The sequence below is a fragment of the Mustela nivalis genome (assembly GCF_964662115.1).
Source record: "Mustela nivalis genome assembly, chromosome: 4".
In the NCBI taxonomy this organism is placed as follows: Eukaryota; Metazoa; Chordata; class Mammalia; order Carnivora; family Mustelidae; genus Mustela; species Mustela nivalis.
Genome location: NC_139023.1, coordinates 138,401,363 through 138,545,541, shown reverse-complemented (window position 1 = coordinate 138,545,541; position 144,179 = coordinate 138,401,363). Strand labels below are relative to the sequence as shown.

The following is a 144,179-nucleotide window of genomic DNA, read 5'->3' as shown; positions in this document are numbered from 1 at the left end:
TGAAGAGATATGGATGGAATTGACTTAACAATCACTAGGACTTAAAGAAAAAACAGAGTTCACGCCAAATAGGAGAGGCAGACAGGAAATGGAGAAAATCAGACCCAAAAAGTGGGCAAAAAATACATAAAGACAGACCATATGTATGATGTAGCTCTTAATAGACATAGGTCTGAGAGAGAGCAACAGCAGTAATGAACTCCACAGGGGAGATGTTGCCCTGAAGAGGGTTTTACAGGATGACTAGGAGCTGACAAGGCAGACAAGAAGGGAAGGGCATTCTAGGCAGAGAAAGACTCAGTGTTGAGAACCTGCCTGGTATGCTGTGTGTCTTGAGTAAGGAGGGAGTAGAGAGAAGCTGCCTGGAGAGATGAGTGCAAGCCACATGTGGTCCCTTTGTCTGTCTGTCACATTGGTGCTAGGACTTTATCTGAGTGCAGTGGGGGAGTCACCAAAATGTTTTTAAACAGGGAATGAAAAAAATTGAATTTGTTTTCAAGAAGCAAAACTATGGAAGCAGGGGGTAGGTTAGTTTTAGGGTGGCTGGAAAACAACTTCTGAGACTAGCCAGCTAGTCAAGCAAGAGATAGGCAGAGTCAGAGGAGTGCTCTGCATTGGCAAGAGAAATGCAGGGATGACCAGCATGTGGCTGATGTTTAAATCTAGGAAGCTAGGTGAGATCAGAGGGAATAGACAGAAAAAAGAAGGGGTCCAAGGGCAAAACCCTCGGCATGCTGGCATTCAGCGGTTGTAGGGTTGAGGAAGAAGAAACTATTACAGGAGATGAAGACGGAGCAGCCAGCAAAGGTGGGAGGAAAACAGCACAGGTGTGCTGTCCTTGAACCAAGTGAAGAAAGTGTTCTAAGGAGGAGAGTGACAAGCCACCAGACAATGCTGCTGGTGGATAGAGTTAGATGAAGATTGGGAAATAATTACTAGATTAAGCAATATGGGGTCATGGGTCCTGTGTTCAGAGCAGTGTCTGAGTGGAGATTCAAGCTATGATGGGAGAGAGAAGTGGACATCTGTGAGTGTAGACCATTCTTTCAAGGAGTTTTGCTCTAGAGAATGAGCGGAATACAGCAGTGCCAGGCGTGGAGCTGGGGTCAAAAGAGATTTTTCTTAAGATGGGAGAAATAACATGTTTGTAGGCTGATGGAAATGACCTTGTAGAGATGGAAAAACTGAAGGAGAATTTAGTAGTGAAAGTTCTAGGCTCTAAGGCACTAGAGGTGAGTTGGCCTTAGCTAGGAGCCAAGTTCAGCAGTAGAAGCAGGAGAGCACATAGAGAACACAAGTCCAGATAGGGGCTTCACATTTAATTAGTTAAACATTAAATAAAGTTTAAAAATTGTTTCCTTCAGTTGCACTAATCACATTTCAAATATATAGTAACCATTTGTGACTGAGGCTACCCCATCAGACAGAGTAGATAAAACCTTTCCATCATGGCAGGAGGTTCTCTTGGACAGTCCTGGTCTAGGGTGAGGCCCTGGGAATGAACGGCAGAGGTCAGGTGGGTAGAGGTCAGGGCCTATGGAAGAGAAGTCAGGGTGTTGGAAAGCTGATCCGTGTGTACCTTGAGATGGTTAAGACTCAAGATGGAGTAATACTGGGGATCATGAAGGTGAGATAGATATAAAAAGGTGAGATAGATATTAGAATTCTGTTGGTAAGCAAATCAAAGCTGAGCAAGCATGGTCTAGAAGACGCAAGGAGGAGGAAGATGAGCCCATCCCACCTCCAGCCCCTTGGGAGAGATCCAGCCACCACTGCAGGGGGCCCCGGAGAGAAGCATCGTCCCGAGGGTACAGAGCCAAGTTTCAGTTAGGGAAATGAAGGGAACATTTAGAAGAGAGGCAGAGGCAAAGGAATATTTTGTTAATGACTGACCCAGGTTCCAGAGGGCAGGAGCTGGAGAGGAATGCCGATGAGGTCAGGAAATAGGGTAAGGATTAGACTCCTGGGGATGAAAGGTAACCCGAGAGTCCTGGGTCTTGTGAGACTAGGGGACATGGTGAGGTCAGTCCTGATATTCAGTTGGCAGATTGGGAGTGACCCCAGGATCTTGACAGGAGTTGGACAGGCTCTAAGATGCCCCTGGATGGCTCCTGGAGAAGGCGTGATTCTGGCACAGACGTGGTGTAGCACCGGGACACTCTCCTGGCCACTGGCTAATGGGAGCCTTATTCAATCCTCACAACACTGCTAAGGGAATACAGTTGTTATTCCAATTGTCCGGAAGAAGATAAATTCAAAAGGAAGGTAGGATGTAAAATCAGCAGGACTTGGTGAATGGAGAGCCTTAATTTGCAGGTTGAATCTTGTCTTAGTCACTGGTGAGGAAGTTGAGAAGGGATTCTATTGGGATGTGACATTGGAGGAAGTGGATTCCCAGACTCCCGTTGGACAGGTTTTTCAGCGGCAGGTGCAGGCAGGGGGTTCGACCAATGGAAATGAGTTGAAGATGCTCAGAAATACACAAGGAGTCTTGGCTCACAGGGCCGGGCAGGAGAAGTTGATTTGGAAGTCAGCAGTCTGAGCCACAGCAGACTTCTCAGTCTCAGGGAGACTTCCCAGGTAGAGGTCTTACTACTGCAGGGAAAGCGGAATTGTTTTCTAGGGGTGAGAAACAAGAAGAGATTAGAAGTGGATTTCAATTTAGGAACTTGACAAAATCCCAGCTGCTGCCCTCAAACTACCCGTAGAATGTCTTTTCCCTTGCCGTGCTCTGAAGGAGTCTTTCTCAATTTTATTGCTGATGGAAGGCTGATGCTTTAGAAATATTGCTTTAACAGTGACCTCTAGTGTTACAAAGAGATCTCGGCTAACCGACTGAGGCAGGCTGAGAGCAAAAATTCCTTAACCTTAGAATCATTGCATAGGTTCATTTTGCCAGAAGGTACCTTACTAAATTATTCAATCCAGCTTTCTGCCTTTAGGGAGGATGTAGCTTGGACAATTCCAGGTCACTTGCCTTCAAGGCAGGTGTAATGGAGTTTGAGAAAGTTCAGAGAATGGTAAACAGAGTAAAGAAGGGGGGAGATGTACTTTCTTGCAAGAATACTTTTTTTTTTTTTTTAAGATGAAAAGGAATAGACCACAAACTAGAAAGCTGACGTGTCTAAAACACTCAGCTAATAGAATGAACAAATCTCCAAGTGCACGATCTAAGAGGCACCTCTTTGAAACTACAAAGAGGTCACTTTAGCACAATATTGGCTACTACTTTGGGAAATGTACTTTGTACCAGGGAGGCTGACAGCCACCCCTAAAGTAAGAACCATTGTTATCTCCATTTCACAGATAAGGAAACCAATGGAAAGCAATCAGAGCAATCAATTAATTAACCAAGGCAACACAGCTGGAAGGGGGCAAAATCAAGATGGAAGCCTAGGCTTTTCCACCCCAAGTCTGTGCTCCCAACCTGTAAATGCAACAACCCCTTAATAAATAAGAATGCTGATTTAGATATAGGATGCATATGAATCAGTAAATTGGCAAAGGCTAACAATGTAAATTGATTCAAGAAAAATGTGGATGTGGACATGGCAGTTTGGGAACATAAGGGATCTTTTTAGGCACGGGGGAAGAGGACATTCCCTTCCCTTTCCCACCCAGAGTTCCTCAGTCCCAACAAACCCCTGATTGGCCCCCATGTGCTGGTTCTCATGTCCTTCCTTACTAAGTACCACATCTATGGACCTTTGGGGAAGAAACTCTGTGCAGACTGAGCCATGTGTTCAATGTTTAAGAATCTTCACTAGCAGAAAAAGCCTTGGTGTCTACTCTAAATCCCTTGTATTAATGCCCATTTTCTTTTATTCTGTCATCAGTGAAGATGGAAAGATTTGACCATAATCCTGTCTTACCCTTTCTATAGGTAAGCACCATTATTAAGTCACTCTCCAGCCTTCTCGTCTATCTGCCTTCAATATCCATAGTCCCCATATCCTCTTGACTATCTCCACAAGTCTTGTCTATATCTTGAGGCTCTTATGCCTCATATGGGAGCATTTCCAATCTTAAAGACATGCTTGTGTGTATGCATTTAATAAACCATAAAATGTCTTTCTCCATAATATTTATACAATGTTTCTCATTTTCAGAGGACTTCCATATACCTTCTCTCGCTTGATTCTCACTTGTCTGACCCTGTTTAACAGAAAAGAAGGTGAGCCTCCAGAAAGTGAAATGATTTGCCCAAGGTCCCCTAAGGGGATAATGGAAAAAATAACAAGGTTGTCAAGAAAAGATGGTGCTTGTTATCTGATGACTCAGAAAATTTTTAGAAAGCATATAAGGATTGAAAAAGAATCCTCTTTGCCTTTTCTGTTTACTTTGGTAGCTATTAGCATGTAGTAATATAAAAATCCACCAAACCAGATGGAACCTAAGCATGTCCCTATCTGGTCATCCTCAGGGCTTTCATCTCCAAACTGGAGCCCAGAGCCTCCTCTTCAATTTCTAGGACTTTGGTAGCTGCCAACCCAGTGTCCCCTAATGATTATCATGGTGCCAGTCACTGGTTCGATCACCCTACCTACACCAACTCATGTAATCCCCACAGGAACCTGTGAGGTGGGAGGTCATTTTACCTCTCATTTCACAGATGAGAAGACAAACACAGAAACATTAAATAATTTGCTCAAGGTCATTCGGGTGGCCCTGGTACATATAAAGGTAAAGTTAAGTAAAAGTCATCTATATTCTGCTATTAAGCCATAAATGGTCATTACAGACTATGACCCCTAATGATGCTGTAGGGAGGCAGGACAAATACGCTTCCTTTGACCATGAAGAAGTTGAATCTCAGCAAGGTTCAATTATTCAGTGTCTGTTGCACGGTGGGGCAGGGCCCATATCCATTGGCAGCCATGATCAGTTTTTCTCTATGTTAGCAATGGCTGCTGCCCCAGCTCACCAAGAATCCCTACCACCCCTGCTGCCGGGAACCCGCCCCTGCAGGTCTTCCATATATCCCTAACCAGGCAACTCGGTGGCGTGGGGGGGGGGGGGGTCCCTGGCTGGCTTTGCTCAGCCCCAGCCCTTGGGAACTAGTGTGGGATGGGAGTGGCCTGCAGAGGACAGGCTAGGGGCCAGAGAGGACAGCTCGGGTCAGGAGGCTTTAAAGTGTGTCTGCCCCATAACCGGTTTCGCTTTCCTTCTGAATTAGCATCCAAGAGACAAAAATAGGGTTCAGAGAACAGCAGAGAACATATTTTTTCCTCTGTTTATACATTAGCTGGAGAAACTCCAGGTGTCTGAGCAAGGGAACAGCCCTGTCCATGAGGTGTGATGGTTCCCCAAGGTATTTAGAGGGCTACCATGTGGGGAGAGCCAGAGGGCTGGAAAGGAGGACAAAGGGATTGCCCTCCTTTCTGTTGGTGGATATGGGATGATTCACGTTCATGAACCCCTCCAGTGCGGGGACAGTGCTGGGGCCTTGCCCTGCGCTCAGGTAGTATCTGTGTACTTTCTTGACTGATTAAGGTAAAATGTGGGCTGTTTTAAAAAGAGTGGGTGAGAGTCTGCCTTCGGCCTTGAATTTAGCAGGGGCTTACTATAGCTCCAGATCGAACATGCAGGGGCCAGGGAGGGTCACCAAATAAGGAGACACTTTTTTGGTTAAAAATTTTAAAAAGAAGGGTGCCTTTGGCTCAGGTCATGATCCCAGGGTCCTGGGATCGAGTCCCACATCGTGCTCCCTGTTTGTGGGAGCCTTCTCCCTCTGCCTGCTGCTCTGCCTGCTTGCACTATCTCACTGTCAAATAAATAAATAAAATCTTTAAAAAGTAAAAAATAAATTTAAAAAGAGAGAGAATCTCTGAAATGGGCCAATAATTATAAATACCGGGGGCAAACGCCTGTAGACTGATGTAAGAAGATGAATGGTAAGAACATGACTGTCTTAGAAAAAGACCTGAACGAAACTGATTCTTCCAAACGGAAATCCACTGAGTTGGCTTGGAGCCTCCTCGCGGGCATTACACGTGGAAAAGAACAGCAGACAAGGCACCCATCTTCCTCATCAAACACACTCCTGCTAGTTCCCTGGGCACAAGAAAGCGAGCAGAAGCAAAAAGCAGGACGAAAGGCCCAGGGCAAGGAGTCAAGATGATGAAGCACGACCAACAGGCAAGAGCCCGAGAACCAGCAAGGGGTTTACAAAGACGTGTCCCAAGGTCGACAAAGAGATGCCACCCAGAATCTCTTGCTTAATGTGATGACCTTGTTCCCCGCCAATGCTATCAAAGAAAGGGGATTGAGTCATAAAAAAGTAAAAGATGTTTGTATTACTTTCCCAGGTGGCGTGTCACTAGGTGACTTAAAGCAACAAAAATGTATTGTCTCCACGTTCGGGAGGCTGGAAGTCCAAAATTGAAGTGCCGGCAGGGCCGTGCTCCCTCTGAAGGCCATTGAGGGAGGGTGCTTCTTGGTTTCTTCCGGCCTCTGGTGGCTCCTGCCATTCTGTGGCTTGTGGCAGCATGACTCCAATCTCTCCCTCTGTCTTCACGTGGCCCACTTCCCTCCATGTCTCTTTGCATCCTTGCTTCTTTTTATAAGAACACTGACCAGTAGATTTAGGGCCGCCCTAAATCCAGATGATTTTATCTTAAGATCCTTAACTAATTACATCTAATTACATCTGCAAAGACCCTATTTCTAAATAAATCCACATTCTGCAGTTTTGGGTGAATGTGAATTTTGGGGGGGAAATGATTCAACCCTCTACAATGTATGACCCATAGCATAATATGGACAAAGGGGGAGCTTATCCATTTATAAGACAGAACATTTATTATTTTTTATTAACCTGTTATTCTTACTACAGCTAACTCTGTAATGATGGTTGACAATCAAAAGCAAACTTGACCTTTATCTGTATCCTGTAGGATGGTGGTTCTCGGGTGAAGTACCACAAAACAGCATTGCTCAAAGGAGTTTTCACAGGCCAAGGCATCTTTCCCCATAAAAGTCTGCAGGCTCTGAGTTGAGACACCCCCTGATCCTAGGGCCTCTAGCTGCCCAGCCTCTGCTAAGAGGAGACACTGAGTAGAAACTTCTTTTAGGTATAGGATTCTACCCCCCAGAATCTTTAGGGCCCAGAAATAAAGGCAGCCTCAGAACCGTCAGTGAGCAGGCTTTAGTTTACAGGAAATATTCCACCTTGTGGGAAATGTCATTAAGAGGGTTATTCCAGGGGCGCCTGGGTGGCTCAGTGGGTTAAGCCTCTGCCTTCGGCTCAGGTCATGATCTCAGAGTCCTGGGATCGAGCCCCGCCCCGCATCGGGCTCTCTGCTCCACAGGGAGCCTACTTCCTTCTCTCTCTCTGCCTGCCTCTCTGCCTGCTTGTGGTCTCTGTCTATCAAATAAATAAATAAAATCTTTAAAAAATAAATAAATAAAGAGGATTATTCCAGTTTTGTTAACAAATTTATGAGAAACAGAGTTTACTAGAAAATGAAAAGGTGAAATATGAAAATGAACATTTATGATCCATTTTATGGTATCCCATTGAGTATGTAACCACAAGCATCCAACTAACAATTATATACAATGTCATATTGTAAAATAAAATTTCAGGTTGCGATTCTTCTGAATGCAAAAATGTTGTATATATCTGTAAGAATTTAATTCTTCTGTGCTTGTTGTCAGACTACCAACTGTCCTTGATGTTATGCCCTTTTTACTGTTTGGAGGTCAAATTCCTAAAGTGCATTTTTAATATGATTTCATTTTATACTTAAATCCAAAATTTCAAGAGTGCAGACACTTTGCAAATCAAATTGTACCCCCTCTTTTTTTCCAGAGGCAGCTGTCAGCAGGCAAGATATTCCAAAGGCACTTTAAGATCAGGCAGATAGAATGAGTGCAGAGGTGGGAGCCATACACGGACTAGGCAAAGTCATTCTGCCCAGGACACTGGACTTTCTTTTTCCTAGGCCTTTACTCTGATTGACGGCCCTGTGACAAGAGCTGATAGCAAAGGCAGGGTCAATAGATCGTTATTACAAGAGCTTTCAAATGTCAAAAGACCTGTCTTCCTCCAGATGGAAACTCTCACCCCTGTCACTTCAAGGAAGTCTTGAGTACCATCTCTTTCCAAGGTGCTCCAAGGGGAGTGGCACACGGTCTAATCATGTTTTATTTTCATTATGTCCTTGACGTTTCTCATGCAATTTGCTTCTGCGCTTCCTTCCCTGCACACTTAGGGAAAAAAGACAAGTCTCATGTGCCTTACTGGTTTTGTAGGCTGCTTATCATTAGAAAAGGCTTATGTCAAGTTGTCTTCTAATCATTGCTAATATTTCGAGCTTTTAGAAAGCAAGGTCTTATTCATTGCACTTATAATGTTTTCCAATTATAACCAGGGGCCTTGTTTACCAATAACCCAGTACAAAGTCATGTTCTAAATAATATTTATGTGGCTGACTTGCTTTCCAGTCAACTCTCATGGAAAGTTAACAGCACACTTCCATATGTGGGCACAGGCACATGCGTATCTCTGGCTGATTCCCAATGACACTTTTTATCTGCCTCCACGGGGACACATAGTTTAACATCTTGCATCATACTGCCTGAGCCTTGCAGTCCAGAGAAGGAGTTGGCACAGACACAAGGATGGCAAGAGTCTAAAAAAAAAGACTGCCTGGTCTTTCTTGTGCTTTTGCATTTCACACACAAAATGTATTACGTCCTTGGAAATGTCCTTTTTCCCTCTCCCCTCCTACCACCGTGTCAGAGTGTAATATATCATACCGTAAGCCAGATATATAAGCATCCTTGTGGATTGAGCTAGCCAGTAAATTAACTTATGCTAAACGGCTGTCTGCCCATGACTGTCAGCCCTATCATCCTTGTCTGTCTTCTTTTCCCTTTCCCAGACATTGCATTTCACCGTGGATGACATTTCATTTCATTCTCAATACTGTTTCATCTCCTCGCAATGTATGAAATTCTTCAGTGAACTGAACACTTGCTGACCCTTCTGAAAAGGACAAGGATACAGGCACACTCCAAATAAGTTTGTAATACAACACTGTTCGGCTTCCTTTCCACGTTCTCCCAAGCTAGTCTACTCTTCAGAGTTCTTAAAAAGCATCACCTGCCCCACCTGTGCTTGACTTTCAAAACTGGACTTAAGCCCTCATTACAGATGCCCACCTGCAAGGATCAGCGGTCACATGAAAGTCCTTAATGGGCTAGTGAGCAGAGGTCATCTAGGAATGAGAAATCAACAGAGATTTCGTAAGCACGCACAGTGTGACCTTAGATGCTGGGCATGTCTCAGAGCTCGCTTAGGAGCACGTGATTACTATGTGCTTTATGATAAGAAGAGATCCATATTCGAAGCATAACAACTTTCTGGAGGTCTTCTATAAATATACAAGGGTTCTAAGTTCTCCCTAGCTCCTCAGATAGCGAATCACTTTTTCACACAACTATTTATTGAAGCCCTACTAAGTGCCCAGGTATCTGTTAAATATCGAGAATACAATTGCTGAAAAGGTAGGTGTGGCTGGCGATCTGGTTAATGTTTCTTCGGTGCAATTGCTTTGGCACCTCTCAGAGCTTGTAGTCTGGTGGAGGAGCTGGAGAGAGAAAACTATTAAAAAGGGGGGATGGGAAGTACAGAACGCTGTGGGAGCTCACAGAAGAAGGGAATTAGGAGAGCTTCTAGGAGGAAGCACTATCAGAGCTGAGACCTGAAGGGTGAGTAGGATTTAGATTAGGGGATCATGAGGGGACCATGTGAAACTCGCCTGGGGATTAAACATTGGCTAGGGTTACTGCAGTAATCACTCACTTACACACACGTACCCACATGGTTCTCTAAGTATAATTGACATCTTACTATTCCATGATCTCCTAAAACCTGAGATGGAGTTGCTGGTCCTATCACCCAGCCTCCACAGCTCAGGCACATCCACATCCTCTCCTGGCATCATAGACCAGGAGCTCCTCGGAGGAGAAACATCGAACTCTTTTGTAGAGCTACAGTTAGCAAAACGCCAAGAGCGAACACCTATAATAGTTTCTAAGCTGGTGTAGGACTCATTTCATTGGGTCCTTGCAATTTATTAACTCGCTTAACAGGTAAAGAAACTAAGGCTCAGAGAAGTTAACTGAGCTGACCATAATCACACAGCTTGTAAGTGGAAAACTGGGACTCAAATCAGGACCTAAGAGGGGTTAGTATTTGTAAAATGCTCTGGATTTTAATGTAAAACATCCGGATCATAGTAGGTGATACACAGGCAGGGGTTAAGGAAATCATGAAAAATGATTAACATTAACATAAATAGGCTTTCCGACTCCAAAAATAGAGCTTTTTCTCTTGATCACAGTGGCTTCTCTTGTGTCCTGTAGAGTAGTAGAGTTCTTTGGGGGCTTATTAGGGGTTACTTTAGGGACTCCAGGAGAAGGCAGAGAAACTGGGGCTTGAGACCCATCCTACCCTACCCCATGCCCCCAACCGGAATAGTTCCCCAAATAGTTCATTGCTTGAAGACTTTCCTGTGGGGAGGAAGGGAACCACCTCACGAGGAATAAAGTCTGCCTGTATTCTATAAGTACTCTCTGAGGCTGACGGGGATGCGATTGGGAATTTGTAACCCAAATATGAGCAAGAGAAACAACAGCTTAACTTCCAAATGCATTAAGTCCCATGGGAGAGAATAGGTGCCTGTGGGTGGATCGCAGACAGAAGTAACCTCATTTCCTGGGAGAGAAAGACCTGGGACTTTTAAATTTGAGAGAATTCTGTTTCAGCCTTAAACCTTTCACTGGCTAACTAGGTGAACCCCAGTTTTGTCATCGGTAATAATGGAGCTAAGGAATCATCTTTACAGGATTGTTATGACAGAGCCCTTGTTTTCAGCTCGTATCCCTGATGCCCACAGCAGTACCTGGCATACAGCAGGTGCTCAGTAAATATTTGTGGAATGAATGAAATGAAATGAAATGACAATTGTAATACTTTCTAGCCCAGCATCTGGCTCATGAAAGATGCTTTATTTTTTTGGGAAGTTGAATCAACTGGATAAAGACCAAGAATCTCTGGGGGGTGGGGGTGGGCAGTAGAGAGAAATAGAATTAATAACACTTACTCTGTGTACCAGGTACGACACTACATGCTCATATATATTAACTCTGTGCCCTGAGGAAAGTTACTGAACTTCTCTCTGCCTCAGTTTGTACATCTGTTTAATGGAAATAATAATAGTTGCAACCTCACAGCTTTGCTGTGATCATGAAAACAGTGAAGCCGTACGTTAATTTCTAGTACAACTCCATGTATGTGGTAAGCACTCAGGGTGATTTAACCACAATCAGGTTGTGAAATCCCAAATACTCCATGTCTTACTGATGGGCTGTTCTCCTGAGTTCAATAAACGCTTTACGAGTTTTGTGATGAGATCAATATGGGCAGTAGGACCATTTATGAGAGGATGCAGGATTTAACTGGGTCTTCACTAAATTTGATTGGGCAGAGTAGAGGGGGCAGGGCATTCCGGTAGGAAAGAGATAGATCGCCCACTATGGGGTTAGACTCGTGCTCTGAAGTTATGCTTAAATTCCAGCTCGCATATTCACTAGTTTCCTCGCCCATAAAATCAGGATACTATTTGCCCAGGGTAATTACTATTCAGACGTTATCTGAAATGATGGACATAGAAAGTGCCTACCACAGTGCCAGGCACTCGGTAAGCATCCAAGAGAGCTATCATTATTATTATCGAGGAAAGAGAAGGGCAGAGCTCGAAGTTTGTGAGACCGTGAGAAGACTAGCTGATTCCGTCCAAGAATTCAGCTAGCCCCTGGATCGCATTAACCTCATTAACTTAGTGACTTTTTTTCACCTGTATCAGACCCTATTTGCTTAGCACAAATCTGGTTTAAGTGGAACCTCAAGTTTTAGTGGCTTGGATTTGTGGAGTCCGTCCGGGGAGTGGGAAATGATTTTGAGTATACTACTTAGGATAAGGGTTGAACTCAAACTGGTTAATGTTAAAGTTACCATGAAATGGAATTGCTGGAAAGTAAGCCAAATAGTAAGTTTAGTGGAGAGGCCGTTCGTTCTTGGTTCACACCCTTTAATGCAGGCAGAGCTGTGTTTCTTTGAGGTCACCTTGTGGCTGAGGCGGGGGGCGGGGCAGGACAGGCAGCAAGCAGTAACAGGAGCCAGATTACTTTCCAGCCACTCCTTAATGTGCTCGATATAAACTTCTAGCTCCCAAAATAATTTCCTTGACCTCAGTGTTCTCTTGGACTCTGGTGTTCCCTCCTGGGTCCTTTTCATGCTAGCTACCCCAGATAGTCGACATTCCAAAGCACGAGTTCAGGCCCCTCTGACTTTTTCGTTGATGTTTACAGCAGGATTTGATATTTTAATGATCTGTAAAAGTTCCTTTCTGAGGATTATAGGCACATTTAGAATCGAAGGGTGATTTTCGATTTTTCTCTTTGGAGCTTGGTGCAATCAAGGGCGGAGGTTGTTGGCTTTATCTGCTGTCTGTACAAGCCCTAGATGAATCAAAAGACTTGTCTCCTGCCATCCACATTTGGAAACACTGTAAATGGGCATTCTTTATATTGACGTGGAAAATATCCCAACTAAAAACCTTCAGTGAGGGATGCCTGGGTGGCTCAGTGGGTTGAGCCTCTGCCTTCGGCTCAGGTCATGATCTCAGGGTGCTGGGATCGAGGCCCGCATCGGGCTCTCTGCTCGGCAGGGAGCCTGCTTCCTCCTCTCTCTCTCTCTCTCTCTCTCTGCCTGCCTCTCTGCCTGCTTGGTCTCTCTCTGTCAGATAAATAAAATCTTTAAAAAATAATAATAATAAAATAAATAAAATAAAAACCTTCGGTGATTCTTGCAGCCTGTGTTTATTACCCTGCACTTCACCCGTCCAGGGCTGAAGCCTTCCTGGATGCCTGTAGTTCACGCCACACTCTTCTCCACATTCTGGCAATCCTGTTGTCACAGGGACTGGAAACTTAGCATGTCGTGGCTTGTCTCTTCCCGTGTGTTTATTCCTTCTTCCCAAATGGATGGCTAAATCCAAGGGCAGAGACCAGGTCTTTAACTCTTCTATGTCCCTCCCCACAACCTAACCCAAGACACTACAGAGAAGGCTCTCAAAATAATATTTTACCCCTATGTGACATTCTTCCTCCCAGTTCTGAAATAGCTCTGCTAATAATATGTGTATGACTGAATCATTATTTTCTTTGCTCCAGAAATAGAACACATGTCATTCCTGGGATGTTGGCTTGGAGTCCTTAAGTCTCAGTGATTCAACCTTCTGTCTCTGAGCCTTGAGTAGATGATACTATCAGAGAGTGTTGTAATGAGTGAGTCCTGGTTACAGAGATTCAGCCTCTACTCATTCTAATTTTTTTTTTTTTAATTTATTTAGTCAGAGAGAGAGAGAGAGCAAGCACAGGCAGACAGAGTGGCAGGCAGAGTCAGAGGGAGAAGCAGGCTCCCCGTGGAGCAAGGAGCCCGATGTGGGACTCGATCCCAGGACGCCGGGATCATGACCTGAGCCGAAGGCAGCTGCTTAACCAACTGAGCCACCCAGGCGTCCCAGCCTCTACTCATTCTGGACTCCATGTTCTGCTTCTAGAGAGCACAAGTCCTCAGACTGTTTTATTTATTAATTGGATTTGGCAAAAGGAGTTAATTCCTTATAAAAAAAAAAACAGCAGAAAGCGATTAAAAATAACATTCAAAGAAGACAGCTAAAAATAATGTGCAAAAGAACAGTAAATTGCTTAACTCAGATGCAAGTTTAGAAAAAGAATTCTATTAACATTTCTTTAGGTATTTTTTGGAAACACTGAAGTGTTTAAAGAGTCAAATGTGGGATATGAGCTCAAGTCTCGATATATTTGTCATCTATTTCAAAGTAAAATTTTAAAACCTCTACCTTTAACAGTCTCAAAATGAAAAAGAAAAAAAAAATCCACAGGTGGTATCTATTCAAAGGCTAAAGTGTGTAACGATTCTATGCGCCTGTTGAGCTCCACAAGGATTTCTGGAGTTGTTCTTGAGAGCTTTGAACACCTGGAGCCCTGTAGGAGTGGGACTGCTAAGTCACCAAAAGGTGGTGGCATCTTAGCTTGCCTGATTAAAAATGCAGTGTCATCGCCCCTAGGCCCCACAAAAAAATCACTCAAAGTGGTGACAGATTCCCACTCAGTGAAACCATTCTCTGTTAATTAGGAACTGTGCCTTTCCTAGGCTCAAAGAAGGTCTCAAACTGCTCAGCATAGTGTGCCTATTACACACATTATTGACAGTTAAATTTTTTTTTTTTTTGCCTGAACTTGTGGGGAAAACTCTAACAGAAAATAAAAATCAAAAGAGCCATCCTCCATCCAGGGACATTGTGTGGAATACAGTTAGTTTTTAAGATGTCTGGTTTCTTGTTAATTGCATATATGGGAAGTGGAGCCATGGAGAAGAGTATGTTCTCAGTGGAAGTGATTTTAAAGACTCGTACTCCTGTGATGTGTTCATGGTAAAGCAGTGAATGACACTCCAGCTGAGATTATGGTCACTCCAGTGACAACAACAGAATTTGGAGAAGACAGCAAATAGTTCTAAAAATATTTTTTTTCTATTTTTAGGCTAAGGAGAGCTGAAGATTAAAATACCAAGAAAATACCCAAAACAAAAAATTAGAGGAAAGAAACTTGCATTATCTGTGCTAAAACATTTTTTCTCTTCCTTCTTTTTTTTTTTTTTTTTCAAGATTTACTTATTTACTTATTTGACAGAGAGAGAGCGAGCAAGCACAAGCAGGGAGAGGGGCAGTGGGAAAGGGAGAGAAGCAGGCTCCCATTGAGTAGGGACCCTGACCCAGTTCCTGATCCCAGGACCCTGGATCATGACCTGAGCTAAATGCAGATGCTTAACAGACTGAGCTGCACAGGCATTCTTTTACTATTCCTTCTTGACTCCCATACTCGTCTTTCATATAGTATAGCATATCTTATTACTACATTAGGTAAGAGGGAAAAAAGGAGAGGACATCATTTATTAGAGAATCTTTTCTTTTTTTAATTTTATTTGACAGAGAGAGAGATCACAAGTAGGCAGAGAGGCAGGCAGAGAGAGAGAGGGGGAAGCAGGCTCCCCGCTGAGCAGAGACCCCCCAATTCAGGGCTCCATCCCAGGACCCTGAGATCATGACCTGAGCCGAAGGCAAAGGCTTAACCCACTGAGCCACCCAGGTGCCCCGAGAATCATTTTTTTAAATATACATTTATTTTGCCTCTTGTCTTTTTTTTCTCCTTAGGTGTTTTCAAATCCTTCTTTTGAGGCTTCCACCTTAAAGTAGCTTTCAGATGGATTACTTGTTTCTTTTCTAATAGCACTTAAGACGTATTATTCTAAGTAAGAAGTTAATTTGCAGTGAAGCCATTTGAGAGCATTGGCCCAACATTACTCAAGCCTTCCCATGAAAAATCATACCTCAAAACAGAATTAGGAGAAACCGGCTATTATTCTACCTGTACTTCATTATTACACATTACAGTCATCCATACTTCTAGAAAAGGGGCACAAAGGGAATCAAGAACGTAATAGAAGATTGTTATAACCTGTTTTATTGTTTTTGTAAGGATGTATGTCTTGGGATGCCTGGGTGGCTCAGTTGGTTAGGCATCTGCCCTCGGCTCGGGTCATGATCCCAGGACCCAGGACCCAGGGTCCTGGGATTGAGTCCCATGTCGGGCTCCCTGCTCAGTGAGGAGTCTACTGCTTCCCCTGCTTGTGCTCTCTCTCTCTCTCTCTCTGTGACAAATAAAGAAAATCTTAAATCAAAAAAGAGATATATGTCTTGTAGTATGACCTTACCTGTTTGTTCCATATGTCTGTTCTTTCCTCCTAGGTTGTAATGTGTATTATTAGCATAAAGGAAATGGCGTCCCTATTTCACCATCTGAGGGGCTGAGACTGGCATCATTTCTGCAAGGTGATCACCAAGCCAAATCCTGGCTGCTGCTGTCAGAGGAAGACTTCCCTGAGCAGGTGTGCGGAGGACAGTTGCCATGAGCCTCGGGCCCAGGCAGTGGGTGCTGCTCGGTCTGGTGCTCATTCCAGTGGGTTCTGCCCCATCTTCACAGCCAGCTCAGCTCCCATAGTTCTTGACCTTCAAATGACACCCCTCTCAGTTACCTTGGCTGTCACCTTCCTCATTATCTTGTGGCCATGCTGATGTCTCTGCTCTCAGGCTTTCGTCTCTCTTCTCCCTACTGCAGTAGGAACTGCTTTTTCTCTTGGGAGGAGACTCCACTTCCTTCAAATTCCATTTTCTTGTTGACATTTTGAATATTTTCCAAGTCCCATTATCTTGCTTTGGCCTAGGCTTTAGAAGACCAAGATGGGAAGACGACTTTTCCTTGAACATTTTTTTCCTATAAATGGGGGAACATATGCTTACCCAGCCCTGACTACAGGCCAGTCCCTCCAAGGCCTGGTCTCTTACCTACCTCACCACAATTTGATTCACTCTAGATTCTTTCAATTCTTTAACCCATTCAGGCTCCTTCCCTTTCAGAGCCTTTGCCCAGAATGGTCTTCTCCTCTCATCCCCTTTGCCTAGTGAACTCCTTCTTGTCATTCAAATCTCCAGTCTCAGCTCCTGACGCTTCTTCAGTGACTCCTCTCTGACCTTAAGACTATGTCAAATTCCCATGTTATATTTTAGAGAAGCAGGTACTGCTCCTTCGGAGTATTTATTGAATTTGTAATTTTATATGTGTTTGTGTCATTATTTAGCAGTGTCTGCTTCCTCCACAAGACCACTGATTCCATAAGGGACGTTTTTTTCAGTCTCACCATTAAATCCTCAGTGCCTAGCCTCAGGAGTGTGATGGGTTTTTGTGAGATAAGCAGTCATTTTTCCCCCTCACTACAATCTTTAGAGTCCCTAGTATTGAATTGCTTCTATTTGGAAAACTCCTGGAGTAACTAAATTAATTAGGTAAAATTAACCTGATTTTCTTAGGATTTTATATGATTTCTCTAACAGAACAAATGAATGTGACAGACAACGGTCCAATTTGGAAGAAAAAGTCTCAAATTTTAAGTTCTGCCTTCTAAGTATAAGTAGATGATGTAAGAGGTTGTTAGCCTTGGAGTAGGAGTAGGCTTGTATTGAACACACTACAGTTCAGGGGGCAACTGTGTGGCTCAGTCAGTTGAGTATCCAACTCTTGATTTTGGCTTGCGTTACGATCTCAGGGTCATGGGATCAAGCCCCATGTTGGGCTGTACACTCAGTGCTGAGTCTGCTTGTCCCTCTCCCTCTACTCCTCAACCCACTCATGCTCTCTTTCTCTCTAAAATAAAATCTTTATAAAAAATAAGCTTTGGGGTGCCTCGGTGTCTCAGTGGGCTGAGTGACTGACTCCTGATTTTGGCTCAGGTCATGATCTCAGGGTCATGAGATCAAGCCCTGGGTAGGGCTCTGTGTTGGGCATGGAACCTGTGTGGTATTTTCTGTCTTCCTCTCTCATCGCCTCACCATCCCCCTATCCCCAGGCATGTTCACACCTGTGCTCTCTGTCCCTCAAAAAACAAAACAAAACAAAAAAACCCAGACAAACAGAAACCTTTACTTGCCCACAAGCCTCATTTCCATTCAGTAGCAAAAAACAACAAACAACAAACTTAATCTTTCCACATAAATATAACTGTATTTTGGTTTAAGACTTAATTTTTTTGTAGAATTTATGAAGATTTTATAAAATCTTCACTTTCATATGAAGAATTTATGAAGACATCTTAAGATTTAAACTCTTCCCCAGAATTAGTCTTGGAACGGGTGCAGGAAATTGTTATGAATAACAAAGGTATTACAAAAAGCTAAACTAGTCAATATGTAGGAGGGGGCTTTCCCTTTGGGAAAAAGAAGATACGATCCTTGCCTCCACGACACACAAAATAAATTTTAATATGCAAACAAAACTTGTAAGCTAATTGGTGAAAATACAAAGGAATATTTCATGGCCTTCACAAAGGAACAAGAAAAATAATCAGTAGAAAAAAAGAAATCTGTTGATAAATGATAATGAAGTGATCTGACTAGAAAACAGATTGAGTTAATAAGAAATTTTGGTGATGTAACTAGGTATAAACCAGTCAAAAATCATTCACTTTTTTAAAATCAAAAAATTATAAAGAAAATACTCCATTTGCAGTAGCAGCTAAACTATAAAATACTTATGGATAAATTCAGAAAATAAAGCATAAATACAGTAATCTGAAGTACACATAATAGTAATTACATATATTGGTAGATGGATATGTGTATTATATATATTTTCCTATACTTTTTAATTAAAAATTTAGGATTAAAGTATGTCAAATGAGTGATTACTCTCTTGGATATCATACATGAGTTTTTTTCCCCAAGTTTATTGTTGGTTGACTTTACAATAATTTAAGAAATTAATGTAGGAGCACTGCATAAGTCGGAGTCTGGTCATCATTTCCTTTGTTTTGTTTCCTTTTTCGGTAACTAATTTGTTGGTTTAATTTAATTTGGCAATTAATTGTTGATCACATAAACAATATGAGATTCTCTTAAATACTCACTTCTGGGTATACAAGTGAGGGAATTATCTCTGCAAGTTAAGAGATACCATTCTGGATCTTTTTGGGGAAATGGTTTCCCAACTGGGCAGGTAGTGACAGGAAAGGGGCTCTTATCTCTATGCGTGTTACCTATTTTGCAACATAGAAAATAAGGTGTGGTGTCAGCCAATAACACAGGCAATGACTTTGCATTAATAAAGAGAGTTCAGTGGCATACAAAGAGGAAGTTAGGGGAAAACAAAACAAAACAAAAACCCTGTCTTTATTGCGAGTACAGGAAACAAGACTATCAGCAACTTTGCATGTAGTTCTCCAACTGAGCATATATTTAATTAATCGACAGCCTATTTGTATTTAAGAGGCACTGCTGGGGAGATATATATGAAGGCATAATACAACAGCCCCACCTTTAAAAAAAACAATTAAACATGATTTTCTTGGATTCGATGACTAAGAAAAAAATAACTAAAAGTGGATTGAAGTGGGGCCCTATCCTTTCAATTTTTCCCCCTGACATATTGGCTGACTTCTCTTAACAAGGAAGCTGACTTCTTTGAACTTAAATTGGGCTAATGCATGGAGATGAACATGCAATCTGTAGTAGATTAAACCAGCAAATCTAGTTTTTCACCAATTCCTTACTATGCGACAGATCCTGTTTCACTTGGCAAAGAAATTTCTAGCCTGGCAGTGAATGGTAAGATGTTCAACAAGGAGAATCCGAAGAATAGGAGATTTTAGTTCCATAATTTGCAAGTCAAATTTAGAAAATATCCAGTTCAGGCAAGCAAATTTGCATATATGTGCAAGTAAAAGAAGTTAAAAGAAGTTTGGACCTTGACATTACATTCAACATTACACATATTTTCTACTAAAAAAAAACTGTCTTTTTTTTTTCTTTTTTTAACATTTGTTTATTCATTTGAGAGAGACAGGGGTGGGGAGGGGCAGAGGGTGAGGGAGAGCGAGAATCTCAAGCAGCCTCTTCGCTGAGTGCGGAGCCCTACACAGGGCTCTATCTCACAAGCCTGAGATCATGACCCGGGTTGAAATCAAGAGTCGGTCGCTTAATGGACTGAGCCACCCAGGCACCCCTCAAATAGTTCCCAGTCTTTTGTTTTAAGCTGCGATAGGACCAAATCTTTTATCTGCATTCTGAAACATGAAGAGCTGTTCTGAAAGCCGTTTTGTAATCTATCTGATAATAAAAGCTGACCTGATATGAATTTGTCAATAAAAACGACAGAGCTATTAAGCTATTTATAACTCTTATATATCTGACTTCATGTGAGTATGCTTCACTACAGAGTTATTAATGTTTGTGGGATGCTGCTTTAGTATCCCCTCGGAATGTTACATAATATGAAGTATACACATAGGGCACCTGGGTGGCTCAGATGGTTAAGGGTCGGCCTTCAGCTCAGGTTATGATCCCGGGGTTCTGGAATGGAGCCCCATGTTGGGCTCCCTGCTCAGCGGGGAGTCTGCTTCTCCCTCTCCCTGCTGCTTGTGCACTCACATTCTCTCTCAAATAAATAAATAAAATCTTTAAAAAAGAAAAGTATACACATATATTATTTTTTTCTAGTCTGATAAATTCTTAACTCTGAAACATATGTCCCCAGGGTTTGGGATAAGGGATGGTGGGGCTGTATACACTGCAACAAATATCCTGAATATTTTTATTTTGTTAGGATAAATTTATATCATGTACAAAACATTTTTAAGTCAGATTTTTTGGGTTTGAATCCTAGTTGTGTTATTTATTAGCTATAGCTATACTTAAATTTTCCTAGCAATAAAATGGGGAGGATAATAGTTGGAATTATTCTGAGTATTAACACAGACAAAACACTTCGAAGTTTGATAATTAGTATTTAGTATACACCAACTATAATAACTAAATGTACCAATTTATTTTTCTCACAGCAGTGCACTCATTTCTCTATGTTCTTGGTATTAACATTCTTTTTTTTTTTTTTTAAGATTTTTATTTATTTATTTGACAGGCAGAGATCATAAGTAGGCAGAGAGGCAGGCAGAGAGAGAGGGGGAAGAAGGCTCCCAGATGAGCAGAGAGCCCGATGTGGGACTCGATTCCATGACCCTGAGATCATGACCTGAGCCGAAGGCAGAGGCTTAACCCACTGAGCCACCCGGTTGCCCCGGTATTAACATTCTTTATAATCTTGTCTAATTGATGGCTCTTCCCCCAAAAGGTGTCCCATTTTTTTTCTTGTGTTTGATTCCTAGTGATGTTGACAACATTTCCGTACTTTATTAGTATTTTTATACTCAACTATTCTTTTTTAATAATTTTTTATGTTACGTTAGTCATCATACAGTACATCATTACTTTTTGATGTAGTGTTCCATGATTCCTTGCTTGCATATTATACTCAACTATTTTTGAGTGTCATACCTTTTTAAAAAGATTTTTCTTTTAGTATGTTTTCTAATACTAAAATACTATTTAAAATTTACATTTACTTTTTTTTTCCTAGTGTTTTCAAATTTCTGTTTTCCTTCTCTTTTTCTTTCTTTCTTCCTTTCCTTCCTCCTTCATTTTTTTTTCTTTCTTGATTTCCTTCATTTCTTTTAGAGTTTAATTATTTTAGGATTCATTTTGATGTCTTTTTTTAATCTTACATTGTTAGCCATTTAATATCAGTTACTGAATAACACATCTATTTCACCAGTGATTAAAATGCATTTTTATCATGTGCAAATTTTTTCTAGACATTACATATTATTCTTTTGATGATCTATTAATTCTCTTTGCCCACACCATATTGTTTAAAATTCGAGTGTATGTCAAATATTCTATTTTTATTTTTCAAAATTTTCTGAGATACTGATACATATTTATTCTTTTTTTTTTTAAGATTTGTTAATTTATTTGTCAGAGAGAGAGGGAGAGAGAGCGAACACAGGCAGAGGCAGAGGGAGAAGCAGACTCCCTGGCAAGCAAGGAGCCCGATGTGGGACTCGATCCCAGGACGCTGGGATCATGACCTGAGCCGAAGGCAGCTGCTTAACCAACTGAGCCACCCAGGCGTCCTGATACATATTTATTCTTACAGAAAAAAATCTGAATTATTTTGCAAAATTTTTAACTTGCATTAGGATTAACTCAGAAGAAATGAACATATATTTCAATATTGAGCCTTTCCATTTATTCAAGGTCATGAAAAATGTCCTCATGTCTTCTTAAAGTTTTGTAAAATTTGAGAGCCTTGCTAATAGCCATAGCTGATTAACAAGTTCTGAAATATACATACCCTTTTAGTTTATAGCAAGTTGGAAACTGATACAGCAAGTCACAAATTGGTTAATATCTGAATACTTTTTTTGAGAGAGAGAGAGCACACACGAGAGCTCAAGCAGGGAGAGGGACAGCAGGAGGAGAGAATCTTTTTTTTTTTTTTAAGATTTTATTTATTTATTTGACAGAGATCACAAGTAGACAGAGAGGCAGGCAGAGAGAGAGAGGGAAGCAGGTTCCCTGCTTTGCAGAGAGCCCGATGCGGGACTCGCTCCCAGGACCCTGAGATCATGACCCGAGCCAAAAGCAGCGGCTTAATCCACTGAGCCACCCAGGGGGCCCAAGAGAGAGAATCTTAAGCAGACTGCATGCTGCTAGCAAAGCTGGACCTGGAGCTGGATCTCACGATGCTGAGACCATGACCTGAGCCAAAATCGAGTTAGATGCCTGAGTGAGCCACTCAGGCGCCCCACATGTGAATATCTTTATTGGTACTAGGTAGTTGTTATGCACTGAACGTTTGTCACCCTCCAAATTCATATGTGGAAGCCCTAAGTGTAATGTTGCTTGGATTCGGGGGAGATAATTAGGGTTAGATGAGATTATGAAGATGGACTCCTCACAATGGAATCAGCACTCCTATAAGAAGAAATGCCAGACATCTCCACCACCCCCTGTGGTGTGATGGCATAAAGAGGTCATGTGAGCATATGGTGAGCAGATGACTCTCTGCAATATTTTGCTGAAGCTTTGCAAAAGGAAAAATAAAGGCTTCTAAGTCACCTTATTCCTTCATTCAAAGTGAAAATGTTTTAGTTCTACAGATAAATTGCATAGTCCTGGAAATGATGACTTCCCTATTTTATTGCATAGAAGAATGCCAATGAGAAAATTGTCATTGATATGTTGTGACCACAAAGCTAATGCCTGGGCATATCCGGAAGTAGTAGCATGGAGGCGCCTTTCTAGTCATTCTTTATAGTTGGGGGACACTTTAGAATTTGCTAAATGCATTTGCATGCACAATTTTCTTTCATCCACAAAATAAATTCAAATGACGTGTCAGTCTCATTTTATGGATAGTACAAACTGAGATTTAGAGAATTGAAATATCTTTTGCAAGGTAGCATATAACTAGAGCTAGATTTAATTTATTCCACTGAATGAATTTTTTTTCTGAGAACTTACTGTGTGCAAACCATGGTCCCCAACCTAGTTCTCTCCTCTGGCAGTAGGAATTCTCAGCAATTAGTGTAGCTTTTTGACTGCCTTATGTCATGCTGTACTTAGCTAGGTAGCTCTAGGTACCCCCAAAGATCCAGACCACCATTAAACTGTGAATTCGTTGGCAGATATGGGTGCTACCTCCGCTAAGGAACAAATCTCTCTCTGTCAGTCTCTACTGGGTCCCTAATGAGTCAATGATTGAAAAGAGCTTCTCTCGACATCTGAGGTGTTTGCTCAGAAAGCTCTTCTTCAGTTCTCCTCCCCTATTCTTCTCCTCCTCCCAATCATTCTGCTTTGTATACTGTAAGTGGGAGGTTTTACATTCGACCTTAGGTCCAAATGAGAAGTCAGGCAGGCAACATCAAACCCTCAGGTCTTCGTTTATTCATTGTCCTACTCTATCCTGAATCAAACCTTTCAATAGTGAAGTGAATCAATGTCCCAAATTCACTATAAGATTTGTTGTTTGTTGAAGTAGACAGAAGGGAAAACATTGTTGCAACCGTAGAAATTTAGAATGGCAAGAACAATGAAAATAATACATTTAACTGAAAAGCAGGTGAATTGTTAAGTGAAGTTCTTTTCTGAAAAGACAAGTGACATTTAGTCCCAGCTTTGTATTAACTGTGTGTGGAGAAGATAAATCAGGATTCAGGTATGCCGTGATTGTCTGTTCTAGGAAAAGTGACTTTAAAAATTTTTGTTTTTAAAAATTTAAAAATTTTGTGCCTGGGTGGCTCAGTGGGTTAAGCCTCTGCCTTCAGCTCAGGTCATGATCTCAGGGTCCTGGGACAGAGCCCTGCATCGGGCTCTCTGCTCAGCACAGAGTCTGCTTCCGCACCCCCCCGTCCCCCACCAGTCTCTCTGCCTACTTGTGATCTCTCTCTCTGTCAAAGAAATAAATAAAATCTTGAAGAAAAAAAAAAAAGATTCACTTAAAAAGTTTTTTTTGTTCTGAAAATTGTTTAAATTTATATAGCTTGTAAACTACACAAAAAAGTATACAACATTGGAGTGTGAGGGTGGCTCAGTGGGTTAAAGCCTCTGCCTTCGGCTCAGGTCATGATCCTAGGGTCCTGGGATCAAGCCATGCATCGGGCTCTCTGATGGGTGGGGACCCTGCTCCCTCCTTTCTCTCTGTCTGCCTCTCTGCCTACTTGTGATCTCTGTCTGTCAAATAAATATTAAAATTTTTTAAAAAACTTTAAAGAAAAGTATACAACATTAACAACTTAAAGTTTAAATTTAAATCTGCAGGCATCTTTTTCTTATTCTTTATAAGAGCCTTGTCTAATTTTACCCCTTTTAGATTTATTATACCCCAGAAATGAAAAATGAATCAGGTCATATAGGAGAAAAACCAGTAGGTACTTTCAGCACTTTGGGCATATTCAAGTTGTTTCAAATATTTTCCTTAGAACTCCACTGGAACCTCTGTGTTACAGTGGTACAGAATTACCAAGCCAGAAAGTCCAAGTGTTGTATTAGTAACAGTGTTCTCAGGAGAGATCTTGGGAACAGAGCTATCAACATAGATTCAGCAAATTCTCTGAACTTTTTCACCCTCGGGCCTCTAAACTCAAGGGGGAAAAACAACAGCATTTTTTTTTTTTTTTAATGGAGTATAGAAAAGAAGCAGTGTGGTGATAGAAACACAAGGACTAGGTGACAGGGAACTACTGCATTTTGGTTTTGGTTCTGAGATTTTAACCAAATTATTTTTTCAGGTTTCAATTTCCTCATCTATAAAAGCAGAAGTAATAATTCCTATGTCATAGAATATCTGGAATGATGAAATAAAAATATTTGATATCAAAACGGTATGGAGTTGAGAAACAAAGAGAAAAGAATTACTAAAGGCTCAACACAGGCCAGATGCTGTAGCTACAGCTGGGGCTCTTCAGAGAGATTAAGATCCATGATTCAGGGCCACAGTTCAACTACGCTAAAACTTTAAATTAAATCATTAATTAAAATCCTTTTGATTAACTTAAGTAATCTATATTATGATCTACAGGAAATTTTCTTAATTTGAATATTTTTTAAGGCTTGCTATTACTAGATCTCAAAAGCTGAATAAATCAACAATGGAAAATAAAAATACTTTCTATAAGTATTTCCTTCCAAATGTGTTTTTTTTGCAGACTAATAATTCATAATAAAAATAATCCACATAACATTTTACACTTTTTCAAAATACTTCTCAAAGTGTACCCTAAATTATATGTAATACTTAAATAAGTATGCCATTTAAAATTTCACAACAGAAAAGTCTGACACGTTCTATTTTTCTACTTTTAAAGGCTACTTTATGGACGGAGAGTAAATAATTTCCACACAATATTTTAAAATACTCTGTAGACAAAACTTCCTCAGACAGAAATTAAATTCAATATGTTAGCCATTGAATTTGAAAGAAAAAAATATTAAATATATCAAAATATGCTGAAAAGATACTGTTTTCCCTGAAAATAAAATTCAGTAACATCAAGAAAAGAAAATGATAGATTAAAAGTTTCATCTGTTAAAATTAGAAAACTCAGAACCACATAAAACACTTTCTTTTCTAGTAACTTCATGTCTTTATATATACTTTTTAAGACTAATGTTATTAAAATATTATAATTAAAATATTAGGAGTTCATAAATGTTTCAGTAATAGATTATTCTACTAAACACACACATATACATACAAATATTTAGGAAGAATCCAAATCATTTGGTTATAGATGACAAAAAGCATCTGATAAGGTCATCATCTTTCATTTGACCTTCTACAGAAGTAACTAGAAAGTAGTGAGACATATATTTTTAATCACTTTGGTGTATAATTGGGCCAGATTTTATTTTCAGTACTTCTTCATAATTTCTTCTTAGCAAGATAAGCTAGTTACAAGAAAAATAATTTAAAATTAATACTTGATACAAGGCTAGAATATATGTCATTATAAAAATAAATATCTAAGTAATAGATTTTTTATTTCTAAGATGAGGTAGATAAATTAAAATATTCCAGAACATGATCTGCACTTAAAGAAAATTGCAATCACCAATTCAACCTGTATGAATCAAATAGCTGAAGAGGTCTTTATTTTTGACATTTATATCAGGTATTTCAAGTACAAGGCCTCTGAAATACATTTTATACTCCCCCAAACCTTGCTAAATTGAAATTCATATTTTTCATTGACTTACTCATTATTTAATCTACCTAAGGAACTTTGCTATTCAGGTCAAAGACATATGCAATTAAACCAAACTTTTCTTCTTCTTTTTTTTTTAATGTTTAAGTGGTATTTTCCCTTTATATACCTCGTAGAGTAAAATACATCAGGAAAAACTATTACTCTTCAGATATTGTACCACAAATAATTATTTAGATGATGAGTTAATAAAAATTTCAAGGTCTGCTAAAGAATTATGAAGCTCATCATTTATATCTTGACTTCTAAGAAAATTTTTAAGAGTATCTAAAGCAGTTAATGCCTCATTTTTTGATGGCAAAGGGAGTTCAGTTCCTAGAGAACCACCATCATCCTCTTCATCAGAAGTATAAAATCCAGTTTCCTCTGAGTGACTTTCTTCGGTCCATACCGAATCAGTTTCTGGTGCAGCTTCACATGTCTCCAAATCATCATCAAGGGCAGCATACTCTTCTATAGATAAACCTTCAGGAAATTCCACGCCTGCTGCCTGAGCATGGGCAACCAAATCAAGACCAGCGTCTGTCTCTGCATTGGTCTTGTCACTTTCTCCCTTTTGAGATTTGAATCCTGCCTCTTCATAGCTCTTAACAATAGTCTCTGGGGTTACAGCCCTCCAACAAAGGTGCAAAGTATCAACTGCATCTAGTAGGGAAAATGTAAATTCTTTGCTGCCTTCAACAGAGCTTAAAAATTTCTTGATAAGACAATGTCGATATTTTATTTTAAGGCTTTTAATAACACCTTGTTTCATTGCTATAAATTTGGAAGATAAACATGATGGAAAGAATGCTAACTCAATGGACTTTAGGTTCTTTACCTCTGGATGTGAAGGAAAAGAATCAACAAAAATCACCACTCTTCGTTGCTGGGCTTGAAATTTCTCGTCAAGCTTCCGCATCCATTGTTCAAATACGTCTGAGGTCATCCATGCCATTTTGTTAGCTTCATAACACACAGGCAATGATTTTATACCTTTGAAACAATGTGGATTTCTGTTTTTTCCAATGATAAGCAAAGGAAGTTTCTCTGAGCCATCCATGTTTGTCCCAACCACCAGCGTTATTCTGTCTTTGCATAACTTTCCGATGGAGCATGTCTCTCCTTTAAATGCAAATGTATTTGTAGGCAACATTCGATAAAGCAGCCCAGTCTCTTTTATATTGAAAACGTTTTTAGGATGATAATCATTTAAATAATAAGGAAGTACATTTTGATGCCAGACAGTTGAAGGGTCTACTGGTACACCCATAGCTTCTACGGGTTGGGCTCTGAATACTAAACCATACCTAGATTTAAAGCGATCCAGCCATCCATTACTGCACTTAAAATCATTATGTCCCAGTTTCTGGGCAAAATCATTAGCTTTTAGACGCAACATTGGACCATTAACTGGTACATTCAGACACTGAGCAATTCGATACCACCTCATTAATGCTTCTTCCAGATCTGTGTAAAAAGCAGTTCTCAGTCTTTTTCTCTTCGGATCAAATCTCAGAGATTCAAAGGCTTCTAGAACTTTGTCTTTATTCTTCATAATAGAAGACAATGAATTTTTCTTTATTCCATATTCAGCTGCAATTTCTGCCTTTTTCTTGCCACTTTCTACTGCATTGATGATGTCGATCTTTTCTTCAATGGATAAACTTTTCTTTTTCTTCACTGTCACGGGCAGGGATGAGGCATCCTCTGAAGCTTCTGCCATCTCTGCCAGTGCTTATGCAGAGATCGTTCGTCTTGCTGGTGGCTGTTTCTTTAAATTTCTAAAAATCAGTAAGTAAATGTATTTTCAAAGGTCCTGAATAAGAAAAACGTTACACACAGCTAGAGCATTTTAAAAGAGAAACTTCCTTCCCAGGACATGTGCGGCTCAGTTTATAGTTTATTCAGTGCTCCAGAAGTCAAGCTAAAATAGAAATCTCATTATGTCAAACCTGTCCAGTCCTGCTGATATATTTTTGGAACTTCAATCCTTTAAGATGATCCATTTTATCCATGCGCGCATTCAACCTCCTATTAATTCTCCACAGAAGGCCTCTGAGATAAGAAGCAAACGCATTCAGTAATTTTCACGCAAACTGTTACCCATTAATTTCCAAGCCTCTTCAGGGTGGAGAAGAAAGTGGTAGAATCCTTCTAGGACTGGAGGGTATATCTTCTGCCTCTTGAAAATAGAAAAAAAAAAGAAAGAATGAATGAAAAGAAAAGAAGAAAAGAGAAAGCTATTTTAGGAACGATGTGCCAATTGAATATAAAAAAATTTATACTAATTAGTTATGCTTTTGATAATAATGAAAAGAATCAGAACATGTTTCTGCGAATGTAATAACCAAAGCTTCCATGAGAAATGCTTACCTCCTAAAGGGCCTCTGTAAAAAGCCCTCTAGCTCTGCTCTGTGCTTTTGAATTCTCACTTGCTTTCAAGTGCTTTGTAATATATACTCCTGAAATAATTCAGGCAAATTTAATCTGTTTTAAAAATGGGCGCTTACCAAAATTAAAGAACTAAAAATGATGCTGGATAGATCTTTGGTGGCTATTTTTCACATGAAGTCACAACTGCCCCCTCTGACTTCTCTAAAAGAAAAACACAGACAGTAGTCACAAGGTTCAACTTTTAATAGCACATGGGAGACAGCGTCCCCTTTATAGGAATCGGGTAGAAAAGCGTTCACTAAAAATCCAATCAAGTGATTCCATTACAAATTTTAAAAATCTAAATATTTTATCTAAACGCTTACAAACCTTGTAACTTTGGACCAGCTTGACACATTATTAGCCAGATGCACAGAGGCCAGAAATAAGCAACAACATGTAGAGGAACAAGCAAATGGTTAAGAGGCTATAATCCAGAAAAAGACCCAGACCAGAGTAAGAAGGAAAGTGACCACGGATCTTAACATCTCAGGACCTCTCCTTCCCTATCTGTAAAGTAAAGGGCTTATTATACTGGAAGGGTATGGGCTTTGGTGTCAGACACACCTGAGTTGACAAGTGATTCTGCCAATTAAACTTACGTGATTCTGGGTGGTTTACTTAACCATATGAGGCTTCAGCTTCCTTATTTGTAAAACAGGTGTAACTACAATACCTACTTCACAGGGTTATCGCGCATTCAAGGAGATTCAACAAGTGAGTGGAAAGCACTCAGCACAGCGCTTGGCCCCTTACAAAGTGTTCCATGAATGTTTGGTGATGATACCGTCATTACTCTCTCTCTAATGCCCCCGTGGCTGGGTTGATCCTTTTAATTCAAAGATTTTTCAAAATCCTACTTGCAAACAGAAGTAAGAATCCCACTGAAATATATACCGAAAGCAGGGATTCTCATAAATCAAACAGTACTGTGAGAACAGTCAGTCACGGACCTAGATAGGCTTGCCCCTACTTTCCCAGGTGGCATCTACCCTACAAGAGTCTACAGGCTCAGGGCCTACCGCGGGCCAAAGTAACAAGCTAATTTGATGAGCAGGTGTTACTACTGTGTGAAATAGTATGAGCACAATGTCCCTCAGGTTTTTTCATTCTGTCCTGCCAGGTTTCAAGATGTCATGTGCATTTTTTGCACAAAATTTTTGGGCAAGACTTTTTGTCAAAATTCCTCTGCCTTTGTTGTCTAAAAAAAGTAATTTTTATCATAGGAATTACAACTGGTAAAGGAGTTTCCTGCTGTTACTGTAAAAAAAGTACTAATAATAATTACAATAGCCCAGGGCTTTAGTTTCTAAACACCTTTATTTCCTGTATTCCGAACAACTCAGGAAGAAGATAAAACTGAATTTCAAAGCTCATATAGTTATAATGTGGTTGAGTGCAGCCCAGAATCCAGGCTTTGTAATGTAAAGTCTACTAATGTAAGTTAATACAGTGAAAACACTGTATTAGTGGCCTCCTCTGATAATAGTTACACACTCTATGTCCCCAGCACCAAGTCAAACCGAGGCAGCATTTTCAACGCCTATCTGAACCTAATGAAACAAAACCAAACAACAACGACAACAAACAACAACAAAACCCAAAACAAAACAGAAACAATATCAAGCCTCTACAAAAGAATAGAATAGGCCTTTATGAATTCTGTGAACACAAATAGCAACCGTATCCCACTGCTAAGTGGGCTGACCTTTCTAAATAAATAAGCTTTGATCATTCAACTAAAAAATAAACAACAACAACAAAAAACCCTTTCTCATTTATGGGACCTCTCCACACATTTTTCTGTAATTTTCTATAAATCTACAATTACTTCAAATAAACATTTTAAAATATCTCACTCTTATTAGGAAGATACCAACCTTCAGAAATTGAGGTAGCAAAAACAAATTTTTTTTAAATTTTATTTACTTTTATTGGACAGAGAAAGACCACAAGTAGGCAGAGAGAGAGGGGGAAGCAGGTTCCCGCTGAGCAGAGAGCCTGATGCGGGGCTCCATCCCAGGACCCTGAGATCATGACCTGGGCCGAAGGCAGAGGCTTAACCCACTGAGCCACCCAGGCGCCCCAAGAACAAATTTTTTAAGAGAAAACCATGCAAAACTATGCTCTAAGGGAAAAAGGGACTCTCCCAACTTCTCTCTTCCTTTTGTCTTCTGTTCTTTCCCTTCTTCTTTTCTTCCTTCCTTCTTTTTTGCCTTCTGCTTTATTTCATCATTTCTCAGAAATAAACCCTATCACCTCAAATAATGAGGATTACAGAAAAAGTCACTTGAATATCCTCCCATATCCCCTCCCAAATAAAGCAATATAATATACACAGAGATTAGTGATTATCTTGATCAAATTGAAAATGATGATATGTTTATTTAGGAAGATATTAGTTGTTTTCTGAGAGTTAACAGCATATATTTCCTTCCAAAACAGTAGTGAAACTTACAATTTTCCATGGTAACATAAAATACATCTTTATTCCCAAAACAACCGCATGCCTAATGAAAAACCAGACAAGCCAGACTTTTTCCCTAAAAAAGAACAAGGCATCAATATTCTTTAATCAATGAAGCTAACATTTTCCATGCTCCCACAGTATAATGTCTGAGGTATTTCTTGCAGGGAGTAATGGCAGGAGGTGATATTTCTCAGAAGTACCCATTCTCTCAATTAAGATCATTAATCATTCTACTCTTTGAAAATGTTACAACAGAGAAATATTGGAATACACGTTAGATGCTATTTCTTCTATGTCAATGGTAAAGCCAACTAAAGAATAAGAAAAGGCAAGTCACTAAAAAAGACCTATCAAGTGAACGCCAGGAAAACAATAGTCAGTTCTACTGGTAAAAAGAGAAATGTAAATCTTCTTTCAAAACAGGAGATCCTTTTTCGTTTTTTGTTTTGTTTTGTTTTGTTTTTGCCTATCAAAATGGCGTATCTAGCATTTGCCAGAATGTTATAACATAGTTTGTGAGGAGGTATATAAATTGGTACAAAGCTTATGAAGGGCAAATTGGTAATATGATACAAAAACCTTAACAATATGGGTAACTTTCACTGAGCAAGTTCACACCTAGAATTTTATCCCCAACAAATAATTACAAATATAAAAAGAACCTGGCTTACACATGTATTCATGATCTATCGCTGCATTTAGTAGCTTAAAACAATACCCATCTATTATCTCACAGTTCTGCAGGCCAGAAGTCCAGGTGAGCTCAACCGGATGCTCTGCTTAGGATCCCGCCAGGCAGAAATCGAGATGTTAGTCAAATGGGACTCTTATCTGGAGGCTCTGGGGAAGAATCTGCTTGCAAGTTCATTCAGGTTATTTGCAGAATTCAGCTTCTTGTGGCTGGAGAACTGAGGTCCCTGAGTTTTTTGCTGGCAGTCAGCAGAGACTGCTCTCAGCTCCTGGTTCGGGTCCTTGACTCTGGCCCTTTGCATTTCGGCAATAGAGAACTTTCCTCCTGTCAAATCTCTCTTATGTTTTGCATCTCTCTGCCTTCATTGCTGCAACCACAGCAGCAGAATACTTCCTGCTCTTAAAAGGCTCCCGTATCAGTTTAGGCCCATCCCAATCATCTCCCTTTTGATTAATTTAAAGTCAACTGATTATAGCTGCAAAAATCCCTTGTGCATGTAATATAACATGATGAGAATGATGTCCTATCATGTTCATATGGGAGGGAATTATACAAAGTGAGAATCATCGGAAATCATCTTAGAATTTTACCATACAACAATATTCTTCACATTGTTGTTTTATAATTACAGACCAAACAGGAAAGAACTGAAATGTATAAAAAGGACTAAGTAAATAAATTACTATATAATACTGAGCCACTGAAGGAGAATATGTATTGATATGAAGGAAATTCCATAATATTTTAAGTGAAAAAAGCAAAATGTGAAACTGTATGCCAATGAAACTAGCGTATACTATAAGTTACATGAGTGTAGGGGCTGATGGCTATTCCTACAGTGCTTCATGTCCAGCAGACAGTCAGTTCTAAGTAACAGTTTCTTAAATAAATGTAGAAAAAATATAAATGCATAGAAAAAAACTGATAAAATGTTGCATATTAATTCTAGATAATGGAATTATGAAATACTTCAGTTTTTTTCTCTTTGCAGTTAAAGTAATTACTACTCTTATGCTCCACTCAGACTACTATTCACAGACTTCTTTAGATGTTCCATTTATCGCTGTCCTCTAATCCTCTGTTTCCAGAGAATTACACTGTGCAATCATTAATTAAATATGTCTCCATGAAAAGGGACCTGATAATGGAGAGTGATAAAATTATTGTGACAATACCAGAATTCCCCTAGAAAAGATCTGAAGGTAGCACCTTTTTTTTCTCTTGAGGAAATATATTTATATGCAGCATACAGTACTCAACATCTAAAGTGAAGAAAAAAGGTTGTGTGCACATTTAATTCATTCTGAAAGGAATAATATGCTCTAACCTGTTGTCCCCCTTCACTTGTGGTCAATAAATGAAATACAGGTTTCCTACAAGCCAAGTGAATAAATGGCATCTGATTTTTCAAAAGCTGAATAATAGCCAGTAACAGTACAAAGGTACATTAGTAGATAATGCCCATGTCATAAACATACAGAGCAGACAACTATTACCTTTTTCCTTACCTCTCCAAACATAGATGCCAATTTAGAGAAAAGAAGTAATCTTCTATTCTCCTAAAGAGAATGAGCAGGTAGAATTCCCCAAACTCTAGGGCAAAGAAAAAAGAAAGAGGGGAAAGAAAGAAAGAAAGAAAGATCTCCATCTAAGTAGGGTTAGATTTAAAATAAGGTCTTTCTGTCAGCATCAAAAATTTCCTCCAAATTAAAAAAAAAAAAAATACCAGCTACTGTTTCCTTTTTCCAAAATAAATTACGTAGAATTTCACAGTCTTCCATCATCAGCTGAAGTAGCTTTCAGTGTTTTCTTCCAGCCAACTTATATTCTAATTTCCCTTGGGGCAGCAGAAATCATGGGAAGACTAATCCTGTGTGGAGCCTTGCACTATGTAGGAAGAGCAGTCACGTGCAGTACCGGAATCACACTGGACTGGAGTACCTAACATGATTAATGGCCCCTTCGCCAAACAGAAATTAGCGTGAGTTCCAAACAGTTTGGAATCCATCTGAATCTCTATCAAAAACATTGGCACCTGCCAAAGAAACTATCCAGCTAAGGACAAATAATGAAAGCAAGTGTCCACCTTTCCAATTTAAGAAACACCTCTGAGTCTTAACAATTAACAGTTAGACTAATGAAGCTAAGCATTCCTGAACTCAAAAGACGCTTGGCAGGAATCCTTAAGGTGCCAGCCAACTCAAACAGTTAAGTACAGATCATTCAGGCACCACTGAGCACTGCCATGCTCCTCTTCCTAATTACCCTTCTGAAACTAAGATTACTTGAACTTAGCTATTAAATGCCATTCTGTTCCTATGCAATAAGAGCAGTAATTATTCTAGATTGGGATCCTTTTCTTGTAATTGAGAAGACTAACAGGATGGCTTTGAACAGAAAAAAAGTCCACAGTAGGCTATAGAACTGAAGTTATGGTTTGAGTGATATACATTTACAGTTTGAGTGATATACCTTTGCTCTTTTTGTTAAGGACAGAGACACTTAAGATGAGGGTCCTTTGTACACAGATTCATGTTTTGAGACTTCAATACTGTTTTTGACAGAGGAAGTCTCCTGGAGATCTCAGCTGATAAATAATGTTATTTACTTTTGAAACATTTGTGTCAGCACGGGTATTTCCTATTCACGGATATGGGGAAGATATTTGCACAGGGATATATGATTCACTATTCTGAAACTCCCTAGAATTTGTAAAGGCAAAGGTCTGCCTTTGGGCACTGAGCCTTTAAAAATGTCTCATCAGCTAATACAACAAAAGCAGGTGAGAAGTACAGTCTAAAGAAGAGTAAATCCCACGGAATGCACTGTTATCCTTCGCATTTCTACAAGTGAAAAAATGAGCATGCAAGGCTTTCAAACGAAAAACAGCTCAGAACCTTGATGAGAGATGTGGATGGACAACTGTAGGTACCCTATGCAAATAAGCTTAAGGTATGCCTATTACCACTGTGCAGCCATACATTCCCTCCATTCAGCGCCGGGAGTAAGGAGAGTATCCACAGCACAGGCTGGGTCTCAACTTAGTAAACTACAAAGGGCTCAGAGAGAAAGGATTTCTTGGCGGTTTCTGTAGATAGCGCAGTGATCTACCTAAGAAGGAATAGGGCGAGCAGATCAAGCGGAACTCAGTTATCTGGATAAAGAAACAGGAGCAGGAACGAAAAGTATAAGGGGTCCACCGTCGGCGAGCGAGCAGGGAAGAGTGATTACAAAGACAGCAAGTCAAGAAGTCAGGGAAACCAGGCTTGGAGGTCTGGTCTTCCTGAAGGGGGTGGGCGTGAGTGACGTGGCCGGAGTGGCGCGCTCCAGACACCGGGGAAGAGAGGGTGAGGCGCCCGCATCCCCTCTGTTCCCTTAACCCCGCATTCCCGCCACCCTCCACTCCCCGCGGGGCTGAAACAACCTTCTACGCGCTCTCCCGCAGCTGAGAAAGCTTCGGCTCTCCTGTGATATGCGTGGCGGCGAGTTACGTCCATCTCCACCCTCCCGCCACCGGCTCACCGTCTGCTGGGGGGACGCCTAACGCGTGAAGCTGGGGTGTATGAGTGAGAAAGAAGGGATGCTGAGGGCTCCAGGAGACCTCCGACCACTCAAGACCAGGCCAGCTCGCCCTTCTGCAAGCTCCCGGCTCAGGCAGGTGCACCGGGACCCGGGTGCACACCCCTCTGTGATCGGCCGCAGCCAGAAAATTACCCGGGCAACAGCACCCGCTGAGCCCCGGATGTGGTTGCTAGGGCCGCAGCGGGAGGGGCGGGGCCAGCCTCCAGGAGAGGGGCGGAGGAGGCCTCTGGGGAGGCGCGCTGGCACCATCGAGATGCGGCTGGGCCGGGCCAGATTGAGGGAGAGAGGGGCCGTCCAGGGCCAAGGACACGCTACTTCCGGTCTCCTCACTTCCGGCTCCGCTGCTCGCAGTGTTGGTGCTGCAGGCCGGCTTGAGAGGCAGCCTGTCTGAGTGTCCTCGGCGGTTGGTCAGTGTGAGGCTGTGACAGCTGCAGTTGCTCCCCGCCCCCGAGGATCCGAGGTGCGTAGGGGGAGGGGAAGAAAGAAAAGGCCTAGGTTGCGTTTCCGCTCGCTTGGTGCCAGGTTTGAGGCGATTCCCGAGAGCAGCGGCAGGGATAATCCTCGACGTGAGAGCTGCCAAGTTCCCCACAGACAGGTGAGGGCGGAGCCGGTCCGCTGGGAAGGGACGCGGCGGGCTAGTTCGAGGTAGTTGGCGGGGGCGGACACGTTGCTTCTGGAGCTTGCCATTCCGGACTTTCACTAGACACTTCTGTCCCTAGGCTGTGCCGTATCTGCCCAGGTATTCGGCCTTTCGTTTCTGCCCCAACCCCCTGTGTCCCGAAGCAGCCGGTGAAGAGGGAGGACTGGCCCTTGCAAGGTTGCACTCTCTCTCCTTGCATGCATTGGATGGGAAAAGGGGTGGCGGGATCCAGGTCTTTCTCGACTAAGTCTCTCGGAGTGGGCCACCTTCAGGTTTGATGTCCAGTCTTTTTTTTTTTTTTTTTTTTTTTAAACCCTCCTGCGCCCTCTGCATCCCCTACTTCCTCTCTCCCGCAGTGGGAGGAATGGAGATGGTGATAGTCCCTCCAAGAGGTTCACGGGGCAGTGGTGCAGGGAGGAGCCTTCCTAAGAAACGTCCCAAGCCTGAGGACGGCCAAGGAATGCTGGAGTTTGGGAAGGAAGTCGTGCTGTCGTCTTCTAGTCGGCTCCTTTTTGCCAAGTTACTGTTTACGTGTCTAGGAAAAGGAAAGAGGTTTTTTTGTTTGTTTTTGTAAAGAACAGTTTCTAGACGCCTTTCCCTTTTACTTTATTGCTTCCTTTCTTTTGTTTTTATCTCCCTCCTGAACCCTTTGATCTCAAAAAGTTTATAGTTTACACTTCCTGCAGATCCTCAAGCCATCCCCTTTTAGGATTTCTGTCTCCTCCCTTTTGTTTTTTCCTAGATTAAAGTACGGAATTTCTCTAACTCGGTTCTTACTTTTTTGTTTTCCTTGCTCAACATGACCAACACCCTCTCCTGACCACTCTAACACTCCTTATCTGAGAAAATAGAAAATATTTCTAATTTTATTTTTTGAGTGAAAATCTCTGCATTAGTTACTTTCATTCCTTTTCAAATTAATAAGTGCGTTTGCCTTAGTCCTGGTTTATGCCTTTGGGGCCCAGAGTCTAGGAGTCCATAACGTTCAGGGGTCTCCTCATCCCCATCCCTGAAATAATACACAGAATTTTGAGTGCATGGGCAGGGGGAGTTGGGAGAGAATGTCCATTAACAAAAATCAGATCCTCAAAGGAGATACAAATCCTCCAGATAGATTAAAAATCATACCTAGGGTCTTGTTCAAGTTAATGACAATTTTTTTTGTGGAGCTTTTATTTCTACAAACTAAATAGCTTATATTGGGAGAGTAGAATGCAGAGATTCTAACTTTATGCTGAAATCTCTTAACTTCTTCAAAATGTCCGTGTTTCTAAATTTTTTCCTAGACCTAGAGAAGGAAGCAAGACTGCCCACTTATTTAGTTCCTGATTTGTGGTTTTGAGGTTTCTTTTTAGGGATAACTATTTGTGGCTGGGGCCGATGCTGTGGTGATCCAATGGATTTATAAATTAATGTGTTTATATTATTATTTAATACATATTAGATACCACCAACCTGCTAGGTACAGTTCAGAATAAAAAATTTAAATTTCGGTTGTCCTTTGCTTTCATTTTCTTGTTTTCCCTTGAGACTTTGGCTTTGCTAGGAATGGCAAAAAAGATGTTTCAGTAGTGTAGTTCTTAAATTTTTAGTATGTTGCTGCTTGTCATCTCCTTTCCTTCTCTGTATTAGGTGTTTTAATGGTTGTTCTTTCATGTGAGTAAGTTAGTATCCCTCCAAACTTAACTTACTAATTTGGTTGGGAAGTGTTTACCAGTTGAGGGTTGAAGTTCTAAACGTTTGATACTTGTTTCATAGAATGTTAGAACTTGAAGAGACCTATGCAGGTTATCATAGTTTGTGAAGAGTCATTCTTCTGCTCTTCTGAAGAGATTCTTCTGCTCACAGAATTATTTTCCTGTAATCTAGCGTCAGTTGGGGGAGCAGAAAACATAACTTTATAAAGAGTAGATTATGCTGAATTTCTTTCTTCCTAAGCTTATAACAAAGTCAGCAAGTAGGTTATATCTGACACTATACCAACAAATAACATTTGTTTGCTTACTGTGTACCAGGCATTATGCTAAATGTTTTACGGGACTCTCTCATCTAATCCTCACAGCAACTTTGTAAGATGGCTAAAATCTCCATTTTATAGATGAAGAAACTAAAACTAAGTGATTAACTGAAGCCAAAGTAATCTGCTCAAGAGCACACTGGTGGATCCAGGATTGAATGTAGGTTGTTTGCTTCAGACTGAGCTCTTAAAGTACTACTCTAGATTGCTTCTACTGTATTTTCTTTATGTCATTTTTGGCATGACTTGGGGGTATCTCACCTTACTTCCTATCACCTATTAAGAAAAGAAGATCTTTTCCCTTATTAATCTTCAGGAGATGAACACCTTTTTTTTTTTTTTTTTTTTAAAGATTTTATTTGTTTATTTGACAGACAGAGATTACAAGTAGACAGAGAGGCAGGCAGAGAGAGAGAGAGAGAAGCAGGCTCCCTGCTGAGCAGAGAGCCCGATGCGGGACTCGATCCCAGGACTCTGGGATCATGACCTGAGCCGAAGGCAGCGGCTTAACCCACTGAGCCACCCAGGCGCCCTAGATGAACACCTTTTTGAATGTCATACCTAAAAGTTATGACAGAAAGAAATGAACTGGGCAAAAGTCTATGGAATGTTTATTTGATAGGGTTTTCCCATGGGGATGGATATAAATCTGTGGGTATGTTGAGTGTGTGGTGTATTATGCCATGAGGAGTGGAAAGTGAGAAAAATATTTTAAGTAATAAACTTGGCTTTGTAAGAGTCTGGAGGTATAAATACATCCAAGAATGATAAATTTGGGTTGGAGTAGGGAATAAACTCAGGATGAAGGAAGAAATAAATTCAGCAGGGAATTTTTTTTTTTAAGATTCATTTGTTTATTTTTAGAGAGAGAGAGGACCAGAGGGAGAGAAAATCCCAAGCAGACTCCAGGATGAACGTGGAGTCCAACTTGAACCTCCATCTCACAATCCTGAGATTAGGACCGGAGCAGAAACTAAGAGTCAGATGCTTATCTGACTGAGCTACCTGGGCACCCCTCAACAGGAAATTTAAGCTAAAATATGGCTATGGATGAAAGAACTAACTATGTATATACAGAGTAGAAAGCGCTATTCCACATAATATGAAAGGTGATGACTTAGGGACCATGACAGTCTGAAAGTCAGATATGCAACAGCATTAGTTCTAGGGTATATGAAAAAGATTATAAAACAAAAGAATCTGAAAATAATCTTGTTATCTTTGGTCTACTAGCTTTAGTCAGCCATGGAAACCACTGAATAGCTATTGCAGATTCTCAGCTATTGTCTACAGAAGTATATATATATATATATATTTCTCTTTCCTTTATTCCTTTTCTCTTTCTTATGTTTTTTATTCTTCTCTTCTTCATGATTTCTAAACCTTTGTCTTAGGGTGTTGCTGGAAATAGCTCAAATCTTTTGTGAAAATATGGCAACATCTTTGCCATATTCTCATCTAAGTTTTTATTTTTTATTTTTTGTATATTTGTGATAGCTTGGACTAATATCTCCTTGATATTCAGACTTGATCTTTGATCTTTTAGGGAACTGTGATGCAGTTTTTGAAGCAGGATCATGAAAACAGTGGAGTTGGTGATGAGGCCTAAATATCCAGAGGAGTCAGTTGACCCACTCATTTCTGCTAGCATGAGATAGTATTTTTTTTTAAAGATTTTATTTATTTATTTGACAGACAGAGATGACAAGTAGGCAGAGAGAGAGAGGAGGAAGCAGGCTCCCTTTTGAGCAGAGAGCCCGATGTGGGGCTCGATCCCAGGACCCTGAGATCATGACCTGAGCCGAAGGCAGAGGCTTTAACCCACTGAGCCACCAAGGCGCCCCGAGATAGTATTTTAGAACAGGGTTTCCAGACTTTTCTACATCATGGTGGAAATTATTTACTTATAGGGCAGATTATAGCCTGGCTCTCCTGGCTCCCTGAAGGCTGAGGGAGGGGTCAGTATTTCAGCACATCTATAATTCATTCTTGGCACACCAGTTGGAAAGCTTTGCTTTGGAGAAGAGGAATATGTTACTCTTTGTTTAATACCTTTTGTTTATTTAGCATCTAATAATTTACAAAGCACTTTCATTTTACACCAGTTTTTTTTATACTCCATTTTATTCTTAGTTCTACTGCAGTCATATCAAGTAGGTAATATTACCATGTTAGAAATGAAGAAACTGAGCTTTGAGATAAAGTGCTTTTTATGAGGTCACACATATAATAAGGGGTGGGTCAGGAATTCAAATCCCAGGTGGAAAGAGTCCTTGAGAGTTAAATCAGTGGCCTGTAACCTCCAGGAGAGCCAGGACCCTACCTGTTTTGTTTAAGTGCTACCTTCAGGGCCATTAGGGCAGTGCTAGGTACATAGAAGTCCATAATAGCTGTCATTTGCTAAGTGCTACTTTGGCTAGACATTATGGTTTATAGATGCTGTATGTTAGGTATTCTTATTTTTATTAACAAAAGAAGAAACAGGTATGGAAACCAGAGGTAATTAGTCCAAGGTCATCCAAGCTATAAAGGAAAACCACAGACTCATAACCAAAGTTGCTAGCTCCAGAGTTTGTACTCTTTTCACTATAGTGATTGATTTCATGACATTTTAGGGTAGAGATTGGGTTCCATTTAAAGTGTGTGACATTGGTGGCAAAAGGTGATGGTGGTAAAGGGAGCTAGGCAAGTGGACTATTAAGTGTTTATTTTTGGCAGTTTTGAGGTTGAGTTCTAGAGATGGTGGCCGTCTTTTTAAAAAGATTTCCAAGGTATTTTGAGTTGGGGGTGGTATAGAAAAGTAATGTGCTACATACAACTCAGCGACTTGGGCCATTGGTGCTCTGGGTGCTTCTACTAAAAGGGTTAAAAATATAGATTCTCTTTATATATGACTAAATATCAATTATAGGTTATTTCTTAAAGGTAGGTTTCCAGATTATTTTTATTTGTACTTTCTGTATTTACTAATTTTTCTGTGTGGCATATTAGTGACTTTTAAAAACATTTTAATTATACAAGTAACATATATTCTTCAAATTCAAATAATATCATAAGCAGATGGAATGAAAGTTTCTAGGGTTCTAATCCCTCTGTCATCCACACCCACTGTCATTAATTTGCAGGGTAATTGCTGGGGATTAGATGAAATAGATGAGGAATTTCTAAACTAGCTCTAATACTGTAGCACTAGCTACATGTGGCTATTTAAATTGGTTAAAATAAAATAGGAGTAGAAATTCAGTTCCTCGATGCCACCAGTCACATTTCAGGTCTCAGAGCCACATGTGGCTAAGTTGCTACTTTACTGTGTAGCGCAGGTATAAAACATTCCTGACCACGGAGGCCAGCTCTGCTAAAACTTTAAAATACTGTATGATTATTGACATAATTGCTCTACTGTTGAACCAGGGTTTTAAAAATCTCTGTATTCCCCATGGTGCCTAGCAGTTTTTGTTTTAGTTGATGAAATGCTATGCCGTATTCTCTTTCAGCTTTTTGTTTTAATAAATCCAGATGGTCAAAGTCTAATGTTTTTCTTGGATATTTGGGGATTCTAGTTAGCTGTTTTTCTAGGATAAAGATGACAGCTTTTCTAAGGGTGTATTTTCTATCTCCTCTGAGCTCTAGACCTGTATATTTTGCTTTCTGGTTAGCGCCCTCTTTCAAGTATAATAAAGGTATCTCAAATACAACAGGTCTAAAACTAAATTGATTACCCTTCACTGCCACCCCCCCAAAACAAAACAAAAACAAAAACAAAACCCCAGATATTCATCCTCTTTTTTTGTTCCTTATTTCAGTGAGCAACTCCATTATCTTTCCTGTTGTAAAATCCAGAAAACTAGGAGTGGTTCTTAATAACTCCCTTTCCTGTATACATCCAGTCTATCAACAAGTTTTATTAATCTTACTTTCTGAAATCTCTTGAATCTGTTTACTTCTTCCCATTTCCACTACCACCACTTTAGTTTGTTACCATTGTCTTGCCTGAAATTTCTACAGTACCCTCCATTCTTTTCTGCCCACTTCTGTTTTGGCCCCTCTCAAATCCATTAACCATCCTGGAGGCATAGTGGTTTATTTTGAAACACACATCTGCTTGTCACTCTTATCTCCACTTCCCCAGTCTTTCTATGGCTTCCCATTGCTTTGAGGATTAAAGTAAAACCCTTTAACCATGGTTAACTCATCCTCACCCTCCAGCCTCATCTTTTACCATCTTCTGCTTAACTCTCCACTTCAACTATGCTGGCCTCTTTTTAGTCCTTTGTACTTGTCTTGCCCTTTGCCATTATAGAGCCTTTGGCAAATGCTTTTATCCCTGTCTGGATCACTTTTTTACATTTCACTTCTCTTGTTAGCTCCTAGCTGTCCTTCACACTTCAATAGAAGTTTTGTTTCCTTAGGGAATACTCTAACCTCCCAGAACACATATTTACCACAGTTAAAATTTACATATTATGTGTGATCAGATGATTGTCTTTCTCTTCCATTGCCTCCAAACTCCTTGAAGATAGGGACCAAATCTTACTTTCTTTTTTGGCTCATTCTTAAATCTAGCTCAGTACCTGATATGAATATTGAAAACTAATTATTATAAAATATAGCGTAGTATTCTTAGATTATATTATAATAAACTCTTATTTTAAAACAGTTTTAGATTTATAGATTTATTGCAGATAGTGTAGAGATTCCTTTTACCCCATGCCCAGTTTCTCCTATTATTAACATACTGCATTAGTATGGTACATTTGTCACAATTCATGAACCAGTATTCATATGCACTAACCTGTGTTCAGATTGCATCAGTTTTCTCCTAACGTCCTTCTTCTACACCAGGATACCACATTACATTTAGTTGTTATATGCCCTCTTGGTTTTGGTTTTGGTTTGGTTTGGTTTTGTTAAATAAAGATTTTTATTTATTTATTTGACAGAGATCACAAGTAGGCAGAGAGGCAGGCAGAGAGAGGAGGAAGCAGGCTCCCTCCGAGCAGAGAGACCAATGCGGAGCTCGATCCCAGGACCCTGGGATCATGACCTGAGCTGAAGGCAGAGGCTTTAACCCACTAAGCCACCCAGGCACCCCTGCCCTGGGTGGCTCGGGGTTTTGACTGGTTCTTAGACTTTTTGAGTTTGATTACAAGTTGATAGTTTTGAGAATTACTGGTCAGGTATTTTGTAGACTAACCCTTAATTGAGATTTGTCTGATGCTATTCTTAGGATTAGACTGGATACTGTGTTTTGTCAGTAAAGAGCCATAAAGGTAAAGTGACATCGCCGTCATATCAAGAATAAATACTATCAATGTGCCCTACCACTGTTGTTAACCTTGGTCACCCGGCTTGAGATAGGGTGTATTAGGTTCATCCTCTGTAAGGTTACTGGTTCCCGCCACTTTGCATATTGTACTTTTTAGAAGGGAAAGTCACTGTTAGATGGAGTACAAGCTTAAGAAGTAGGAAGTTATGTTCCATCTGCTTAATAGTGGAGTATATATATGAATTTTTTGGAATTCTTCTGCAAGGGAAATTCATCTCCTTGTCCTCATTTATTCATTTATTCAATCATTTATTTATTTTATGCTTTGACTTATAATCCAGTATAAGCTCGGATTGCTTCAGCTTTGGCTGTTGAGAGCTCTTTCAGTGGATTTTTATATTCCTTTGACATATCCCCATCATTGTGAGAATTTTGTTGTTTGGTTTGTTGGTGATAGGTTTTTTTGTTTGTTTTTTTTAGCAGATCTGTACTTTCTGGCACTACTAGATGTTCCAGGCTCATCTTGTATATTTCCTGCCTAAGTCCTAGAAATCAGCCATTTCTCCAAGGAGTGCTGGTTCCTTTTATTGAAGAATGGTATTAGAACTCCATACCTGGCAGCTGTGTGTGCTCATTCTTGCTGTGGTTGCTTCTAAAAAATATACACCACATAGAATCTAATAGATTCTTCCAAGATGAAAGAAAGAGAGTCACTTTTCTTTAATATTTAGCATGGTAATCAGTTTCTGGAATAGCAGCAATACAGTAGTCTAAAGAAACTAAGCAAGTTTAGATTAATTAAGCGATTTTGCTGCTTCTTGCTTTTAGTTTTCCGTATTTACTTCCTTACCATTGTCTTTGACTTACCAGTCAGAACTCCTTGGTCCCATATATTATAATTATTTATACTGTTTCTCCAACTTTTTTTACTGAAGTACCCCTAGAAAAATGTGTCCCTTTTCAGATTTTCTTTTTTTTTTTTTTTCTCGATGTTTCTTTGGAGACTCCTATTTTATTACAAAAATTCAAGAAATTTCTTAGAAGTCTTATATGTATTGTTTTATTCAAGTGAATTTTGCTTTACATCCCATAATATAGTATTTTTTTAAAAAAAAGAATGTAAATTCTCATTCTAGTATGATGTGCTCTGTTTATCCTGTTTATGTCTGCTCTATTTATATCTGTCTTTCTGTGTTTTGATCACACCATTTCAGACTCTGCGTGGCATGTCAGTACCTTAATTTGAAAAACTCCTGGTTTCTGTTCAACAACTCTTTTCCCATACATAGTTAGTGTTAGACTTCCAGTCTTTCACTCATTGGCATCATGAAGACTGTAAATGCAGTTTTCTTTTCTGGTATCCATGGCATCTTTTGTTTCCTCTTCCAGTGTCCTGGCAGATCTGGTACCTCCTGTCTTCTCTTTCTTGGGTCCTAGGAAAAATCCAAATCCATTTAAGTATTGTAGGGCATAGAATTCCCCCTCATTAAATTCTGTTTAAAGTCCTTATATAATTTCCCTCTGCATACATCTAGTTCATTCAGTTTATGGAGATTAAAATGTGATTTTAATAGCAGAATTAAAAACAGTCCCAAACAGTTGGATGAATTATAAACTTCAGGGGATATTATTTATACACTTTTTATAAATGCTAATTAATAGTTCACTTTATAGGTCATTTGTTCTTATACTTCATTATTTAATGAATACCTCTGGCTGATTTATAGAAGTAGAGCCCCAAAGATGACCTGAGGCATTTTTGGCCTGCAGTACAAACTGGCCCATGAAGCCTGAGCATAAATGGTTGTTTGAAATTTATTTTTTTATAATTTTTTAAAAATTAAAAATTCTTTTTAAGATGTTTATTTATTTGACAGAGATAACAAGTAGGCAGAGAGGCAGGCAGAGAGAGAGAGGGGGAAGCAGGCTCCCTGTTGAGCAGAGAGCCCGATGTGGGCTCAATCCGAGGACCCTGAGATCATGACCTGAGCCAAAGGCAGAGGCTTAACCCACTGAGCCACCCAGGCGCCCCAATGGTAGTTTTGTAACAGCAGTTTATCATTCTATTTTGAAAACAGTTTTTTTCAATTGTATTTATTCATTTGATAGAGCATGCATGCACACAAGCAGGGGTAGGGGCAGAGGGGGAGGGAGAAGTAGGCTTCCCACCAAACAGGGAGCCTGACGTGGGTTCTGTACCAGAACTGTGGGATCGTGACCTGAGCTGAAGGCAGATGCTTAACTGACTGAGCCAACCAGGTGCCTCTATTCTGAAAACAGTTTTTAAAGATAACTGAATTTATGTAAAGATCAAAAAACACGTAAACAGTATAGGTTACAAGTTTTTAACTTTTTAAATCTTTTTGTTCCCATGTGTATTAGTTATCAAAGTTGTGAAAGACTTCTAAAAAATAAATATGAAGGTTACAGCATTTAAAGAATATAAATAAAACATAGATTTAGTACTTACCTCTGTAATTCTCAGAAATTTGATTTGTTTTTCTATATGCCTAGGATTATTCAGCCTTTTCTTGAGCTGGATAACAATTATATATTTTCCTAACAGGTGCTGCTGAGGAATACAGGGGAGCACATGGTAACTCCTATTTTGCTTTTTTCACTTCATATATGTGCTGGAAATCACTCCATATCATAGAGAACTTTTTCATTTTTTTTTTACAGTTGCATAGTACTCCATTCTTTGGATCTGCCATAGTTTATTCAGTCATTTTCCTATGTACAGACATTTAGGCTGTTTCTAATATTTTATATTTATGAAGAATACTGCCATGTCTATATATTTTTGTATTGTTGGAGGAGTCCTAGAATTGAGATTGTTGGGTCCAGCAGTAAATCCATATGTGATATTCTTAGGCATCACCAAAATTCCCTCCAGAATGGTTGTACCAATATGTATTCTCATCAGCAAAGTATGAAAGTGACTTTCTCCCTTATTTCCTCACTAACAGAATGTTTATTGTTATTTTAAAAATTTTTTTGCCAATCTAATAGGTGAGAAATGGTATCTTGGTGCTGTTTTAACTTGTACTTCTCTGATTGTGAGTGAATTTGAACACTTTAATATTTTGGAGGGCCATTTTAATACCATTTTTTTGTGTGTGAATTTTCTGTGATAAAGTTTAATTTATAAATTAGGCATAATAAGAAGTTAATAACAGGGTTTCCATAGGTGGCTCAGTTGGTTAAGTGTCTGCCTTCGGCTCAGGTCATGATCCCACAGTCCTGGGATCAAGTCCCACACTGGGCTCCCTGCTCAGTGGGGAGTCTGCTTCTCCCTTTGCTTGCAGCTCCCCCTGCTTGTGCACGTGTGCTCTCTCTCTCTCTCTCTCTGACAGATAAATAATTTTTTTTTTTAAGATTTTATTTATTTATTTGACACAGAGAGAGATCACAAGTAGGTAGAGAGGCAGGCAGAGAGAGGGAGGGAAGCAAGCTCCCCGCTAAGCAGAGAGCCCAATGCGGGCCTCGATCCCATGACCTGAGCCAAAGGCAGAGGCTTTAACCTACTGAGCCACCCAGGCGCCCCCAGATAAATAATCTTTAAAAAAGATTAAACCAACAGTAATAAAGTAGAACAATTATAACAATATACTATAATAAAAGTCATGTGAATGTGGTCTCTTTCTTTCTCCAAATATCTTATTATACTGTACTGTACTCAACCTTCCTGTGGTGATGTGAGATGATAAAATGCCCATGTGATGAGATGAAGTTGATGTCAGTGACATAGATGTGATGTAGGTTGCTATTGATCTGACGGTATGTCAGAAGGAGGATCATTTGCTTACAACCACAGCTGAAATAATAATATCTCTAAAATATACAGTAGTCCCCCCTTAGCTAAGGTTTCACTTTCTCTGGTTTGTTGCCCAAGGACTTGATGAGAAATGATGTTGAGAAAGTCTCCCTTGATTCCTTTCTCCTTGAATGTTGCATTTTGAATGGATGTTGAATTTTGTCAGAAGATCTCAAAATCCGTGAAGAAAACTATATTTTCCTTTAGATTTATGAATATAGTATATATTAATACACAAATCAGGAAATTGAACTAGTCTTATATTCCTGGGAAAATCCTACCTGTTCATACTGTATTTTTCTAATGTGGTATTGGGTTCAGTTTACAAACCAAAATTGTAAAATTTTTCCCTCTATAGTATCTCAAAAGTAAACATTTGTTTCTTTGTATTATAGTACCTGACATGGTGCATTGTAATTTTTTATCTGTCTCCTTAATTCAGAGTACTGGTAAAATGTGAATTTGATTTTACTCTTCTTTCTCCTTAGTGCCTAGCAGAGTTCTTCATTTAGAGTTGGCTTTCTGTAAATGTTGTTGAATAAGTTAGAAGCTGAAGTAGTCTATTAAACTTTTTTTTATTAAACTTTAGTTTAATGAAATCTGGGTATAGTGTTTCAATTAGAGAATGAACAGTCATAATCAATTCAAAGGAGCACTGGCGAGGCAAGTAGAAGAAGTCTGAGTTCTGGTCAAAAACTTTGGGTTTATGTAGGCCATTAATAACTAATATTTTGGCTTCATATATCTTTGGATGTGAGTTTTTTCATCTGTCAAATTAAGCTGATCCTCTGATCTTTTAAATTTTGTTTCATATCTAAAATAATTGTATGAATTTATTTCTTAATCATTGAGGTCTGTATTTCTATATTCTGCATACTTTTTTTTGAATTGCTTACCTGTTATAATCAATAGATACTCAGCATGATTATAGATCATCTTCTGGAGCACATTATGACGGCAGATAAATTAGTCATGTTACAGAATATTTGTTAAGAATATTGGTGAGATTATACAACTTTTTAAACTAAATTATTTAATGTGTGCTTAACACATTTTACTTTTAGGTATGTCTGACTGCAGCAATGATACTACAACTCTTGGGGTTATCTAAACCAGGCACAGAAGTAGTCAAGTCTAATTCTGAGGTGATTGGATAGTATTCCTATGTTTTTTGAAATCAGCCCATCTCAGTCAAAGTTTTAGACTGTCCAAATTGACTCAGTTGATCTAAACATATGACTTTGTGAATAAACTCTTTTACACACATAGACATAGGGAGTGGGAAGAGAGATTTCTGCAGTAACGGGAAGTAAGTTACCATTTACTTTGGGCATCTGAAATTCTAGAATACACTTGTCACATAAAGATGAATGTAAAAGTTGGGGTCAAAGTATAGCTTTTAGGGGCACCTGGGTGACTCAATCATTAAGCGTCTGCTTTCAGCCCAAGTTGTGATCCTAGGAACCTGGGATCAAGTCCCGCACGGGGCTCCCTCCTCAGCAGGAAGCCTGCTTCTCCCTCTCCCACTCTCCCTACTTGTGTTCCCTCTCTTGCTGTGTCTCTCTCTGTCAAATAAGTAAAATCTTTACCAAAAAAAAAAAAAAAAAAAATACAACTTTTAAGTATGAAATGAGGTTTCTGTTGAAATAATGTAGTAATAGGTTCATATTTGAACTTGTCTACTCCCATATACTTTAGTTAGGTATATATCACAATCCTAGTATAGAATTCTTTAAAACAACAACAACATCCTGAGTTCTGGACTTTACTTCTGACTCACTGAATCTGAAGCTACAGTGATAGGCATCAGGCCTATTGGCTTTTTTTTTCTTTTCAGAAGTTCTACAATTGATTCTGACCACTTTGATGTTTCAGTGAACCACTAGTTCATTAAAGAGGAAAAATATGAAAAAAGTAAATTCTGTATTAAATTCAAGTTATCAGATGTTTTTGAATACTTAGTACTAGTAAAACTTCTCATGTTATAATGCTTAACGATTTACAGAGTAGCACTTTCATGTTGTCCCGTTTTGAACCTTAGAACAACTTGGTATCATTCAGTTAGGCACTAGAACAACTGTTATTTTCCCCACTTACTTGTTGAACATACTTTCAGAGATAGTGACTGACTTAGGGGAATTGGCACAGCTGGAGCACCACGTGGGGTCTTCTGACTCCAGAGGCAGTGTTTCTGAACCAGGTTGCCATCAGTATACATGCACAGTGCCAGGTGCAGTATTTTCTCAAGTAAGCCAAGACACTGTGAGTCTGTGTGAAAGCTTTAATGTGGGATTTAGAGGTAGGTAATTCTAGTCCTAAAGACAAAGATGAGTTCTGGTTGGCAAAATAAGTATTACCTGTAGAGGATTTGGGATTCTTTGTGATTTAAAATACTTTGGTTATTTACTGTTTGTCAAAACAATGTTTTAATTATATTTAGTTCAGAGAAACTAGGTAAGTGTGTATATTGTATTTATCTTAACTGATGGATTTGATTCTTTATGATCAGATCTCTGAATCTGTGCGGTTGAGAGATGATCAGAGGAAGTTTGATGCTGTGAATTACAGGAAGGATTGGCAGCCCAGCCAATGATATGATTCATAATAAATGAAAGTATTGTGTTTTTGTGGTTTACCAGTTTGAGTTTCGGCTGTGAGAATGTCACTCACATAGATGCTAAACTAGTTACTTTAATAGATAGTTAAACCTGAATGATGATGATCTGAAGAAAACCACTGCCAAGTAATTGTGAAAATTTGTATGTATATTAACATTAAAATCCATGTTACGTATTCTCTGCATTTTTCACCATGTCCAATGTGCAGTGTTCACAGGTGATTTAAAAAAAAAAATCGGGTGTGTGACTATAGTCTGAATTTATGTCCAAATTTTAATAAGTATTATGTGAGTTTACAGTTAAACAAAGAAGGAGTTAAGGATATATTTTACTTTAAAATTCCTTGTTTATGGTGTACATGGATGGCACAGTTGGTTAGGTGTCCGACTCTTGGGTTCATCTCAGATTGTGATCTCAGGCTTCTGAGATCGAGCCCTGCATCAAGCTCCATGCTCAGCCTGGAGTCCACTTAGGACTCTCTTCTCTCTCTCCCTCTGCCCCTGCCCCCTGCACACTTGCTTTCTCTCAAATAAATAAATAAATCTTCAAAATTCCCTATTTATGGGGGCCCTGGGTGGCTCAGTCGTTAAGCGTCTGCCTTTGCTCAGGTCATGGTCCCTGGGTCCTGGGATCAAGTCTCGCATCAAGTCAAGCAGCAAGACTGCTTCTCCCTCTCACACTCCCCCTGCTTGGGTTCCTTCTCTTGCTTTCTCTCTGTCAAATCAATAAATGAAATCTTAAGGAAAAAGATCAAATCCCCCTTTTATACTGGGCATTATATAAGACTGATGAATTGTTGATCTTTACCTCTGAAATACATAATACATTATATGTTAATTAGTTGGATTTACATTAAAAAAATAAATAAAATTCCCCGTTTATTAGTATTCTACTAAATTGAATTTGCTCTTTTTCAAAATCCAGATGAAAAGTTTTTCGGGGGGTCAGATTTCCTTAAAAGAATTTTTCTTTGAATATATCTTTATATGTATTATGGCCATTAACATCTTAAATGTTTTATGCATCAGACTTTTCAGTAATTAAGACTAATCTTCAAGCTTGGTGCATCATTGGGGTCAGTTTGATGAATGAATTCTCACTCTGCTATTATAAAGGATATATGGATGTTGGTTTCTTAGGAATAGAATATTGAGGACATGGGTGATAGTTTTGATTTCTTTAAAAGCAAAACAAAACAACAAGGGTTTTTGGGCTCAGTGAGTTAATTGGCTGACTCTTGGTTTTGGCTCAGGTCATGACCTCGCTATCCTGGGGTTGAGCCCTGCATCCAGCTGTGTGCTTGGTTTGGAGCCTGCTTCAGATTCTTTCTTCTTCCCTCTCTCCTTCTTCCCACTTGTGCGCGCTCTCTCTCACACAAATAAATAAATAAAATCCTTAAAAACCACAGCAAAAATTCTAGCTTTTTGAACTGAGCCCAAAACATTGTCAACCCTGAACAAGAAGAGACTTAAAGTTCATTTAGGTTCTGTAAGGTGAATTCCCTTGCTCACAGTCATTCAGCTTGTTAATTGTAGAACCTAGGATAATTTTCTAGCTCTCAAAGAAATGATCTATCTGTTAAAATATACGTCTCATTAGTGACCATAAAAATGCTTTCTTCTTTTATGTGTGTGTGTTTTTAATGACATCAGTGTTTTTTCTTTTTAAATTAAAACAAAAGAAAGAAAGAAAGCATGAGCTTGGCTTGCTTTGTACTCTAGTCCAGTGATTACAACAGATGAAGGTGGCTTGTGTTCTTTGTGTTTTTAATATTTAAACTTCCTACCTTGAAACATGTTTAAACTGCTGATTCTGTATCTGTAGAAGAAATAATGGTTTAATAGGCACCATTCACAGAGTCTGTTAGATGCCAGACACTGTACTGAGTTTTACATATGTATTATCTCATTTAATACTATAATACCCCTGTTTGCATTTGAGGTGTTCTCCCTCATTTTACAGATTAAGCAACAAAGACCTGAAAAGGCTAACATAGCTAATGAGGAACAGAGCTGTGATTTAAACCCAAATAAAAGTGGAAAATATGAGTAAATTTAAGAAACTAAATAGGGAAAATATTATTTAAAGGTAAAAGCAAGGATATTGGGAAAAAAGCAAATAAGGTATACTTTTAACAAGAAAAAAGGAAAGAAAGAAATGTGTGTTAGGTATTAGCATGTTCTAGGGTTTTTCCTGAATTCTTCTTTTCTTCTGTATAGTAACACTAATACATACACCAGTTTCGATTATCCAAAAAATATATACAAATATTTGCATTTTTCTTTTGTGATGCTACAAAGGGAATGCAGATCCTGCATTCAAGATACATGCTGATTAATAGGGGAAATTTTAAAATAAATAAAATTTAGAGTAATTATGTCTTTAGAGTGATACAAATAAAGAATTGTGGCAGTTCAGAGGAATATCAGCCAGGGACGTCACTGCAGGGGTGGCATTTTTAAACTGAGTCTTAGAGTGTGAGTAGAATTTTAGCCTATGAGTGATGATGGTCACTGCTTGAACAAAGGCATAGAGAAAGGAAATTCAGAGGCATATAAGGGAAAGTGGGAATAATTAAGTTTGATTTAATAGGGTATCTGAAGAAGCATAGTTGATGGAAAGAAGATAGTCCAAGTCATGGAAGGATTTTGAATGTCAAGAGGAGTTTGCTTTTATGTTGTAAACATACTGAGAAGGGAGACAGATGTTAGACATGTGCATATATAGGGGTGCCTGGGTGGCTTAGTTTGTTAAGCGTCTGCCTTCAGCTCAGGTCATGATCCCAGGGTCCTGGGATCCAGCTCCAGAGGGGCTTCCTGCTCAGTGGGAAGCCTCCTTCTCCCTCTCCTTTTGGCCCCCCAACTCGTGTGTGTGTGCATACACACACGCACACACACACACTTTCTCTTTGTCTCAAAAAAAAATCTTTAAAAACATTTATACATAAATAATTTTATAATTAATGTAGTCTTTACTGCTATAAAACAGGTAAAGGGGCTAAAGAATGATGAAAATTGCTGATTTCCATTGATTGGTCAGGGAAGGCCCTTCTTAGTTGATGTTTTAGTAAAAACCCGAGTGAGATGAGAGAGAGAGTCACATGAAAATCTGGGAGTATGAACTTCCCAGAAAGAGGACACAAGAGCAAAAATAAGATTGGTGTGTTTGAGGGGCAGTGGTGAGGGCTCTGTGGCTGGAACTGAGTGTCAGTGGGAAAGAGTGGGAGGAAATGTGGTTCCCGTGGTAGCTGGCAGCTGAGATTGGCTTCATACAAAAACAGGAATGACAGAGGGTGAGAAATTTGGGGGAAGATTTGAAATGCAGTGGTCAGGTAGCACCTAGTTGAAAATACAAGACAAATTAGGTGTTGATACTAATATATTAAAACATTTTTAAGGGAAATTTGCAGTATGTGAAATAAAGGTTAATTAGGAAATGAATTCCCATATACTTATCATCCAGATTCAATAATTATCTGAATTTTACCTCATTTGCTTTAGCCATTACTTTATCATAGGTTTGAGATGATCTTTTCTTTTTTTTAAGAATTTATTTATGTATTTGGGGGCACTTGGGTGGCTCACTTGTTAAGCGTCTGCCTTAAGCTCAGGTCATGACCCCAAGGTCCTGGGATCGAGTCCCTCATCAGGTTTCCTGCTGGGCAGGAAGCCTACTTCTCCCTTTTCCCACTCTTCTCCCTATCTCTCTCTGTCAAATAGATAAATAAAATCTCTAAAGAAAAAAAGAAAAGATTTTATTTATTTATTTGAGAGAAAGCACAAATGGGGAGCAGCAGAGGGAGAGGGAGAAACACCTCCAAGCAGGGAGCCTAACCCGGAGCTCCATCCCAGGACCCAGATATCGTGACCTGAGTCAAAGGCAAACGCTTAACTGACTGAGCCAGGTGCTCCGTCATCTTCCTTTTAAAATCATGAAATTACCAAGATAGATAGACTAAAATATAAAAGAACAAAGCTACAAACAATAACATTTGGATTCATTTTCAACCCTGTCTTGATACTGGTCTGTTTTAGAAAAGCATAGGGAGGATATCCATAGTGAAAAAGTTAGCAAGGGTAGTTGTGCTGTAAGTATTAGTGTTGACAGACCTATTCCAGTATTTGTCCTTTTGGAGCCTAGCTGAAACCAGTGTGCTATAATTATGACTTTTTTTTTTTTTTTTTTTTTTTTTTGACACAGAGAGAGATCACAAGTAGGCAGAGAGGCAGGCAGAGAGGGAGGGAGAAGCAGGCTCCCCGCTGAGCAGAGAGCCCAATGTGGGACTCGATCCCAGGACCCTGAGATCATGACCTGAGCTGAAGGCAGAGGCTTTAACCCGCTGAGCCACCCAGGCGCCCCTAATTATGACATTTTTATGTAATAGGGCATTTTCAGTTTTCCAAGCAATTTCTATTTGATTCTAATAGAAATTCAATTTCTATTTGATTCTAATATATAGATAAGGTTAATAATCTCATTTTATAAGGAGGAAATTGAAACTTAGGAAAATAAAGTGACTTTTATAAACTTATGAAAAGGGATAAGGCTGTTCCTTAAATCCGTGTTTCCTGGTATGTTGATTAGTTCTCTATAGTTCTCTATAGACTTCACACTTAGGCTTATTCACCTAATACTTTTGAACCATGCTGAATTAACACTTCATAATAAATACATTAACTACTTTTTAAAGAAGGTCATATTTTTACTAATGCAGAAGGAAATTTCAAAGGCTATTTGAATTATGAGTTTAATGTAATTGCTTTCTCTTTTTGTAGGCAAGCAAAAATGTAAATAATTTCATCTGACACAGAAGGCATTTGTGCTTTTTGGTATTGGAACAAAGTATGTTCTCTGTTGACATGCATAATTAGTCCACTAAACACTGCAACCTTCATTGTTTGAAGCCATAACTAGAACAGTTAGAGTTAAATATTTGTGGCTACTTTCTCTTCTCTTTTCACACTGTTTACTTTCTTCATTTTTCTTTTGTCTCAGATTGACTGGAATTAACAGTTTAGTCCTTTAAATTAGCAGAAAATACAGCTGCGTGTTAGAACAGTGTACCTGCTGAATATATGCACCAGTGAACGGAGCACCGGAAATATTTCACAGTACTTTTTAATGATTTTTCAAGTACCATTTGTAAATAGTAGATTTAAGAAAGAATTGGAAAAACTTCAAGCTTAATATTATATCACTTTATTTTTGCTTGCTCAGTGGTAAATTGGAGTAGAGAACAATGTTAAATGTGTGTGTTTTGGGAGATATAGTACCTTGTGTAGTTGCAGAAGTCCAGAGCTTTGACAGGTTCTTTTACATCTTTTTAAGAAAGTTTCTACCTTGTTTCTAAGCATTGTAGAAAATAGGTTTTACCATTAATAATGTAATAAATTGATAACATGAAGAAATACATTTCCAGTATGCCTTCTCTTTCATTTTTAAGATAGGTTTTTAATCTGGGTAAATTTTTGTTAATGTGGTATCTTATTTTCCATACGATGTTCACCTGTAAATGCTGACTGTCATATGTAAAGCCTTTATAAATGTTAATGTCAAGATATATTTTGAATAAGAATTTGAAAAACACCAGTTGTGCCAGAAAAAAATTACAGGAGCTTTTTTTCTTTTAGCCTAGGTCTTTGGTAACTGCAGAAAAGGCTATAGACCAGGAATTGTATAGATAGGGAGAAGTGTTGCTGTGCATCCTGAAGGTGAAGATGAAGTTAGTAGTTATTTGGTTCCCTACCTGGCCAAATTGGAGAGAGCTGGAGGAGAGAATGGTATGAGAAGCAGCTGGAGGAATAGGTAGGGGAATAGGGGAGTAGGGGAGTAATCCTCCCCCCTGCCAATGTAGTTGGTCCATGCTTTGGAATGGGTTATCATTATTTTTATTACATTAGAAGTAAGAATTAAGACTCATGGGACCCACTAGTGTAAGAAGCAATTTATAGCATCGGGCTCTTTACAGAGTCTTCCAGCCTTGACACTGGGACATTTAGCTAGATGATTTTTTATTGTGGGGGATTATCCTGTGCATTGCAGGATGTCTGCTAACATCCCTGTCCTGTCCCTTCAGGGTGCCAGTAACACACCATCTCCACCATTAGAATGTGGGGTATGTCTCCAGACATTGATAAATGTTTGGGGCAACGGGTGTGCAAAATCAGCCTTGGTTGAAAACCATTGAGTTATTAGGATCATTGATAGCACATACATTTTTTCTGGCAGTTGATGCCATTTGCAATAACAGACTAAGTGTCCTGAAGCTCCTGATTCAACATGTCCGAGGTTAATTCTGCATTTGTCCACAGTGGGGAGTGGGAAGTTCAGGATACAGCTGTCTCTAGGACAGTGGTGTTAGCAAAAGACAGCACTAATGATGTAATTGGAGGCTGAGGCTTCATTCTCAGTTGTTGGAAATGAGGATCAGATAAAGACAGTGCTACTCTTTAACTGTGCATGATGATATGGAAATAGAAGAAACAACAGTACAAGTTGTCAACATTAAGAAAGTAGTAGGTTGACTCACATAAATATCTGAATGCATATATTTGGTTGGCATGGCCCAATGATGTATTTCAGTCACCTTTGGAAAGGTAGTATAATGTAGAGGTTAAAAATCAGGTCTCTGAAGCCAGACTGGCACATTCAAATCCCAGTTCATCACTTGCTAGCTGTATGTCATTAAGCAAATTTCTTACTCTTTCTGTTTTCTTACCTGTAAAACAGGAATAACAATGCTACGTACATTAGAAGGTTGTGGAATTGAATGAGATAATGCACATAGAGCGATTAGAACTAGATCAGTTAATATATGAAAAAGAGAATAGTGCCTGACACATGGAAGTACTCTGTAAGTGTTAGCTCTTAAAATTCTTATAGGGCTCCATTTGCAGAGGGTACATTACTTAAATTATTTAAGTTCCTTAACCTTCCTAGTCCTTGTTCTCTTCATCTGTAAAATTGGGAAAATCTCATCTACTTCACAGGGCATCTGTGAGGGTTAAATGAAATAATTAATGTGATGTGCTTAGCTCAGTGCCTGGCATGTAGAAAGCAGTAGATGAAGATCAGGTTTTCAGTTACTGTGTTAGATTAGGGAACCATGAAGTTATCAAACAAGTTTCATAACATTATAACGTTCTGAAAATTTCTAAACCCTTTTGTAGTTTTCACCTGATACCCTGAAACATTCCTAAGACCGTTTTCTATTTATTCCGTTCTTGCAGCTCTGATGTCAGGTCTTACACTGCAGGCAATGAAACCAACTCCAGCTCATTTACATGGAACTGACATTTGCTAACAGGATAGGAGGTAGCTTACAGAATTGTCAGAAAGATTGGAAAGCCAGAATCAGGCTTCTTGCCTAGGACTCTGCACCAAATCATGACTCAGCATTGTTTCAGTGAGGGTTCCAGTGCTGCCATTGCCTAGCACCACATGCAGCTGCTCGTACTGCGAGCCCTCCGAGCTGTGCTGCGTAGATGCCGCCGCCAGCATGCCAGCCCAGAATTTGAGCTTGCTGAAACTTACCACTGCTCCGGAGGGCATTCCTGCCATCGCTCCTTCTTAGCACTAGTTTCTGACTCTAAGTCTGGGGCAAGTGCCTTTTATTTGACAGAACGTAGGTCATATGGTAGTGCCCCCAGAGCTTGGAAAACAAAGAATAATAACTTAGACAGTACTTCTTATATAAGTCAGGCACTTTTCTAAGTACCTCATATATATGTTTTATTCTCACAACAATTCTGCAAAGTAGGTACTGTTATCATTTTACAGATGAGGAAAGAGGACTTCAGAAACTTGCTTAAGGTTACATAGCTAGTATGTGGAACCCAAATAATCTGGCTCCAGGCAGTTGCTTGATTATCTGGTGTTTTGAGCTTTTATATAGTGGGACACAGGTTCTGCCTTTCCCTGGCTTTACAATTTGGAGGATTTCCCCAACATTAGAAGGGGTCTGTGGCTGGGCAGCCAGAAGTAGTAGTACTCACACACACGCACGTGCATGCGCACACACACACACACACACACACAATTCTTGGCTGAAGTCTGATTTGGCAAACTACTTATTGCCTTGCTGCTAATTTAAAAGATCTAGAAGTGTCACTGGATCTGATAAACAGGGATTTTTTTTTTCAGTGCTCTTCCATTTTTTATATACTCTCTTAGAGTGCAAGTGCTTATGATTTTCAGACTGGCTTAAGCAGAGAATATATCTGTAAATATATAATCTGCAAATGTAAATATAAATCTGTAAATATATATCTGTAAATATATAATCTGAAAATGTAAATATAAATCTGTAAATATATATCTATAAATATATAATCTGTAAATGACACTTAGGACTGTGTAGTGATTTTTATAGTGAGAAGATATTGGTCTAATATATTTTTGTCATGGAAACATACTTTGGAAAACAACAAACTTCATTTGCTACTAGGTTGTAGAGCTGCAAGTCAGTCCTTCCTTAAACACAGGTACTATGATCAGGACATAAACCTACCCACCACCAGACTGGGCTCTCTGAGTAGATTTGGGGCTACCAGGAGAAATGGATCCTCTACCATTAGAGATGATAGAATGGAATTTTACCCTTCCTTTAAAAAAGAAAAAAAAACAGTTTGAGATAAAATTTTCGTATGATAAAATGTACCCACTTAAATACATAGTCCATTGAGTTTTAACGAATATATGAACTTGGGAAACCATAATCATAATCAAGATAGAGAATGTTTCCATCATCCTAAAGTTTCTGTGTCCCTTTGTAGTCAGTCCCTCCCTCCCCCTGTCTCAAGGCAATAGCTGAGATTTTTTATGTGCTAGAATTCTATATAAATGGGATCACTTAGTATTTCTTCTTTTGTGTCAGGCTTTTTTTGGCTTAGCATAATGTTTGGAGATTAATTAACAGTTACCTCGTTCATAAGGAATCCATTCCTTTCCGTTGCCAAGGAATATTATGTTATGTATATATGCCACAATTTGTTTATCCATTTACCTATTGATGGACACTTTTTTTCTAGTTTGGGACGTTTATGAATAAAGCTGCTATGAATATGCTTATAAAAGTCTCTTTTGGTGATTTTAATTTCTGTGGTGAATGATTAGGTGTAGAATGGCTGAGTGTATATTGGTATGGTCAAGTGTATATTTACTTCCATAAGGATTTGCTAAAGTTTCTCCAACTGAAGTACTTTTTTACATTCCCTCCAACATGTAAATTATGCAAATTCCAGGTGTTCTTTACCAACACTTGTCAGTCTTTTTAAACTTCAGCCCATTATCGTGGGTATATAGTTGTATCTTAATTTGGGTTTAAATTTCATTTCCTTGATAATTAGTGATGTTGAACATCTTTTCATGTACTTACTCACCTTTCATATATTTTCTTTTGTAAAGTGCCTATTAAAATTTTAACCAGAGTTTGAATTTGAGTTAATTTGTCATCTTATTACTAAATTGTAAGACTCATCGTATTATTATGTACATATTTACATATTTTGAATACCAGTCATTTGTCAGATACATACATTACATTTATCCTCTTCCAGTCTGTGGCTTGCCTTTTCATTTTTTTTTTAATGGTACCCTTTGAAGACAAATTTTGATGAAGCCCAGGTTATCAGCATTTCTCTTGTATTTTTTTATGCTTTTTTGTCCTAAGAAATATTTGCCTACTTCGTTCTTCCTACAATCTCTGTGTCTCTGCTTACATTGTCCATCTGTTCATGTATGCTGTCTACTTTGTCCCTTATAGCCCTTAGCATATTCATCATAGTTGTTTTAAGTTCCCAGTCTGATAATTCCAACATCCCTGCCATATCTGGTTGTGATGCTTGTTCCATTTCTTCAAATTGTGTTTTTTGCCTTGGGTAGGCCTTAAAATTTTTTTCTTGATAGATAGGATATAAAAGGAGTTGCTGTAAATAGATCTTTAGCTATGTTGTAGAGTATGGGAAAAGGGAAGCATTATATAGTCCTACGATAGGACTCAATCTTTTACTGAGCCTGTGCCTCCAGAATGTGAACTTCACAAGTGTTTCTCAGTTTTTCTCTCCCTTGCTTAGGTGGAACAAGATAACTAGAGAGTGCTGGATTTGGTTACTTCCTTCCTGAGGTTGGTTAGGGGCTGATTGTATCCAAGTAGGTTAGGTTCTGGTTTTTCCCTGAGGCTAGGCCTTGTTAAGAAGTACAGAGTAGTGGGGTGCCTGGGTGGCTCAGTCGTTTAAGCATCTGCCTTCCGCTCAGATCATGATCCCAGGGTGTTGGGATTGAGACCGCATCGAGCCCTGCCTCAGGCTCCCTGTTCTGCGGGGAACTTGCTACTCCCTCTCCTGCTTGCCCTGCTTGTATTCCCTCTCTCACTGCGTCTCTCTCTGTCAAATTAATAAATACAGTCTTTAAAAAAAAAAAAAAACACTAATCCCTTTCATGAGGGCTGTACCCTCATGACCTAAGTACCTCCTAAAGGACCTACCTCCTAATACCTTCACATTGGGCGTTAGGATTTTAACATGTGAATTTGGGGAGTGGGGGCTACAAACATTCAGACCATAGTAAACCTTAAATAACATGAATCTTAGAAGAGATTCTCATTTTATTTCTAAAGGATGTAATTATTCCCCAAAGCCTTTCATATAATTATTTTGAATGTTTAATTTAAATTTAAATTCAAATTCAATTTCAGTTTAAAGCATGAGTGAAGTACTATGAATGGTTTTTATCCAGGGAAATGACATGGAGTTTTTGGTTTTGAGCCCTATTCTGTCAATTTTCATATTGGCTATTAATTTTCACTTCTGTAATGTTTAGTAAGTGATGTTTCTAAAAGTAGGTCATTCTTTGTGGGTAAGAGAGTGAGCAGATAATAGCTGGAATATTTGTATATCTCTTGGCAAATGAATATTCCTATTACTGCTTTATGGCATAAAGTTGTATTTATTATACTTTTCATTTTCAGGACATTTGTTATAAACTAAAACAACACATAGTTTTACTGTTATAATTTTCTCTGCTGTGTCTGCACCATGAACTATTTGTCCCTTTCTGCATCTCTTCTGCAGTGTTTTCTGCCCTTTAATTTTCCATTGGATGCTTCTCTTCAGTTTCTCTTTCCCTCTTACCAGTTCATGCCATCAACGTCCCTATACTGGTAACTCCCAGATTTATGTGTTCTGTCTGAGGCTCTAGACCTGCATTTTGAATCCCTCATGTAATGGTAGACTTGGAATACCCCACATTCTCAAATTCAGAATGTCTACAACACAACCCCATTTTCTGACCTTCGCAAAGCCAAATAAACCTCTGCTTTTCCCACTTCGGTGAGTGACATGTTTGTCTTTCTTATTGTCCAAACCACAAAGTAGGTATGGGGCAGGAGGAGGCATAGGTCATCCTAGATGTTTCTTCCTTTTTTGTCTTCCACAATCCAATCACTCTATAAGTCTTTTCTGCCTTTTTTTTTTTTTTTTAAAGATTTATGTATTAGAGAGCGAGCACAAGCAGGAGGGGCAGAGGGAGAAAGAATCTCAAGCAGGCTCCATGCTGAGCATGGATCCCAACTTGAGGCTCATGATCTAATGACCCTGAGATCATGACTTGAGCCAAAATCAAGAGTCGGACACTCAACTGACTAAGCCACCCAGGCGCCCCTCTTCTGCCTTATAAATAACTCTTGAATCCACCTTTTTCTATTCCCACAACCTTAAATTAGATCATTATTATTTCTTGAACAGTAAAATAGTGTCTTAAATAGTTTTTGTGTGTGGAGTTTTTTCTTCTTTCCCTTCAATCTAATCTCCCACAAGACTGCTCTCTAAAATAAATTGATCAGGCTCTCCTGCTGCTTTCTTCTTACCCCTTTTAGAATGAAGTCCACGCTTTGTCTGGCATTTTGAAGCCCATCATGATAGGCTGCTGCATACTTTTCTAGCCGCCTTGTTATTTTATTTTTTAAAACTTAATTTTGATAAGATTTCATACTGAAAACTTAAACTCTTTACGCAGATTCACCAACTGTTGTTTTGTCCCATTTACTTGAACATTTTCTCTCTGTGTATATACAACTTCCTTTTCAATCCATTTGAGAGTGATTCACAAACATCATGTCCTTTTATTTCTAAGAACAAGGACTTTCTTTTCTCTTATAGAATCTCAGTATATTTATCAAAATTAGAATATATAATTAGAAAATTGATACAGTGCTGTTGTTTAACCCACAGTTGTTCTAATAATGTCCTCTGCAACTGTCTTTCTCCTTGTTTGTGAACCAGTCCGTATTGTACATTGTACTTAGCTGTCTTTGAAGTCTCTTTCATGCAACATTTCATCTCTTTGTTTCTCATGAGCTTAAGTTTGTTGAAGTATACAGGCCAGTTTTTTTACTGTTTCCTTAATTTTTAGTGTTTATTTTTATTTCCTTCCTACTGCTTACTGTGAGTTTAATTTGCTCTTTTTTTAATTTTCTTAGGGTGCATCCTTTCTTAGATCATTGGCTTAAGATCTTCTATTCAAATGTAAGCATTTAAAAGCTATGAATTGCTCTCTTAGGTGCATCCCACAAACATTGTTTTTGTTATCATTCAGTTCAGCATATTTTTTTTCCCTCATGATTTCTTTTTTGTCCCATTAATTGTTTAGATGTACTATTTAATTTCCAGATTTTGGTGATGGGGTCATGGATATCTTATTGCAATTGATTATAATTGATTATAATTTTTTAGAAGATTTTATTTATTTATTACAGAGAGTGAGCATGAGATGGGGGAGGGTCAGAGGGAGAAGCAGACTCTGATTGAGTCCCGATATGGGACTTGATCCCAGTACCCTGGGATCACAACCCAAACCAAAGGCATACGCTTAACCAGTTGAGCCACCCAGGTGCTTGCAGTTGATAGTAATTTAATTTTACTGCGGTCAGAGTACATATTTTATATCATTTTAATATTTTAAAATTTATCGAAGCTTATTTTATGCCCCCAAATATGATGTTTTGCTAAACATATCATGTTCATGTGAAAGTGATGTATATCCTGCCATTACTGAGTTTACTATTCTATCAGTAAACTCAGTGTTTAGATCTTCTGTGTCTATACAAATTTTCTTTATCTAGTTGTTCTTTCAATTGCTATGAGTTTCTTGGTAAGATCTCTGTGACTATGGACTTTTGTGTTTCTCCCTTTAATTCTGTCAATGTTTGTTTCATTTATTTTGAAACATATTATTGGGACCAACATACATATTTATGATTAGTACATACTCCTGATTAATTGATCCTCTTATCATTATGAAATGTCCCTCGTAGCTCTCCTAATGAAGCTCTAAAACAGATACTAATAAAGCTGCATTGACTCTCTAAGTCACCATCATCTCTTGCTTAGATTATTTTGTTAGCCTTCTAATTGTTCTCCTTACTGCTGCCATTGTTCACTTATAGTTTAATTCAACACAGCAGGAAAAGAATAATTTTTTAAAAACATAAGTCAGGCCATTTCATTCTTACGTTCAGAACCTTCAAGTGACTTCTTACTTCACTGAAAATAAAATCCAGAGTTCTTATGGTGGTCTTTAAAGCCACACAGGTTCTTGCCCCTGGCTGTCTTTTGACATTTCCTCTCTCTTCTTTCCTTGTTCTTCTCTCAAGGCACTTCACCTTCTTGTTTTTGCTTGAAAAGCTGAGCTTCTTCCCACCTTCTTGTCTTTGTACTTACTATTCCTCTGCCTAGAATGCTGTACTCCCCAATATTCTTATGACTTACTAACCTCTTCTGAGGTTTTCTCTGACCACTCTGTTTAGAACAGCACATGTGCACATATACATGCCCGTTAGCACTTACGACTGTGACATGCATATTTATTTGTTTTTCCCCCCAACTAGAATGTAAGCTTGATGAGGATAGAATCTTGCCTGTTTTGTTCACCACTCTGTCTTGTGTGTCTGAAATTGTGCCTGTCACATTAAAGTGCTCAGTAGATCAGTTGAACCAGTGAGTATATGAATGAGGAATTACATTGTAACCAAGTTGCTTTACTTGCAATTTCTAGAATATACCAGACTCTTTTCCACTGTGCTCCTATTATTCTTATATTTAGAATCTTTCCTTTACTGTATCCCAATTTGTTATCCTGCAAGATTCAGCATAAATACCATTGCTGATTAAGTTTTCCCTCTTAATGCTCACCACTACATTGTTGAGTGCTTCCCTCTGGTGTTCACCCCACTGTATTATAGTTACTTATTCATTTTTTTGTCTGTATTACACTTTAGGTTTATGTCAGCCTAAGACCTGATTTCTATTTTTGCTTTATCCCATGTACATTACTGGAAGATAGTAAATACCTGTTGAATCACCAGCTGCTTTTAGGAAAAAGAAAGTAAGAACTTACCTTACAATTGGAAAGAGTGGTGATTATTTTAGATAGCTAAATCTTAGTCTTCCAGGCTGAATTGGAGACCAAATAACTAGTGTCTCTTATTTGCAAGAGGCAGATACCTAACTCCAACAGCCACAGGCAATCTGGGTGTATTGTAAGGATGCAGTAGCAGTGAGGAAAATAGGAATCTCAAAAGAATCCATGATGCCAAGAACATTCAATGGAAAAAGGAAAATCTCTTCAACAGATGGTGCTGGGAAAGCTGGGTTATCCACATGCAAAAGAAGAAAGTTGGACCCTTATGTACAAAATCAGCTCAGATTGGATAAGAGATCTAAATATGAGACCTAAAACTATAAAGCTCGGAGCGCCTGGGTGGCTAAGTGGGTTAAGCCTCTGCCTTCAGCTCAGGTCATGGTTTCAGAGTCCTGGGACCGAGCCCCGTATCAAGCTGTCTGTTCAGCAGGGAGCCTGCTTCCCCCTTTCTCTCTGCCTGCCTCTCTGCCTCTTGTGATCTCTCTCTCTCTTTCTCTGTGTGTCAAATAAATAAATAAAATCTTGAAAAGAAAAAACAACTATAAAACTCTTAGAAGAAAAAAACAGGGAAAAACCATCATGGCATTCTTTTGGCAAAGAATTCTTGAATATTATACCAGAAGCACTGGAAACAAAAGTAAAAATAGACAAATTGAACGACATTAAAACTGAAAATTTCTGTGCATCAAAGGACAAAATCAACAGAGTACAGAGTCTCTGTCATCAAAGGACAAAACCAACAGAGTATCTCCCATTCCATAGGTTACGATATTGGCAAACCATACTTCTGATGTGGTTATATCCAGAATAAGGAAGAACTCCTATAATTCAGTAATAAAAACACAACCCAATTTAGAAAATGGGCAAAGGACTTCAATAGACATTTCTCCAAAGGTGATATACAAATGGCCAATAGGCAGATGAAAAGGTGTTCATTATTACTAATCATCAGGGAAATATAAGTCCAAACCATAAGGAGGTATTACTTCTTACCTGGTACAATAGTTACTACCAAAAAATAGTAAATATTGTTGGGAAGTATATGAAGAAATTGGATCCTTTGTGCACTCTTGGTGGGACTATAAAATGGTGTGACCATTATGGAAAACAGCATGCTATTTCTTCCAAAATTTAAAAATACAGTTGCCATATGATCTAGCAGTCCTTCTTCTGGGTTTATTTCCAGAAGAATTAAAAACAGAATCTTGAAGCGATATCTGCATACCTGTGTTTATAGAAGCATTATTTACAATAGGAGCAATCCAAGTGTCCATTACTGGATGAATGGATAGATAAAATGTGGTATATACATACAATGGAATATTATTTAGCCTTAAAAGGGAAAAATTCTGATACATTTTAACAACATAGTTGAATATTGAGGACATTATGCCAAGTGAAATTTCACAAAGTCAAATACTCTACAATTCCATTGATGAGGTATCCAGATTGAAATTTTATAGTAGTGTGAGGCACTGTGAGGCAAGGATATTGCCCACTGGGATTTACAAGTGACACTTTTTTTTTTTAACAAGAAATCTAAGTTGAGTGCAGTTTCAAATGCCAGATGCATATTTTATTAGGTTGCTATCATGTTTATACGTGTTAGGTAGGTTGTAATTATTTTTTAAGATGCTGTAATAATGGCTTTTAAGTGCTATAAACATGAATAGTCTTCTCAGTATTTGCCTTTTATGATTTGGTGTTATTTACAACTTTCTTTTTTTTTTTTTTATTAAGGAGTCTAGCATGGCTCAAGAATCTCCCAAAAATTCAGCAGCAGAAATTCCAGTGACTAGTAATGGAGAAGTTGATGATTCTCATGAACATGGCTTTAATAGGGTAAGAATACTTTTCTTTCTCTTAATACAGAGAATCATGATAAGCCCTTAAATGTTGAGATGAAAGTAATAGAGTTTAATATAGGAATATTTTCTTAGACTGGCTGAAGTGTTAGGAATCTGTTACCATGTAGGGATGACTGTGTGAGTCATGTTAGTGAGTTGTCAAGATTAAGCTCCCAGCCAGTAAGCATTTAGGCTTTGATGTTATCATCAGTAATTCTGTTGTATGACCAGAATAAGAGTATATCTGATAACTTCGGCATATAACTTCATAAAACTATTTAATTTTATTTATGATAAGAAAAAATATTAACTCTAGGTTATCCTTTCAAAAATTGGCACTGATTTCTTTTCTTTGTGTCCTTAGTACATAATTCCTAAGGAGGCTTCTTTTGACTTTGCTATTCACTTTCTAAAGTGGCATATTGACTCTGTGGAAAATGAAACTTGAGGTGCTTTTAATTTTGATTAACTCTCATTAAATTGAAATTTAATGCATTTTAATGGAAACACCATAGATTTGGAGATAATGTGGGTGCAAATTTCCACTATGCCATTTCTAGCTGTATAATCTTAGGCAAGTATTTATTTAATCTCTTCTAATTCTTGTTTCTAATCACTATAAATGAGAATCTTACTTTCATGAGGATATTGATATTAAATAAGGTAAAGTGAGTAATATGCCTAGGATAGTCCTAGAAATGATGGTGATGATTATTATCTCTGGAGAGATTTACCCTAAATATCTTTTTATGACATTTGATACATGTGTACAACTTTACTTTTTTTTTTTCCACCATGGGGCTTGAACTCAGGACCATCCAGGTGTACCTGTACAACTTTAACTTTAAAAATATAGTGTTTAGGGGCGCCTGGGTGGCTCAGTGGGTTAAAGCCTCTGCTTTTGGCTCAAGTCATGGTCCCAGGGTCCTGGGATCAAGCCCCACATCGGGCTCTCTGCTCAGCAGTGAGCCTGCTTCCCTCTTTCTCTGCCTGCCTCTCTGCCTACTTGTGATTCTGTCTGTCAAATAAATAAATAAAATCTTAAAAAAAAAAAAAAATATATATATATATATACACACACATATATATAGTGTTTGTATTTTTGAAAAAGTAATAGTTGAAAGAAACTTATTTTATAATTCAAATAAGACTCTTCAGTTCATAAGCTTGAGAATAAAATCTTTTATTTTTTAAAATCCTTTATTTTAATAAAAGGTGATATTTTAGATCAGGATTTCTTAATCTCAGCACTATGGACGTTTGGGGCTGGATAAACTCCTTGTTGTAGAGGGCTGACCTCTGCATATAGGATGGTTAAGAGCATCCGTGACCTGTTCTTCTAGATTCCAATAGCACCCCCCAGTTGTGACATACAAAAATGTCTCCAGACATTGCCAAATGACCCCTAGAGTTGAGGAGAAACCAGTTTCAGATAGATTGTTATAATTGATTTTAGTAAGTCCCACTGAATTTCATTTATTTTTGCCTTAGCAATTTTTTGGAAGCAATGATTATGTCTTCCGACTTCAGATTTATTTTCATTGCAAGTGTTTTATTTTGGTTTCTGAGCCCCTATGACCTAATATAGAATGACTCACAGAAGGAAGAGACCTTAAGTTCTGAACATAAAAAGGAAGTTTTCACTTCAGGTTTAGTTTTTCTTGTGTTTTAAAGTACTAAGAAATCTGCATAATAAGCTAATTTAAGTTACCGTCATTAGACTTTAGCAATTACTTTATAAACTTCTGTTAATTCAAATAACTCATTATACCAAGATTTTAGTTAATGATTGCTGCATTTTACTTTTGGTAACAGCTCCTTTTGCAAACCTATTCTGCAAATACATTTTTTTTAAGATTTTATTAGAGCAAGAATGGGTGTGGGAGGCGCAAAGGGAGAGGGAGAAGTAGACTCCCCACTGAACAGGGAGCAATCAAGACTCTGAGATCATGACCTGAGCTGGAGGCAGACACTGAACCAACTGAGCCACCCAGGCGCCCCTTATTTTGCAAATATTTATCAGGTATCTGCTGTGTACCAGGTACAGAGATAGAGTAGTGAATAAAAACCACAAAAATACCTGCCAGCAGGGAGTTGATATTCTAATAGGCAATCTAATGACTTCTGTCCAAGAAAAATGCCATACATGCAAAATGTTGCATTGTTCTGGAGATTCACCTGCCACCTTCAGCCTCTTCTTTTTCTTGGTTTTGTTTTGTTTTGTTTTGTTTTGAGCTATAGCTTATACACAGTAAAAAGCACAGATTTTTGTTTGTTTGTTTTTTAAAAGCACAGGTGTTAATGGAGCACATGGGTGGTTTAGTCTGTTAAGTGTCTGATTCTTGATTTTGGCTCAGCTCGTGATCACAGGGTTGTGAGATTGTACCCCATCAAGCTCCATGCTTAGTGGGGAGTCTGCTTCTCCCTTTCTCTCTCTGCTCTTCCCCCTGTGCACGTGTCTTCATGCGTGCTTCTCTCTCTCTCTCAAATCAGTCTTTTAAAAACCCTCAAGATCATAGATTTAAAAAAAAAAAAAAAAGCACAAATGTTCCATGTACAGCTTACGTGGAACCACCACCTATATCAAGATACAGAACATTTCTAGGACTTTAACTGGCTCTCTTCCCCTCTTCTAGGTAGTATACTTCCCTTCCTCCCAGGGTAATCACTGCTACTCTAACTTTATATCATAGATACTTTTAACTGTTCCTGACTACAAATAAATGGTATCATACATTATGTACTCTTTTTTGACTGGCTTAATTCTTTTTCATTGTAATGTAGTTTTCCATTGTGTTAATATACGACGATTTGTGTATCCATTCTGCAATTGATGGATACCTAGGTTGTTTCCAGTCCATGGCTAATATGAATAAAGCTGTTATGACTATTCTGGTTCAGGTCTTTTGGTGTACATGATCACCTATTTCCATTGGGTATATACTCTAGAATGGAATTGCTAGATACATGATGTTTGGCGTTGGTAGATATTGTTAACTAATTTTCCAAAGTGGTTGGACCAGTTGACAATCCTACCAGCAATGGATAAGAGTTCTAGATGTTAAACATCCTTACCAAATCTTAGTATTTTCATACTTTTTAATTTTAGCCATTCTGATGGTATCTCACTGTTGTTTTCATATGCATTTCCCTAATGACTAATGATGTTGAGTATACTTTCATATTCTCATTGGCCATATTCTCAAAAACCATTTATCTTTTATGAAGCCCTTTCTCAAGTTTTTTGCCCATTTTTATGTTGGGTGTGTGCCTTTTTCTAATAATTGGTAGGAGTTCTTTATATATTCTAAGTCATTTGTTTGGATATATATATTTCAGATATTTTCTTTCAGTCTGTGGCTTACTTTTGCACTCTGTTAATGGTATCTTTTGATGAACAAAAGTTGATAATTTTTAATGAAGTCCAATTATCATTGTTTCCTTTTAGTGACTTTTATGACCCTTTTGAGAAATCTTTGCCCATCCCAGTATCATGAAGATACTCTTTTCTTCGGGATGTTTGTTTTGCTTCTCACACTTTGCTCTGTGATTCATCTTGAATTAATTTTTGTGTAACGTAGGGGTCAAGGGTTTTTGTTTTTTTTTTAACCCCTCATATGAATATCTAATTGCTATTCACTGTTTATTGAAAACATCCTTTCTGCACTGGAAGCTTTTGCTGTTAATCAGGTAATCATATATGTTTTATTCTATTTCTGGACTGTTTTATTTCTTGGTCTTTTATCCTTATATTATCCTTGTAATAATACCATACTGTAAGTTAATGACTACAGTAATTAAGTCTAGAACAAATATTATCTTTAACCCTAGCAACTAGTGGTTAATTCCTCTAGCTCTTTCTTTTTCTGGTTTGCCTTATACTTATTCATGACTCCTCACTTAAGAACCTTTATTTGCGGGCGCCTGGGTGGCTCAGTGGGTTAAGCCGCTGCCTTCGGCTCAGGTCATGATCTCAGGGTCCTGGGATCGAGGCCCGCATCGGGCTCTCTGCCCAGCAGGGAGCCTGCTTCCCTCTCTCTCTCTCTCTCTGCCTGCCTCTCCATCTACTTGTGATTTCTCTCTGTCAAATAAATAAATTAAAAAATCTAAAAAAAAATAAAAAAAGAACCTTTATTTGCCTTTGGGGCGCCTGGGTGGCTCAGTCAGTTAAGCATCCAGTTCTTGGGTTTAGCTCAGGTGATGATCTCAGAATCCTGAGATCAACCTTGCAAAGGGTTCTGCACTGAGTATAGAGTCCACTTGAGATTCTCTCTCCCTCTCTCCCTTTCAAATAAATAAAATTCTTTTAAAAGTGGGGGGATAACTGGGGAGGTACAGTTGGTTAAGTGTCCAACTCTTTATTTCAATTTAGGTCAAGATCTCAGATTCATGGGATAGAGACCTGCCTCAGGCTTTCGGCTGAGCAAGGAGTCTATTTGTCCCCCTCTTGCTCTCCTATACCCTCTCTCTCTCAAAAGCTAAAAAAAAAAAGGAACCTTTATTTGCTTTTGAGTGGCACTGAAAAAAGTTTTTATCCTCTCAAATTTTTTTTTTAAAGATTTTATTTATTTATTTGACAGAGATCACAAATAGGGAGAGAGGCAGGCAGAGAGAGAGGAGGAAGCAGGCTCCCTGCCAAGCAGAGAGCCTGATGTGGGGCTCGATCCCAGAACCCTGGGATCATGACGTGAGCCGAAGGCACAGGCTTTAACCCACTGAGCCACCCAGGTGCCCCTATCCTCTCAAATTTTAACCTTAGAGTTGAGTCTTATTAGAGTGAAGTAAATTAAACCGTAACATATCTGTGTAAGCTCTTTGCTATCCAGTCAAAGCCAGCTAACTTACTGCTTTTTAAGTTTACTTACTGGCTAATGTCAAATTCTCTTTTTGGACATTCCTCTGCAGTGTTATTTCACTGGTAAGAGAAGGAAAAAAGATGTTCTCCTGGAGGTCTCCTTTTATTGGATGTGAACTTTACCTGTGGGCAGGGTTCCTAAAGAATCAGTAATCCTTCAAGTAGTACACCCCACTTCGCTTCCTGAAGAAATTAAACGTCATAAAACTGGTTTCTGGTTGTACCTGCTCTCATTAAAAAGATATTCATCATGAGAGTCTCTTACTTATTTAATATCCTTGAATTAAAGTAACATAGGCTGTGTGATCCCTTTTACCATGAGTGAAAACAATATCTTAAAAATATCTTTCAATCATTTTGAATAAATTATACTTAAGACCTCATAGATATATTATTTACCTCAATTTTGTAATACTTTCCGTCCCTTATTTTTCTGAGCAATAAAAGGAAAATTGCTTTTAACTTCCGGTCCATATTCATATTTTAATATTGATAAAGTTTCATACAGAAAATAAGTGTGAAAATGTATTACTTATCTTAAGACTATTTTATAGGACTAGTAAAATGTCTTGTGTAAAACTGGATCATATCCAGAGTTTTGAGGTATTTCACTTATATACATCTTCCTTTTATACCTGTTTGATGTTTAAAATCATATAATGACTTTTATTTAAAAGTTTGTTGATTTATTTATTTATAACATACTGCATAAAACCCTTCAAAAAACAAAGTCCTATAAAATTAAGATGTTGGTTTATTAAGTTGTCCTATCTTGACTGGCCAGTTGGTGTCACTGTGGCATAGGCAGTGAATGTTTATCTCCTGGTTTTCTGTCTCTTAGCAGGTGTTTCATTCTTTATTTGGTTTCCCCTCTTAGTCTGTCCTACAAGAGGCCCTGTTTGGAAGCTAACTCAACATTTACATTCTAATAGAGATTGTAATGAAAGAGCTTTTCCTAGAAATCCCCTGGTAACAGCTTAACGTATGTTAATATTTTGAGGTGTGTTACTCTTTTTCAAGATAAGGGGCAGCAACTATATAGAGAGATGATAGAATAATAGTCTTAATATTATAACAGTTTTTTACAGGAAAAATTTTTTCTAAATAAAAATTCTTGTTTTTTAAAGATCAAGCAAATTTAATCTTAGAAGAATATAAATTATTCTTTGACTTGTAAACCATATATTTTAATTTATTCTGTTAAAGTCCTGGTCAAAATATTAGATTAAAAACAAGCAATTCATGACATGAATTAAAGAGAAGCAGCAAATATCAGCTCCACAAAGTTGAAACTTCTTGTTAAGTTATACTTGCCAAATTCAGTGAAATTATCCTAGTAGATAGAGTTAAAACAAAAACTTTTTCTGTGGTAGGCCCAAAACTAAAACCCATAATTTAGTTTTTTCTCCCTGTGGACTTTTTCTCTGGAAAAATATACATATACACAAAACTGCCAAATTTTGCATTCAGTTTTAGAGAGTTTAGGACTCCCTGAACCCTGCCTATGGATCCTTAGTTTCCTGGGTCTTAAAAACTTCTGGTCTACAAGTTTTGAATTAAATCACAGGATTTTAGTTTAGTAGGAGTACTTTGCAGATCCCTGAATCCCACTACTTTACTTCACAGTTGAGGAAAAGGACCCTGGAGGTTGTGATGAAATTACCATTAAACTGGCTGTACCAAAGGCTTATGTGACTTGATTATAAGTAAAGTGAGGGCAATAATGTTTCCATTTGTTCATTACCTTATCTGCAGTGCTGCCACGTAAGAGATAAGCAAGGCTTTCATTAAACGTTCAGTGAATAAATGAGTGAATGAAAACACATGTTAAAGCCAGATCTAGAAACATGTTTCTAGACTTCTGTGCAACAAGAAGATGTACTATACTCTTAGACTTGATACATCCATCTTGTGTCCTTAATTTCCCAGCATGCATCATCATCATTGCTTTTGAAATTTTGTTTACGTGGTCTTTGTTGTTATTGTTCTAAGGTTTTTATTGAACTAAGTAGTTTCTCCATTTCCCTGTACTTATCAGTCTGGATAATAAACTCTAGCAGTCTGGAGAAGATTTGGGAAGGAACATAAGAATAAAAATGGTCAGAATGCTTGTTTTGGACATATTTCCTCCCCTCACCTCAGTGCTGTAACTGCCCATTTACTGATCTGCTTTTCCCAAGAGATTGAAATCAACTTTAGGGCAGAAACAGTGTGCACACAGCACAGTTGATGATTTCATAGTAGTTGCTCAATAAAGGAATGAATTCCAGTAGGAGGACTTTAAAAATGTATCATGTTTTCTACTTCAATCATCCTCTCCTAGAGTTTGAATAGCATATGATGACAGTTTGTCTCCATATTATATATTATTCAGTATCACACATCTGCATTACACACATCTGAAAAATTTAGTAGCTCCATCAGTAGCAACACTGATTTGATGGGGACTATTTCCAAAGGCCAGTTTTTACCAAATGTGTGTCATGTACCCTTTCAGAGGTATGGCAGATGTTTTTTCAAGGATTGTTTAACCCATGCAAATACTTAGTTTTCAAATAGAGAATATATTCTTAGTACTATTACCACAAATTAAGTTTTTAAATATGTGTTTATTATATCTACATCTTTTATGTATTAACACCTAATTGGAATTTCTACCTAAAAGTGTGACTAAGGGGCGCCTGGGTGGCTCAGTAAGTTAAAGCCTCTGCCTCCGCTCAGGTCATGATCCTAGGGTCCTGGGATCAAGCCCCACACTGGGTTCTCTGCTCAGCAGGGAGCCTGCTTCCTCCTCGCTCTCTGCCTGCCTCTCTGCCTGCTTGTGATCTCTGTCTGTCAAATAAATAAATAAAATTATTTTAAAAAGAAAAATGTGAATAAATACAATTTTTAATGAGGGGCTGAAGCCTTATCTATCCTAATTATAAGATATTGTGCCTATAAAATAGATAGTAGATTCTGTCTTTATTTATAAGCAAACTCTATCTTGAATAAGTTTTTTTGATTTCTAGTAGCAGTTGTTTTGAATGTAGATACATACGAATGTTCCCACAGTGATAAGTCTTCGAATTCAGCATTCCTTTGATGGAGGTTGGAAAGTGATATCATTCTTATCAAATTTCAGTACTATTTAAAATCTAGTTTAAGGGGGCATGAGGGGGAGTGGGTGAGGCCAAGAGGGTAGGCAGAAAACTATCAAAATATAGTGATTCTGTAAGTTCTTGTTAAACGCTTGTTGACTGAATGAGAGGGGAAGTGGGAGAGATAGAGAGGAGACAGATTTTGTGTGTTTGTGTGTGTGTGTTGATAAAATGGAGAAAATAGATGAGTCGGGAGATTTGCTAACTTGTTCAAGTGGAATAACAGATACAGTAATTTGTGACCAAAAAGTGAGTTATTAGACTTAAAAATTCAAGAATTATTGCTTCCTGAGTAATGACAAGGTCCCAAAGAGTGGCCGTGGGAATTCCAGTGGCTAAGAAGAATGGGGGATGAAAGGTGAAAGGAATTTAAGATGAAGAGGTTAATGAAATCTGAGATGAAAGTATAGGTTGGATTGTACTTCATTAATCTAATCTATTTTTTATCTGCCCTCACACCTTTTTTGGCCCATTATCCAACTACAAATTACCAGACCTATGTCAAACTACCAAATTTGGGCTTCCTACAAGTATACCAAGGAGAAAAAAAAATCATACACATAGTAACAGACTGTTATTCTACCACCCATCTTTCAGTATCAATATAGGTAGGCAAGCTCATGCAATAGATTTTATTTCATTTTAAATATTTCACATTTTGTATTTAAAAAAAAAAAAAAAGGCAACAGACTACATACTGTGTCATTATAGGCTATGTTTTTGATGAGCTATGAAAACTCAGCTTGGACCTTATATATCAGTTTGGAAAGAATTGCAGACTGAACATAGAATCATTGCATTCTCTGAAAGTGCCCAAGTGCATGCAAAAGATTGGGTACATCCAGAATAACGGTAAGAGTTGGGGATAGAGCAGAAAACCTGGATGTGCCGAAGCCCTCAATAAATATTTGAGGTTGGCTAAAAAGAAAGTAGATGGCCATGTTAAGGTGGGAAAGAGGGCAGGGAGGTAATGCGGCCCACAGTGTGGGATGGAAATGTGGGATGGGAGTCAGTAATGTACAAATATGCAAAAACAGTTCTCTACAGCAGAGTTCCTAAAATGTAGACAAAGGATTAGCTGTGTCAGCGTCACCTGGCTTACTTGAAATTCTGGCTCCTTGGCTTCATACTCCAATTTAATGAGATCATAGTGGACAGCTGAGAAGAAGCTGAGTTTTATTAATACATTCTCAGGTGGTTCTTACCCAAACTAAAGTTTGAGAACTGGTAGTTTAGAAGTATCAGTGGAGAGCTGAGGGTCCTGGAATGGAGCCCCCATCGGGCTTTCTGCTCGGTAGGGAGCCTGCTTCTTCCTCTCTCTCTGCCTGCCTCTCTGCCTACTTGTGATCTCTCTCGTCAAATAAATAAATAAAATCTTAAAAAAAAGAAAGAAAGAAAGAAAGAAAAAATCAGCACCCCTTCCCATTATATGAAATCTGTCACTACAAATACTATTTTGTATCCTCAAAAGAACTTAAAATGTACATGAAACTTTTTTACCAAATATAATGTTTTTACCAAAAGCATTATATTTATTGTTTGAGCTTAATTGTTTGAAAATTTGTTTTTAAAATATTAAATGCTGCATATTAACCTAATGCTTTAATAGAAAGTTAACTTTATATTTATTCCATTTTATTTTATAATTAAGCGTGATTTTGCTAAGTCCTAAACTTTGGCTTGAATGTCAGTGACATAAAAATGCAAATTAGGGATTTTATGTTGTTGGGTATAGTGGGCTCATTGTTGCTGAAATCCACTCTGGAAACCGTAAGGGTAAATGCAGTAGCAGATACTTTAAAAGTTACTAAGCAAGGCACAGCTTTATAACTGAGTCACTTTAAAAAAGAAATGAAGAATCATGTAAAAGCACATTTTAGGTTTTTGTGAGTTATGAGGCTAAATTATATTACTTAGTATGTATTTTACAAAAAAAAAAAACAAAAATAGTCAACAAGCTCAAAGTACAGAGTGTTAACCTCACAAGTCCTACGTTCCTCTCACATAACCCCATATCACTTTGTGTTACATTCAACTGCTAGAAAACTATCAAATTGATAATTCTGTTCAGAATCTGAATGGACCCATTTGTACCACTTGTGGTTAGGTTCCTTCTGTTAGTGATGGTTTAGGCATAGAAAGGCCTTAGTGCTTGTCAGATTTCACAGCTGTTTTACATAAAGGTTTTTTTTCTGGAAGAACTCTTGTTTATTGAGTAAAAGATGCCTAAGAGATAATTGGGAGGGGTCTGAGTGAGATGTAATATCCTCAGAAAACTAGTTGTGTCTTCCAGAGGCGGTGCATGAGAAGACAGAAGGCATCCCTCTAACTTCTTGAAAACTTAGATAATCAGAGATATCATGTTTACTGTGTAACTTCTTACCAACTACTACTGCTGTATCTCTTTCCTGGGAATTTACACCATGCTTTGTGACTGGACAGATGATTCAAATGAGTAATGTTCTTTCCAGAGAAGTTCCAAGAACACAGCAAACACAACTGCCCTGAACCTGTATGCCATTTTTATTTTGTTTTCATGTGCCTTTTTTTTTTTTTAAGAATTTATTTATTTATTTGACAGAGCACAAGTAGGGAGAGCAGTAGGCAGAGGGAGTGGGAGAAGCAGCCATCCTGCTGAGATAGGAGCCCGATGTGGGACTCGATCCCAGGACCCAAAGGCAGATGCTTAACCAACTGAGCCACTGAGCCACCCCCACCCCTGCCATGTGCTTTTTTATTCTTCAGATTTTGAAGAGTGTCTTTGATACTTATTTTCTTAGAGCCAAAAAGTTATCAAGACTGTGAGCAAGGCAGCATTCAAGGAAACCATTCCAAAAATAGGTTGACCTTAATGACCAGACTTGAAAAGTATAAAAAATGTCTTGGTAGTTTGACAGTATTTATTTTGTAAGTGGTATATTTGTCTTTCAGAGAGAAAAGATTGTCTGGTTTTAATGTAAATATGAATAAAAGGATTATTAATATTTAAAACTAGAAACTACTGATTTAGTATATTAAAAAATAAACTGGAAAGGTAAAGATCATTTATTCCATGAAATGAACAGACTCAGAGATTTGGTTTAAAAATAGGAAATAAATCTGAGTGTAATGATTTTTCTTTTCAATTCTAAATTTAGATGAAAAGGATTTTGTCCTGTGACAGAGAAGTTTTAAGTGAAATTAGGAAATAAGAAGGAATGAAACAGTTAATTTCTTTTGTACTCTTAGGAAATTACAAGTTGAGAGTGTATTTGCTTTAGTGTTTAAACTTCAGCAGATTGTGAAATAATGATTTTTAAAAGGCATTTCTTTAAATCTTTTAGAAAACATAGGAGCTAAAATAAGTTCTAAGTCTCCAGTAAACTGCTTGTAGTTATTTACATTTACTATACATTACAGTTAATATTGTTTCTTAAAGCCTAGCCTAACTATATTACTAGTTAGTGACTAAATGACACATTTTTGTGTCCCAGTTTTTTCATCTGTAGAACAGTAGTGATAGTACCACTTAGCAGTATTATCAAGATGAAACAGATTTTATATAGATTTTCTTTTACCAAATTTTAATTAAATGATGGCAGTCTCCCAACAACACAGCTCAGATTTAAGTCTCCCTGGTATATTAACTATAATTAGATAAAGGACACTCTTCACTGCTAGCACTAGAGTCCATAAATCATTATGTGAATAACAGAGGTGAATCGTGATTATCGACTAATCATGTCACTTCTTTCAAAGTCTTGGTAATCGGTCGCTGCATATCTGTTACTCGGTTTTTACAAACGGCAAACTATGTGGTAGTATTACCTTCTTGTCTCATCATAAATCCATGTGACATTTTCCAAATGTGGATGATCAGAAGGGAATGGGTGAATAAAGATGGAAGTGCATCAAACAAATGAAAAATGATAACACTGAAAAAAGTGAAAATCAGTCAAACCTAGATGGAGTTTTGGAAGAAATAGCTGACTATAGGGATGTTGATTGACACTGCCATTGCCGGAGAGACTCTGGATTTGATCCGGAAGAATTTAGTGAAGGCTCACTGATTAACATAAACAAGGAAGGAGCTTTAACATTGTGACGAATTTTTGAAGGTTGTGGAATAATCAATATTTTCCATAAATCACTTTGCACAGGTTCAGCTTGCTGGATCATTTTTACAGTCCTACACTGGAATGCAAAGTGAGGACTGCCTATACATTAAAGTACTTAGAACAATTCCTAGCACATTGTAAGTGTTCAAGAAATGTTTTTCACTGTAATTAGCGATAACATTAATTGGTTGTAATGATGATTGTAGTGAGGGAGAGGGATGCCTAACATTAACTGTGGGGTGCTTTATCTATATTAATTATCTCACCTGATTTTCACAGGTGTCAGAGAACTCTAAGGTAACTTTTAGACTCTTTTTACAGCTGAGCAAACAGACTAAGAAAGTTTTTAAGTACTTGTCTAGGATTCACATAGCTACTAACTAGGAAAGCTGGTATTCCAATAAAGTCTGTCTGAATTATCTTTACAGATTTTTCATGTTTCTAGCAATAGTTGGTTCTTGATGAGACTATGACAGTCTTTAAAAAGTGATTTAAGAGTCTTTGCTATTGATAAACATCTTTAAAATATGCCATAATAAATTCAAAAGATAATTGCATAGGGAATTCTAATTAGGATGAAGAAAGCAAGAATAAATGTTTGCAGCTGACTTGTATTTATTATTGTGTTTTTGTGCTGTTATTTTATGGGTTTTTTTGTCCCCATAATGATTAGCAATAAGACTTTTAAAATTAAGAAAAAAATTGTTATAGCTTTGCTTGGATAATATATTGGAATAGATACCCTTTTTAAGGCCAATTCAAAGAGATGTCCTCGGTAAAGTTAATGTTAATTGGTTTTCTATTTTGAGGTATACCTGTCACCTGCATTGGTTTATATAGCAGTTTCTTTTGGTTTTGCTAATGAAAAACTCTGGATGCTGAGTGTGCATAATTTTTAACCACTATTTCTTAATGTTTTTATTAAATATTAGATATAAAAGAGTATTGACAGAAAATGTATAAGATACAGAGAATAACAATAGAAATGAAAGGCATCAAGATTGGGAAGGAAGAGATCAAACTATTTCTGTTTACAAACAATGTGGTCTTATATATAGAAACTCCTAAGGAATACACACACATATACTCACACACAAATTATTAGAACCAGTAAGTTCAGCAAAGTTGTGAGATACAAGAGCATTATTGCAAAACCCAATTTATTTTTAAAAAATAAATAATGCAAAAACAAAATTAAGGAAACAATTTCAGTACTCAGGAATATGTGCAAGACTTGTATACTGAAAGCTATAGAACACTATTGAAAAAAGCTAAAAATCTAAGTTAAGTGGAAAGACATCTCATGTTTATGGATCAGAAGACTTAACTTATTAAAGTGCCAGTGCTCACCAAATTGATCATATTCAACATAATTTCTATCAAATCCCGTTTTTTTATAGAAATCGACAAACTGGTCATATGTAAAATCACGAGATCCAGAAAAAGTCTTGAAAAAGATAAACAGTCTTAGAGCCCACTGATTTTAGAACTTACTACAAAGCTACATTAATCAAACAGTATGGTACTCACATAAGGAAGATACAGGCCAGTGGAGCAGAATTGAGAGTTCAGAAATAGATCCTTATATTTGTGTTCAGTTGAATTTCACCAACGGTGGCAAAAGTTTTCAATGAGGAGAGGATAGTCTTTAAGAAATGGGACAACTGGATATCCATATGCAAATAATGAAGTTGAATGCAGACCTCACACCATATTCAGAAATTAACTAAATGGGCATCTTGCTGGCTTGGTCAGTGGATCATGCAACTCTTAATCTTAGGATTGTGAGTTTGAACCCCATGTTGGGTGAAGAGCTAACTTAAAAATAAACTCTTAAAAAAATTTAAGATGAATCAAAGATTTAAATATAAGAACTACAGTTACAAAATTCTTAGAATAAAAACAGATATAAATCTTTATGACTTTGGATTAAGCACTTGAGTTCCTTAGATACAACACCAAAAACATAAGCAACAAAAGAAAAAATAGATAAATTGGACTTAATCAAAATTTAAAACTTTTGTGCTTCAAAGAACACCATGAAGAAAATTAAAAGGCAACTACCAGAATGGGAAAAAAATATTTGCAGATCATACATTTGATAAGGGAATTGTGTCTTAAAGCTCACATGGTTCACTCCCAAACACTGCTTCCAGGAATCTGCTCACCCAAAGTAGCATTTGATGCCCTTCATTCTGTATCTCTCTTACCCTGCCTTAAAAAAACAAACTTAACTTACCACTTGTTACTTATAGCACTTTTATTGACATACATTTATTTGTTTATCGGGCTCCTTCCCCTTCCTTCCCCCATGTGAGTCTAATTTGGGCAGAGACTGTTTCTACACTGCTCTGTCTCTAGCTAGAGCAGGGGCTGTTATTGGTGTTCATTAAATGTTGGGAAAATGATTTTTTTTAAATATTTATTTATTTATTGAATTTTTTTTTTAAATAAATAAATCCTTTATGTTCCAGAGCTCAAGCAGTACTTTCTCTTTTCCTATTTGGCCCTCATAGTTTAGTCCCTCTTCTGAATTCCTGAGATACCTCTTGTCTTTACTTTGGCAACAAGTTTAACTTTTATATTAATATTTGTGATTCTTGTCTCTCTGATGAGGCAAGGACTGTACCTTAACCTTTTTCTTTGCCTCCAAGGTCTAGCATACAGCTAGAGTCAGCAAATACTCATTAAATTTAAAAATAAACCTATTGCTATAGCAGCTTCTTAATCTATATGGTTTTGAATCACAAGTCCTTTCAACAAATTCATTTATTCATTCAACAAATATTTAGTGAATGTCTGTATCTCGGGCACTATTTCAGGTGCTAAACATACAGCAGTAAACAAAATAAGCAACATCCCTGCTTTCATGAAGCTTACAGTATATAGAGAGAAGAGATAAAAATAATACAAATACTGAGTGATGCCTGCTATGGGAAGTATAAAACTTCCCATAGTGAGCAGAATAGGGAGTTCCAGTGTAAGGTTGTGAGAGTTGCTATTTTATTTACTACTTTTTTTTTTTTTTAAGATTTATTTATTTTAGAGGGGGGAGCAGGTGGAGGGATTTCAAGCAGACTCTCTGCTGAGCGTGGAACCCAACACAGGGCTCAAGCCCTTGACCCTGCGACCATGACCTGAACCGAAATCAAGAGTTGGCCACTTAAACGACTGAGCCACCCAGGTTCCCTGAGAGCTATTTTATATGTTGTTGGGGGAAAGCTTCTCTCACTAGAGAAGCAAGCCCTGTAGATGTCTGGTAAGAAAGCATTCAGGGTTAGGGGGTGTGGAAGAGGAAGTACAAGGCTCTGAAACATATATAGGTTTATTGTTTTTGACATAACTGTGCGGCAGCTAAGGCTCATTCTGGTAGGAGATTAAGTCAAATCATGTAATGCCTAGAGAGAATTTAACAGTCTGGGTTTTCTTCAAATGAGATGGGAGGCTGTTGTAGAGTTTTCATGTGGGGTAATTTTGGTTGATGTGTGGATTTAATGGTCTTGGATAGAAGCAGGGAGACCAATTAAAAGACCGTTGAAGTAATCCAGTTGAAATATGATGCTTGCTTAGACGAGAGTGGTAGCAGTGGAAGTGGTAAGAATTGGTTTGATCCTGGATATATTTTGAGAGTAGATCTGATAGTATTTGCTAATGGTTTAGATGTGGACATAAGAGAGAATCAAAAGATTTGGGCTAAGATTTTGATAGTAGAGATGCTGTTAACTGAAAGGAGTGAAAATGTAGGTAATATTATTTTGTTTTGTCTGTTGGGAGTTGGGGATTTACTGTGGAATCAGTCAGTTTGGACACATTAAGTTTGAGATGCATATTTAATATCCAAGTTGAAATAGCAAATATATAATCAGATATATTGGAGTTAAAGAGAAACCCAAGTAAGACACCTAAATTTGGAAGCTGTCGAGGTATAGATGGTTTTTAAAGCCAGAAGAATCAATTAGATCACCCAAGAAGTGGCTGTAGGAGAAAAAGTCCTCTGACTGAACCCTGGGGCACTTCAGAATTTGGAGGTTGGGGAGATGAGGAGGAATCAGCAAAGGAGACAGTGGAACATAACAGATACTGTAAAAGGAAAGTCAGGAATGTCTGAAGTTAGCTGGGGGGTTGAAAGTACAACAGGGAGAGAACAGTTAATTACCTATGTCAAATACTGTTTGATAAGTGATAAATTTGGTAAGTCAAACGCTGTTTGATAAGATGAGAATTGACTTCATTAGTTACTAAATCAGGGCCTATCATACCAATCAAATAATTGCCTAGGCAAAATGAGTTTCTCAAGAAAAACCCTTCCCAGCACTTGCCAGTTATGAATCTGCTAAATTTAGACTTTGCTAGGGAGTCTGGGTCGTCAGTCAGTTAAGTGTCCAACTCTTGTTTTCAGCTCAGGTCATGATCTCACCGTGGTGAGATCGAGTCCTCTGTCCGGCTCCACACAGAGTCTGCTTAAGATTCTCCCTCTCTCTCTCCCTCTCTTCCCTTTCTCTTTTTCTCTCTCAAATAAATAATAAATAAAATCTTTTTTAAAAATTTAGACTCTGCCAATTAGAAAATTTAAAATGTTAGTCTGAGTTTTCATATTATAACTGTACATTATGTACAGTTCTTAATATTCTTTAATATTACCATATTAAGAAAGGATTTCAAAGACATATTTTTGTTTTAGTGCATCATTTATCAGTATTGTGGGAAACCAGTGGAATCCATTCATAGACTCTGATTATGAAAATTGGGTAATTCCTCATATCCAAGCCAGAGGAAAAAAGGACTTTTGGAAGTGTTTCTTAGCATTCTGTTTTTTTAACTGTTAAAACAGAGTGTGGATATTTATTTTATTATTTATTTTTTATATTTATATTCATTACTGTTAAGTTCCAGTTAGAAGCTAATTTGCATTTGGGTCAACTAATATGAGTGTTTAACATAAATTTAAATAGCAGAAAATTTCCTTTACCTCACCCTGATTGAAATCCAAGAGCCTTGCTTACCTAACTAACCTTGAAATCAAAGGAAAATTAATAGGCAAGTGAATGATTCATTTTTACTGACCATTAGCTAGGCTCATCATGATTGTATTAGACATCAGTTTTTACATAATAGACAGATTTTTTAGTCATCTTAATTCTGTTCTTTAAAATTATTTTTCTGAGGTATCAGTAGCTTAGGAATTTGAAAATTGAATTTTGGTATCTGCCTGCTGCTTAGTTCTAGAATAATGGAAGTATTTTGTATTTGACAGCAAATCTTGCTGAGTTTGCTGCTGGTTATACATCATTATAGAATGCCACAACAGCGTTCTCTATATAGTAGAGAAAAAATAGTTTAAGATGTGAGTTAAAGGACACCCTTATGCTGACTGCCCTGTGGTGTGAGATTTTTTATGAAGATTTTCTCTTTTATTCAAATGTTGCCAAGGATTTGAAGCGTTCATTACCAGCTGGACTTGGTCTCTCAGAAACCCAGATTACATCTCATGGCTTTGACAGTACCAAAGAGGGGGTTATTGAAGCAGGAGCATTTCAAGGTAAGAGCCCACACATTTTTAAAGATGGCTGGGGTGGAGGATGGGAGAAGTACATCAAAAGCTACCTTTAATAATAAAGCATAATAAAGTCCTTTGATTCTGTGATAAAACACTGATTTTATAAGCATAATTTTTTTCTCTTCAATTTAAAAAATTTTAAGAATTGTTTTAGGAGTCTTCTTTATATAAATAGATCAATCTGCATTATTTCACTGATTATTAAAGAATTGGTTTTAAATACTAAAGTAAAAACTGAAAAATTCTATCAAAAATGCAGATTTAAATTATTTAAGCTTTTAACTACAAAATTTGTAACTATTAAGTCAGTATTATTTTATATACATACATATTTCCTATTTCAAAGCAAAAGAAAAACAACTTTTATTTTTCCTATTAGACATTCCATGTAAGAAGCCTCCCCAAACCACCCTCAGATTCAGTAATTTGCTGAGAGTACTCACAGGACTCAGTATATAGTCATATTTATGACGATGATTATTATAGGGAAAGTATAGCAAACACAATTAGCAAGGGCCAAGGATGCCTGAGGCCGTCTGGCAAAACTAGGCATAACTTGCAAGGGTCTTCTCCCATAGGATATTAGAAAGCAGTCATTGATTATGCTTAATTCCCCCAACAGACTGTGACAACATGCCATGAACTATTGTGAACCAGGGAAGCTTGTTGGAGCCTCGGTGCCCAGGGTCTTTATTGGAGATTGCTTGTGTAGGCACCCTCTGCCTAGCATGTACCAACATTCCAGACTCCCCAAAGGAAAACAGGCATTTAGCATAAACCACATTGTTTGTATAAACAGTTTAGGAGGATTGAACCAGTCTTACTGCTCTAGGAATGGAGGGAATCTTCCCAAAATTTAAGTTTCCAACCAAGATGCAAACCAAGGGTCAATTGTGTAAGACGGTCTCTTTAAAGATAAACAGACCTGCTAAGTTAACTCTTTTCTGCACACATTTCATATATAGTTCTATCTTTAATGTAAGGAAAAGTTGTGTCCTTTTTAATACTCTTGCATATAATAACTTTTTTCAAGTGTTTTTTCATTTTCATGTGAGTGGAAGTAAAACCATGTAAACATTTGGATATAAAAAATGAATTGTTTTCTTTCTTTAGCTATAGTTAAAATAGTAGTTGTGTTTGATGTTTGATGAAGTATATTAATTTTAACACTTCATTATAATTTCATAAAATAAAAAAAAATCTCTGTGCCTTTCCAATCCTTAGCCCTCTTGTAGATAATAGTAGTCTTTATTTTTATTATACTAATAGTCAATACTTGATTCAGAACAACTTCTGTTTTGAAATATATTTTTTCCTAAATTGGCCCTACAAATAAATGTTTAAAATAATCCAGAATAACAACCTCTGCTTTAGACTGTAAAATGAATGGGCTATCTAGTGACATCATTTTTCCCCCTTTTCATTCTTAGGTTCAGAAAAATAAAACGGCAGAAAGGTAGCTTACATGTCAATATCTCACTAATCATTTTGTAGCATTCTGGCTAGCATATCTTCTCTTGGGGATAACTTTGATTTTGAAAGTGCCTTAAATTATGAGTGCTTAAAGGATAAAAGGCGTACATAATATGACAGCATTTTTGGATCAGTCACCAATTTTCAAATTTAAATGTCAATAGAGAATGTAAAAAATGCTTTTACTATTAAGATGTGTTAAATATTCTCAGTGATTATTTAACTGACATTTGGTTTAATCTTTTTCCCCTTAAGTAGAGTAGTAGTATACAATGATTGAAACCAACTGACCATTTAAACTGTTGTGTATAAGCATGGAAATGCTGATCAGTTTCACTTGCTTATTGATATAGCCTAGTCCTTCAACGTGGAATAAAAAATGTTTCCTGAGTAATTTATGTCTCTTTGAATTGGCTTTATATAATTTTTTAACATAAGCTATTGTTGATCAGTATATTAAAAAGAATCATTCTGCCTTATTGCAGATTAATTATTTATTAGAAAGGTGTAGTTTTTGGTTGTTTTGTTTTGTTTTTTTCAAAAAGTTGTACTTGTTTTAAGTGTCTTTGTTTTAAAACATTTACAGATAAATTGGAATGAACATGAGAAAAAGCATATGATTAAAATTTTGAAGTTGGTCTTACGAAAAAAAACTTAAATGAGTTGGGGCTGTTTTAGGTCTCTGAAAAAATGACTGAATAATAACTTAATAATGATTTTATTACTTAAACAGTTGCTTCAAAAAACATTAACCATTTGCTTTTCCATCTCTAGAACATATTTAGGAGAACTTATACTTAAGTTTGGCAAACCAACAAGAAATATCAAAATCTACTAATTCCATATACTGGAATCTACTACTTCCATATAGTGGAAATCATGAATAAATCAAAGCTCGTTAGAATGAAGTATACTTGATATCTGAGTTTTATTTTAGTGGGATATTGATCATTACCTACATATATTCATATTCCTGAATTCCTAAATTATTAAGGTGAAATGGAACTAATTCCTCAAATTTAGTCAATAAGCAAGATTTTCAATTTTTAAGAATTATTTTTTATTGAATATTAGTGAATGATTTTAGTAACTAATTTAGCCTACATTAGTGGTTTAAGGGGTTTAAGACACAGAGAAAGAGTAATTCCCATAAAGGAAAAGAAAAAGGCTGAAGTACCGAGTTACCAGGTAACTTACCTGTCTTTTGCTCTTTTAGTTTGGAAGATTCTGTATTATTTGTTACATATATTGTACACATCTCCTTCTGTGTCATGAGATTAGTCCTTATGCAGGATTAATAAACAATAATAACTAGAACAACAGAACTTTGTTCCTGGGATCATCAAAAAGTAGAATTGTAGTATTTTTTTTAACATTTACCTATGTAACAGAATCCCTTGTGCCTTGGATAGTAGTGATAATCTTTGTTTAAAATGGTGATTAGATTGGATAACCTATTAAAATGCCTTCTAACGCAATAAGTAACTGTTTTCTGTGTTGAATTTAATAATTAAGATTTTAGGGTGTGAATTCAGCATCTGAGTCTGATAAGCTGTTTTAACCCCTCTGGGTTTTATTTCTCCTATAGTTTAAGTCAGGCTTAGTTGATTTCTGTCATCCCTTCTAGTTTTAAATTCAACAGATTTAAAGAGATAAATATTTCTCACTTTGAAAGGTAGTGCCAGTCTATTTAGGTCTATTGTATGTTTGGATTTTAATGTTAGGTCTAGTTCAAATTAGTTTTCATATTACTAAAACTGATGACTATTTCTCCATCAGAACTGAGTATATCTGGGATGTAACCAATTATTACGAATTCTAAGTAAAGATATTTGATCTTGATTTCTATCCTATTAGAACATTTAAATTATGAATTTGATTCATTATATGATTTCTAGGGAACTGGGAGAGAGTGTAGTTGAAATAAAAGTATCTTACAGACTTGAAAATATTCTCAGCTAAATGTGGAAGGATACTAAGTTTTTCAACTTTTAATTATCATCCCTTAAAGATGTACAGACTTCAGAATTTAAAATAAAGAAAGCAATTGAAGTTATGTGGCTTTCTTTGATTTAATGCCAGACATTAGAACAATGTTGGATAGTCAGTTTTCTCACTTTGTAGATAACTAAGCCTCAGGGATGTTAATTAATTTGCTAGGATATTCCTGATACTATGTGGCACATAGAGCCAGAATTTCAAATACAGAATTAAGAATTTAAAATTCAATTGTGTTTCATTCAAAAATTGTTTTTTCCTATGATTCTCAAACTTAGTTGAGTTTTAGAATAATCTTGAGTGGCCTTTTAAATACCACAAATGCCTAATGTACTGCATGGTGTCTATAGTTAATAAATACTGTATGTATACTTGAAATTTGCTAATAGAATAGATCTCAAGTATCCACGGAAAAATAACCAAAAGAAGTGATGGATATATTAGTTTGTATACATACGTGAAAACATCCCACTGTACACCTGAAATGTATACATTTTTTTGTTTAATATATAGATGTATAGATTTTTTTGTTTAATAAATAAAAACAATTTTTTGTTTAATAAATAAAAACAATTGAATAAAAAAGATAAAACTGTAAAAAATATGAACAAAAACCTACAGATACCCCTGGATGATCAGTAGATCTTATGCAGCGTCCCAGCTATACTTTAAAAGCTTCATTCATATGATTAAGTAGAATATGCTATTGCACTCTACATCATCAGTTCTCAAACTTCAGAATACATACAGATCACCTAAGCATCTTGTGAAAATGCAGATCCTAATTCAGTAGGTCTAGGACTGGACCTGAGTTTTTGCATTTTTAATGAGCTCTCGGGAAATTCCTGTTATAGGTCCTCTGCATCCACACTAGGAGTAGCAGTGATCTACACTTTGTGCTGTTGCCTTTATGATGAGAAGTTTTGGACTACAATTTCTGTGAACACTGTGACTAGTTCACAATTTGTGAATTCTAAGTTTGATGCATTATTACATACCTTGTTTATCTACTTAAAGAGCTTTCCTTTGAATGTAGGAGTAGCAGGTTATAAAATATTTACTTAAACTTTAAATCGTTCAGCTATGGAACTTTAATCACATTCTGTTATTCCATTTGGAAATAGCAGAGTCCAGGTAAAGTCGTGTTTAGATGTGACCTTGCCAAGTTTCTTCTTATAGTTACACGTGTTTTGTTTGGTTTCAACACTTCTATGAAAAGTTTATGCAAGAACTCCACCTGGTCGCATCCATTTATTTTTAGTCCCTTCCTGCAAGAAAGCAAATATATTAATTCCAGTTTTTAACCCAATTTTTAAAATATTTTAAGGGCAGTGTCAGTAAACCAAGATTCAAAATGTGTGGTATGTAGAGAAGAAAGAGGATTTTCACAGTTAAATGTCTACCCTTTCCAGGTTCCCCGGCACCACCATTGCCATCTGTTATGTCTCCTAGCAGGGTTGCAGCTAGTCGACTGGCTCAACAAGGAAGTGATTTAATTGTTCCTGCAGGTATTCACTGCACTGATTGGATAAATCCCTCTTGCTACTTCTGAAACTAAACTAATTCCCTCAGTTTCATAATCCCTTGCTTTATATTCATAGGTGTGTGTAATTCTGCCTTTTCTTGGTGGCTGCTTCTTTTTTTTAACAATAATGGAAATAATCTTTCTAGGCATACCTATTTTTCTGGCCTTTCAGTGTTATTAACTATGTATCTTAAACATGAAGTATAATTCACTTTGAGATTAAAAAACATTGTAAAATTGGATTCATTTTACATCACGCTTTCTCAACTTTGGAAAAATGTAGAGTAACTTACTTGATCCTCTCAGCTTTGCAGCTCTGCTCTCTTGTTTTCAGTTAAACAAAAAAAGAGCCTTCAACAGTTGGCTTGTTCATTATTTGGAATGGGTCAAGTGGAAAATGTTGTGTCTTCCTATTTTCAACTACAGTTTACAGATAACTTGCAGATTGTAGCAAAATGATATGTAATTTACCAATTATGCAGTGAAAAGTACTTGGGGAAAATGTATTTCTTTGCATTGAATTTGCTCTATACTTTAATATTACTGACCTATAAAAACAGGAAAAATTTGAACAACACATTTCTTTTTAACATATGAAATGTTAACATTCTGTATTTTGTTTCTATGACAATTTTATAAATCTTAAATGTATTTGATTTTAATATACCATTCTTGATCTTAGGCTTGTGGTAAAGTTGTGGCAAAGGCTAGTCTGACTGTAGGAGTAAGTGAGAAGAGAAATTTTTGCTCTGACTTTAGGACTTTTTAGGACTTTTTCTCTTCTCCTTATTTCATTGTTGTTTTCAAATTATTATGAAGTTTTTACTCTAAGTCATTAGTATCATAAGCACTTAACTCTTTTCTTCTATGAAAAATATTTTACTATAGAAACAATATATAAAGTTGCTTTTATGTCATAATTTCCTAATTGTTGGAGCAATACATTGTCAGGGCTTTATACTGCCTTTATTAATTATGGCTTTTTGCAGGAGGGTGGGTGGTCTTGGAAAAAAAAAAAACAGGAGGTACAGTGTAGGTCTTGTTTTAGCCTAGTCTTTCATACTGGTGGTAAGGTATTTTTAATGACTATTTGAAATTTGAATTACATTTTTAAATCCTCCAAAATTATAGTAACCTCTTGTTGCTCTGTTCTACATCATATGATGAAAGGAGATCACTGTGAAGAGTACATAACCTTTCCAGATTTTTACTGACACAGTTTTTTTTTAGGGTCATTAGGTTGTAAGAGTAATTGTGGAAATTTTGTTTTCTAGAAGTAAAGAGCTTATTTAGAAGAGAAGGCTGGTTGCAGCATTTTTTTTTTTTTTTAAGATGATAGACAAACCACAAAGCATTTGTGTTTAATTGGCAGAAATATTTTTTAAGCGTTTGAAAATTGTCCTCAATTATTCCAGAAAGTTCTAGTCCTTCACTTTGTGGAAACCTTTTTAAGTGTATAAGTAGTTTAATTTGAATAGCATCAGTGGTTTGGGTTTTTTTCCCTTCTTGTCTTTATCTAGTTTGTGTTTTGTCTTCTGTTATGATCATGCAGGTGGCCAGAGAACACAAACCAAAAGTGGACCAGTTATTCTAGCAGATGAAATAAAAAATCCTGCAATGGAAAAGTTAGAGCTTGTTAGAAAATGGAGTCTAAACACCTATAAGGTTTGTATTTTTTTAATGTTTCCACCCTGACTAGCTCTAAGAATTTTCATTCTTATGCAAATTGTATGTTATGCAAATTATTTGCAATTATATGAAATTATAGGAGAGAATAATGCCATCTAACTATAAAAATACAATTAGAAAGTGAAGTATTTTGTCTTATTGATCTTTGAATAAATGTAGTTTCAAAAGTCAGTAGCAAAAGAGTAAAAAGGCTACAGAAATGCTTATTAATTCATAGAACATAATTGAAGAAGAAATATATTACCTTGGAATATGTTTACCTGTAGAACTGCTATAGACTTGTCTATCCCTACCTCCTCTTCTTGATACCTTACAGCAACTGAATGTCAGAGTTATAGTCATTTTTCAGAGTTGGAATTCTCTGATCTTATTGTGATAATTAAGCATTAACTGTACAGACAGCACCACATTGCAAAGAGTTAAACTTCAACAATGTATTGATGTTGTTAGTTGCATTGCTTCAGAATAATTGGTGACTATTCTTTTGTATGGCCTCTGTAAAACAAATAAGCAAATTATTTAAGCCATAGTATTTTTGATGTATTACAAATAACTCAAGCCACAGAGCCACTTAGGACCTTTGAATCCTAACAGGGACAAAACAGTTTAAATAACAGTTAGGGGCACCTCGGTGGCTCAGTCAGTTAAGTGTCCATCTCTTGATTTCAGCTCAGGTCATGATCTTGGCGTGGTGAGATAGAGTCTCACGTCAGGCTCTGAGCTTTATGCACAGTCTGCTTGAGATTCTCTCTCTCCTTCTCCCTCTGCTCCTCCCCCGGTCACAGTCATGCTCTCTCTCTCTCAGATAAATAAATAATCTTTTAAAAAAATAGTTTAAAGAACATTGATGTGGGCGAAAACCCTAGCTACTCAAGTTAGAGCATTGGCCATAACAGTCTACATTTGTGAATTGTTTGTGGATGTAGTAGTTTATAACGCAGCAATGGTCTGTATTTTTATACAGAGCACATGTCTGTGTCTTCTCAAGAGTAATACAGAAGTAAATTTATTTTTTCAGTTAATACTTTCAGAATATCTGAAATCTTCTACAAAAGTACAGGTTTTCTTAACATGATAAAAGTGCCCTGAAACATGCTCATGAGGCTTTCCCAAAATTGTTTTCCTCATGCCACTGTAGCCCTAGAAATGCCAATGATAGTTGTTAAAAAATGGTGCCAGTGTAGACTGTTCTCATTCAGGACATTGTATTTAATTATTGCTCCTTTTGTTATCAAGGATCTGGATTCTTTTATTCCATGTATTGTCTCTCCCTTTGTATTCCCTCATATCACAACAGTTCACCCATATATCCAGATTTCTACTTCATCTTCTCATTGATGCCACATATCTATTATCATTAAGTAGACTCTGGCTCCTTAATATTTTACTTTATCCCTTTTTCTCCGTTGCTTTTTCACAGCCATTGTCCATGTCTTTGTTACTCTCACATTACTGAAATAGCTTCCTGATAAAATCTCTTAGACTGCATATTCTGCAGTCTAGCTTGCCTATGCTAGCTTGCATATTCTTGCTACATATTCTGCAGCAAGGTTCACCCTTGCTTTAAAGTGTTCATTTGATCTCTGTTGTCTTAGAATGGCATGGATCTGACCCACCTACCTTCCCAACATTTTCCCCTATTGCTCCTCTTTCCCACCAGTGATCCATACCAAATCTTATCCAGAGATATCCTAAACAAACTATGGTATCTCAAACATCTATAACTTTGTTCATGTGAGTATATTTGCCTACTACTTGGAATTTCTTTTTGCTCCCTTTCATTTCACATATTTGTCTTTCATACCAAACTGAGCTTCATTCATTTATTTATTAAATGTATTTATTCAACCATTCCTTTGTTCATTTACTCATGAAATTTGCTTCTAACTAGTAACATTCTGTGATCACACATTGAAACCTAAAGAATGCAGTCCTTAGCTGTCTCAGTTGATAGAACATGCGACTCTTAATCTTGGGATTGTGAGTTCGAGTCCCACATTGGCTGTAGATACTACTTTTGTAAAAAATTAATTAGTGGGGTTCCTGGGTGGCTCAGTCATTAAGTGTCTGCTTTAGGCTCAGGTTATGATCTCTGGGTCCTGGGATCGAGCCCTGTATCCGGCTCCCTGCTCTGCAGGAGGCCTGCTTCTCTCCCTCTCACTCCCCCTGTCTGATCTCCTCTCTGGATGTCTCTTTATCTCTGTCAAATAAATAAATAAAAATCTTAAAAATAGATAAATAAAAATAATTAATTAGGGACTCCTGGGTGGCTCCGTCAGTTACGTGTCTGCTTCAGCTCAGGTCAGGGTTGTAGGATTGAGCCCCATGTCAGGCTCCCTGCTCAGTGGGGAGTCTGCTTCTCCCTTTCTCTCTACCTCTCCCCCCTCTCATTTTTTCTGTCTCTCTCTCTCAAATAAATAAATAAAATCTTTTTTAAAAATAATTAACTAATTAATAAAAATAACTATCACCTTAAAAAAAGCACAGGCCTTATTTCTGAACCAAGTCTTACTATTACAAATTACAGAATGTAAGATTTTGTTCATTTGAGCCTTCCTCTTATGTCCCTTAGTTCATGTTTCCCTTGTTCCCTCCTTTTTTCCTATATACTTATTATCTGTTCCCTGTTTTTTGGCTACTTCTACAGTAATCTGAGTTGAATCATTTTTTTCTAAAGATTTTATTTATTTATTTGGCAGACAGAGATCACAAGTAGGCAGAGAGAGAGGAGGTAGCAGGCTCCCTGCTGAGCAGAGAGCCTGATGCAGGGCTTGATCCCAGGACCTTGGGATCATGACCTGAACTGAAGGCAGAGGCTTTAACCCACTGAGCCAACCAGGCACCCCAAGTTGAATCATTATTAAGATTCCATATTTATCTCTTATATGGTAACATACCACATCCAGCCTTTTTATAAGTTTGTGTTAATGAAATTGACCAGCCTTTAAAATGTAGCACAGGTGGCATAATACTATATGAAGGAGTTTTCATTCTCCTCAGAATGATTATTTTTAACTGAAAATTTTTTTCATCACAGCTTAACTGGGATGTTGCAACTAAAAGAAGAGGGACACCTGGCTGTCTCAGTCAGTAGAGCTTACGACTCTTGATTTTTTGGTTCTGAGTTCAAGCCCTGTATTGGATCTAGAGCTTACTTAAAAAAAAAAAAAAAAAAAAAAAAAAAAAAAAAATCAGGTATACCTGGTGATTTAGTGGCCTGCTCTTGATTTTGGCTGAAGTCATGATCTTGGGGTCCTGGGATTGGGCCTCCCATTGGACTCTGCACTCAGTGGGGAATCTGCTTAGGATTCTTTCTCTCTCCTCTCCCTTTGCCCCTCCTCCCTCTTGTATGCACTCTCGTTCCCTCTCTCTCTCAAAAAAATAAATCTTTTTTTTTTTTTAAAGATTTTATTTATTTGACAGAGATCACAAGTAGGCAGAGAGAGAGGAAGGGAAGTAGGCTCCCTGCCGAGCAGAGAGCCCAATGTGGGGCTTGATCCCAGGACCCTGGGACCATGACCTGAGCCGAAGGCAGAGGCTTTAACGCACTGAGCCACCCAGGCGCCCCTCAAATAAATAAATCTTTAAAAAAAAAATTTTTTTAAGTGTATTTATATTTAAAAAAAAAAATAACAGAAAAGAAAGCGTGTTCTAACTTAGAGAATTTTAATGGAGTTTATAGCCAGTGTGTCTGGGCTGGCATATGCTTCTGAACCTAAACAAGCTCAGAGTGTAATGACTTTATTGGGTCTTCTTGACTCTGTTCTTATGGCTTTTTTACCTTTTCATTCCAAATTATGAACTGTATAGGACATTCATTGTCATTTGGATAATCTTTCAAGTGTAGATTTTGATTTGGTTGATGTAGATCTCTACTTGTTACCATTTTACTGTTGAACAACTTGGTTCTTCTGGCTACAACTTTGATCTTCCTTTTCTTGTATTTCAGTTCCTGCATGGTTTTCGGCATTTAATCTCTCTCTGTTTCTGTTCTCTAACAAACACTAAATAATTTGGAGGATGATTGATGAACATGTTTCAGGCCACTTTTATCATCTTAAAAAACCTATGCTTTTTGTAGATGATTTTAAATCATATTTTAGAAGTATTAACTGAAAGAATAAATTCACTTCGTATTACTCTTAAGAAGTACGTGCTCTGTATAAAAATATAAACAATTCCTGATTTACAAGTTACTACACCCACGAACAATTCACAAAATATAGAGAGTGTAGTGGCCAATGCTCTGACTTGAGCAGCTATGGTTTTCATCCACTTAACTGTTCTTTAAATTCTACTGTCTTGTCCCTGTTAAGATTCAAAGGTACTAAGTGTATTTGTGGCTCGAGCTATTTGTAATGCATCAGTCACTTAAAGGCTTTTCCTTACAGAGACTGTTTAGCACTTGTTTATTGGTTGTTAATTTTGGCTCTAAAAACAGGCGGAGATTTAAACCAAATATATAATTGGAGCAATTTTAAGTTTAGGGTCTGACATATAAGTAAGTAGTATTTTTATATATTATTTTAATTGACCTGATTTTATCCATAAATTTTAAATCCAAAATTTATTTGTTTTCTTTTTTTTTTTCTTAAGATTTTATTTATTTATTTGACAGACAGAGATCATAAGTGGGCAGAGAGGCAGGCAGAGACAGAGAGGGGGAAGCAGGCTCCCCGCCAGGCAAAGAGCCTGATGCAGGGCTCCATCCCCCAGGACCCTGGGATCATGACCCAAGCTGGAGGCAGAGGTTTTAACCCACTGAGCCACCCAGGCACTTATTTATTTATTTTCTTATTGAGTCTCATCCACAGGAATTCTCACACCCAAAATTTTAAAAATTTATAAAACAAATTTTTTTAAGATTTTATTTTTTATTTCTTTGACAGAAGAGAAGACACACACAAAGAGAACACAAGCAGGGAAGCAGCAGAGGGAGAGGGAGAAGCAGGCTTTTTCTCCCCTGAGCAGGGAGCCTGATGTGGGGGTCAATCCTACGACCCTGGGATCATGACCTTTGCAGAAGGTAGACATTTAACCAAGTGAGCCATCCAGGTGCCACTTAAAAATTTTTTGAGAAAAATTGAGTAGGGCCACCTGGCTGGCTCCATCAGTGGTTCATGCAACTCTTGATCTCTGGGTTGTAAGTTTGAGCCCCACGTTGAATGTAGAGATTACTTTTAAAAAATAGATAGATTTATATGTATTGACAGGAAAAAAAATCTCAAGGTATTTGGTCATAGGAAAATGACCTATGGGATGTATGTATAGCATACCACAGTCTCATTTTTACTTGAAAAGTATATGAGTGTAGAGGTTTAAGGAAGAGTGTAGACTATCCATCAAACTGTTAATAGTTTTGTTTTATTTAGTGGGATTAAAGGAAGGAAGAGGAAATTCACCTTTTATTTCATTCTTATTTTAATTTTTGGAATAGATATCAGTTCTGTAACCAAAACTGTGAAAGACAAGATAAAAGAGCAGATTTGCAAATTTAAAAAATTGCAATATTTTTCACTTCTTTAGAATATTTTTGTTAACTTTAAATGGTGAAGAGTATATTAATGCCCTATATGGTTACTCTAAAAATATATTGTTATAATTTTTTATTGCTAACAAAAATTTCCTGTATCATTTCTGGGGCAAGACAGAATAACATAATTTAATACTGTTCTTTCTGGATAGAAGTAAAAGAATTCAGGAATCTCTTACCTCTACCTCTTTCTCTTCTTTCCTCCTTCTCTCCCTCTGTTTCTTCGTTTCTTCCCTTTTCTCTCTCCCCACCTTCCCTACCACCTCCTCTTACCTCTTTCTCCTTCCTTTCTTCCTGTCATTCCTCCTACTCACACACATACACACAGCTATTTAAGAGGAAGATAGAAGGAAAAAAAGCATTTGAAAACAACAGGAGAGTAGAGTTTTGATATGCTTATTATTCCTATATTAACAGCCCACTCATGTTCTTAAATCAATGCTAAGTATTTCAGTTGTTGTAAATAATCTACGCAAGTATAACCTGAAATATGGTTATGTGAGGGAGCTCAACCAATAGATATAAATTAGCTAAGTCTTAAAACTTCCTCTGATTAATAATAGTTATTGGGTATGTCTGGTAAGTTTGTTTTGAATCTTGGCGAACTTCTTAGTGGGGTGACAGTTTTCAGTTTTTTAAGGGTAACTTGTTTGAAGCAAAAAATGGTATATGCCAAATGCTGTAGCATTTGTACTTTGGATTGCTATATTATTCCTTTCTCTTTTGTTCTTTTTTTTTTCTTCCTAAACAAAGTGCATCTTTCCACTTTTAGTGCACTCGACAAATTATTTCTGAGAAGCTAGGCCGTGGATCAAGAACTGTGGACCTTGAACTTGAAGCCCAGATTGATATATTAAGAGATAACAAGAAAAAATATGAAAATATTTTAAGACTGGCTCAGACATTGTCAACCCAGCTTTTCCAGATGGTGCATACCCAAAGGCAACTTGGAGATGCATTTGCTGACCTGAGTTTGAAGTCACTAGAACTCCATGTAAGGTTATTTTAAATAACTTTTGGAAAGTGTGGAGGAAGAGAATGGCAATAGTATTCTAAGATGTAATTTGTTACATTTCTGATTTGCTTAACTCTTAATAAATTTGGAATTGGTATTCTTTTAAAATATTTCATGTAATTTTTAAGAAGGCCCAAATGTCTAGAGATGTCAGCTAGAGGTTTCAGGGGAAGGGAACTTACTTAGAGGAACGAAAAGGAAAGTACTCAGCCTGCCTTAGTCTAGGTACCTATTGAAAATCTCTTCTCTATTTTCAAAGTGTCTTGAGCAAATAGTAACTTGCTTGACTGGATTCATGATCTTTTACTGAAATCATTAATATAAATTGTTAGTTTTTAAAAATTAAGAATTTTAGGGGCACCTGGGTGGCTAAGTGGGTTAAGCCTCTGCCTTCGGCTCAGGTCATGATATCAGGGTCCTGGGATCGAGCCCCACATCGGGCTCTCTGTTCGACAGGGAGCCTGCTTCCCCCCACCTCTCTCTGCCTGCCTCTCTGCCTACTTGTGATCTCTGTCAAATAAATAAAATCTTTTAAAAATTAAAAAATAAAAATTAAGAATTTTAGAATAATTATAAAATTTTTTTGCATATATCTCTAAAGTATTCAGCAAAGCATTCCTAAGAATTTCTTATGTTACCTTAAGTGACTTCTTTTGATCACTTTTTTTCCCCCCTACCCTGGAGCCAAAAAGGTTAAATCCCTTGCTTACAGACTTTCTAACTTGAAGAGTTAGATAATTTAGAGCATTAAATTATTTGATAATATCTATAATCTTGGAAAAGAAAGTTTGGCTAGAGATAGCAATCTATCTCATAATAGTGAGGAATACTTAGATTCAATTCTAACTGAGTCACTAAATAGACAAAAAGAATTAATCTAATATTTGGGAAGCTGATTAGTTTAACAGCTGTCCACAATTTCAGTGTAACGAGCTGGGTGCCTTATAGTCATTGTATCATGTACTTTACCTAATAGTACTGCAAGAAATATTAACGCTATTTTATAGATGAGGAAACTGAAACCAAGAAAGGTTAGGTAGTATTCGTAAGATCACAAAACAAATAAAAGGTAGAGCTGTGGAGCACCTAGGTAGCTCAGTAGGTTAAATGTCTACCTAGGCTCAGGTCATGATCCTGTTCAGAGTCCTGGTATTGAGCTGGTGTCCTCTGCACTCTCAGCTGGGAGACTGTGTGTCCCTCATCCTCCCCCACTGGTCCTTTCCCTGCTCATGCATGTGCCTGTATGTGTTCTCTCTCTCTCAAATAAATAAATGCATAAAATCTTTTTTTTTTTAAAGGTAGAGCAAGATGCCTGGGTGGCTCAGTCGGTTAAGCATATGCCTTCCGGCTCAGGTCATGCCCTGGGATTGAATCCTGCATCAGGTTCCTTGCTCAGCTGGGACCCTGCTTCTCCTTCTGCCTGCTGCTCCTCCTGCTTGTGCATACTCTGGCTCTCTGTCTCTTTGACAAATAATAAAATCTTGAAAAAAAGGTGGAGCTGAAAGTCATATATATGTACAATTTATGTTTTATATATATAAACATACACATATTTGTTTTGTTTTCATAGCCGAGGACATATACAGACAGTGAGGCCAGGAGAGGGTGGCTCCGGGTGGGGCTTGCCTGTCTGTGTGCTTGGGGTGGAGCTACAGCCTGTCTATATTTCTCCATGATCTCTTCCTATCTCTTTAAGTGGAATCTTTTTTTTTTTTTTTTTAAGATTTTATTTATTCATTTGACAGAGAGAACACAAGTTGGCATAGAGGCAGGCAGAGAGAGAGGAAGGGAAGCAGGCTCCCTGCTGAGCAGAGAGCTGGAAGCGGGACTCAATCCCAGGACTCTGAGATCCTGACCTGAGCTGAAGGCAGAGGCTTAACCCACTGAGCCACCCAGGCACCCCTTTTGTGGAATCTTTAGAGAGAAAAATCCCCACAGTATGGAAAGAGGTAGCCAGAGCATAGGGTTTCTGGGGAAGTGTTAGAGCAGTGTTATCAGTGATGCTGTACTCAGTAGACCCTGTTAATTATAATAGTTAATACACATTGGGGATTTACTATATGCCAGATACTATTCTAAGTGGTTTATATATGTATTAGCTCATTTATTGCTCAGTATTAGCTAGTAGGTACTTTTGTTAGCTTTTTCTAGATGTCAAATCCTTTTATTTTTTTTAACAGAACTGGTGGTTAATCCTCAGTATTCAAGTCTGTTAGACCCAGTTTTAATTTTTGAGTTTCTTATTTGATCATCTCTAATCCTTTGTAAGGATTGATAATTCATGAGTTTTTTACAATGAAAAAATTATTGTTTTAACAGAATAAAACTTTTTTAAAAAGGTATTTTATTTATTTGAGAGAGAGAGCAGAGTGAGTCAGAGAGAACATGAGTGGGAAGGGGCAGAGGGAGAGGGAGAAGCAGGCTTCCCCTCTGAGCAAGGAGCCAGACACAGGGTTTGATCCCAGGACCCCAGATCATGACCTGAGCCAATGGCAGACACTTAACTGACTGAGCCACCCAGGTGCCCCAAAATACAAGTTTCTATCTTGCAACTGTCGTATGGGTCCATTGGAAATCAAGGACATGGTATGGGATCTTAATGATCTCAAAACAATTTGCTATTTCATCATCTTGGAAATTATTTCATTACTTATCTTTTATCCAACCATGTTAAAAGTTACTAAGATGATAGCAAAACAAAAGAATGATGGCATTGCCTTAAAAAATAATGTAATAGATAAATATCTTTGTAGTCTTTTTTTTAATGTTTATGCAGCATAGTTGAAAATTTAGAATTTTTCATTTTTTTGCCCATCTAATGGCAAAGAGAAGACAATACCAGAGGAAGATATTTCATAGTTATTAGACAAAATCAGAAGATGACTGCAGAGAGACAGCAGCATTAACTCAACAATGATGGCAAAATAGATAATACAAGTGAAATCCCAGTCTGAGTCTTCTGATAACAATATCCTAAATGAATTTTCTAAAATTCAAGAGTCAGTGAATTTTTAAGGACAAAAAAGAAATATGGTGCTGTATTAGTTAAGTTCTATAGGCAAAGAACCAACAGGATATGTAGATATACAGAAAGATGTATTTTAAGAAATTGGTTCATAGGATTTTAGAGTCTTGGTACATGTAAAACCTGTGGAATAGGTTGGCAGACTGGAGAGACTCAAGGAAGAGTTGCGGCTTAAGTGCAAAGGCGGTCTTTTAGCAGAATGCCTTGTTGTTCCAGGGAATTCAGTCTTCGTTCTGTTAAGGTCTTCAGTTGATTGGATGAGGTCCATTGCTATTGTGGAGGGCAGTCTGCTTTACTCACACTCCGATTCAAATATTAATCTCCTTCAAAAAAAACATACCTGCACTGAAATATCCAGAATTATGTTTGACCAAAATCTGGACATCATGGCCTCGGCAAGTTGGCATGTAAAATTAATTAGCATGAGTATTTTTATCTAGTTAGTCATAGCTCATGTCTACCTAGTAGACATGAGCCCATCATTTAACATTTTTCTTTTTTTTTTTTTTTTAAAGATTCTGCGTATTCATTTATTAGCACACATGAGAGCACACAAATGCACACACGAGTAGAGGGAGGGACAGAGGGAGAGGAACAAGCAGACTCCACAGTCACTGCAGAGCCTGACTCAGGGTTTGATCCCTTGACCCTGAGATCATGACCTGAGCCAAAATCAAGAGTCAGATACTTAACCAACTGAGCCACCCAGGTGCCCCCATGCAACATTTTTCACTAAGAATTTAGACTATCCTATTTTGCTAAAAAGACATACTATATTCTTTTATGATGACTTATTTATCAAAATACACTTCATGTAATTTGTTAGTGAATAAATGCTAAAGGCAAATGTATATGCAGATGTGATTTGAAGGAAATAAATAATCTAAGAAATAGAAAATGTATTGGATTGGACATACTCATCAGTGTTTATAAATATAAGTCATGGTAAGCTAGAACCTGTTGGAGATTGTTTGAAATTTGGAATCAGTACTTATAGAATGGATATTTTTAAAATCAGGATATTCCAGAGAATCAAAACCAATATGAGATATGTACATAAAACACACACACTTATTTTAAGGACTTGACTCCCACGATTGTGGGACTTGGCAAGCTATGAACTATGAATGGTAGGTCAATAGTCTAGAAACTGAGGCCAGATTTCTAATGTTCCAGTGTTAAGGAAGAATTCTTCTCTAAGAAATCTCAGCCTTTTTGCTCTGAAGGTCTGTCTTCAGCTGATTGAATGAAGTCCACCCACATTCTGGAGGATAATCTCTTTAAAATCAACTTCAAATCATACATTCTGGAGGTTAATCTCTTTAAAGTCAACTTTAAGTCATATCTGTAATGTTTGTTATTGCAAATTTTAATCATATCTACAAAATCTGTATCTTTATAGCAACATCTAGATTGGTATTTGACCAAACAACTGGCCACTTAGTCCAATCAAATTGACACATAAAATTAACCATCACACTCTACTCTTTTTAGTAGCGCTTATAAACATATCCTTAAACCATACTTAATCTCCATCCAAATAAAGGCAATAGCGAAGTCTTAGCTTCACCTAACATGACATGACTCTCCTGCATGCTACCAAAGACAGACTAGCCATTTCCCCAGAAACAGGTGCAGAGTCCTTGAGTGACGTTTACTTTTTCCCTTTGTGTCCTATACTTTTCCCCTTGGTCTCCTATAAGTTAAGTACTATGATGTAAAGTTAATAATATATCTTATGTTGTATGCTAAGGGGATAAGAGAGGGAAGAAAACAAAGTTATGCTTTATACATATACATATTGATAACAAAATAAATATTCATAACAATTGTAGTCTTCATTTCTACAGATGGTCACAGAGTCTTAGCTTCTTCTACTACCCATTCCATATTGTATTGGCTCTCAGCTAATACCTCAGCCTGTCAGTTCGTTGCCTCGTGGGGTGACACAAACCTTTATTCCTGAAGCATCCAGGCAATTAGTAGTCCTGGCTGAAATGGGTTGTCATTTTTCACTGACATTAATCACAGGGCATGGTGTAGGTAGGAGTACTAGGAGATGCCCTAAGAGGTTGCCTACATTCTAGGTATATTCTTGTAGCAGTCCAGTTTCCTTTTTGTTGGTCATCAGGCTCAATCACACAAGCCAGCAAAGTAACTCTTCCTTGCCTATTGATTTCTTTTTGAGAAAAAGTTGATAGCACAGTGATGAAGAGCTGGTGTCCACTTTCTCCTGCCTTATGACATACTAACAGACTCATTGACAATACTTATCACAGGTATGGCACATAGAGGCACTGAATAAAATATGATGGTTATGATAGCTGTTTTGGGATTGTGGCATGGGGAGTTGAAAAAAAATTTAAACATTAGTTCAATTCTTTCATTTTCTAGAGGAAAAAACCAGTATCCAGCAGAAGAAAAAACAAATCTCCTGAACCTTTTTTGAATGCCTATAATCTGTCAGAAACTTTAAGCAAGTTATCTCATTACACTTCCTGTCAAACTTGTAAGAGAATTATCTTCATATTACTACTAAGAAATTGACATACGAAGAATTTAACAAAACTGATACATCCAGTCAGAAGCAGAATCAAAATGTGAACTGCCAAACTCTTTGAATCCTCTCATTTTTACCATTTTATCACATGCCTCTGACTCCGAGTTCTGTTAAAGCATGGCATTTTACCTCATTAAATTGTTTTTTCTCAATTTAGAAAGTCACATCTACATCAAGATAAAAGCTCCACATAGCCCATAATATTGTCAATTATCAGTTATTGCTCTGTATTTAAATTAACCCACTTGTTATTAATTAATAATTTATAATTTATAGTACTAAAACTGGATGTTTTAGATCTAGTCAGATGTTTCTGTTATTTGCTCCTACTGTGTACGTTTAAGGGGAAATAGTGGTCATTTACATCTGGTAAATGTTGTAAATGAGGTAGGAGAGCTAAAGAGAAAAAAATTCAAATGTTTTGAGACTTTTCTCCCTCTATATAAATCAAGCAAGTGTTAAGATTAAGGAAATTGTATTGGCCTTCCCTGTTTAGTGGCAGATTAGAACCAAAATGTATAAACCCTTTAATTACTTTGTATTTAGTTTATTTGTAATTGGTAAGGCAGTTTATAATGTATGAAATGTCCCTGTCCAACCGAAAATACCGAAACAACTTATCAACTAAATGAAGTTTATGAATCATGTTTTTTTTATTTTCAGTGCCAAAAAAGCATATTTATTTGTGTTTCTTATAATGCATTTACATACGTATATTCATTTCTTTCTAGTGTCCCAGTTGTTTTGTATATTTTACTTAATATATCTCTTGTATTAGCAAGGGTGAAGTGTACCTTACTATAAAAAATAAAAGCTTTCTTATTCTAGCCAGTTAAGTTTAAATTAATACATTAAAATCTTAAGTTTGATATTTTTTTCACAGAAGTACAAGTGGGATTTACATCCATGAAACAGAACAGTGGCAGTTTAATCTTCCTGTTTGCTTTTTTCATTGTAAATATAGTATTCCAAATTCAGCTACACAGCTTTTCAGTCTGCTGCTGTTTCATCTTACTATGTTACAGGGGGTTTTTTGTTGTTGTTTTTTATCAAAAGATTAGCCTTCTAGGTTGCATTCTCCCTATGGCTAATTAGGACTTGTGGCATTTTCAGTGTTAATAATGTGAAATTGTGGATATTTAAAATTTTTAGAAGTGAACAGTGTTGGGGCACCTGGGTTACTCATTTGGTTGAGCGACCAGCTCTTGATATTAGCTCAGTTCATGATCAGGGCCCTGGGATGAAAGCCTCAGGTCAGGCTCCGTGCTCAGCATGCAGTCAGCTTGAGATTCTCTCTCCCCTTCTTCCTCTACCCCTCACCTGACTTGTGCACGCGTGCACACTCTCTCTCAAATACATAAATCTTCTTTGGTTTTTTTTTAAAGATTGTATATTTATTTGAGAGAGATGGAGCAAAAGAGAGTGTGAGTAGAGGGGGAGGGGCAGAGGGAGAAGGAGAAGCAGACTCCTGCTGAGCAGGGAGCCTGATCCCAGGATTTGGAATCATGACCCGAGCTGAAGGCAGACACTCAACTGACTGAGCCACCCAGGCGCCCCTCAAATACATAAATCTTTAAAAAGAGAGAGAGAGAGTTACATGGACATCTCTTAAATGGAAAATGGTTTTAGCACAATAAAGATAATTTTACTTTCCTGCTATTTATTTATATTGGATATTATTGGAAATTATATCTATAGCACTAGCATTAAACTTGCATTTCCTAAGATTTCATTTCATATTACATTTTTACTATCTGAAATTAAGAAGTATTTCATAAAAAACTTCAGAATTGTCAAATTGAATAATACATTCTACAATAAGCTATGATCAAATCTTTTATTTGTTCTGATGCATCCTGATAATGTTAAAGCTTTCCAGTCTTTCACTACTGGAAGTTTAGAGTTAGTACTTACCATTTCTGAAAGAGCATGTAACATTTTCTAGGCCAAGACTCAGTTTATTCAGAGCAAATGAACTTGAACTGGTGTTGAATGATCCTTCCCCAGCTGTGCACTTACATAGACCTGAGCTTGGGAGTCATCTAGTCACTGAGTTCACAAAGAAATGTGCATTGTTAATATTTATACACCAAGGAGATTATGTCAAAACACAAAAATTGCAATCTGTCTTTGTCTGAAAGTTTTAGTCAATTGTTAACCTAATTTGGTTGTGAAAGTTACAGTTTCTCTGATTAATAATCTGCTATATTTTTCTTCTTAACATCTGTGCTTACAGTATAGTAAAAACAAAACATGGAAATGAAAATATTCTTTCTAGTACAAAGTAGTTTAACTTTTTAAAATTATTTAATTTTAGCTATACATCTGAGCTGACGACAACTTTGGTTTACTGAACTTTTTTGGTAATTATATAGCTAGCTGTGATTTAGATTTGCTTATTTAAACATTAAAAGAAGAAAACTTCTAGAGAAGTTAGAAGTTGAAGAAAACTTCTAATATTTTAAATATTTTCTAAATCAAATATTTTCCCATTAATGATATATTTGAGTTTTTATTTTTGTCACATTCACTAATAAGTGGATATGTTAAGGTGGTTTTTTTGTTTTAGGAAGAATTTGGCTATAACGCAGATACCCAGAAGCTACTGGCTAAAAACGGAGAGACTCTTCTTGGAGCCATTAATTTTTTCATTGCCAGTGTGAACACTTTGGTGAATAAAACAATTGAAGATACATTAATGACTGTGAAACAATACGAAAGTGCCAGGTAGGTATAAATTTTCATTATATTGTCTCTTTGCAGATGGTACATAATTCGGTTAAGGTTTTAAGTTGCATATGCTAGGAATCAACTCTGGCTAATATGGGCAGAAAAAGAATACAGTAGAAGGTTGTAGGAAAGCCCATAGAACTAAAGAGAAAGGCAGGCGAACAGATTCTGGAAATAAGCAGGAATCAAAATCAAGATAATGCATCAGAAGAATCTAATTAGGACCCCGAAGCTGGGTACCTCTGGTACTTGATGTTGCCACAGCTACCACAAGTCATTTCCAAAAGACCCCTAAATATTTTGCTTTATTACCTAGAGAGTGTCTCACTGAGCCCTGGTCATGGGCCCACCCCTGCTTGTTAGAGAATAGGGAGGTAGAGGATCTCCTAGTTCCAGCTTCATTAGAAAAGAATAAGGCCTTGTGTTCTACTAGTTACTAGATGCCCTCTGTAATCTGGCCTTAAGCTTCTCTTCATTCTTATTCCTGCTGCTTCCCAGCAGAAGCACTACAATAGCCAGACTTACAGCTTCACTCTATTCAGTACACAAGCTCATTTCTGCTCCCATGGTTTTGTTTATGTTGTGGATACCAACATCCCAGCCTTCCACTTATCTAGGTTATAATCAACTTCAAACTCTTTCATAGTTTACCTTTTGTATATACTCATAGCTGTTTATAATGCAGTGTTTTCATACATTTTATACACACACACACACACACACATCATTAATTTCTCTATCTCATAACCATCCTGTTAGGTAAGCTAGTACATTTCAGCAGATCAGCAATAGCATTTCCAACTTTTGATTCCAGGTCCAATTTTTCTCCCATTCATTCTATTCTAATTTACTTTTTTTTCCTCTCAGTACTTGAAATTCTAATTTCTGTTATATTTTTTTTAGCATAGTTTAAAGATAAGTACAGACTATACCTTTTAGAAGTATTACTTTATGTTTTGGCCCCTTAACCTAGTTTAATGATGTGAGAAAATGGCTATGAAAACTCTAACTTCATCTAGTTTTTGAGTGCTTCACATATTACCTTAAGCTTCACATAAGTAGAAGCCCCAAAACCCTTGTAAAGTTAATCTTTTCACAAGAAGGGATGGTTCTCTGTTATTCTGTGTTTGTAATTTTAGCATTCACATGTAATTTTTAATGACTTGGAAATGAAGATCAAGATAAATATCTGTGGTTATTTGGTAGGAGAAGGGAGGAGATGGGGCTGTGTGCCCTGTTTAGGTTTTAGACTTGGTTTTTTACTTTTCTGTATTGTTTGAATTATTTACCAACACAGTACTAAAATCAGAAGGTGGAAAAAAATAAACAGAAGGAATCCATCAAAATAGGCTTTCCCCCAGTTACATTGAAGGACTTTCTCAGTAAGATACCCTTTAGTAGGAATCCCTTTACTAACACTCTTAGTAATGGTTTCTCATCTCTATTTAAAATCTTTTCAAGGACATTGTATTTTTCAAAAGAATAATCTGTGTATTTTTTATTTTTATAAATTTTATTTCATTCTTTTCCAAATCTGTTCCTTATTTGTGACATCCTAATTTGTACATACTCTTTTCCTTTTATCTCTTTCTTTTAAGCATTATTATTTTCCAGTCTTTCAGATTGTTTTCATATTTATGGGTTTTGAAGATGAAAATTCTTTTGTTCCCAAATTACCCCCACCACCTCCTAGACAAGAATTACTTGAATTTAGTTTCTGTTTCTATACTTTGTAATTGTCCACCTATTCTGAAAATACTTCTAGTACCTAAAATATATTTTTGATTAGTATGTTTTAAAGAATGTTTTATTTTAGCATATAATATCTTTCTTTTTGGCCATCATTTCTAAGGTGCTTTTAAAAATATTAACCCATGGAGCGCCTGGGTGGCTCAGTGGGTTAAGCCTCTGCCTTCAGCTCAGGTCATGATCTCAGGGTCCTGGTATCGAGCCCTGCATCAGGCTCTCTGCTCAGCGGGGTGTCTGCTTCCCCCTCTCTCTCTGCCTCCCTCTCTGCCTACTTGTGATCTCTCTCTCTCTCTGTCAAATAAATAAGTAAAATCTTTTAAAAATAAAAAATAAAAAAATAAAAATAAAAATATTAACCCATATTACTGGGCAACTGATTGGCTGGCTTAGTTGGTAGAGTATGTGACTCTTGATCTTGGGGTTGTGAGTTCAAGCCCTGTGTCGGGCATATAGTTTACCTTAAAAAAATTGCTTTCTGAATATTAACCCATAATAAAGAAAGACAAATTCATTAGATAAGTCAACAGTATGAGTCATTTTTTCATTTGTAGAGGAGAAAAATAAGCCTCTGGAGGTTAAAAGGTTTGCTCATTTGGAGCCAATTTCAAAACCAAAATGAGAGCCCATTGGCTTCCTACCTTTTATTTTTGATCATTCGGTCTCAAACTTGAACTGGATTTATCTCAAATTTTCGTATCTACTTAAAAAATTATGATACACCTGGCTGGCTCAGTCATGTGACTCAGGTTCTCAGGGTTGTGAGTTCAAGCCCTACACTGAGTATAGAGATTACTTAAAAATAAAATCTTTAATAATAATAATTTTCACATCTTACATTGAGATACCTGACTTAAAGTACAGTGTCATAAAAGATCTCAGTCTAGGGGCTCAGAGCCTGATCTTGATTTGGGCTCAAGTCATAATCTGGGGGTTGTGAGATTGAGCCCCACATCAAGCTCTGTTCTCAGGGCGAGTCTGCTTGAGATTCCCTCTTTTACTCTCTTCCTCTCTCTCAAATAAATAAACATTTTTTAAAAATTTTAATCTGTCTAATATATAGGTTTATGTGAGACTTTCGAACAGAACTATAAATCAGGTTATATGTCCTTGGTAGCTGGTTATCAGGAAATCTTCAACAACCTCTTTGTGTAGTTTAAAAACTAACAACAATAATGACCTCACCCCATAATTCATTTTTTTTAATTGAAATTACAATGTGATTTTATTCATTAATCTTAGCTTGGGTTTGACTTTCCTGTACTGTTTATTGAAGTAACTGAGGAATTCACTAGTCGTAAATACTAAAACATTGCCTGCAGAGGGAAAACATTTAAAAAGAACCCCAGATTAAAAGTTTCTCAGTAGCTGAATTTTCTTCTCTGTCAGAACGAGAATTTACTGACTTTAGGGTATGGGTCAGCTATTTGATCAGCACAGAAAGTGGCAATTTAGGCAGATGTCCAGGTGGCCTTTTAAGGCTCCTTATTATGCATTGTGTACAAGTAGTTCCTAGCCCTCTAGTCCTCCATGTTTAGAAAGTCTTCTAACAGCCCATTCAACGCTTCTCCACAGCAGCACCAACAAGTGAGTCAATTGTGGTCAAGACTTTTCAGATGTGGACACTTGTTTCTCTAGAAGTTTTACATAAGCCATAAAGTAACCAACTCTCATTAACTTTATTGATACAGATTCAATTCAGACTGGCAACCTTGGAAGAGTTGCATTTTGAAAATTTAGTGTGCTTCTCTTCCTGGTGGCAGTGAGCACTGTTAGAGAAGCTCTTATGGGAAGTTTTTCTTTGCTACCATCTACAAACTCTGGATGTAAAAATTAAGGGATATCAGTTCAGTATTATAAATTTGATTATGTTTATATTAATCTTATTATTTAGAAATGTGCTCCAGGGCTGATGAAGGATATTTGTCTTCACATTAAATCACCATATATCACTATTTATTTTTGTCCTACCTTTTTTCTTTTATTTTTTTATTGTTTTTAGTATATTTACGTCTGGCTAGCCCTCTTCTAATTTGGCCATTATAATAAGCACTCTGAAAAACCTAGTTATTACCAGGAATCCTAAGTACTCTATATTTTTTTGTGGAGATTGTTATTCTCATTTATAGATGAAAAACTGAAGCAGGAAGAATTATTTCTACCTCAAGACATTAGAACCAGCAAAGGTCAGAGTGGTCATTCAGTTTGGCTGGAGAACTCATGGAGTTTAACTTACTTGTTTATCATTACCAAGTCAATCTTGCCTCCTGAATCCTCAATATCTATCTCCCCTTCTTAGCCCCACTGTCACTGTCTTGATTCTGTGACTCATTCTCTTTGCCCATGGTCTTCTAATTGGTTTCCTTGTTTCTGCTTCTTAATCTACTCCAGTCCATCCTCCATTTCTGACTATAGAGCCGGCTTTCTATTCTGAACAAGTAGAACATGTCACTTTCTAGATCAGAGTTCTTAAATGGTTTCCCATCACATCACTTGACTTACCAGATTAAATCCGATCCCGTCTTGCCTACTTGTCTGCTTTTAATGCCTTCCACTATCATGTTCCAACTTCAGGTTATGGCATACAGAATTACTTCCCAGATGTATCATGGTATCTTACAAATCTTCACTTTTTTCATGCTTTTCTCTTCCTGGATTGCTCTGTTTCCCTGCCACAGTCTACCTCAGAAGCTTTTACCATCCTTTAAAATTTGATTTTAGTGTTTTAATTTTGTTCTGAGATACCTAAGTAAGGAGTTCTTCCTCTTGATTTTCACTGTACCTTATTCTCCCTCCCTCATGGCAGTTACCATTATCTCATTTTGTTGTAGTTCTTTAAGAGCTTCTCTCCCTCTAGACTCCAAGTTTCTTGGAGATAAACTTAATCTGTTCATCTTTATAGCTCTGGTTTCTAACAGTGCCTGGAGCATAGAAGGGGCTCACTTAATACTTGTTGAATGAATCAATGTATTGGTGAATGAATGATTCTCTTTTGGCCCTAAAAGATCAAATTTGTTAAATCCAGTACAGGTAAAAATAAATTCTCAAGTCACATTGAAATATAGTTTATGTTGTTTAAAATGATGGCTCAGTCAGTTTAAGGGTCCGCCTTCCGCTCACGTCATGATCTCCTGGTCCTGGGTTCAAGCCCCGCAGCGGGCTCCCTGCTCAGCAGGGAGTCTGCTTCTCTCCCTGCTTGTGCTCTCTTACTCTCCCTTTCTCTCAAATAAATAAATAAATAAATACTCTTTAAAAAATAAAATAAAATATTCTTAAATGGCACCTGGATGGTTCAGTCAGTTGAGTATCCGACTCTTTTTTCAGCTTAGGCCATGTTCCTCGGGTTTGTGAGATCTAGCCCTGCATTGGGCTCCATACCCAGCCAAGAGTTTACTCTCATTTCTCTCCCTCTGCTCCCCCCACCACCTCATGTGCACATGTTCTCTCTCTCTCTAAAATAAATAAATACATCTTTAAAATATTCTTAATTGCCAGATTAAGAGATAAAGACTATACTCTAGATATTGAATAAAGGGATCTGGTGCTAGGGCATAAGCTTTGTGATGCTGATTTTTACTAAATCAGAGGTCACATTGATCTTAATTGAGAACTGAATAGTAGAGACTCCCAGATAAGTTACCGTTTAATAAACAAGGTAGTAGTGTGCTTACATAGGTGCTGTGATAGAGACAATATGAAGTGCAGTGTGATCTCAGAGTGGTGGTAGGAGGTACCTGTTTTAGTGGCAGGAGAATACTAGGGAGTAAGCATCAAAAGGAGCACAAGGTGTTAAGTGCTCTGTTATAGATGTCATTGTTAGGTACTAAATACTAATGTTACGGAAATCCATCCAGAGTTGCTCTGTCCTGTATGGTAGCTACTAGCCACATGTGTGTTGAGCCCTTGAAATGCAGTTAGCCTAAATTGACATGTGATAGATGTGTATTATATACGGTGGACTTCAGAGACTTCATTACTACTCCCCCAAAAAGTAAATAGTTCATTGACAACCTTTTTACATTGATTACATGTTGCAATGATAATCTTGTAGATACCCTGAATAAAATAAAATATTCTTTAAAAGGCTCAGTCTAGTAAGAGTCCAACTTCGGCTAAGGTCATGATCTCAGTGTCCTGTGATGAAGTCCTGTGTCAGTCTTCCTGCTCAGCGGGGAGCCTGCTGCTTCCTCTCCCTCTGCCTGCCACTCTCCCTGCTTGTACTTTCTTCTGTCAAATAAATAAATAAAATCTTTTTTAAAAATAAAAGGTGAAATAGTTTTTATTATTTTAATGTGACTGCTAGAAAATTTTAAGTTACAGATGTGACTTGCATTGTATTTCTGTTGTGCCTTGCTGGCCAGACTATACTGTCAGGGCTGCTGGCCCTCAGTGTAACTTCCTTTTTACCAGTTCAAGTATGTCATCATAAAGTCTGCTATCTTCATATGCTTTGCCTTATTGGTATTAATCAATTCCTATGTGAGATACGTCACTTGATCTTGTTAGCATTAGGTTTTGACATCTGTTTTTTAAACTGGTTTTTAAATTTTGAAAATTCTATTTGTAATTAATACTGTACTTTGGGAAGAATAGTTCATGAGGGCGCCTGGGTGGCTTAGTGGGTTAAGCCGCTGCCTTCGGCTCAGGTCATGATCTCAAGGTCCTGGGATTGAGTCCCGCATCGGGCTCTCTGCTCAGCAGGGAGCCTGCTTCCCTCTCTCTCTCTCTCTCTCTCTGCCTGCCTGTCTACTTGTGATCTCTGTCTGTCAAATACACAAATAAAATCTTTAAAAAAAAAAAAAAAAAAGAATAGTTGATGAGATTAGTAAGGAGCTCCCCCGCCATGCTTATATTAATAGCTCTTTGTATTAAAGAAATACATGATTTTAAAAGTATAAGATGTGGGTCACCTGGGTGGCTCAGTGGGTTAAGCCTCTGCCTTCTGCTCAGGTCATGATGGGATTGAGCCCCGCATCAGGCTCTCTGCTCAGCAGGGCACCTGCTTCCCTTCCTCTCTCTCTCTCTGCCTGCCTCTCTGCCTACTTGGATCTCTGTCTGTCAAATAAATAAATAAAATCTTTAAAAAAATAAAGTATAAGATGTAATATATATATATGAGAATTATCTATTCATGTAGCACATGAGACTGTCATATACATCCAGCTTACAATATGCTTCACTTACTCTGTTCTTTCCAGGATAGAATATGATGCATATCGCACTGATTTGGAAGAACTGAATCTTGGACCACGTGATGCCAACACTCTGCCAAAGATTGAGCAGTCACAACATCTGTTTCAAGCACATAAGGAAAAATATGATAAAATGCGTAATGATGTTTCTATCAAGTTGAAATTTCTAGAAGAAAATAAGGTAAATTTAGTCTTTACCTTCTGAGATAAATTTTTATGGACTTTAAAATAGTGTCACCCCAAAGAGAGATAAATAGAAAGTTTTTTGTTTCTGTTAGCTCTCTTTCATTATAGTTGCACAATGGAATTCCAGCTATAATAAGTGTTGGAGTTTTTAGAAGAACAAAAAATATATTTACCTTTCTGTCATAGAAATCATCATGAGCCCTACTGTTCCAGTCTTTCACTTGTAACAGTTGGCAAAAATTTGATGTTCAACCATTGACCTTCAGATTGGAGTTGTTTTGGGGCACCTGGATGGTTCAGTCGGTTCAGTTGGTGGTATCAGACTCTTGATCTCAGGGCTGTGAGTTTGAGCCTGTGCTGGTTGTAGAGATTACTTTAAAAAAGTAAAATTTGGGGATGCCTGGGTGGCTCAGTTGGCTAAGCGGCTGCCTTCGGCTCAGGTCATGATCCCAGGGTCCTGGGATTGAGTCCCACATCAGGCTCCTTGCTTGGCGAGGAGCCTACTTCTCTCTGCCTCTGCCTGCTGCTCTGCCTACTTGTGTGCTCTCTTTCTCTGTCAAATAAATAAATAAAATCTTAAAAAAATAAATAAAATCTGAAAATGAAAAAATAAATAAATAATAAAATTAAAAGTTACATAGTGATAAATTCTGCTTTGAATATTTTGAGACCTTTTTATTAATGATAGGTACAGATTTCAGAAAGGAAAGAACATTCTTCCTAGTAACTGGTAAATAAGGAATGATTAAAGGGTCCAGCTATGAGCTATAGTTAGCATAACCTAGAAGAAACAAGCCAAGAAATCAATTTTCCACATTATTTTTGTATAACATGAACCCATCTAAGAACTAGAACAGTAAAATCTGAGATGGACCTGCTGTAGGCTCCTCTTGGAGACAAATTCATACAGTAACAGGCTCCTGAGTTTTAGTTTAAGTAAAGGACAGCTTCCTGTGTTTAACTTTTTTTTTTAAGATTTTTTTTTTTTTTTTTTTTTTTTTTGAGAGAGAGCACGCATGCTCTGAAGCCCAGTGGGGAAGGAGAAAAGAAGAGAGAGAATCTCAGGCAGACTCCCCACTGAATGTGGAGCCTGAACCAAGGCTCAATCTCAGAACCCTGAGATCTTTGAAATCAAGAGTCTGACGCCAAACCAACTGAGTCACCCAGATGCCCCTGTGTTTAATGTTTTTAACATGACATACATATTGAGTTCTGTGACGGTGATTACAATTCTGGAAACAGGAGACCCAATAGTGGCATAGCACAAGAGTCCTGTGGAGATGGGATCTTTCTACTGCATATTGGTGGTATTTTCGTGCTTTTCATATCCTCTGAAGTCACAGTAGGTCTTCAGATCTACTTTCTTTAGGTACCCTCTTAAAATTATTCTTCACTTGTTATTGTCTGTTGATATCCTCTTGTTTTCCTTAACATTTTTTTAGAAACTCTTCTGGCTACCATAAAAGCTGCAGAGTATTACATTTCCTCAGGATCTACCAAGTCCTGCACTACCACTTACTTTTTTTCGCTACATCGGGTAAAAAGTATTTCCCAAAAACCATTACCATGGCAGTAAAAGAAACCTTAGCAGATCAGACAAATTGCCCAGCATTATTCCAAGAAGAATGCAGTCTTCCAGCATGCCGTAGCTGAGCATATAATGTAACATTCCTTTTAGTCCATTCATATATATCTGTGTAGATGTCTCTCTCTATGGATATAGATGTAGAGAGAGAGATCAGTTACATGGCTTAGCATTTTAATAGATAGGAATATATCAATACTTAGATGTAGATTTATATTTTAAATATAAAAATATTTTTACATATTCCCCTATAATAGATCAGCACTATACAGGATAGGGCTAAGTGAAGTATGCTAGCTAGCATTTGAGAGGCTTTATCCAAAGCTAATTGGAAAGGAAACAAAGGAATTCATCTAATTTAGGCATTCAGAACCTCTTCAAATAGAGAAATTGATTTTAGGAAATCTATAAAATGGTAATTGTGTTCTTTTGGAATCTAATGGTATTGTGTACTATTCTGGGGATAATAAGATTATGGGTAATTTTTGTTTTCTGTATTTATTTCTATATTTTAGACGGTTGTGTTGCCTTTATAAAGAGGGAAAGAAATTGGGGTGCCTGGGTAGCTTAGTTGGTTAAGTGTCCGGCCCATGATTTCAGTTCAGGTCATGAGCTCATGAGATTAAGCTCCAGGTCACGCTCCACACTGAGTGTGGAGTATGCTTAAATTCTCTCTCACTCACCCTCTGCCCATTCCCCGCCAAAAAAAAGAGAAAGTAATGTTGAAAGAATCAGTATCCTAAGGCAAAAGATACTTTATTAGTCCTTGCCAGCATAAATAAAATAGGAAAATTATGCAAGGATAAATAAACAATGGCCATGTGATTGTCACTTGTCTTACTTACTATAACTACTTTTGAGACTTAGGAGACACCCAGACACCCAGATGTAGACATGAATCAGAGAAGGCACTTTTTATTTGTCAGTTACTATGCATTCTACATACATTCTTTCACCTAATCCTTTTAACAACCTTCCTACTTTAATTCTTTCAGTAAATAGTAGTGAATACTTTGTATACTGGGAATATGTCAGTGAACAAAAAAGACAAAATCTCTGTCCTTTTGAGGTTTACATTTTCATGAATCAGATGCGCTTGTCATCTGTATTTCACAGATGAGTGAATTCGTTTTACATCACCTTCTGTGTTCATATATGCCCTTCACTTCTGATCTTTTGAACCTTGGTCTCCCTGATCTGTCCACTCTAAAGTCGTTTCTCATTTATCAGGAAGAGTTGACATACCTAGGCTCTAGGAGAAGTTCTAGATTCTGGGAACATCAAAGTTAGTATTTGAGCTGTGGAAATAGACTGAAGAACTGATTTGGGGCCTGTCTCCATCTAGTGCATTACTGCCTAAAGTAGCCGTGGATTGTATCTGAAAAACAGCTTTCGTGCTAATGTGAGAAATAGAAAGGAGGTACAGAGGCGGCGGGTAGAACAGAAATTGTGCACTTCTCTGCCCTTGCTTGGCCTCACTTGTTTTACGCTGTGCTGGGCTCTGCTGTGCCCTAGAGCGGAGCAGCTTAGGCTAATGAATAGGCAAGGTGAATTGTATCCTTTGTAAAAAATTCCAGATTAATAATGTGAAAACCTGAGTTCCATACCCACTCTTGCCTCCTGCTTATTTCATGATCTTGGACGAATCTCCAAGCCTCTGTATTTTCCTCTGGAAAATGGGCGTAAATCATGCCTTGTGTTAGGTGAGTGAAAAGACAGACTGTCCTCTGTTAAGTGTAAAGTATCATTCACCATTATTTGTAGGATTCCTACTGTGTGCCAGGCTCTTTGCTAGGTGAAGGGATAAAGAAGAAGGAAGATAAAATTCATGATCTAGGGAGTTACAAAAGCATAGGATGGGCTTGTTTTCTAGAAGTTATCACCTTCGCACCTTCCCATGGTGGCTTTTAAACTTAACCTGTATTCTGCCTACTTTGTTTCATGTTTGCTGATATGAGCAGAAATTGACATTAGAAAAGATGTGGCAGGAGACATGAACTGTATTTCAGCATATTAATTTAAAATACTGAATTTATATCATTTGGCATTAGTTAAGCAATAGTTTCTCAGTAGCAAAAGTAGTGAATTAACCATAAAGGTTCAAATCTTCAAGGAAATCTTTAAGAGACAGGACTTCAGCCTAGCCTTGAAAGATCAGGAGGACAGGCCTAAGAGAAGTGGGAGGAAAACTTGCTTGGCAAGGGCAGTGGCCCACATGTACAAATAGAGGAACGTTCGTGTTTAGCCGAGAAGTAGACTACCATTATGGGACATAACCTTGACGTGCTTTAAAGGAAGAGAGAATCAGAAAGGTAATTGAAAGCCACATTATATTGAGCCTTGATCCCATAAAGATTGAATTATAGCCTCAAAAAGGTGCATACTGAGCAATGAAAGACCAGCCAGGTTTATAAAGTTTTAGTGTCTGTCAGATGCCTCTCATAACCAACTTTATGTAGTTGGCATTAGAGAATTTGTAAAGTTAGGGGGCTTCTGGATGGTTCAGTTGATTAAGTGTCTGCCTTTGGTTCAGGTCATGATCCCTGGTCCTGGGATTGAGCCCCCACGTCAGGTTCTTTGCTCGGGGGGGCTTGCTTCTCTCTGTCCGTCTCCTGCTCCCTCTGCTTGTGCGCTCGCTTGCTTTCTCTCTCTGTATCAAATAAATAAATAAAATCTTTAAAAAAAGAAAGAAAGAAAGAATTTGTAAAGTTAGGAGTAACAGAAAAAAAATATGACTTAACATTCTTCAGGCACTATAGCTTAAAGGCAGAAAGACAGTAGAAGCAAACCAGTGAAAAATTTCTTAGCCAAATGAGAGTCTGACCTATGGTTATTGCAGTAGCAGCAGAAAGGAAAGAATACAGTGATTTCAAGGCTGCGTGGCAGGGGTTGGAAACCAACAGAGGAAGCTAGTTTGGCTGGAAGGGGGTGAGGGATGAAGAGTGGGTATTTGTTCCATTTAACCTCGTGTTTAGTTTGAGACGATGACAAAATACTCACATGGAAATAGTTGGTAGGAAGTTAATGATGTGAGTTTGCAGTTTGGATGCACAGGGTCAAGGCCTCAGAGATAAAGGTTTGATAATCATTGCCTTTTGAGAATAACGGTGTCGTATCTTTTTTTTTTTTTTTTTTAGATTTTATTTATTTATTTAATAGATTTTATTTATTTAATATTTATTTATAATTATTTACTATTTATTTATTTATTTAACAAGTAGGCAGAGAGAGAGAGAGGAGGAAGCAGGCTCTCCGCTGAGCAGAGAGCCCAAAGTGGGGCTTGATCCGAGGACCCTGGGATCATGACCTAAGCAGAAGGCAGAGACTTTAACCCACTGAGCCACCCACGCGCCCCTGTCATATCTTCTTTTGATGTTTTTTACTGTAAAAATGTTTTAAACCTGCCTTTATTCTCAAGGATTTATGTTCTTAGAGAGTCTAGAGATAGTCTTTGTTTTCAGCTTTCCACAGTTGTCAGTAACCTGAGTTTCACTTTGAACCCTGTATTTGAACCCTAAAATACAATCAAAGAAACCCTGTTCTTTTTATCTTATTTAACTCTTGAAAACTGTAGAGATAATATTGATCTCTGTCACTTTAAGCAATCAGTAGCTCTAATTTGGATGAAGACAGATTCATGAGAAAACTTTTTTTTTTTTATTGTTAAGCAGCCTTTTTACCCTTTTATTTTTAATAGCTCTAACAAAGGGAGGAAAAAGCAAGCCTTTAGGCCTAGAAACTGTCTGTCATCCCTGTTTGCTTTCTTGGCAGTGTTAAATGCCTCAAATCTTGTTTTTCTCTTCTTTTGTTGAACTATAACTAAATTTGTACCTTAATATCTCCTTTATACATAGTTGTCAGATAACCTACTTAGCATTTGGATTTTAACATAATATAATATACTCTTCCTATTTCTTAAATATTATGTATTGAATTTTTAAGAACATAAGTTATTTGAAACTTCATTGAGTGTGCTAGTTTGTAATTTGATAATGTCCTGAAGGCTACTGCTTTTTTTTTTTTTTTTTTTTTAAAGCTGTTTTTACAGCTTTTGCGGGGAGGAAACTTTCTTTAGGTTCTCATTTCATGGCTTTTGGAGTGTCTTCCCATAGCAACACTTCTTTTCTAAAATGAGAGGCCAGATAACCAAACAGCTAAAATGGTGCATAAAGTAAAAGCAAATAATCACTGAATAAAGGACTAAGAAACATTCCAGTGACTGTTGTAATAAATTTTCATAGCCAAACATTGTGAGACTGTTTTGTTTGTTTCATTCTTAGAACTTTTAAAAAAGATTTTTTTTTTTTTTGAGAGGAATTGAAAGGTCAAGTCTTAGCTATATTTTAGAAAATTGATTTGTTATATGTCCTTAGTCTAAACTTCCTTATCTCTGACAAAACAGAGGAAATAGGTGTATAAAATACACATATTCCTGTGTTTGTGCTGATAGTGCACATATCTCTTATGTATAACTTGCTCTTAATGGAGAAACTTGAATTCTTCTATTATGTGAAATCCATACTTTATCCACCCACTGCTAAGATACATTGTGTTTACATTTAACCTAAACAACTCTTATTAATCTCTGATATTCTCTTCCTTGTTTTACTAAACGACATTTGAGTTGCGTAGCAATAAAAACAAAGTTAATTAGGCTCTTCTAATGTTTCTTTTCATCATTCTTTCTCCTTTTCCACACCTTTGAGTAATGTAACATGAGCTATTTTGTGACTTAAGACAGTTTATTTACCTTTTACTGTTCCTTTCATGGTTCAAAACAAAATAGACACTACTTTAGTAAAGTGAAGAAAATAGACATTTCTGGTGTTTTGTAGACTTTGTGAGAAAGGTACCGTGCCTCCTTTTATGGCCCTCGTGATGCCTAGCAATGATTTTAAATATATAGTAGTTATTTTAGCAAATGTGTTTGCATTTCTTCCCAGAATTAGAGGCACACTGCAGGGAAGAGAAAGAGATGCAAGAAAATGAGAGTCGGCCAGGACAGAATAGAAGGGCAAATCCTGATTACTGCATTCTTTGCTTTAGTGAGGGCAAAATATACTCTCTCAGAAATGCTACTTTTTTGGTGCCTGGGTGACTCAGTGGGTTAAGCCTCTGCCTTTGGCTTAGGTCATGATCTCAGGGTTCTGGGATCAAGCCCCACATAGGGTTCTCTGCTCAGCGGGGAGCCTGCTTCTCCCTCTTCTCTCTGCCTGCCTCTCTGCCTACTGGTGATCTCTCTCTCTCTGTCAAATAAATAAATAGAATCTTAAAAAAAAAAAAGAAAGAAAGAAAGAAAAGAAAAGAAATGCTGCTATTATCTGCAGTGTATACTGTTGCATGGAAAGAGGAAGCAAAAAATTAGAGAAAAATCTGCACATGAGTGTGAACAATTCATGTTTATTTTTTTAAAACGTTTTATATGGCTTAGAATCACATAAAATATGAAAAAATAACTTAAGATTACTATTTCCTGTAAGATAACTATAATTCAACTTGGGAGTACAAATCTCATTTCAGAGCTACAAATGCATTAGAGGAGAAAAACCTGAATGTATCAAAAGATTCAACAAAGCATGGGTGGCTCTGCTTTAGTCTCAGGTCATGATCTCAGGGTTCTGGGATTGAGCCCCGCATCAGTCTCTCTGTTAAGCAGGGGGCCTGCTTCCCCAGCTCCCCACCCCACCTCTCTATTTGTGATCTCTCTCACTCTCTGTAAAAATAAGTAAATAAAATCTTTAAAAAAAAAAAAAAGATTCAACAAAACAGCTTAGGGTATAAATAAAAAGAATCTTGTTAACTTTTTTATATTCTTATCTTAAGAAAGGTGAAATATACTCTTATTTTAAGTTAATGTCAGGGGCGACTGGGTGGCTCAGTCAGTTAAGTGTCTCAGGTCATGATTCCAGGATCCTGGGATTGAGCCCCACATCCTGCTCCCTGCTCAGCAGGGAGTCCACTTGTCCCTCTGCCCTTCTTTGTGCTCTCTCTTTCTCTTTGTCTGTCTCAAATAAATAAATAAAATCTTAAAAAAAAAATTGCGGTAATGTCAGCTAAGCAGCTATAACCGTAAATGAAGGGTTCTTTTTCCTCTCTTATATTTCAGTGACTTGAGGATGACAGTGGGGACAGGAAAAGATGAGCCAGACTTGGGAATATATCCTGGACACATACTTGATTAATATGGTTGGACTCTTTCCTGGGCGCATGTTTGATTAATATACTTAATTTAAATATCTTTTTAAAAATCACAGTCATTCTTAATCAGGTTAATGAAAAGACTTGTTTTCACTCAACACTATGTTTCATATATAATCATAATATAATAGTATTCCTGTATATTAGGATTTCTTTTTTACTATACTCTTAATACAGCATTTTTTCTAATATATTAAAAAGTATTTCATGTGTATCTTATAAAGAATTTAATTTTTCAGAGAGCAGTATATGAAGTAAAATGGGAAGCAAGAGAAAGAGAGAATACACAGACAATAAAACACCTAGAACAAAGTAAACGTTCTCATGTAATATGAACCAGCTATATATGTAGTTGTGATGATTCAGTGACTGCAAACAAATACTATAATAGGAAATACTTGAAACCCAGTACATTCTTTTAAAAATAGGCTATAAATGTTTGGGAAAACTTGGAAGTCAAAGGTATTCTTTGTTTGCTAAAGCTTCTCTTTGAGAGGGAAAAAAGTAAACCTCTAAATTTTAAAGATGGATATTTCTTGCCAAATTTTAAGAAGCATGTTAATCATTACTTAATATGTACAAGCCCATACATTCTTAAAATCTCCTTCTCCATTGTCAAAGGAAAAGGACCTACTCTTGATACTTTTTAATTATTCATACCAATCATTTACTATCATCTTTACTTCTATAACTGGAGGTACAAACAGTTCTCTTGGTATTTGCTCATAGGTCAAGTGAAATTACGTTCCACAAGTAAAAGGACCCTACTGATTCTAAATAAAAAATTAACATTTATGGACTGAAGTGTGGAAGTATGTATAATAAGCAACCTCAACACTATGCCAAATATGATTACCTACATTTGGATTTTGTGAAACATTCCCTTATTCATGCACCTTTACTTCCAGACTTCATTCCTGAGTATATTTCATCATATAATTTCAGGTTGTTATTCTTTTTTTCATTCAAAATAACAAACTTTTGTCAGATCTATATGTGTACCAGGAAGAGTTCTGGATATTGGTGATACCCAGTGAGCAAAAGCAAAAACAAATTCTACCCTCAAAGAGTTTGTAGCCTAATAAAAATAAAACAACCGTGATCAAATCATACCAAACCTTGTATATAAAATCTAGGATGTGACCAGTGCTCTCAAGGAGAGGTACATGGTTCATTAAGAGTGGCTAGGGCAGGCTTCCATGAGAGAGTGATGTTGAGCATTAACTAGATAAAGTGAGAAGCAAAGAATATTTTTAAAAAACAGCATGTGTAACAGCCCTGTGACAGAAAAGGGTGTGGTGTGCTCAAAGAACAAATATGACTAGAACCAGTGCAACTAGAGCATAGAGAGATGACTGGGAGGCAAGCAAAGGCCAGACCATGCAGGTCTTATAGACTACATTAAGGAAAAGTTATTTTAGTATCGATAGGAACCCATTGAAAATATTCTTGGTAAATGGTAAGTCTGAAGTATGGTCCATAGATGTTAGAACCTAAAAGTAAATATAATAGTTTAGATGAGATGACGAGAGCTTGTTTAGGGTGGTGATAATGGAAATGGAGTGAACTGAAGGTGTTGAGAGATACTTAAACAGTAAAATGAAAATACATATATAAAATACTAGGAGCAAATTGAGTCCTTTACTCATCAAATATTCATTGGTTGTTTTTCAGGTGCGAGAGTTAAATAGTAGAAATATAATGGTCTTGCCATTATAGAGCTTATGGTCAAGTAAGAGAAATAGGCATTAACCAAATAATTGCATAAATACAAACTATGACAAGTGTTGTAAAGGAGAAATTGAGGAGTCATGTGAGTATACAGAGGGGACTTGGCTTGGCATGGGGTATTGTGGAAGCCTAGAGTAAGTGACATTGGGCTGAGCTCCAGAAGGATGTAAAGGAGCTGACTAAAGGTATGTGGAAGAAACAGATTTTAAATGGAAGGAATAGAATATGGAGTTGAAGGGGGAGAGAGAAGTTCTTAAGCAGGCTCCATGTCCAGTGAAGGAGCCCGACTTGGGGCTCAATCTCAGAACCCTGAGATCATGACCTGAACAGAAATTAAGAGTTGGCCAAAAAAAGAGAGAAATCACAAGTAAGTATAGAGGCAGGCAGAGGGGGAAGCAGAGAGCCCAATGCAGGGCTCCATCCCAGGACCCTGAGATCATGACCTGAGCCAGAGGCAGAGGCTTAACCCACTGAGCCACCCAGGTGCCCCTGCATATGGATTTTTTAAAGAAAAATAATTGTTCTATCATAACAAATTTTGATGAAGCTTTTCTGTTAAGTTTATAAACTGTTCTTAGGTACATAGGATCAGAATTTTTATAAATTGTATAAAAGATTGAATTCTTAATCTTAAAAAAAGAAGTTTTCCGAGGTGATCTAGAACCATACTTATGATCGAAAACTATTTTGTGAGTGTGAACAGGCCATTGGTTTAACTGTAGGTTTTTGTTGCCTAGTGTCCAAAGGCCAATGAGAACAGGGGCACCTAATAAAAGGAAATATTCAGTTCCTTAACTATTCTTCTATACCTAAGTTAATTTTTTTTTTAATATTTTATTTATTTGAGAACAAGCATGGTGGGAGGGGAGGAGCGAGAGGGAGAAAGAGTCTTAAGCAGACTCTGTGCTAAGCACAGAGCCTGTCTTGGGGCTTGATCTCAGGATGCTGAGATCCTGACCTGAGCCAAAACCAAGAGTCAGACACTTAACCCACTGAGCCATCCCAGGCACCCCTGTACCTTAACCTTTAATTTTTATCTAGGCGCTCAAATGCTATTTTGAATGATTTGTGGTACTTAGTATTTCCTCTAGCAACTTGAAAGTTTAAGTTTCTTTCTTCCCCTTTCGGTTACTGTGCTACCATGGCTTTCTCCAGTAAAGCACATACCATACTATGCTGTGAGTGAATGTTAGTGTGTTTCTTTCCCTAGATGTAAGCTGCATTGGTGCACCTGCAGAGCATTTCCTTTCTGCAGCCAGTGAATTGGTGAACACTGATCTTTGAGTAATCTGCATATGGAGGAGTTCTCTATAAGTATTTTGTGTATCTGTATGTATATCTATCTGATCTGTGGTCTAGATGATCATATACCAGTGTACAGATGATGACACTGATGTTCAGAGAAGTTGAACAATTTACCCAGTCTCAAAACCAGATCAGGATTCAAATCTAGATCTCTTTCAAATCTAGATCTCTACAGCCCTGCTTTTAATTGACTATGATGCTATAATGCTGCTCCAAGTAAGGTTCTTAAAATAGCAGAGGGAGAAGATGGTAGATGACAGAAAACAGAAGCCATATTGGTCATATCGAAACCTGAAGCTATTGGAAGGAAGGGAGGAAGGGGAGGGAGCTAATGCTGTGTAGAACAAAAGGGCAATAGATATTTTTGCTAAAGGGGGAGAAAAACCCGTGCATTGAGAATTTTAATGTGCCATTAGATAAAGAATTACAAGACCTTCGCACTGTTCTGAGACCTGTCATTACTGGAGCTTGTGTTGCATCAGTTATCTGCTTTTCAAAATAGGACTGCCCTTTTTTCCCTCCTAAGGTGCTTTTTTTTTTTAACTTGCTTGTCCGTGATTTGTTGAAACCTATCCCAATGAGTCAGAAAAATAAAATCTGTTCTTCCATCTCCACTTGTAGTTCATATTTGTCTTTCCTACTCTTACTCCCTTCCTAATGCCCACACCCCTGTTTTTGATAGTGCCTTTTTCTCAGCTGGTAGCTGCTTTGACAGGACAAGCATTTCCAAAGCTATTGCAAAGTAATAAAATTATACTTCACAAACCTAATAAAAGGGCAAGATATAACCTTTTCTACTTGTTATTTTTCTGGTTTCTTACTTACTAAAAAAAAGATCAGTGATGGGCAGAGAAAGCATGTAATTACACATTTTTAAATAATGCCAATAAAGAAGAGAGTTAATTCTTTACATGTTAGTGGTTGGAGACTTCGTACTAAAGAACAATTTTACAATTTTACGGGTGCCTGGCTAGCTCAGTTGGTGGAGCATGTGACTGCTGATCTTGAGGTTATAAGTTGAGACCCCATGTTGGGTGAAGATTACTTAAAAATAATTTTTTTAAAAAAGAATGATTTTGTTTCAGCTTTTCCTCACATGTTTAAGCCAAGATGCTATCCCAATATTGTTCATTTAATATAAACCCTTACTTTATAGAATTATTGGGAGAGCCAATAATTGCTTTGAAGAAACTTAACAGTTATAAATATACTAAAACTAGGGGTGCCTGGATGGCTCAGTGGGTTAAGCCTCTACCTTCGGTTCAGGTCATGATCCCAGGGTCCTGGGACCAAGCTCCGCATCGGCCTCTCTGCTCAGCAGGGAGCCTGCTTCCTCCTCTCTCTCTGCCTGCCATCTCTGCCTACTTGTGATCTCTGTCCGTCAAATAAATTAAAAAAAAAAAAAAATATATATATATATATATATATATATATATAACTCTTCAGGGCATCCGATGGCTCAGTTGGTTAAGAATCTGCCTTCGACCCAGGTCATGATCCAGGGCTCCTGGGATTGAGCCCCAAGTCAGGATGCCTGCTCAGCAATCCCTCTGCCCCTCGCCCCAACTTGTATGCGTGCATTCTCTCTCTCAATAAAAATAGAATCTTTAAAAAAAAAAAAAACTAGTAACTTTTATTTGAACTAGAAATCGCCTCTTTTTTAATTATTTCAGTGTCTCTGATAAGAACGTGTGTAATTAATCCAGGGTGTCTGGGTGGCTCAGTCTGTTGAGCATCCGACTCTTGTTTTGGCCCAAGTCATGCTCTTGGGTTTCTGGGATTGAAACTTAAGTCAGGCTCCACACTCAGCAGGGAGTCTGCTTGAAATTCTCTCCCTGTGCCCCTCCCCTGCCAAAATGAATAAATCTTTTTTTTTTTTTCTCTTAAAAGAAGGTATGTAATTAATCTAAATTTGATTTGAAAGAGAAATTCATTTGGTAGAAATACAGTGCCTTTTTATGGCTTTGAGGCCTGTGAAGTAATACTTTTAATTTTTTAGTCAGTAAACTTTGTAAATGGTATTTATCTTCTATTGATATATGCTGTGTAGGCAGGAGAAAGTTTTCAGTGTAATCTACTTGGCATCAACTTTCAGTCCTGCTCTTAAATTTCTCTTACCCAGTTTCTATTTAAAATCTCAGCTTGTCTCTGCCTTAGTAGTCAGTGTTGAAGTTTGTTTTGCCCTTTAACAATTAAAGTATTGTATGGCATATTTTAGGTCATTCACCAGATGTTGCTGTAGTGGATTTGCTTATGTCTGAGCTGGGTTGCTCATTGTTTGGCAGATCTTTATGAAAGTTCTTTGTAATTGAGTTCACAAAGATTTAGTGTATTTCTAAATTACCATAATTGTTTCCGATGTTAGGTTTTGAAAATTTGTCAAATTTGCCATCATCCTGATTCTCCCTGGAATTACCTCTTTTTTGCTCCTTTTAAAAATCTCTGCTTTTCTGTGGTATTTCATTTATCCTTATAACCACTTTAAATCATTTCTAAGTTAGGACATGCATAAGTAAATTCAATATAGGGTTTTTTTCCTGCTCTGTAAGTATGGAAATGGTATATTAAAGTTTAATACTGAATGAATTAATTTTTCTTTCCTTCTGCTCCATTGTGTTAGATCCTTGTCCCGAGGTTATTTAAATGTAACTTTAGAGCCAACAACAAAATTTGGAAGAGTTTAAAGCGTATCTTCCATACATTTCCACCCTTCCTTTAAGTGCTCTGCCATACCTTTTTTGGTCTGTTTCCAACTTTGTTTAAAAGCTTTCCAAATTGGGGCGCCTGGGTGGCTCAGTGGGTTAAAGCCTCTGCCTTCGGCTCAGGTCGTGATCTCAGAGTCCTGGGATCGAGCCCCTCATCGGGCTCTCTGCTCCATGAGGAGCCTGCTTCCTCCCATCTCTCTCTCTCTGCCTGCCTGTCTGCCTACCTGTGATCTCTGTCTGTTGAATAAATAAATAAAAAGCTTTCCAAATTGTGTATTGCCTTATGAATAGAGTCAGGTTGGAATAGGTGGAAGAACATGGACCTGTCTTGGGAGAAGACACACCACATCCCAGCCCATCTGCTTCCTAACTGTCTAACCTTAGACAAATTACTTAACTTTCTGAGTGTTTTATTAACTGTAACATGGAGAGAACAGAAGCCTGTACAGAGTAGATGGGAGGGTCACATATCCTCTGTCACATGCTTCATAGGGCGCCTCGGTGGCTCAGTTAGTTAAGCCTCTACCTTGGCTCAGGTCGTGATCCCTGGTCCTGGGATTGAGTCCTGAGTCAGGCTCCCTACTCAACAGAGAGTCTGCTCGTCCATCTCCCTCTGCTCCTCCCCTCTGCTCTTGCTTGCAGTCTCTCTCACTCTCTCTCTCGAATAAATAAAAATCTTAAAAAAAAAAAAAAAAAGGTGCTTCATAAAAGTGATACCCACCATATCAAAATACAGTCTACCAAAAATACTTGGCTCTTTTTTTGATTCTGTGTGCTCATTGCTTCTCATGATCTGATAGCATAAATATAAACAAATGTTAAGTTGAAAAAGTGTAATGACCCTAAAACATTTCCTCAAACACTTTTGGCTTTTTGTATCTTCTCGTAAAAGTACAGTCTGACCTTTCCCCCACCTTACTTTCTTCATCTCTCTTTCTAAACCAATTCCTTTTGAGAAACCACAATCTCTCCTAGATTGACCTTCCCAAGGCCAAGTAACCTAGTAAAGTAAACCTGATAAATAAACCAAGTGACTTAAAATAACACTTTTAAGTCTCATTAAAACTACTTGTGTATAGTGACAACAGCACAGTCACTACTAAGATTGCATAAACTAGTCATCTTTAAAATTTTATTTGAGAAAAAAATAGAAAATCAAATTGTATTTGCAACTGTTTTTCTAATATTATTTGTTCTTAAACATCCTGAGGACTCTTTGTGGCATCTGTCAGAACCACATTGATGTTATATGAATACATATTTTAGTACAAATTAGTTCAGGAAAAATTTAAAGAAAATTAAGCAAAAATGGTAGAAAAGCAAACGTTTTTAATTCATTTAGTATAGAAAACATATTCATATTGATAATTGATTTATTTTTATTTCCATTTACTTTTGGTTTAGTAATGGCTTGATTGGTTAAAGGGTATCAGTTTACCATTCCTATTTAAATTTGCATCTGATTTGTAAGACATTCTACCAAAACTAAAACTTGTATTCGGACACCACTTACATGATCAGAGCTAATAGAAAAATGAGGTAAATTATCTGTTTTGGCATAAAAGGGCTTCTGAGATTAAAGTAACAATGAAATTGTATATGCTGTTTCCATAATTATAATTGAGAAGCTGTGAATGCCCAAAGGCGCTCTCTGTACCAGGGAACTGTTCTGAAGTGTGTATATATTTTTAAAGGCTTACACATCAACCTTCTCACAATTACTGGGAGAATGTTTTTGTGGAAATGGGTATTGTATCATTTGTTGTGAAAACTAGAATTCAGTCTTAAAAAGCACCTACTTCCCTTGATTTCCCATGGATTAAGTTTCAGCGGGAACATTTTGCATACAGGTAATGCACTGAGTTTGAGGCTTTGTTCAGTGGGCTGCCTGCCTTCCTTAGCTATAAGAAGACGTGGTCTCTGTGTTGTGTTTTTCAACTACCTCAAGGTGGTATGGAAACTGACTCTTCAGCTGCCATATGTGACTTTTGTGTTGATATTTGTGTTGACATTTGTAGGGTCAGATAAAAACTCTGTGATGCTCTTTCCACTTTGTTTCAGACTGTAACTTTCAGACTGCTGTAACAGCTTTCTCCAGATATAATATGTGAACCAGACCCTATGCTCCACTCTCATTGTCTCCTTTAATTGTAAAACAGTGAGGATTAAGATTCAAGTCAAAAATTCTTGCGACCCAAAGAGCAATAAAATAATTGGCTGGAACCTATTTTTGAAAATTAGAATTTCACACTAAAAGTACAGAAACCCCATAGTTGCTCTGTAGCTCCAGGAACCAAGGATCATCCAAAACTAAAAACAAAACACCAACAAAACAGAAAGGCTAAGTCATGTTTAGTAGGGCAAAGTGGAAAATTACTTTGTGACCCAGGTAGGTTACTAGTACAAAAGCCTTTAAAAAAAAATACCTCTAAATAGGGAAGAATATTTAATTAATGGGCTGGCTCATAAACTTGTATGTAAGTTTTCAGTTGAATTTCATAAATCTCCAAAAAGAGAAGCTAGTTTTTGTCCTTAAAAATAAATAGGAGGCAGGGGGGTGGGGGGGGGTGCCTGGGTGGTTCAGTGGGTTAAAGCTTCTGCCTTCAGTTCAGGTTGTGATCCCAGGGTCCTGGGATTGAGCCCACATTGTTGTTGGGCTCTCTGCTCGGTGGGGAGCCTGCTTCCCTTCCTCTCTCTCTGCCTGCCTCTCTGCCTACTTGTGATCTCTGTCAAATAAATAAATAAAATATTTTTAAAAAATAGTTGTACAAATTTATACAACAATCAACAGTGCACCAGAGTATTAATTGTTTTAAGTTTTCTCAGTCTCCTTATAGAGGATATAAGATGGCACCCCAGTGTAGCCAGGGCACAGGGGATGTGAGAGCAACTGGCTCCAGGGGTCCCGACAGACCAGGTTCAGCTACCCCCACTGACACTAAGAGACCAGTGGTGGTGAAAGGGGAAAAGAATTTATTTCAGTGCGGCCAACAGCAGGAGACAACATCTCAAAGACTGTTTCCGAAGTGCTGAAACTGCTTCTGGGTTTATATAAGGAGAATGTGGGACGGAGGTGGATGGTTACGTGCAGGTGGGCAGTAAAGGTCAAGTCAGTAGTCGCAGTGGGGTCAGTCACGTGTGGTCCTGCTGGCTTACAGCAGTCCTTCTTGCTTGAGGGGTAGTTTGGGTTCCTATCACGGGATGTTTTGCCTCCAAGGTATCTTGCCTGCCTTAAGAGATAAGCTAGGAAGAACTTAATTAATTAGAAATTTTGAGGTCACCATGGAGGCAATTGAAGCCCCTTTCCTCAACTTAGTTTTAATTTGCACTTTGCTGTTTTCTAATGAGGCGCAGCGTATCTTTTCAGCCTTAATTGGCCAATCCTGTTTTCTCCTCTGTGAAATACCCATCTGTGTTATTTGCTCTTTTTAGTTGGATGGCTTTTGTCAGAGTTTTTTACATTTCCTGAATACATATCCTTTGTCAGCGTAATGGAGATATATTCCCTCAGTTTGTAACTTGTCTTTTCACTATCTTTGGATGAGTAGAAGCTCTAAATTTTAATGAATTTAATTTCTCAGTCTTTTCCCTTAAGGGCTTTTATCTTTGAAAAGTTGTTTCCTATCTGATGTGGTTTGGGAATATAGGTGAAGTTCGGTGGGGTGGAGTCCAAAGCCCACGACCAAGTAAGAATTCTTGAGACACCTTTGGGGCAAAAGGTTGGTTTTATTAAAGCACAGGGACAGGACTGGTGGGTAGAAAGAGCTGCTGCACGGGGGGTCTTGAGGAGTGGATTTGGGGGGAAGTTAGGAAAAGGGAGCTTTCAAAAGAACTTTCATATGCTAAAGAGGACTGACCCACAAGATACCACAGGCCTTGCCCTTGTCAAGTTAAGGTTGTGTTCCCCTCTAGCAAGGCATTAACTTTAAGAAAGTTGGGGGATTCCTGGAAGAATGTCACACAGGTCCCATTGAGGAGGGGTGCGGTGGGGGGAGCTTGTAGGGTGTCAGCTTATGCTCTGTCTTCAGCTAGCCTTCTGCTCCCTCATCATTTCTGAGGTCATCTAGGAACTTTTCCATCCTCTGTCAAAACATACTGCTCCTGGACCCCTCCTTTGACCAGTCCCTGACAGCCTTCTCCAGAAGCTCTGAAACTCAGCCACACAGGCACAGGTGACTAGAAGAGCTCCGTTTCAGAAAACATTTTTATGTAAATAGGAATCAAATAAGAGTTTGCCTGCAGTGTTTCATTTTACTTATTTTTCGCTAGTTATAATTTTAGTTGACCAGTGCCTTACAAGAAAGAGATTTGGGGGGGCACCTGGCTGGGTCACTCATAAGAGCATAGGACTCTTGATCTCGGGATTGTGAGTTTGAGCCCCACAATGGGTATAGAGATTACTTAAATAAATAAAACTTTAAAAAAGAAGAAGAAGAAAGAAAAAGAAAGAAAGGAGGAAGGAAGGAAGGTAGATAGATAAATAGATCTGGTCCTAAAATCAGACTCCACTCATGTAAGGTAAACCCTGGTTATAACCTTAATTAGAATAATCTGACCTTTTCCTAGTCTTACGCAGAGTGCCAATGTATCATTTTAAAGCTGTTTTAAAAGTGATTGCAATGTGAAATTTTTCTGCCTGGACATAGAGAAAGGTCAATATGAATTAGTAGAATTAGTAGAAGTCTGTATTAAGCATGTTTTAAACTAATTTTTTATGTAATACTATTAATCTGAGTATGTAATACTATTAATTTGGAAGAAGTGCCTCTGTGGTGCCCAAAAAATGTGTTTATTTTAGAAGCAGAGAACTGTGGACTTAATAAATTGACCCTTAAAATTTCTTAGTTGGGGCACCTGACTGGCTGAGTTGGAGCAGGTGACTCTTGAGCTCAGGGTTTTAAGTTCAAGCATCATGGCGGGTGTAGAGATGACTTAAAAATTAAATATTGAAAAGAAAAAAAAATTCTTCTAAGGTGATCTGTCAGGCAGAGGAATTCCTTCTGCAGCATCCCAGGCTGTTTTCTGCCCTTGAACAGAAGGCTGGGTCAAGGCAGTCAGTGTTGGTAGCCAGCTGTGCCCCTGCATCTTCTCAACAACATTTATTTGCTTAGCACACACCCCCTTTTTTTTTAATTTCCATTGTGCTAGGGTAAACTTCACATCAATTTCTGCCTTTGGAAAGGAGAAAACTCTTTCTTCTTTTACACTCCTAGCACTTTTCAAACACTCCTAACACCAGGTGTGTGGAGTTTTTCCCACACCATCTAATTCTCCATCCAGTTCACCGGCTGGGTATTGTACAGGTCAGTTCAGTTCTGACGCCGCCCTCACCCCTCCACCTTCGGACACCAGTCGCAAGACAGGTTGTCGCCTGTGCTTCTAACCATACATGGAAGGTTTCCACAACCTCCTCCTCAACTACGATTGTATGCTAGACTGTCTCACAGAACCCAAGAATATCGTGTACTTACTAGGTTACCAGTTTACTACAAGGACGATTGAAGGATACAGATGAATAGCCAGATGAAGAAGTGCACAGAGGTCAAAGTCTATAAAGGTCCTAAGCACAAGAGCCTCTGTCCATGGATTTGGGGGTGTACCACTTTCCTAGCCTGTGGATGCATTCACCACCCAGAAACTCTCCAGATCTCATACTTCAGGGGTTTTTATGGTGGCTTCATTACACAGGCATCATTGATAAAATCATTGACCCTTGGTGGATTATTCAACCTGTAGCCACTGTCTCCTCCACAGAAGTAGGCAGCTGGAGCCAGAATTCCCATCCTCTAATCACCATTTAGTTCCCCTGACAACCATCTATTATCCTGGTTTTCTAGAGCTTTCCAGAAAAAAAATTTTTTTTCTCATTAACATAAAGTCAGGTGTGGTTGTTTATGAATAAAAGTAATTCCTTTCACCTTTATAGCACTGGGGCTATTTCAGGAACAGGAGAAGACACTAAATAATATAACAAAAGATGCTCCCTTCCCTCTTAATCACCTAGGAAACAAGGGTTTTAGGTGCTTTGTGCCAGAAATAAGGACAAAGACCGAAGTATATATTTGTTATTCTGAATCACATTATCACAGTTTTCTTAAAAGTTCCAAATCAGTTTCTAAATAAATGAATTATTATTTTACCAAGAAAAGTCAATGTGGTTTGACTGTCTAGTAGGTAAATGTAGATTCCACTGAAACTGAATGAGGGCTTACTCTGTGTCAGACAGGTGGTACCTCATTTCACTTAACCCTTGCAGTGACACTACATATGCAGTTTGGTAATGGGACCCCTGATAAATGGATAAAGACCTTGGCCAGTGAAGTTAGAAGCACCCTGTACAGATTTCACAAAGAAAACTGGGAAGCGGTACAGCATGCCTCCTGATTCCAGAGCTCACTCTTGCTGTAAAGAACGATACAATACTGGTAACAGGGATACTTTCCTGATGACCTAAATGAATGACACATACAAATTTGGGGAGGCTGCGAGGAGTATCCAACTATGCCTAATGCAGTTGTCAGGCCTTCCTAGAACATTGGAAGTGAAGTCTTCAAGGATACTATATTACATTTACTCCAAAAATGCAATTAGATCTTGGGATGGGTTAGTAGCATATATGCCTCTCTTGTTTGAACTTCTCTTGTAGGAATCTGTTTCCTAGCTGCTCTCTCTCTCCGTTCCCTCATCCCAAAACCACCCCTGACTCCTGACCTCCCCAGGTACTTTCTTCAGTTCCTTTACTTACCTCCCAGCTTAGCCTTTCCTCTTTCCAAGCCTGTCTTCCCCTTTTGATTTTCCTCCATTTCGCTGTGCTTTCTAAAACCCTTCTTCATTGCTAGGAAACTGCATTCTTAACCTTTTTCATAGACATACCACTTATGTTTTGTTGCATAACAAAGTACCCTAAACTTGGTGGCCTAGAACAGTAATGATTTATTATTTAGCTCAATTGTGTAGGTTGGGTAGATGGGTTCTTCTGGTTTCACTCTCAACTGGAAGACTTCCTGAGCCGTGGGCATAGCTGGGACGGAGGCTCTCTCTCCCTGTGGGCTTCTCAGAGGAAGGCTAGACTGCGTGTCCTCGCAGGGTGGCGGCAGTAGTCCAAGAGGGCAAGCGCCTGCTTATCAGGCCTCATTTTCTAATATTACATGGCCAAGCTCATTGCAGAAGACTTTCCAAGGGTGTTAGACAATACTGAGAAGAGTGATTCTTTGGGGCCATTATCGTAGCAGTCCAGTATAATCAAATACTTTGCTCACTTCCTAAATTGCCATTTAGAAACCTGCTTTCCCTATGATCATCCTGTTTCCTTAATAATTGCCCTTGGGTTGTGGCTCATTATCCTTTGAAATATCCCCCATTTCTCAGAAGCAGAGGACAGGGGACTTAGAGTTCTACTGTCCCAGTGTTCCTCTCCAACCCTTCTTGAAAAACCTTATTCTGCCCACAAGTGCCCTCCCCCACTTTTTTAAAGTTAACCCAATGTACTTTTACTACCCATTTATCATACCAATTTTCTGCTGCTGTGTGTGCCTTGTATTCTTAAATCCCTAGTATAGTGCCCGATACGTGGTGTTCAGTGTCTCATGGTTGGCCTTGTATGTGCTACCAAAGGTTCTCATTATAAAGGTTGCAGGCCTTAAATGTCTGACCAGGTAAATTCAAGATCTACCCCTTTTATTTCATACAGACATTTTTTAGTTTTCATTATTAATTGCTTTGTGGTCCTCTTAAACTATCTGTGCTAGAATTTTTTTCTCTTTATCAGAAGAGAAAAAACTTTTTTTGTTTTAGACAGCTTTCAAGTAAATCAGCAATGCCCGATTCCCCAAAGGTCTGAGAGTTGGTCTGACCTCAAGGCTTGAGATACTCATTTCCTGGGATGCCAGTACTTATTATTGTTTCTGGCCTCCCTTCACTCTTTCCCCACCCACTAAGGATACAGGCTCATGAGGGAAGGGATTTTTTTTTCTGTTTTCCTAGGAACAGTGTACAGCACATGAAAGATATTTAATTAATACTAGTTGAATGAATAAGTGAATGGAATAAAAAATATCTAAGATATTTTGAGGAAACAGCATCACTGAAAGTGTGCATGTTGCAAGCCCTTTGTATTTTTAAATATTATATATGCACCTAGAAAAATTCTCAAAGGAAACACGATAAAAGATTAATAGTGATTTTTCAGGTGGCGGGAAGTGGATAGGTGCAAAAAGTATGGATTGGGAAGTTTTACTTTATAATCTGGAGTGTGTGTTATTTTTAGAATACTTTATAATATTTTAAAATAAAGACTTTACAAATTAAAAATATTCAATATGAAGGTTTGTGTTATTTCCTTTGTAGAGGTAGATGGATAGCGAAAAGTCTAGAGAGACTATTAATGTGTGTTCGTGTGCTATAATAAAATGAGTGTAAAGGTCATACCTGTGTAAAATGCCATGTCCTGTTTTTCCCTTAGCATTGTATATCAGATGTTTTTACATCACTAAAAATTATTAAAGCTCATTTTTAAAAAAGATTTTACTTGTTTTCGAGAGAGAGAACACAAGCGGGTGGAGGGGCAGAGGGAGAAACAGACTCCCTGTCGAGCAGGGAGCCCGATGCGGGCCCCAACCCAGGACCCTGAGATCGTGACCAGAGCTGGAGGCAGACACTTCACTGACTGAACCACCCAGGCTTTAGGGGCGTAAAGCTCAATTTTAATAAATATTGCATTGGATGGATAAGTCAGTATATTTTATACTTTATCATTGAACTTTCACAGTTATAAATGAGGGCTCAGGAAACAGTTTTGTTCATAAATCTTTGAAATGCTTTGCTGGTTTCTTTAATAAAGATTTACAGAAGTAGCTTGGTTTAACTTGGTTAAAACATACTGTTGTTATCTTTAGAAGTACTAAAACACTTGAAAATAACAGAGTCTTGTGAACTTTAAGTACATTGGCTTTCTGGGCAGCACTTGTTGCCACTTGGCTTGATTCCTTGCAGAGAACCTCAGTATTTCAAAATATCTGGCCTACTCTGTTTTACATAAAGCTTAGCCTTAATGATGTCCATTTCTGGTATATAGCATATATTAGATAGATAGATATAGATATATTTATATATAAATTTATATAGCAATATTATATATATATAAATATATATATATTTATATGTAAATTTCCCTCCTCAGTATTTGATTTTGAATATATTTAGTTTGAGGTGGGATTGAGTAATTTTTTTCTTTTAAGATTGTATTTATTTATTTGACAGACAGGATTTAGTAATATTTTTAATTAATGCCCTCAGTAGCATTCGAATATGGTTAACAGAATACACAGCTTCTTAAACTGACCTATTCCCTTTAGGGGAATTAAGAAGTCATCAAAGGGCTCAGTGATCCCGCAAAGTGATATACAGTCAGGGGTGTGTGTGTGTGTGTGTGTGTGTGTGTGAGAGAGAGAGAGAGAGAGAGAGAGAGAGAGAGAGAGAAATACTTGGTCATTGTTAAAACAGCTTTTCCTGATGAGACCTGCGCCATTGAATGAAGACATGTGATAAGTCACCTTCTATTTCATTGCCGTTGGTGTTAATGCTTGGTCTCATGATTCTTCGTTCCCAGGTGAAGGTGCTGCACAATCAGCTAGTCCTTTTTCACAACGCCATTGCCGCTTACTTTGCTGGGAATCAGAAGCAGCTTGAACAGACGCTTAAACAGTTCCATATCAAATTGAAAACCCCTGGAGTGGACGCCCCATCTTGGCTTGAAGAACAGTAAAAATCACACCCGGAAAAAAGAAAGAAAGAAAAAGAAAAGTCACGTCGTTATATTTCTAAACAAACCTAATAAGAATTAAGCAGAGTTGGGTTAAGATTAGGGAAGTGGTGACCACAACCATTGTAGTGATTCTTGCACAAACAGCTTTAATTTTTTCCCTTTTTCATACTTTAACAACTGAACTGTTAAATTTGATGGGAAGGTGGGTGATTTTAATGTAAACATAATTTCTATAATCTGAACACAATTTTTCTTTCTGAGAAATCTTTTTGTATCGTGAGGGTTGATGGCTATTTCTGTAGTTTGAAAACATCTAATATAGATTTGCACTGACCAGATAAAAATTCAAGGTTTTTGGTCCTGGAAATGGGGGCCAGTTGTAACTTTTCCAAAGGGAGGTTTACATGATTTGTATCAACATCAGATATTTTATATATGAATATATTAAACATCTTTAAGAGATTCATCTTCATGTATCATCTTAAAGAAAAAAGAAACTATTTTGCAGAGTAAAATTATATGGTGTTCCTGCAGCATCCACACACAGGCGGCAGCTCTAATGGATGACTGATTGGCTTGTGGAGTTGTGGCAAATACCTTTTTAAAAATGATTCTGTACTATTGTAATTTTGTTTAAACTTTTTTTTTTTTTTTTTTTTAAGACGCAGGAATCACACTGTCATTTCTCTGAGGCCTTTGAGCTTAAGAGTTTGCATCACCCAAAGTCACTGGGCAGTTATGTTAGCAATTTCTTTGGATTGGTAATGAAACCTGCTTAAAAGAATTATTTTTGGCAGGTGGACTTGGGAATAGAAACTCTTGATGGTTTCTAAAGTCGAAATCTGTGCTTGGAAAGCGAGATTTCGGGTAAATTCCATTTTGACAGAAGTGAGTTCCTAGACAGCTTTCCTTGACTTCCATATGTAACAATACCGGTTAAGCCTTAAATCACAGATATGTGCCTTCTCAGAGATAGTAATTCTCATTCAACCAATGTACATAATCCATAAAGAAACCCCTTTCAGATAATGTTCGGTGTATCTGTTCCTTCCTTGGAAAGGAACACCGTGTATCAGTGTTGGGTTTCTTTGTATTCCTTAAACCGCATTTCAGGTTTATGGTAAAAGCAACTTTTGAATTTGCTGTTTGGATTTGCTTCATTCCTTGCATGGAATGAGAAGATGGAGGAATTTTTTTTCATTTGAGTAACGAAAGGTAATCTGGGACAGTGCAGTGGTAACAAGAAGAAAGGGGATTGGAAAGGCCAGTACTGTTTCAGTTGCTCAGCACTGTTGGGTTTGTGTTACGTCTCTGACTTGTCCGCTGTGTGGTTCTATCAGCCATGTAAGCCTTTTATGTATAAGTTCTCTCGATTTTTGTCATAGACATAAATTAATACATCTTCATTTCTTTTGTGTTGAAATGAAGTACTAAAAATAATTACTGTTATACATGAATTTTGTGGACTGTAAGATTTGTTATATATGTTCAAATGCCTTGTAGCTGGCTTTTTAATTAATATGCCTGTTTTCAGTGCTTACTATGTACAATGTAATGTGATTGTAAATCATAAACCTATTTTAAATCATTCCTTCCTGTATATTTGTACTCTGACAGAGCCTTATTTTATTCTTCCAGCAGAATTACTACTTGTGATAGTTCCTGTACATTCCCCAGAATGTGCCTCTGGTGTGAATTTTGTATTCTTATTAAAAGTATTTGCTGCACTACCTTCTTTCTCTGGCTCTTCATAATTTAAGAAGCAACTATCTGAAAATTCTGAAGACATGATTTTTCTTTTCCTGACTTTAAGAATAATAACAGGGGCACCTGGTTGGCTCAGTCGGTTAAGCATCGGCCTTCAACTCAGGTCATGATCCCAGGGTCCTGAGATTGAGCCGCACATTAGGCTCCCTGCCTGGCGCGAAGCCTGCTTCTCCCTCTCCTGCTCTCCCTGCCCTGCTTGTGTTCCTGCTCTCATTCTCTCTGTCAAATAAAAAAATAAAATCTTAAAAAAAAAAAAAAAGTACAAAAAAAATGGTACTTCTGTCATTTATGACTGCTTTTTCTCAGTAAGTTTTTCTTTTACCTCTTTAGGAGTCTCCTTTGAGAAGAGAACACGTCCACTCTTATCACCTATCAGTAACAGTTTTAGCAGCTCGGAATTAAACAGTTTCAGGGACTGATGAATTTTTTAGGAGAAACGAAAAATACCTGATTCTGAGTAGTGGGTACATGTGCAAAAGAAATAACACATTAGCCAGTAGTATATTTATTTTGTTAAAGTGATTTATATTCATTGTAGAAAAAAATTAGAAGATAATTGCAAAAAACTGAAGATAAAATAACTTCCCATGTCAGTAAGTACTTCATGGAACTGCCTAACTCCTGAAGTTAAAGATTTTAGTTGCCAATTATTTATATTATAAGGTCTAGTTTGAATATCCTTTAACATGCACGCATTCATCTTTGTACTCTTCCCTAGTTATGTCCTTAGATTAGGTTCTTAGAAATGAAAATGAGCCCTCAAAGTAGATATATACTTTTAAGACTTTGTGAAGTAGTGCTTGGTGGCTTTCAAGAAAGATTTTGTCAGGGGTGAGGCTGGCTCAGAGTGGGTGACATCTGATCTCAGGGTCTTGAGTTCAAGCCCCACATGGGGCACAGAGCCTGCTAAAAAGAAAAATAAGTTTATTTGAAAAAAAATGGACTCAAATCATGCAACGCCAAGTTAAAAATGATTAAGCTCCCTCCACCAACAGGAGCTAGGGGAGAAATTTTTATAGACATAGAAGCAAAGTGTGGAAATTACTTGATTACCTATAGCTTAAATCATTGCCTTATTTTGGGGAGGACTTAGTGGCTTTGTGATTGGTCGTCCAATCACAAAGCAAGGATTGGTCGTCCTTGGGTTTTAATTTAACCTTGAGGTATTTCAGGCTTACATTTTGGTTTGTTTGTGTAGGCTACTGAGTTTTTAAAGCCACCTCAATCTAATGATTCCCTTGTTTAATTAATAACCCCCAAAGCTTCCAAATCTTAGGGCCCAGGAAGGACCCGGGCTTGCAGAAGCAATTAAGCTGAAATCTACTAGACTTCAAGAATCATGTTTTCTGTATTCAAAGTAAAATGCACTGATGGTGTAACGAAAGCTTATCCCAAAAGAGTGTGAAAGTAGAAGCTTCCTTAGAGATGATCTGTTTAAGGTCCTTTTTTACAGGTAAAGACATGAAGGCCCCAAAATTTATTAAACTGGCTTAGCCAACCTCTGTTACCAAATGTAATGCCAGGTAAGTTATTTGCAACTAAATATATGGTTCCCCCTTTAAATCTTGCTATTTCAACTGTACAATTAAATCAATGTGTCAAAAGTGTCATTTCTTCTAAAGTACAATGTGTATTAAATGTATCTTCAGTTGAAAAAATAATCCATCCACCCCTAAATGGATTCATAGTAAGTATATTTCAAAATATATATGATACATTTCAATCCACTGATCTTAAAGTATTCTGAAAAAGAAATGTGAACCTGGAAAGTGCTATATAAAGTAAAATTAGCATATGGGAAAGGCTAAAGATAAGTGTCTTTTAATCATGCAACTGTTAATTTGAAGAAAAATGTATCTACCTCAAAATGTGCCCCAGTCTCCTCCTTCCTTTACTGGATGGGAAAAATAAAAGCAAATTATCTAAATTAATAGTTCAGTGTAACATTTGTATATAATTTGTACTAATTTTTGTGAAACACCAAGAATGCCTATACTTTGTAATAATATTTCAAAATTATCTTTTTCCGGGTAGCTCTTTTTTGAAACTTTCGGTTGCTGGAAAGACTTGAGACCCTGTAAGATCCTTCATCACTCAACTCTAACCAAATGTAGGCATTTAAGAAATCTGACTCCCCCTCTAAGGTTGCAGACTTTTATATAGGCTCGGACAATGATCCAGCTGTAAATAAGCTATTTTCTGATCAAAAGGCCAGTTATATTTTGCATTTTGCAAGCTTTTCCAAGACCTTGAATTCTACTTCAGAAACCAATGTTGCAGCATATGTTAACTAAAATTTAAATTAAAGAAAAAGGGGGCGGGGGAGCCCCCTTTGGGGGGCTTGGTTGGTTAAGCATCCAAATCTTGATTTCCACTCAGGTCAAGATCATCAAGCCTCCCTCCTGTATCCATCCACACGGAGCATGTGCTCGTTCTCTTTCAATGAATAAAATCTAGGAAGGAAGGGAGGGAGGGAGGAAGGAAAGGAAGAAGAAAGAGAAAGGAAGGAAGAAAGAAAAGAGTAAGGAAGAAAGGAAGAAAGAAAAGAGGGGTGCCTGGGTAGCTCAGTCGGTTAAGCACCTGCCTTCTGCTCAGGTCTTGACCCCAAGGTCCTGAGATGGAGCCCTGCATTGTAGAGCTCCCTGCCCAGCAGGGAGGCCTGCTTCCCTCCCCCTTTCCCTCTACCCCTGCTCCTATGCTCTCTCCCTCACTCACTCTGGTCTTTCAAATAAATAAATAAAAACTTTAAAAAAAAAAAAAAAGAAAAGAAAAGAAAAAAGTTTTTCCAAGAGCCACAAATCATTTACTATAGTTAGAAAATAGCAAGACCTATGAAAATAGAAGGGTGGTACAAACAACTCTTCTCTTTTGAGGACTTGCATTAAATTCTGTGTTCCCACTTGAAGGTTTCCTGCTTAACAGGTTTCCTGGCATAAATGGGCCTTTATAATAAATTGCCAAGTGGTTGTTCCAATGTACAGAGAACTATGAAGTTCGGCTTTGTGTTGTGAAATAATAAAAGTTAACTCTTGGAAGTTTATGTAAATTAAGTGAGAACCATTAGTTATTCTGGTGGTAACTCTGATATGGGAAGAGGAGACTATTGATATGAGGACAGGAAATTAAACCGAGTCTGAGAACTGGGACTCTGTATCATTGCAGTTAATTGGGTTAATATCTTATCAGAGCTAGGAATTACATGACATTTTTACCAATGAAACTTCCATTAATTTTTTTTTTTTTGTAGGCTTTGCCACAAGCATTCTCTGTCAAAGAACTTGAGGTTTCTGCAACTGCGGTTGATCATGAATTGATGATTCATAAGGACGGCGAAAGGGACAAGATACCATTCTGTTGATCTTAGACAAAAGTAACTTTGTGTTACTTGGACTTTCATATCATTTTGTTTCTGCAAAACAAAGGTGTACGTGTTTTTACTGTAGGGATGAAATGTGTACAGTGCTGGCATGGGGACACATATGGAAGAAAAATGTAAACCGTATTGGTCTTTATTGCGGAGATTTAATTACAGAAGTTCTAAGGGAAATGCAAGCTTTCACTGTAAAAAGAAAAAAATATATTTTTCAATGAGCAGAAGCTTTTATGTGGTAATGAGAGGATAGGTAACTTTAACCCTGCTGGCCTTGGTTTTAAAACATGAAAGTTTTAGGGGCACCTGGATGGCTCAGTGTTGCTTGGGGCTCCTGGGTGGTTCAGTGGGTTAAAGCCTCTGCCTTCTGCTCAGGTCCTGGTCCCAGAGTCCTGGGATCAAGCCCCGCATTGGGGCTCAGCAAGGGATCTGCTTCCTCCTCTCTCTCTGCCTGCCTCTCTGCCTACTTGTGATCTGTCAAATAAATAAATAAAATCTTAAAAAAAAAAATGAAAGTTTTAGTATAACAACATGGCTCAGATTATTTATAGAATGTGACTTTACTTTTGTCTTTTCCCTAAACAATTTCTAATTCTGTACTAGGAAGCTCTTTATGAAAAACTACCTAAAGTTTTAGGCAAATAATTACAATTCTTTCCTTTGAAAGAATTCTAGACTCTAATCTCTTAAGCAAGACACAGTGCGTGATTTCTTATTCACCCTGTATCCCCAACTCCATGCATAATTCTTATTTTAAAAAGATTGTATTTACTTCACTTCAATTTTTTCTAAATCAATGTCAAGGTGTTACTTCAGATACTAGAACAATAGTTAGTTAAAAAAATGTAAAAAGATTGGAAAAATTAGAAAAATTATCATTTTGCAGCCCCCACTGAAATATTGATGCACACGGGGATCACCAATGAAAGCTAAAATCATTAGAGATTGAAGAAAAAAAAAGATTATGTCATAATACACATATTACTCAATTTGAAAAGGGAAAATGTACCATTAATAAAAGATTTTTGTTGGGCCACATGACTGGCTCAGTTGGTAGAGCATACAACGCTTGCTCTTCGGGTTGTAAGTTCAAGCCCCACATCAGGGGTAGAGATTACTTAAAAATGAAATCTTTAAAAAAAAAATCCAAGATTTTTGCTTACCATCCAACTCAAGTGATCAAAGTTAGGGTCACTAATAACCTGACAATCGTGTGCCTCCAGATACAAGACAATATAAATTACACAACATCACTCCAGAGATACTCCTGCTGGAATACTCCTGTTTATCCTGAATCTACTCAAGACTTTTGCCTTTATTTCCAGCGTATAGAAAATACAGGGGTTAAATACAAGTTTAAATGACACTATGAGAAATCAACTGGATAATTCCAGAATCTGGGATATTCTACAAGATAATTAGCTTGGTTTCTCCAAAACATCAGCCACAAAAAAAAAAAAAAAAAAAAAAAAAAAAAAAAATTAGAAATACTATTATAAAATGTAAGAGACTTTATATCATGGGTTCAAAAAATAACCGTAGAAAACATTCAAGGAACCACTGAACAATTCGAATGTGTGTTTGTTAGTTTTCTTGGGTATGTTATTCTATAGTGGGAACATAAGCAAATGACCTTATAGGAGTTGCATGCCTTAAGTATTTAAACGTGAGGTGGCAGGGTGCTTGGGTGGCTCAGTTGTTAAGCCTCTGTCTTCAGCTCAGGTCACGATCCCAGGGTCCTGGGATCTGAGCCCCACATAGGGTTCCCTGCTCAGCAGGGAGCCTGCTTCTCCCTCTTCCACCCCCTCTGCTGTGTTCCCTCTCTCGCTGTGTCTGTCAAATAAATAAACAAAATTTTAAAAATAAAATCAAAATAAAGGTGAAGTGGCATGATGCCTGCAATTTACTTTTAATAAATGGTTCAGCAAAAATATACACATTCACATGGACTCACATATATAGAAAGTGATTCAGCAAAAATATACACATTCACATGGACTCACATATATAGAAAAAAAGCTGGAGAGAGAAAAAAATAAAGGAGAGAGATGTTTTAAATATGGCAATTTGTTAGCAATTGAAATAGGTGGGTATGGGGGGGTTTCTTTGTACTAGTCTTTTAACTCTTCCCTTTTTGAATTCTTCATAATAAAAAAAATTTTTTATTAGGATATTTTGTCCAGAAGGGTTTTCCCTGTTGCTGGTTCCAGGGTGGCAATCAGAGACTTTTTTTTTTTTTTTGGTAGAGTCAATGACACCACTGGCTTTACCCCTGCAAATAACAGAATTCCTAGTCTAACATGTCAAAGAAACTGGTTTGTACCTGGAAACACAGAAATGCAAGAAAGTATAAAGTTGAACAATTTCCTGTTAGTAAGAATTACAGAAACAGGGCAACTGAAGAAACAAAACTAGTTTAGGCTATAAAACTAGTTAGAAAAAGAAATCATGTAGGAAAACATGCATTTTACTAAACTAGATTTTTTTTTTCCTCTCTTTTTTCTCCTCAACTTTCTAAACAGCTGCTTGAAACTGTAAGAGAAATTAAGCTCCAAATAAAACACTTCTTTTAAACTTAATACCAATGGTTTCTTCTGCCTCAATTTTTTCCTCCTCTTCTCATAAATAAGCATTTACTACTCTAGTCCATACTACTAGCTTGGATTTCTTAAAACTTAGCTGCTTATAGTTCATTTATTATAACCATTTAGAAAGCTTAAAATAAATTGTACATTGATAATTCTTAATAACTTATTTTCAATTTGAAAAGGTATCTTAAGAACTGGCCAAATTTTCCCTAATGCACTCTTCTTAAATTAATAATATAACTTAATTCTTTAAAGAATTCCCCTAATAAATAATGGATGTTGACATTGTTCTCAAATTCTGTTTCCTGTGCCCTCATCCCTACCTTAGGTGAGAACAAGAGAAATGTTGTGGATTAAAATTTTTGAACTAGTTTACATCAATAATAGGAGCAAGAAACACAGATGATGTTTTGAGAATTGAGTTTTTACTGTGGCAATGGTTACTGTTTAATCACTGGTACAATCAAGTGAATTGAAAAAAAAAATCTGTAAGTTTAAACAGTCATGAGTATTTGCTGAATGACTAGTCTGCTTACCTATGTTTACTTTTTCTTACCTGATTCCACTAACACCTCAAGAAGTCCAGATGGTCCCTGAAGTGGATCTAACAATTTCTTCTTCATTGGTGTTGGCCAGCCATTGACAAGGCCAGACCTCTATCTACCATTTAGATTTCCTATGGGGTGGCCTTAAAAAAAAAAAAAAAAATCTGCTCTTATATACTCTAAACATTATCTTAAAAAGTTCCCTATATTTT

The 144,179-nt window shown here is 37.5% G+C and overlaps 2 protein-coding genes across 8 annotated transcripts; one reads left to right on the top strand and one right to left on the bottom strand.

The window, feature by feature from the left end:
- Nucleotides 1-26,170: 26,170 nt before the first annotated feature.
- On the bottom strand, nt 26,171-35,656 carry TIGD4 (tigger transposable element derived 4). Of its 3 annotated transcripts, none has more exons than XM_082727315.1 (2): nt 35,312-35,656; nt 26,171-28,475 (listed from the first exon to the last, which is right to left on the bottom strand). In XM_082727315.1, exon 2 carries the CDS (start codon nt 28,014-28,016, stop codon nt 26,481-26,483), a length of 1,536 nt encoding a protein of 511 aa, XP_082583441.1. In that variant the 5' UTR covers nt 28,017-28,475; nt 35,312-35,656; the 3' UTR covers nt 26,171-26,480. The 3 variants fall into 3 exon arrangements, with proteins under 3 accessions (XP_082583441.1, XP_082583440.1, XP_082583442.1); XM_082727314.1 differs by having other exon boundaries at nt 35,410-35,656; XM_082727316.1 differs by lacking the exon at nt 35,312-35,656 and adding an exon at nt 28,804-29,065.
- Nucleotides 35,657-35,745: 89 nt separating this feature from the next.
- ARFIP1 (ARF interacting protein 1) lies at nt 35,746-137,427 on the top strand. Of its 5 annotated transcripts, XM_082727323.1 has the most exons (10): nt 35,824-36,064; nt 38,172-38,286; nt 65,983-66,084; nt 83,612-83,720; nt 88,622-88,717; nt 90,287-90,399; nt 96,729-96,950; nt 105,126-105,283; nt 112,231-112,405; nt 135,542-137,427. In XM_082727323.1, exons 3-10 carry the CDS (start codon nt 65,992-65,994, stop codon nt 135,695-135,697), a joined length of 1,122 nt encoding a protein of 373 aa, XP_082583449.1. In that variant the 5' UTR covers nt 35,824-36,064; nt 38,172-38,286; nt 65,983-65,991; the 3' UTR covers nt 135,698-137,427. The 5 variants fall into 5 exon arrangements, with proteins under 5 accessions (XP_082583451.1, XP_082583448.1, XP_082583450.1 ...); XM_082727322.1 differs by lacking the exon at nt 38,172-38,286 and having other exon boundaries at nt 35,800-35,929; XM_082727321.1 differs by lacking the exon at nt 38,172-38,286 and having other exon boundaries at nt 35,809-36,064.
- The last annotated feature ends 6,752 nt before the right edge of the window (nt 137,428-144,179 follow it).

Coding starts and splice junctions, on each gene's coding strand:
- ARFIP1 (XM_082727322.1), top strand. CDS start 65,992: ATGGCTCAAGAATCTCCCAAAAATTCAGCAGCAGAAATTCCAGTGACT. Junction 83,721..88,621: donor TGAAGCAGGAGCATTTCAAG/GTAAGAGCCCAC, acceptor TACCCTTTCCAG/GTTCCCCGGCACCACCATTG. Junction 112,406..135,541: donor AATTTCTAGAAGAAAATAAG/GTAAATTTAGTC, acceptor CTTCGTTCCCAG/GTGAAGGTGCTGCACAATCA.
- TIGD4 (XM_082727315.1), bottom strand. CDS start 28,016: ATGGCAGAAGCTTCAGAGGATGCCTCATCCCTGCCCGTGACAGTGAAG.